This window comes from Urocampus carinirostris, chromosome 17, assembly GCF_059441175.1.
Source record: "Urocampus carinirostris isolate Australia breed hairy pipefish chromosome 17, RoL_Ucar_1.0, whole genome shotgun sequence".
Classification (NCBI taxonomy): domain Eukaryota; kingdom Metazoa; phylum Chordata; class Actinopteri; order Syngnathiformes; family Syngnathidae; genus Urocampus; species Urocampus carinirostris.
The window spans coordinates 20,474,706-20,618,884 of record NC_142365.1 but is presented as its reverse complement, the minus strand read 5'-3'; the positions used below and the strand labels follow the sequence as shown (position 1 = coordinate 20,618,884).

At 39.0% G+C, this 144,179-nt stretch overlaps 6 protein-coding genes and 2 pseudogenes across 11 annotated transcripts in view; 4 read left to right on the top strand and 4 right to left on the bottom strand.

Moving 5' to 3' along the window:
- Window positions 1-7,968, bottom strand: part of LOC148349475 (protocadherin-10-like) — an 8,127-nt gene extending 159 nt beyond the window's left edge. The window contains exons 1-4 of the mRNA XM_088321603.1: window positions 5,349-7,968; window positions 1,909-1,970; window positions 1,397-1,506; window positions 1-1,336 (exon numbers count right to left, since the gene is read on the bottom strand). The exon at window positions 1-1,336 is cut by the window's left edge and continues 159 nt beyond it. Of these exons, the coding sequence (XP_088177729.1) occupies window positions 1,080-1,336; window positions 1,397-1,506; window positions 1,909-1,970; window positions 5,349-7,835 (2,916 nt within the window). The 5' untranslated portion in view covers window positions 7,836-7,968 and the 3' untranslated portion in view covers window positions 1-1,079. The remainder of the gene's footprint in view (window positions 1,337-1,396; window positions 1,507-1,908; window positions 1,971-5,348) is intronic.
- LOC148349476 (U2 spliceosomal RNA) lies at window positions 1,674-1,846 on the bottom strand (annotated as a pseudogene).
- A 22,991-nt stretch (window positions 7,969-30,959) lies between the features above and the next one.
- Window positions 30,960-55,977, top strand: LOC148349474 (calpain-5-like). Of its 4 annotated transcripts, XM_088321353.1 has the most exons (15): window positions 30,993-31,097; window positions 35,460-35,643; window positions 37,480-37,532; window positions 38,785-38,993; window positions 40,294-40,425; window positions 41,254-41,462; window positions 44,096-44,288; window positions 44,361-44,551; window positions 46,426-46,503; window positions 46,581-46,776; window positions 47,580-47,702; window positions 50,843-51,045; window positions 51,115-51,236; window positions 51,335-51,471; window positions 54,046-55,977. In XM_088321353.1, exons 4-15 carry the CDS (start codon window positions 38,829-38,831, stop codon window positions 54,226-54,228), a joined length of 1,932 nt encoding a protein of 643 aa, XP_088177479.1. In that variant the 5' UTR covers window positions 30,993-31,097; window positions 35,460-35,643; window positions 37,480-37,532; window positions 38,785-38,828; the 3' UTR covers window positions 54,229-55,977. The 4 variants fall into 4 exon arrangements, with proteins under 4 accessions (XP_088177477.1, XP_088177480.1, XP_088177479.1 ...); XM_088321354.1 differs by lacking the exon at window positions 35,460-35,643 and having other exon boundaries at window positions 30,991-31,097; XM_088321352.1 differs by lacking the exon at window positions 37,480-37,532.
- Window positions 55,978-59,998: 4,021 nt separating this feature from the next.
- Window positions 59,999-70,174, bottom strand: stt3a (STT3 oligosaccharyltransferase complex catalytic subunit A). 2 transcript variants are annotated; one of them, XM_088321098.1, is made up of 18 exons: window positions 70,032-70,174; window positions 67,943-68,054; window positions 67,809-67,869; window positions 67,614-67,735; window positions 67,400-67,545; window positions 66,699-66,789; window positions 66,524-66,630; window positions 65,729-65,893; window positions 64,887-65,067; window positions 64,655-64,810; window positions 64,027-64,118; window positions 63,792-63,947; window positions 62,549-62,737; window positions 62,364-62,480; window positions 62,196-62,298; window positions 61,851-62,039; window positions 61,636-61,751; window positions 59,999-60,311 (listed from the first exon to the last, which is right to left on the bottom strand). In XM_088321098.1, the coding sequence occupies exons 2-18, from the start codon at window positions 68,028-68,030 to the stop codon at window positions 60,273-60,275; spliced, it is 2,118 nt and encodes a 705-aa protein (XP_088177224.1). In that variant the 5' UTR covers window positions 68,031-68,054; window positions 70,032-70,174; the 3' UTR covers window positions 59,999-60,272. The 2 variants fall into 2 exon arrangements, with proteins under 2 accessions (XP_088177224.1, XP_088177225.1); XM_088321099.1 differs by lacking the exon at window positions 70,032-70,174 and adding an exon at window positions 69,518-69,960.
- A 2,080-nt stretch (window positions 70,175-72,254) lies between these two features.
- ei24 (EI24 autophagy associated transmembrane protein) lies at window positions 72,255-82,056 on the bottom strand. Of its 2 annotated transcripts, none has more exons than XM_088320672.1 (11): window positions 81,819-82,056; window positions 78,607-78,752; window positions 78,198-78,343; window positions 77,742-77,802; window positions 77,534-77,600; window positions 77,340-77,464; window positions 76,486-76,605; window positions 74,743-74,854; window positions 74,567-74,678; window positions 73,585-73,659; window positions 72,255-73,510 (listed from the first exon to the last, which is right to left on the bottom strand). In XM_088320672.1, the coding sequence occupies exons 2-11, from the start codon at window positions 78,715-78,717 to the stop codon at window positions 73,366-73,368; spliced, it is 1,074 nt and encodes a 357-aa protein (XP_088176798.1). In that variant the 5' UTR covers window positions 78,718-78,752; window positions 81,819-82,056; the 3' UTR covers window positions 72,255-73,365. The 2 variants fall into 2 exon arrangements, with proteins under 2 accessions (XP_088176798.1, XP_088176797.1); XM_088320671.1 differs by lacking the exon at window positions 81,819-82,056 and adding an exon at window positions 79,502-79,629.
- Window positions 81,454-96,230, top strand: LOC148349471 (uncharacterized). The gene is made up of 11 exons (XM_088320673.1): window positions 81,454-81,781; window positions 82,576-82,696; window positions 83,739-83,846; window positions 83,939-83,972; window positions 84,493-86,282; window positions 86,354-86,384; window positions 88,794-90,544; window positions 90,989-91,034; window positions 91,128-92,917; window positions 93,493-93,529; window positions 94,214-96,230. The coding sequence occupies exons 1-11, from the start codon at window positions 81,702-81,704 to the stop codon at window positions 95,728-95,730; spliced, it is 7,305 nt and encodes a 2,434-aa protein (XP_088176799.1). The 5' UTR covers window positions 81,454-81,701; the 3' UTR covers window positions 95,731-96,230.
- Window positions 96,231-102,389: 6,159 nt separating this feature from the next.
- Window positions 102,390-102,524, top strand: LOC148349470 (U2 spliceosomal RNA; annotated as a pseudogene).
- Window positions 102,525-102,901: 377 nt separating this feature from the next.
- Window positions 102,902-127,398, top strand: wnt11 (wingless-type MMTV integration site family, member 11). Its single transcript, XM_088321563.1, has 6 exons — window positions 102,902-103,396; window positions 110,594-110,779; window positions 116,043-116,287; window positions 117,561-117,838; window positions 117,915-118,207; window positions 125,622-127,398. Exons 2-6 carry the CDS (start codon window positions 110,697-110,699, stop codon window positions 125,794-125,796), a joined length of 1,074 nt encoding a protein of 357 aa, XP_088177689.1. The 5' UTR covers window positions 102,902-103,396; window positions 110,594-110,696; the 3' UTR covers window positions 125,797-127,398.
- Window positions 127,399-144,179: the final 16,781 nt, after the last annotated feature.

Below are 144,179 nucleotides of genomic sequence, written 5' to 3'. Positions count from 1 at the left end.
TAGTGATAAGGATGAATAGAACGATTACTTGACTGATCATCGGTAGAAAACAAATATACAGAACAATGGCATGCGTTTTTTGTCGCGATAAAATTCGGCAAGGTCACTAGACAAGTTCTTACGGCACACTAGTGTGCCGCAGCACACCGGTTAAAAAACCCAGGTTATTCACAGAAATATTGAAAATGATCAGCAACAATACATCTCTTTATTACAATTGTTCTTTCACATTTTTAAATATCCCGGAAAATCACAATGACTCATCACTGAAATCTCTCCAATGAAGGGTACCTGTGTGGCGACCTAAGTCTAACTGGTTTGACTTCAGGACCTACCATTCTACCCAAATGACAAGCAGGACCCGAATCAAAAAAGAAATGCCACTTCTCAAATATATCCGATGAAAGGATTGAGCGATTTAAAGCAAAGATAATAGACTATATTTTTCTTTTCATAAAAATCAAAAAACAAAATGACCAGCAAAACCAAAAAGACTGCAAGTACAGTGTATACTCACGTACAAGCCTACATCACATTTAAGAGACCCCCTGAAACTGATAGACACATTCTAAAATAAATTCAAAATATTAATAGATTGTAGAACCAAACATTGATAATTATTTAATTATGAGGTTAATAAATATGAATATACTTCTAAAAAAGATTAAAATAAAAAACATGTAAACGATTTGCTGTACCTTCCAGCGGCGATTCAATGGCAGACACAGTTTTTATATTGCGCAATTGTTTCCCTCTTCTATCGCAGTTGTATACAACTTTTCCTTCCCCTTATCAGTAACTCTCTTGGGACCCATTACAAGAGGCAGAAAAAGGAAATAAAACCAACACACTCCCAATAAAATGAGATGTTCTCCCTTGAACGCACTGACTCAACATGTAGAACAGATTGAGCAGGGCATTAGCACCATCGACTGTTGAGGAGTGTAATTAACCCTTTGTTTTTTTCTTCTTAGCATTAGTTTGCCAAGGCAAAGGCCCGCGACCCACTAAAAATGGGTCAGCGATCCGCATTTGGGTCCTGACCCACCAGTTGAGAAACACTGTCATAGAATGTGAACTTATTTAAAAAGCCCATCATCTTTGTCATACGGGTGTTCATATTTGGAGATGATTTTCTTTTTCTTCCCGAAGGTTGAAAATGTGTTGTAGACGTCCAAGTCGCCCCGAGACGCCACTTTAAGAGTGTTGAAGCCTGACGCCGTACCGGGAATGAAAACGTTGTGCTGGTAGTCGGGTGCCTCGGACTGAGGCTGTGGGTATTTCGGGTTCCAAGCGAAATCAGGGTTGGATCCATCTTGGAGTGAAATCTTGCACTCTGTAAAATGGAAGTTTAGCTCTCACAGGATCAACAAGCAAATCACAACTTGCAGCTCACCATTCCTACGATTCCCCAAGGTCCAGTAATGTGGCGCCACAGGGCAGAAATACTCCTCGGCGTCGTACTCCGATCGCGATACAGCGGCGTCCATGATTCCAGAACTGTACCTGAAGTGTGGGGGGGGTAGAGGTTTATTGATCTATATTCTTTATCAATTATCCATTATCCGTTATTGGTCAAATCATACTACACTACAAAGCCAAGGGGCCGAGACACTTGCTCCCAGCCAAGAGGCTGAGTCAAGGTCCTAGCCACAGGGCTAAGCAGCGATCAGTGCGAATGCACCGTTCCCGGAGGTACTGCAATACCGGGCCGATGCGGGGAGTGGACAGAGCAAGCTCTTATTCCATCTCCCAATTGAAAAAATCAACTGAACATAAATAGTACACGATTCCAGAACCACAGTCCTTCATTAAAGCACACAGTCCAAAAATCACAGAAAGTGGTACGTAATTTGTATGGGATGTCCAACATTGGGTATTGCCATTTTTAATGGGTTACCTATTTACCTCTTGTATGCAGAGTTGCGCTGATTCTTAGTCCAGGTCCAGTCTTTGTCAGAATACTTGAGCTGCAGCCAAAGAAAATGAATCACTTAATTTGATTAAAATCAATTTCTTAAAGTGGTTTACTATAAATAGAGTGTGTCACAAGAGTGAGTATACCCCCTCACAATTCTGCAGGGATTTCATGATAATGTTTAATTGAACGACTACGAAGAAACATCGCTTTGACACGATGAAAGTAGTCCGTGTAAAGCTTATATAGCAGTGTCAATTTATTTTTCCCCTCAAAAAATTCAAAATACAGCCATTAGTGGCAAACCCCTGGTAGCAAAAGTGAGTACACCCTTAAGTAAAAGATCCTGAAGTTCAATATGTTGTTTTTCTCTGAAATTTTTCAAATTAGGTACACCATATAACAATTTTTTTGTACAGTTGTTAGAACAATCTCATCTTGCTCCGGATCGTCTCGGTCACTGGTAGCATCCTAGATTATGCATATTGTCGCAGTACACTGGCCAATGTCAGCCTCGAACAAGCATACATACATACAGAGTATGGGCAGAAAATGACAACTGATACTGCAATATAAACTAATTTGTGACAGTTTCAGACCAAAACCATTCGTAGAACAGATAAGGTCTGTGAAATCATGTACCGCTACGTAAAATAAGCACACTTAAGTGACTGCAAATGAGGAAGGAACAAAAAAAATGATGAAAGAATTGTTTGTGTTGTTTATTTGGTAAATGAAATAAACTACTTTACAAAAATTATCCTTGTTTTCATTCTACTTAGTCAATCTTGCGTTGAATAAATAGGTGTGGTGTTAGAGCGCTCGTCTTGGGATCAAGGGATCCCAGTTCGAATCCCGGCCCGTCCGTGTTATATGTGGAAGTGTCCTTGGGTAAGACACTGAACCCCTAATACCCCCAATAAGCAGGTTAGTGCCTTACATGGCTGCAAGGCCGCTATTGGGAAATGTGGAGCACATTGTAAAGCGCTTTGGGAAGTCATTGACTTGAAAAGCGCTATATAAATGCAGATCATTTCATTTCATTGTGTTGTGATCATTATTATCGGTTAATAAGAGGAAATGCAATCATTAATGTAAATGTATATAGTCTGCATTTATATAGCACCTTTCAAGTCAATGAAGACCTCCCAAAGTGCTTTACAATGTCCTTCACACTTTTTCCCTTTACACACTAACTAACTGATAGCAGCGTCAACCATGCAAGGCAACTACCTGCTATCGGGGGCATTAGGGATTCAGTGTCTTGCCCAAGGACACTTCGACATATAACGCGGAGGAGCCGGGAATCGAACCTGCGACCTCTTGATCCCAAGACGATCCTGAGTCAATGCCACCCCAATAATAAAGGAAGAAATTGGCTCAGGTTGACAGGTATGCTAATGTTGAGATTATTTATGTGCTGACAAACGGATTTCAGGTCAGGTCTCCCTTTAGGTGAGGCTCATGTTATGTAAAATAAACGATATTTCTCGACCTACAATGTTTTTTAATGTTTGCTTGTATAATAGTTCAGGTATTTTTTCTTATTGTAAGAAACTATATTGTTTTTCTTTAATAACCCTTTCTTTTCATTACTGTGACACATTATCCCTTAAAAAACCCAAAAGCAAGATACACATTGATAAGAGATACAGGAGAATTTTGAAGATATTGGAAGAAACACTATGTGGGGTATTTAAAATGACTAAAAAATCAATTGAAAATATCAGGATGTTACTTTAATGATATTGGTACCGGTATTAATACTGAGATTCATCCATACTCACTATCATTATTGGTATTAGCCACCACTTTATTTGGATTTATAGATCCCTGCTTTGGGGGCAAAGTTTAAAGTATCAAAAGTAGTGATGGTATCAGCACTACACATTGTTTAAGTGCTCATCCACATATTTTTATTTTTAATTGAATATTGTTTAATTAACTTATAGCTTTGCACTGTGGTATTTTATCTTATTGTAAATAATCTTGCACCATAAGGATGGCACTTTTTAATTTCATTGTGGATCTGTCATGATGACAATCTATTCTATTCTATTCTATTCTATTCTATTCTATTCTATTCTATTCTATTCTATTCTATTCTATTCTCTTTCGTTTTAGCAAACATCCATAAACAAGCACTAAAATGTCAAGGCAAACGATCATGAGAACTATAAGTGACCGTGAATCGATACAATTAAAAGATTTTCTTTTCAATAAAGTTGAAATTCAGATTTACTTAAAACAAACTGGAATACATGAGCTGGTGTCAGAGAATACTGTTTAATTTTTTTTTGTTAGTAAAAAATAAATCTATATATTATAAATTGTAATTAGGTGAATTGTATTTTATGATATACACTATATCTGAAGACCTAATCGACTTTTTAAAGGGACATTGTGTAATATTTCATGGAAAAAACGTCATTCTTTAAAAGAACAATATTGATTTATAAAATAAAGAAAAATACAAGAATATTCCTATAAACATGCATTTTCAAAATACCTGGAGGTCAAAAAATGTGCATTTATTTCACATATTGTAGGCCTCACCTATCGGAAGTTGACATTTTGTAAGTCATCTATCTTGCTGCAACGAAACCAGCCAAAAAAATAAGAAAAATCATGCAGTTTGGTTGCCTTTGGTAGCACGGAATATTTTTTGTTCTGTCGTTTTTGAATTTTTTGAAATCTAGTTTTGAAGATTTTTACTTTTGTTTATGTGAATGATTGGCCTACTTGACTAAAAGTCACCGGGTTCAACATCAGTTTTGTCTCTATATTTTATTATATCCACAATAATGCAAAATTCTCATTATTTGTCCCCTTTTCTAAATGTGAATATCTGATTGGCGTCCTTAACCGGCAGCTGTTGGTATCATTGTAATTATTAGCTATCATTATATCATATTTTCCGCACTATAAGATGTACTTAATACCAAAGAATTGCCAGCAATTTGCGGTTGCGCCTTATATTCCAGTGTCCGTTTAAGGCCAGAAATATGGTAAATAAAATTGTGAGGGCATAATTACAATAAAATGCTACTTAATAGGGTAACCATTTATGAATGAATCGTTTTTATTTCTATGAAATGCTTTTCCTTTATCCCCTGATTTATTTACTTTTTACCAAAACAGTAGTTTTAACGTGCCTAATAGTCGGTTGTGCCTTATTTACGCAAAAATATACCAAATATTATTTTTGATGGTGCACCTTATAATGGGTGCACCTTATAGTCCACAAAATACGGTATAGCCTACATTTTTTTTCCATTTTTAATTTTCTATAGTGTTTTTGTCAATATTTTACCATTACTGAAAGTCAATATCAGATCGTTACCACAAATTATCAGGGTCTATATCGGTATCTGTATACCTTTGTGCTTTGTTTGTCTGTTGCAGAAATTTTATGCACTACAGTCTGTACCTCTTTCTGTGTCGAACTTATATTGTTGGCCACCTCATTCCAATCCAGCGCATTCCATTCGGATGTGAGGTAGTCGATGTTTTTGACGTTATTTTGCTGAACAGATGATACTGGACTGCAGGGCTTGAGGAACATGAAGTCGCTTTTGGACGATTCCGGCGTCAGGCACATCTTGTAGCAGTAGGCTTGTGGCATCGCACTGCCGCCACTTGCCTCTGCGCAACCCACCGAATCCGCAGACATTCTGACGTTCAAGTTGGACTTTCTGAAGACATCAGCGCCGGTCGGCGATGTCGGGCGACAGCACGCTGGGAAGTTGGACGTTCTGTCCTTCATCTTCCTGACAGTGACAATGAAGACAATAGCCACGAGGAACGCAAAGGAGATGGTGCCGAGAGCCACGATTAAGTAGAGGCTGAAGTCGGTGCCGTGACGGGGGCTCGGCGACAGGTCAACCGGGTCGGGTTGGGATTCCGGCAGGCTGTCAACCACTGACAGGATGATGGAAACGGTGGCCGAGAGCGGGATCTGCCCGTTGTCCTTCACCAGGATAACCAATCTGTGCCTGTTGGGGTCTTCGTCCACCAACTGTCGTATCGTCCTGATTTCACCCGTGTACAAGGCCACGCTGAACAAAGTCTTGTCTGTTGCTTGGAGGATCTGGTACAAAAGCCGCGAGTTCTGACCGGCGTCAGCATCCGCCGCCCGTATCTTGGCAACCAGGTAGCCGGCATCCGCCTTCCTCGGAACGGCTTCCACTGGGGGGCTCCCATTCTGCAGGAGGGGCCACACCACCACGGGCGGGTTGTCGTTTTGGTCCAGAATGAAAACGGTCACTGTGACGTTGCCCAGCAGTGGTGGGAAACCCGCATCCCGGGCTTGCACAGTGATCTGGAATGTCTTCAGCTGCTCATGGTCGAACGACCGCAGAGCGTAAATATTCCCATTGTCAGAATTGATTGACACATATGTGGATGCAGGCATGTCTTGGATATCAGATTCCAGGATGGAATAGGAGATGTATGCGTTTTGGCCCTGGTCCGGGTCCTGCGCTGTCACTGAGCAGACGGAGGCCCCCGGTGCGTTATTCTCAGTCAGGTACACACTGTAGGCGGGTTGTCTGAAGACGGGCACGTTATCATTGACGTCGGACACCTGGACCATAATGGTTTTCCTTGTGAACAAAGGCGGCGAGCCCATATCCCTGGCAGTTAGTGTGATATTGTACTCCGCTACAGTTTCCCTGTCCAAAACATCGCTCGTCACCAAAGTGTAGTAGTTTTTGAAGGACGAGTGCAGCTGGAAGGGGATCAGGTTGGGGATCTCACAGTCCACGTTGCCATTTTCACCAGAATCCTTGTCAGTGATGCTGATAACAGCTATGACAGTGCCAGGGGGTGCGTCTTCGTGCACTGGCGTAGACACGGACGTCAAGATGACCTCCGGGAGGTTGTCGTTCCGATCCAGGACGTTCACCAAGACCTTGCAGTGGACCGCCACAGCAGAAGGACCTTTGTCCTTGGCCTGGATGTAGATTTCGTGCATCCGAGCTTTTTCATAATCAATCAGCCCTTTGACTTTGATCTCCCCAGTGTGCGCATCTATGGAGAAAAGCTGGCGCACTTTGACAGGCGCGTGGCCGCTGAAGGAGAAGCCAATATCAGCGTTGGTGCCCTCGTCAGAATCGGAGGCATTGAGTTTGATCACAACAAAGCCCTTGGGCGCGTTTTCTAATAGTCTCACGCGATAGAATGATTGGTCAAACACCGGCGCGTTATCATTGGCGTCTAAAACTGTGATGACAATTTGTGCGGTACCCGATCTCTCCGGAGAGCCCCCGTCCACCGCTGTCAGAACCATCTGGTGTGTGTTCTGCTGCTCCCGGTCCAGCGGGTTTTCAAGGACGAGCTCGGCAAATTTGCTGCCGTCGCTCCTCGTCTGGATGTCCAAAGTGAAGTGGTTGTTGACACTCAGCAAATATGCACGCAGTGAATTGGAACCCACGTCAAAATCTTGCGCACTCTCAAGCGGGAAACGGGAGCCCGGCACCGCGGATTCAGAAATATCCAAATTGAAATCCGTCCACGGAAAACTTGGAGAGTTGTCATTCACGTCCAGTATTTCCACCTCTACCCTGTACAGCTCCAGAGGGTTTTCAATGACCACCTGCAAGTGGAAGGAACATGCCAAACTTTGCTCGCAAAGCTCCTCACGATCCAGCCTCTCGTTAACAAACAAAACTCCGTTTTCCAAATTGACCTCCACGTACTGTCTCCTGGTACTGGAGACGATGCGGAACCGCCGCGCAGAGAGTTGATTAAGATCCAAACCCAAGTCTTCGGCTATGTTCCCCACGAATGCGCCGTGTTCCAGCTCCTCCGGGATGGAGTAGCGGATCTGCGCCCACGCCGAGTCCAGGAAGAAAATTATCAGTATCCAAACGCAAACTGTGGGGAATTTTACGCACAGGTTTCGTCGCGGGTCCATGGTTAGACCGTCGCTTAAGTCATCAAAACGTGAGTCTGCTGTCGAGCATTTAAGTGCACAACACAGATCTGCGGGGAGGCAGTTTTAAAAAAAACTTGACATTGGTGGGACAAATGCGGCTGTCTGCATGAGAGAGAAGAGACAGGGAGGGAAAGAGAGGGGGCTCGCGAGGGGGCTATCACAGATGTGTGTGCGTTCTCACTTGCATGTCTCATTGGCTGTGTTTCATTTGGAGGCAAAACCACGTCTGCTTGGATAATCTTTAGTGCTCCAGAACTTCACACTTAATGTCTTTATTTTATTTATTTCATCTTTTTTCACGTACCCCAAACACATTTGGGGCTTAGGATTTAGTGAATACATTTATAAATTTAGCTATTTTGACGGCATACTAGAATGAAGTGTCAGAAATTGATATACAGTGACGTGCAAAAGTATTGGCCCCTCAAGAACTTCGACATATTGCCGTATTTCAGGTTTCAAACTTATAAACACTCAAAATATTTATAAGAATCAAAAACATGTGAAACACATTCGTGAAAAGAAACCAAAAGTATTCGACATTTAATATTGTGCTAACAAATAAACAATTGAAAAGTAGGTATTGTAGAAAATATGTCTCTCCTTTGAGATAATACTTTGTAGTTTGTACAACATCCCTTTGCTGCAATCACAGCCACAAGTCTTTTTGGGTATGTTACTATATGTTTTGCACACCTTGAAACAGAAATATTTGCCCATTTTTTTCCTACGGACCACATCAAGTTTTTTAAGTTTTCATGCTGATCGTTTTCCCGCGGCATTTTTCAGATCTTTCCACAAATGCTCTAAAGCACAGGTGTCAAACAGGCGGCCCGCGGGCCAGATCAGGCCCGCTAAGGGATTGAATCCAGCCCGCGAGACAGCACTCAGAGAAGCGCAAGAGAAAAACAAGCTGCAGGTTGAAATATGTCCACTTGATGTTTCCAAAGCCAGGTGCCTCGAACAAAGACACTGTACTTGTATTTATTTCTCTCTCTCTTCCACCCCTTTTCTCCCACTCTCTGTCTCTTTCACTCTCTGTGTCTCTCTTTTTCTCTTCCTTTGTTGCTCTTTGTTTCTTTCTCTCTGTGTCTTTTTAACTTATTTTGCTCTAACTTCCATTTTCCTTTTCTCTCTTTTCTCTTTCTTTCTTCCTACCTTTTGCGCTTTCTTTTCTATTTTCTCTCCTTCGGTCTTTCTATTTCTCTTTGGATTTTTCGTCCTCTCCCTTTCTTTTTCCCCTCTCTCACGACTTTTTATCCCTTTTGTTTCTCCCTCTCTCTCCCTCTCTCTTTTTCTTTCTTTGTCCTGCCCTCTCTCCTTTTCCCTCCCTCTTTCTCTTATTTCTTTATCTCTCTTTTTTCCCCTTTAATCTACTAGTGCGGCCCCCGACAGAATATGTGTTATATCGTGTGGCCCCCGAGTTAAAATGAGTTTGACACCCCTGCTCTAAAGGATTGAGGTCTAGACTTTGGCTTGGTCTTTTAACACCTTGATATTGTTGCTTTTAAACCATTCCGTTGTAGATTTAACTTTGTATTTAGGGTGGTTGTCCTGCCATGAGTTGTGTTACCATTGTATGCGATTGTATGAAATGAATGGACAATTTTATTTTTTTATTTCACATATATCACATCACAGAATGAAAAAAGATTGCTTGGGTCATGTTGATATGCTCCTAACTTTATTTTATGCATGTAAAAATTGTGCTAATAAGACTGAGGTTCTTTGAATTTGGTCTGTTTGAAGTTTTGACATATTAAAAAAGTAAAAACTGTCTGGTGCAGGCTTCAAGCAAAAATAAATTGATGGTGCTCATTACTCCCACTTCTGAATCTTTTGAACCATTCCTTCACAGAGCCCGGGGAGATATTGAAGGATACCATGATCATCTTTCTCGGTTGTAAGTAAAACACATAAAAAATTGTTATCTTGGTCAAGTCATGTCATGTTTACTGTATTTGTATAGCCCTTAATCGCAAAAAGTCTCAAAGGCTTGCACAGACTATCACTGCATCATCCCCTGATCCAAAACCTACACGAGGGCAAGGAAAAACTTAAAACCCACAGCATGAGAAAAATTGGGTAACCTTGAAAAGGGCACGCACATTAGGTAAAAAAACAGGCGGTAATGGATGTTGCAAATGCATCAGCAGGCAATACACAGACATTATTAACATGAAATATAGTTTATAACAGAATGACCACTTGACAGACTCTGTCCTAAAATCTTGACTGATGCAGCAGGCTTTAGATGATGGTGTACATTGGGGTCCTAGTGCAGGTTATATTGATCGAGATGCATGATTTGTGCAACAACCAGGCTTATCCTTCGTCTTCAAGGAAAAGAAGACAGGAGTATGAGGTCAACATCACCCATAAGCCACTGAATATAAGTGAATCTTAAGCCTAAAAGGTTGAGGTTGCAGATCAAATCTCAGAGGGCAGAGCATTCAACAGCACCAGGGCCCGAATTGGGAACACTATCAATTCTGCGGCTTTCTTCTTGGCTCTGGAAATACTAATAGACCAGCATTTTTTAGCAAAGGCTCCAAGCAGGAACATAAAGGGAAATGAAATCAGAAAGATATGAGGGGGTAGATCCATGCAAAATTTGGTACATGTCACCACCGGAACTAGCAGGGGACCCAAATGCGTAACGTTTGACACAATGCTTCATTAAGGGATCGGGGAAGTTAGGGCGAGCGGAAAAAGACAGCAATCTGGTGCTGGCTGGCCAGTAGGAGCGGGAAGCCCCCGCGAACGAAGCATGGTCAGAAATCGAAACAAGTCGGGAAGCCAGGACGGGAGAACGGAGCATGGTTGGAGATCAGAACAAGTCGGGCAGCCGGGACAGGAGACGGAGGGTGATCGAGGATCGATACAGGAAACGGAATCGGGCAGGATACAGGTAGCTGGGACAGGAGAACGGAGCTTGGATCGGGGATTGATACAGGAAACAGGTAAAAACGGGCACCAGACTCAAAAGTGCTTGCCTTGCATGTGCTGAGGTTCGCAGACGGACTGACCAGGAGTGAACAAGAATGACGTGTTTAAATAGGAGGAGGACTAATTAGGGAACAACTGGAAGCTGGGGCTGAACGAGTGAGTGCAGGTGAGGGCAGTTTTATAAATCATGACAAAACAATACCAACAGAATCTTAAAATCACATATTATATTGACAGGGAGCCAGTGCAGTTCAGCTAAAATTAAGGTAATCTGATCAAATTTAATGGTCCTAGTTAAGAGCCTTGCTGCAGGATTTTGTATTAGCTGCAAACTTTTGATACAAGACATCAGACCAGGGAGTAGAATATTACAGTGATCGAGACAGAGGGTAACAAACACATTGGACAACAATAGAGGTCCAGAAAAATAAAATAACAATGACAGAAGGCTTTATGTTTGCCAGATAACAACCTAAATTATAAGAATTTGTTGGAATATTGTATATTATTTAGTGCCTCCTAGTGGTAAAAGGAAACCATTTGATAAAATATATACATATACATATATATATATATATATATATATATATATATATATATATATATATATATATATATATATATATATATATATATATATATATATATATATATATATATTACATACAATGTTCCCTCTAATTTTCCACGGCTCTGAGCGTTCACACAAGGTCGGTGCGCAACGCTTGAAACAACAGTGAGCAACAGCAATCCCAAGTGTGGCAACTAAGTCATTATCAATATTTGCTGAGTTTCCGGCAATGCAAAAAAAAAAATCACTTTTGACCAAATTGACTAATGTATCATTGCAAAGGTTGTATGGCCTACAAACGTCATTTGTTTTTACAACAATTCTTTCACAAGATTTTCCATTTCTTTTTTTTTCCTGGTATCTTTTGTCGCATAATACTAACATATTTGGGGGCTTATTTAGTCGGTTGCACGTTACACAACTGTATTTAATCACATTTTTAGTTGAAGCACAATGTTGGTAACAAGATTGACTTGGTATAATTGGAAATTATTTGAATGCAACACAAACTTTTTCATCTTTTTCCAAGTTTTTTTCAATTTTTTTTTCAATTCCTTATGAAAAAATCTCATTGTGTTATTTTTTCCTAGCTGTTCCTTTTTTTCTTTTTGTTCTCTATTCACTTTTTTCCTTGGTTTTCTTTATTTTCTTTTTTTCTGGCTTTTATTCTGAAATTTTCCTTTCTTTTTCTCTTTCTTTTGTTTCTTTTTTTTTCTCAGCTTTTCACTACTATTTCATTTTGGTATTTTTTTCTTTTTGTTCTATTCCCCCTTTCTTTAAGTCATGTTGTGCATAATTTTACATAATATTTGGTCATATAGGGATGAAAGAAGCAAAAACAACCTGAAGAGCCGTTTAGGACCTGAAAGAGCCGGTTCCTTTTGGTGAGCCGAGCCGAAGAAGCCGGTTCTCGAAAAACTCTACTGACTTTACTCAACTTCGTTCTACTTCGACCTCCACTTAAAAATACCGCATTTAGAACAGAACGTCAGGGGAACCCTTGTATTTTTACCTTCATCGCACTGTAACTTTGATTTAATTCGCTTCTTAATTAGCAATTTCGAGCCCTGATTTTTGTGAGCTGGCGAGATTTTCTTGTGCGGGGAAAAGCTCTGGGTAGTGCGCAACTGTGCACACACGCAGTTTAGAGGGAACATTGCGCTGGATCGATTTTCTTGTGCGCTGTGCGCGATTGCGCACGTGCGCAGCTTAGAGGGAACATTGTATATATATATATTTATATATATTGGTTTGAATAATAAGAAAAAAATACATGAACTATTATATAAACATGCTGTTTAGAAAAAACAGAGCATTTTTAACCAATAAAAGTAGTGTACGAAAGTGTTTTTATTTATTATTTTTACAAATTAATACTTTACTGTCAAATAACAACGAGACTGTCGAACTGTCAGAATGCGGAACACAAAGCATGATGCAAATCCGTGAAGTATCACAACTGTGGATAGTAAACTGCATTATAGCATGGGATTTCAGTACTCGTAGGTCGATAATTTCTATTTATTCTAAATAACATAAGGCTCACCTAAAGGCACAGGGCATGAAAAATGCAGTTTTCCATGACAGTTTATATATTTTTGCCCATTTTTTACATCAATTGTTTTTTTAATGGATTGTCTTTTGACCACTAAAAGGAGCTAGATAACAAAGACCTTTCCTTTAAAAAAGGAGGCTTACTTAAATTTAAAGGCATGTATTGAGATTAGCAGAAAGTTCAAAAAAATATATATATACCTTATTAACAAACTAAAAAAACCGAAATATCAGTAAATATATTTTATTTCCAAAGTATATGCATAATTCAAAACAAACGTTTACCATCAACTTTATCAGAAGACCACAACAATTGGAACGGATTTACTGGGAAGAGCAATTTACTTAAAAGTAATCTATTATTGGTGGCATTGATTGGTTTTCCATTAAAGTGTTGTTGTGTATCATTGAATGTGTCTTAGTGGTAGAAAAAAAAAACATCATTCATTAAAGATCAAATATGTATTTGAATAACAGGCAAAAACACAATGAACTATCATAATATTTTTTTCAAAACATTGTTAGGTCGAGAAATTTACATCTATTTTACATAACATGAACACTAAGACTTAAAAAGTGGTCGGCGGCGCCCTCTCTTGGCTGCGGCTGCATCGGGTCAGGTGCAATCGACATTTCGTTCTGTGTACATTGTTACACAGAATGACAATACAAGGAAATTATTATATATTATTATTATTATTATTATCAACCAGAGCCAGTGTCGGCAAAAAACGGCCCTGGAGTTGCATGTGGCCCTTTGGCGCCCGCTAGTGGTTCTCTGGCACTTTAAAAAAAAAAAGTTTGATAATGGAAAATTATATTGATTCTGTAGGAGGACAAGCATGACACAAACATTGTTCACGTTTTCCAATTAATATATACAATATGTGTTGCCTTACTTATAAGGCATATAAAAATATTTTAATTTTTGCAGCTCCAAACATATATATTTTTTGGGGTCCAATATGTCTCTTTCAACATTTTGGGTTGCCGACCCATGACCTACAGTGAGCTGGTATGATTGTCCAGCATCTTGCTGCTAAGGGTACTCCCATAAAACAAAAACCTAGAGAAAGGCTGAGACAAAAAATGATAAGAAAAATTGTGTGGTTTGGTCCCATTTCGCATCGTAGTTTGTAGTTGTCATTGTACTTTGTAGCACTCGTTATTGGTTGCACAACACAATTCAGCAACATCTAGTGTCTCTTTAAAGGAAACAGAAAACTGACGAATGACTGTGTGAAGTACAGTACTTGCCCGTAATAAAGAATTTTTCAAGGAAGTGTTTTGAAAATATTTACAATCAAGGGAAAATACAATAATACAATGCAACTATTCAATTCTGCAAGTATTCATAATATTTTGAACTATCGGTGACAAAAAAGGTGGAGAACATTCCGAAACATCTGTGAGTATTATCGCTGAAACAGAGCAGTCTACTCAATTGCCCGCTCGACCCATTTGCCCACCCTAAAACCAAGAAATAAATAAAAAAGTCTCCCTGACTGAAAGCTGAAAACACAATCTGTCCGCAGCAGTGAAACGGCAGCAGATGGCGAGGTTTTTCCACGGGCTCGTGCTCTTTTTTAATTAATGGAATAGAGATTAGAGGGCATTCTCCCCGGATCATTAGTGAACAGAGGAATTAAGACATTTTGTGAGAAATAATCCCCAGGCCAGCCGTGTAATGCACATGTGCTTTCCTCTCAGTGGTCATATTGACCTGCTTTTCACGGCCTAAGTGCATGGCATCACTTACCCACTGCATCACTAAGTAGCTAAGATGAGGGCACAAAACCACCAGGGATCAAAATAATACAAAAGAGATAATCTCCCTGTCACTCTTACTCGCTCTCCAACGCACACATGCACTGACATGCTCTCTTTCTCGCTCAAGGGCAAAAGTACAACCGATTCGTTTGTCTTTAACAGCTTTTATGGGATTTCAAAGCAGGGTGCGCTCCGTGCTTTATGATGGTCTTGGATTCATATCTTATCTATTTCAAACACATAACCTATTTATTGTCTAAAACCTGATAAGTACTGTCAATTTCAGACTACAAGGTGCTACATTTTTGCCATATTATAAACATAGTTGCTTTAAATACAGTGCGGATCTTTTTTTTGTGTGTGGTGATACCAAGGTAAACAGCAAGCTGCTCTTTTTTATTTAAATCTTTTTTTTTATGAATGACGTTCCCTAGAGAGGGGGTGAGAAGCTTGGTCATCCGGGAAGGACTAGGTGTAGAGCCGCTGATCTTCCACGTTAAGAGGAGCCAGTTGTGGTATCTGCTAAGAGTACCTTCCGGACATCTCCCCTTGGTAAGTGTTCTGGGCATGCCTTACCGGCAGAAGGCCACGGTGTCGACCCAGGACTATGTCTCTTGGCTGGCCTTGGAACGTCTGAGGATCCAGGCAGATGATTTGGCTGAAGTTGCTGGAGATAGGGACGTCTGGGCTTCCATGCTGAGGCTATTGCCCCCGCAACAAGACGCCAGATAAGCAGAAAGTGATAGATGGATGAATGGATGGATGGATGGATGGATGGATGGATGGATGGATGGATGGATGATGAATGAATGAAGGCTCCGAATAATACACAATATCTCTTTAAGTGCAGTCCAAGTGAATTATGGATGATTTTATTCCTGATTGATCGAATTATTTTCATACTTATTTGTTTTTTTCAAATCTTATTTTGTAATCAATATTTGAGACCATGTTAAATGTTTTTTGCTTTTTGTGGAAACCCCAATTAGGTCCAACTTCACCCTGATCCTGACGGATGTGATATGAGCCAATCTCCACGCAACTCTCCCTAATCATCTCTTTATATTCACTGCTCGGACAGCCATTTCCATGCCACGTACAGTTTTCTATTACCATGTAAAGTTTTTTTTTTTTTCAGGTTTACACACTTTGCTCATTGTTTTAAGACATTGTTTGTTTTGGTTTGTTCCTGGCTTTTGTTAATAAATGCCATCCTCTGTTGAGCACACCTGCCTCCATTCCGGCTTCCCTGCATTTGGGTCCACGTAGGCAACCATAACAGACTGACCGGACCACCAAAGGACCCCAAGGCAAGCTTCCTCATCCCTGTCCTCGCGGCAAGGAAGAAGTCCCTCTGCCGCTTGGGTAACTTGTCCCCTTGGAGAGGGAGGAGTCCCTCGGGCGCTCTTATATAATCTCCCGGCGGCGAGGGGAAGGTACCTTGGCCGCTTTTGGTCCCTTTCCTGGAGGCGAGAAGGTTCCTGTCATAGGGGCATGAAGATTCCTGTCGCTTCTGACCCTATTTGTGCGGGGACGGACAAGGGCCTTCAGTTGTCTCAACTTTAGTTGACTTTTCAGTGAAATGAGATGAAAAGGCTTCAATTTAAATTCCTCATTTATTAGTTCTGCCTCTTCTTGTATCGCATGTGAAATGAATACGATAACTCAGTAGATTGAGAAAGAAAACGGAAAAAGTTCAAAACCCTAACGTGCAATCTGAGCCAGTCACTTTGGCAGATTTCCTTCTTCGTTCCCTGCTCATGGAAAAAAGCACTAAACTAATGATTTATTTGTACCTCTTTTTTTTTTTTTTCTCTATCTCTTCATTTTCTCCCTCTCACGTTTTATCTCCATCTTTTTCTATTTTTGTTTCTCTATTCTCACTCTTTCTCTCTCTCCCTCGCTCGCACCCTCTCTCTGTCTCGCTTTGTTTGCTCTTGCATCAAAATTTATATCTTGTGTGTTTTTAAAGGGATGCTGTGTTTTAAGGAGTCTCAAAGGGCCGCATAGACCACAGCTTATTGTAAACCAGAGACTATTATTACACCAACCCCTGATCTAAAACTCACATGAGAGCAAGGAAAAACTCAAAACCTCAACATGAGGAAAATGAAGAAACCTTGAGAAGGGAACGCAACACATTTTATTCAGTGTTATTTCTCATTCCACTTCACAAGTTGGGGATTTTCTTTTTCAAAATTGTTGAATTCCCACATTATTCCATAAATTAAAGTAAGCCCTTAATCACAAGAAGTCTCAAAGGGCAGTACAGACTACAGACTATTACAGACTATAGATTATTATTGCACCATGCCCTGATCTAAAACCTGCATGAGGACAAGGAAGAACTCAAAACCTGAGGATAAGGAAAATGAAGAAATCTTGAGAAGAGACCCCAGACACGAGGTATTAATAAAATTAGTGTGTAACATTTTAGCGTCTGCAGATACAGAGTGAGACATGCATTTATCTTGCCTTAAGGCAGAGGGCGATAGTGAGATTAAGGATTCTGATTTGACGCACACATCTGCCCCAAACAATAGAATGAGTGATATTATTAGTATGACCAAATCAAGCAAATTTTCCTTTCTCATTGCATGCCCTTTTTTTTCATAACAGTTGATTACCAATTAATGCTTTTATACAAAAGGAACAGCCTTTAGACCTTATTTATAAGGTAAAGTAAGAGAATACATCTTTTTATAGATGTTACAGTTTATATATTGCTTTCTTGCTCTACCAATCAAATGATAAATAAGAGGTTCGTTTATTTGTTAAATGTGATCGTTTTTCAACAGACATGAACCTCACTGCATGTCACTGAACAAAGTATGAGAAAGGATAACATGGAATATGTTGGAACACTAACTAACTATAATATCTACCCACATAGTGATAAAATAACTTGAGTGCCATGACAGGCAGACAAGAAAATAACGAATTCCCCATACTAAGGGTGTGAGGGTGATGAGCTTTCCAGAGAGACGTGGTAAGCTAACATGTTAAAGGGAAAAACTATAAGCCAAAAAAACTGTGAGTCCCCTTATATGCTCTCAAATCTCTATGTGACAATAAAAGTACAAGTAGTTGGTCTTTCCTGCTTGGCACTGCTGCCTGTCGGACCCCCTCCGGTGCCCATGCCTCAGCTGCATAGTCTTCAGCTAGCAACCACAAATCATCGATGTTTCGCTCCGTTAATCACTAGAACGTCTCCTGTTGGCGAAGCAGTGACAGGGACGTCTCCCTGCCACCCCCTGCAGCTGAAAGATGTTCCCTTCCCTGCGGTTTTCGGGGTTTAGGTGTTCATGTCCTTCCTCTTTAGCCAAAGTCGAAAGCTGCTTTTCTCAGTCTCCTCTGCGAGGTCTTTTTTTGCCCTTTTTTAATTTTCCTCCTGTCACTCCTGCATCTTTCAGGAGGCGTATGTTTGACTGCCCCCCGTAGCCTCGGAAGCCGACCTCCACCAGGTAGATTGTCACTTTCAACCTCGGTTCCTGGGACCCTGAAGCGAGCTCAGAGTATTAAAGGCAGCTTCGATTTCCTGATTTGATGGCACTGTAAGTCCGATGAAGTGCACCACTCTGGCCTTGGTGGACCACACAACAATGTCAAGGCAGAGAGATGTTGTCGTGATCTTTGTTGGGAACTGGAGCTGCCTTTTGAGATCGACTCTCAAGTTCCACTCCTGAACAGGGGAGAATGGCCTTGGTGTCTCTCTCCACCTGCCTCTTCTTTGTTCCCCCTTCCTTGACAAAGCTTGTGTGGTTCCCAGCTGGTAAAGTCTTGCTACCCTTCTGCGCCCCTTCAGCATTTCCGCCAGTTTGCCCAGGACTTGATCGTGTCGCCATCTATAGCGGCCCTGGGAAAATGCGATCTTGCAGCCTGACAAGATATGCTGGAGGCTTGCATTGTTGATATTGCAGTGCGCGCAGAATTCCTCATTCCCGAACCACTGGTGAAGGTTGCGTGGACAGGGAAGTGTGTCGTGTGTTGGTCGAATAATATATTTGAGACATTAAAACGAAAAATTTCCACTGAAAGCGGAAAAACACAGAACATGACAGTACAAAAAGAGTCAGTAGATTGAAATTAATTGTCTTTATTGTCATTGATAAACACGACAACATCCTCATATGCAACAAAAATAGACATGGAACTCTAGGGTAGCTATGCCATAAAGATTTTAAAGAGAAAAAAGAGAAAAGACTATCAGAATAAAAGGCAAAAAATGTATTGTACCGCACAGTGCTTCGATACCAACACCAAGTTGAAAAAATAGTGCAATATTTTCGAATGAAAAAGAACAAGGCACCGTAACAATAGTGCAATGAAAACAAGTTAAATAACATTTCTTAGCAACAAATACCCGAAAATAAGTCACTAGGTATATATTTTCACAGTTTTGTGCATTAACATATAGCAGCAACAAAAAGAGGAAAACCTAAAAATAAGTCTCAAGATATAATACCGATTTATACTGTTAGATTATTAAAATATGTCACTAAATATGTAGTTATGATTTAACGAGTTCTCCGTATCACTTTTTTTATTAATTATCACATTAACATTTTGATCATTGCATTATTTATTTAGTTGTAATAAAAGCGCCCAATACCTTTCCATATATTTGAATGAAGTATTTACTTTTTGTTGTATTGACTTGACGTCTCCATGTAGCTATTGATTCGGTGGTTATACTTTCTTAAAATTGTTTCTAAGTGGTGTTCTGATTTACTGTTGTGGGGGAGGCCTTGAGTCTGCCCTGGTCCTATCATACCACCTGCCAAATCAATTCGGACCCAGTTTTAACAAATGTGTGTTGTGAAGATTGGACCTCCTCCTGACTTTGTCTAGAAAATCCCATTTCAGTTAAGTTCCAATTTTGTCAAACAACACCGCTTACTATAAAAACAATGGTGAGTCATTTTGTCATGTTTTGGGAAGAACTTTGTCCTGTTTACAAGCCCAGAATATTCTGTTCATTTATTGTTTGGTTTCATTGTAATAAGTAAGTCCACAACAGATCTGCACTCTTCAGCTCTTGTTTTTCTGCCAGAATTCTCGGCAGGACACAGAGCATTATCTGCCTTACAAATCCAAACTTATTTTCGGTCTTTCGATTCTATATGCACGTTGTCACAGTATTAACCGTTCCTTGTTTGTGCTAGCTGAAGTCGCGTTCTTGATCCTATTCAATTTGTATTCTATAAGTAAGAAGTCACTAAGACATACAGAGCCGATAATGCCAACACAGTTACACATGTTGGTATCATTGCTCTTTGGAGATTACGGCACAATTGAGGTCACAGATGTGCAGTGGCCGCTAAACAATTAACTCCCTGATGAACAGATGTCTCGGCGATAAGACACACCAGCAAAACCTTTCGGTGAGAAAAGCTCTTTAAGGAGATTGTCTTTGTCAAGATCCTTACTTGCTTTTCGACACTCTGCACTCAAACATTTCCTTCATTTTACCTTTTTGTACTTCTTTTGTCTTGAGTTTTTTTAACTGCAACAAATTAAACATTGTATTTATTTAAATTGCAAGGTTCAAAAGTCAGTTGAACAGCCAAATAACAAACGTATATGACGTATAATTGACAAACACAAATGTGAATTATTGGCTAACCTCTGGGATTAAGTCAAATTAATTGAAGAGTCGAATGAAAAAAACAAGCTACAAGTCGAGGGCCGAACTGATCAAATGTTGAAAAATGTTATAACTACACATGTAGTTTAGTGAAGCTAATTGAACCTACTAAAAAGCAAAAAGTATTTTCTAAATATAAGCAGATGAATAAAGCAATATTGTAACCTTTTTTAACCTTTAAATTTCAACGGGCACAAAAGACAAATTTCCTTGATATAATAATCGCCATAAATATTTAACGAAAAAAAACAGTTATCATTCAGGGACTATCAGTTGTTTTAAACTTCTATTTTAGCTTAAGTGGTCTAAAACCAGTTAAAAAAGAATTGCAATTTTCTATTTTCATTTACTAAACTACAAAAAAATAAAGTGCAATGAGAAGTAATAATAATAATAATAGTCTGTGGTTTGCAATAATCTGTGGTCTGTGCGGCCCTTTGAGACTCTTTGTTATTAAGGCCTATACAGATAAACATGACTTGACTTGACCTGACAAGTAACATATAGTGAATGAAAACTACACAATGATCCCTGGTTCATGATACAGTAATGTATCAACATCATGTCGGGTCCAAAGAAAACCTTCTCGTAGGGCTGATGAGTCTTGATTTCCCCCTTGTGTTAGTTTTATGTCCGGATTGTGGGATGGTCAAAATAAAAGCTGAGATGAGCCGTTTCTTCAAAGTTTTATTATTACAGAATATTCCGGGCACAAATGAGCAACAGGACAACAGCTTGTAGGATTCACAAACCAAAATCGCAGACAATCATTTTCATACCTGAGGGACATGACGTTCACAAACCTAAAGTTAATGGAAAATGTTAAGCTAATGGAAACTTTCGATTCCACCTTAAGAGAGTAGGTTGAAGTGGAAATTCCCCAAAACAAGGTAGTTTTTGTCCCAACCGGTTCTGATGGGTACTAACACGAGTAGGCTACTTGCTGGCTACAAATTCAATCAAGGCTGAGATCATCTCAATGAATATATGAGGGCTGAGTCCGCGGCACAGTTCTGAGGTCATGGGATCAAATCCAGCTACCAACCTTCCTGTGCCGAGTTTGCATGTTCTCCCTGTGCTTTCGTGGGTTTACTCCAGGCACTGCAATTTCTCCCATACATCAAAAATGGGAATGTCGCGGCGGGGGTCACTCCCGGGCCGCGCGACGGAGCAAGTTTGGTGCACGCGGTGTCACACGGTGCGACGCAAGACAAGGCGGCGGACGAGCGCGGGACCCCCGTAACTGTGTCGGTGTCGTGCGTATCGCGCCCGAAATTACCCGCGCCGCGGGTTAGGGGCTCGCTCGCGGGAGCAACCGAACGGCACCCGTGGTGCGGCGCGAGTAAAAACCCTGTCGTGAATTTGTCTCTGATCGTCCCGGGCAGACGTAAAATCGCCCAGCTGTACGACTCTTAGCAGTGGATCACTCGGCTAGCTGCGAGAACTATATGGGAACTGGAGCTGCCTTTTGAGATATATATATATATATATATATATATATATATATATAATATGATTTTAAAACCTTTGTTGAATTTCATAATTCCATTATTGAGTATGACAGAGAGTGGATGTATAGATAATTATTTTTCATAAAGCACTTTTCTGTACTTGCTAGCGTTTTATTATGCATTTATTTTTTCATCACGAATACATTTTCATTTAATTTATTCATCAAGATATCTATCAAATGTGGTTATCGAGTGGCGGGAATTTTGTGTTGCTCACGTCGTCGCGTCTACGAGATTGTTTCAGATTCCTACTTTAGCAGAATTCTGGATTGAGACTTTTTATCTTGAAAAGTTTCGGGTAAGTATCTCGGACGATTGGCGCAAGGTAAGTGCCGCGCACAATTGTTTTTACAGTCGGAAGCTGCTGCCGATCGTTGTTGAAGGATATCCCCTCCCACGGCTGCTAGGACGCTCTTGGCATCCGACGCTTACAAGTAAGTATGGGTTGCTGTAAAGGTTGCTCCCGTGTCCGTAGGCAGGTTGCCCTTCTAGAGGGACGTGTCCGTGAGCTAGAGCAGTTTAAACGGAAAATGTTAGGTGCCTCGGACACCACTGCTAGCGTGGGTTGTAGCGAACCTGCTAGTCCGGTTAGCATTAGCCCTAAACGGCATGCTAATCGCGGTGAGCAAATTCAGACGCATAACAAGTTCAGCCCCCTAGCTAGTCCCACTCCACCCCGGTCTACTGGCTCCCGCACCCTAGTTATAGGTGACTCCATCACCCGTAACATAAAGCTTAGCACCCCAGCCACGGTTATGTGTATTTCTGGGGCCAGAGCACCCGACATTGAGGCTAATTTGAGGGAGCTGACGAGCAAACCTAGACACCAGGACAGGGCTAGCTACACCGATATAGTCATTCACGTCGGCTCCAATGATACTAGAATGAGACAATCTGAGATTACAAAGAAAAATATTGCTAGGACCTGTAATCTCGCCAGAAAGATGAGTCGGCATCGAGTAATTGTCTCTGGCCCCTTGCCTGCGAGAGGCAATGATGAGAGGTTTAGCAGACTAGTCTCGCTAAACCGATGGCTGGCAAGTTTTTGCAATCAGAAGGGATTTAGGTTTGTGGATAACTGGCCTGCTTTCTGGGGCCGACCTGACCTGCTGAGGAGAGACGGCCTTCACCCTAACTGGGAAGGTGCTCTCACTCTTTCTAAAAATATAGATTACTGTTTAAGCCTTCCATGACAGGATACACTAGTGCAGGCCAGGTCACAGGTGATTAGTGAACCTGTTACCATGGGTGTGGAGTCTGTAACGCTAGAGCTAACTAGCGCTATGCTAGATTCATGCAATTCACATAGTTTTTGTAGTTTAGAGTGTTCTACTGACTGCACCATACACCCTGATTTATACTATTCTATAGCATCTTCTTCTGTGCCTCTTACCTCTGTTTCTCCCTTGTTAGGTGAGGAGGGAGAAGAAATAACATTATTTTCTACCAATAGTCATCCTGCTACTCCACCGGTCAACAATATTCCTGTGGTATGGAATTCGGGCCGCATCTGCCGTCATGCAAGGCACAAGACCCGGGACCGGCAGTCGAATCCTGTGGTGGTTACCACTAAGGTGCAAAACTCGCGAAAGGTTTCAGCTCAGTCCACAGTGCTGAAGCTTGGCCTTCTTAATATTAGATCACTAGCCTCCAAAGCTTTACTTGTTAATGACCTTATTAATGAACACAATCTTAACCTTATTGGCCTTTGTGAGACCTGGTTGAAACCAAATGAGTTTGTAGTGTTAAATGAGGCTTCTCCCCCTAACTTTGTGAGTGCGCACTTGGCACGACCATGCAAAAAAGGTGGAGGTGTTGCTCTTATATCGGAAAATAGGTTGAAATTTACTTCTAATACCCCTACTAGTTTTAAAACGTTTGAAGCACTTGTTATGAGGTCCTTAATGTCAACACCAATTTATGTAGTTGTTGTGTATCGCCCACCTGGACCATACTCAAATTTTTTGGAAGAATTTTCTGATTTGTTAACAGACTTAGTTACGTATGCGGATAATGTTGTAATTATTGGTGATTTTAATGTTCACATAAACTCCCCATCAAATTCACTTGCAATTGCATTTAAGTCACTGATGGATACATTTGGTTTCAATCAAATAGTTGATGTGCCAACTCATAAAGATGGGAACACTCTAGATCTTGTCCTGACCCGTGGCGTTGTAGCCTCAAATGTTACAGTGTTACCGTATCCTAATGCCATCTCTGATCACTATTTTGTTAAATGTGAGGTGTTGTTTAATGTTTACTGTGATAAGGAAAATATAGGCTTTAGCAGTCGCAATATCCGCCCTAAAACTGTGTTAGCCTTAAAAGAATTATTACCTACGGTAACTGCAGCCTTCCCTTCGTACACTGGGTCTGTTGACTCACTTACAAACAACTTCAATACTGCTTTGGTAAATGTTCTTGATTCTGTGGCGCCCCTAAAGTATAAATTCCGACCCAAGAAGAATACACCTTGGTTTACTGAAGAAACTAGGTTACTCAAACAAAGTTGCAGAAAAATTGAACGAAAATGGCGCACTACTAAGCTGGAGGTTTTTCGACTGGCCTGGTGTGACAGTTTGCTGAAATATAAAGTAGCTCTTGCCTCAGCTAAAGCTTCGTATTTCTCTAAGATTATTGTTGAACATAAGAATAATCCAAAATTTTTATTTGACACAGTGGCGAAACTTACCAGACAACAACTTAACCCAAATGGTTGCACTCATTCTGCTAATGACATTATGGAATTTTTTAATAAAAAGATTCAACTAATCAGGAATGAAATTTTAAAAGAACGCTCTGTTTCCTCCTCCTATATCAAAGATGTGGAGGTGCTAGGTATGGACTGTGTCAGCGGTTGTTTAGAAACATTCTCCAGTTTCAATGAATTGTCCCTTGATAATCTAACACAGATGGTCAGTAGGGCCAAACAAACTACGTGCCTGCTTGATCCGTTTCCAGCTTCACTGGTAAAGGATCTGTTTGAGATCTTAGGACCATCAGTTTTAAATATTATTAATATATCGCTATCCTCGGGTATTGTTCCTGTAGCCTTCAAGTCTGCCGTCATTAAACCCACGCTTAAGCGACCTAACCTTGACCCAGAAAGCCTAGGTAATTATAGGCCAGTGTCAAATCTGCCATTTCTTGCGAAATTACTTGAAAAGGTCGTTGCACAGCAGCTAAATGACTACATGTCAGAAAATAACCTTTTTGAAACTGTCCAGTCAGCATTTAGAGCAAATCATTCTACTGAGACAGCCCTTGCAAAAGTAACCAATGATCTCCTTTTAACAATAGATTCTGGTGCCTCATCAATGTTACTGCTGCTGGATCTCAGCGCTGCTTTTGATACGGTCGACCACAACATATTATTGATTCGTCTAGAACGCATTGGTATCTCAGGAACTGTACTCTCGTGGTTTAGGTCCTACCTGTCAGACAGGATGCAATGTGTTAACTATGGCAATATGACCTCTAAACAATCTAATGTCCCTTGTGGTGTTCCTCAAGGCTCTGTACTTGGCCCCCTTCTTTTTAGTATTTATATGATCCCGCTTGGTGACATTATCCGCAAGTATAATATTAGTTTCCATTGCTATGCAGATGACACTCAACTGTATGTGCCACTGGAAAAAACTGGACATTTAAGTTTTAGAAATCTGGAGGATTGCCTTACTGAGATTCAAAGATGGATGTCAAATAATTTTTTACGCCTTAACCCAGAAAAAACTGAAATGTTGATTATTGGTCCAGCTCACTGTCGTCATTTGTTTTCAAACATTACCCTGAACCTAGACAAATGTAATATCACCCATAGTGACTCGGTCAAAAATCTAGGTGTTATATTTGATCCTAATCTGTCGTTTCAGTTACATGTGAAAAATATTACTAGAATAGCTTTCTACCACCTCCGTAATATTGCGAAGATTCGTTCAATGCTGTCCCAATCAGATGCAGAGATTTTAATTCATGCGTTTATTACTTCTCGGCTTGATTACTGTAATGTATTGCTTTCTGGTCTCCCGATGTCTAGCATTAAAAGTTTGCAGCTGGTTCAGAATGCGGCAGCTAGACTTTTGACTAAGACTAAAAAGTTTGAGCATATTACACCTGTATTGGCCAACTTGCACTGGCTCCCAGTCCACTTAAGATGTGACTTTAAGGTTCTCTTATTAACATATAAATGTTTGCATGGGCTTGCACCCTCTTATCTCTCTGATTTGATTTCCCCCTATGTTCCTGCACGGAGTCTGCGCTCGGAAAATGCCGGTCTACTTGTGATTCCGAGAGCCAAGAAGTCTGCGGGCTCGAGAGCGTTCTCCATCCGGGCCCCGGTGTTGTGGAATGCCCTGCCTCTGGAGATAAGATCTGCAACCTCAACGGAAGTTTTTAAATTGAGGCTTAAGACACACTTCTATTCCAAAGCATATGATTGATGCCCACCTCGTATTCTGTTTTGTCCTGTCTTTTTCTGAGGCCTGCCTGGCTGATACGAAGGAGAAGGATGATTTGGGATGGGTCAGCGGACCGGGGTCTGACCTGCAGCATGTCAACCCCTGCATTTACCAGCTGGCGTCGTCGTTGATGTCATGCTCTTTCCGGACATTTTCAACATCTTACCTAGTGTTTACTATTCTGTGTACAGTAATGCTAATTGTAATTCACCCTGTTCAATCCTGGAAGGGGGATTACCACATGTGAGGTCCTTTCTCAAGGTTTCTCTTTTCTCCTCACACTGAGGTTTTTGAGTTTTTCCTTGCCCGCATGCTGGTTTGCTAGTTTAAGATCAGGTAATTGTGTAATTTTGTAACTGTAATCCTGTGCAGTCCTTTGAGACATTTTTGTGATTAAGGGCTATATAAATAAATTTGACTTGACTTGACTTGAAAAGAAAAAAATACTTCTGCGCTTGCCCTAATTAGTTTTGAGTTGTCCAATGCCTATGATCAAATTTAGAGCTTAAAAGGGGGGGCATAATGTATAGTTTGCTCAATTTCTGATCATGAAATTGTTTATTTTTAAACAAATGTAAAATGAAATATACCATGTCCATGTAGATGTCTGCATGTATATTTATTCTTATTTACGTATGAGGGAAAAATGATTTCCACAAGAATTGCCAAGGGACCCAATTCGAGAGTATATCAATCAATCAATCAACCAATCAATCAATGAATCAAACAATCACTCACTCAGTCAATCGAAATCAATTCGTGATAGCTTCCTTCCTTGTCAAAAATGTTAACACAATACATTAACTGCTACGGAAAATGTAATGGAGAGGCCCTACATTGGGTTTTAGGTACTGTATGGCGTCATCTAGTGGTTCATAAATGTACTATAGTGTGATTTTCACCCACTTAGATAAAATATTTTGTCATGATCATTGATTGGTTAATACTGGCGCTATCAGTGCCGATAGTGATACTTATTCTATAAATTAATAAATCTGTGGCAATAAAAAGCTAAATGATTTGATTTCAGCTTCAACTCAATTGGATCAAGTACGTCAGTCAACTGCCGCTTGCAATTGTAAGGCCCTTGGGGTGAACTTCCTGAAGGAAGTGGAGTGCTAAAAAAAGAATAAACTTTCTAGTTCATTTAAACAAAGATTAAGAATTTGTCACTTTGCCCAAAATCAATTACGAACGGAAAAAAATAGGCTCTTATCGGCCAGTGTCCTGAAATACTGGTAAATATGTAACTAAATGTAAATAAATCGCACGACCCCTAGAAAGTGACATTACTGCGATTTATTTATGCATTTTGTCATTTGTCTTTTCTTTTTGGGTGTGGGGGCGTTATTTTTGTCCTTTTTTATTGTGTATTTTGTCCTGTGTTTTGTTGATTATGTTGCCATGTATTTTGTCACAACAAAATGTTATTCAAATGAGGAAAAGGCCCAGTTTCCCCAGCTGTTCACCTATCCATTATTCAGTTTCCCTTAGCAAGAGTAAAACGCTCAGCCAGTTTGACCCAACCCCTCGTTTTAATAGACAACAAAATACACCAAAAAAATGTTTTACAAAATGCATGACAAAATATACGACAATATACATGCCAAAATAAGCGTTGAAATAAACGATGAAGTACACGACAAAATACATTTTGAGGTTTTGGGTTTTTCCTTGCCCGCTTGTTGGTTTAAGACCGGGTAAAAGTGTAATTGTAACCGTTAGTTACAATTACAGACATTTTGTGATTAAGGGCTTTACAAATAAATGTAACTTGACTCGACATGACATAACTAAACACATGACAAAACCCAAGATAAACTACATAAGAAAATACAAGACAATATACATGACAAAAAACACAAAAAATACATGATAAAATACAGACAAAATATGCAACAAAGTAAATAGATAAAAAGATACACGCTAAATACATGAAAATAATACATTACACACGACAAAATACACAAAAAATTATATACTAAAGTAGACGACAAAATACACAACAAAATGCACTACAAAATACACAACAAAATACGGAAAAAATACACGACAAAATACACAAAAAATATGTGACAAAATACATGACAAAGTACATGACATAATACATGACAAAATCGTCTTTTTTTTTTTTACGGAATACACAAACAAATAAACAACAAAATACATGACAAAATACATGACAAAATACATGACAAAATACGCGACAAAGTACATGACAAACTACATCACAAAATACACAACAAAATATTCTGCAGAATAAAAAAGGAAATAAACGACAAAATACACCGAAAATAAACAAGAAGAAACATGGCAAAATACAAGACAAAATACATAACAAAATAAACATTTTTGTTTTTTTACAGAATACACCAAAAAAAAAAAAATACATGGCAAATTACATGAAAAATACAAGACAAAATACACCAAAAATCATTAGAAAAAACATAAGAAAATGCCTGACATTAAACACGACAAAATACCCACAAAAAATTAATGAAAAGATACACAACAAAGTACAAGGCAAAAAAAATAAAAAGATACACGAAAAAATACATGAAAAAAATACACGCCATAGTACACAATGAAATACACACACAAAAAACACAGCCTGCAAGAGTTTCCCCGACCGGGATTTCTAACCCAGGCTTTCATCCACTAGTGTCGGCCACAAGTCTCCAAACACAAGCCTGCAAGAGTTTCCCCGACCGGGATTTCTAACCCAGGCCTTCATCCCTATATATAAATTTATTATATAATAAAATTCTTAACAAAATGCACTCCAAAATACACAACAATATAAATACTGAAATAAACAAATGGCAAATAAATGACAAGATGCATGTCATGCATTTAGGTATTATGTGATTTATGTACGTGTTTGTATATTTCTATGGCATATATTTGTAGGTAAATATTTACAAATGTATTTCCACATATGGCAGAATTGGTGCTCCACACTCATCTAATAAATATCTCTCCCAGCTCAATCTCAATCCTGGAGATTGACTTTGAATTTCCGCGCTTCCTCCCGAGGCCTGCGCCGATTTTCTCGTATTGCTCTTGGCTGTGTCGGAACATTCTTTCCCGCTTGCCTCTTTTTCCTTCACGCCGGAAGATTATCTGAAAGACTCAAAGCCCCCCACAACCCCTCACACCCCGTTTCTGTCTCAAAGAATCAAAGAGCTTCTTGTGCTCCGACAGTTTTGTTGCTAGGTTGTCGTTTCTACTCCGCTTCACAGAATGTTTGCCCCGCTGGTCCTCGACATTCTCATTCTTTTAAAGGTAATCCTGAATTTTTGAGCATGAAAAATGTGAGGGAAGTACAGGATTTTTACATAAAATCTCGATATATCTTATCTGTACATACTAAATAATTTTTGAAGACACCTTGTCTTGTCTTTCTCAAACTTGGATAAACACCGGCACCCTAACAAGACAGTCGACATATTGTTAATGAGTCAAAGAGGTTTCGCGTGTTATAGGCAAAGTTTTGGTAGTTTTTGTGGTGAATGCCTAGGCATTGTGTCGCAGGTGGATGCAATAGCGGCGCGACAAAGAGCGAGCAGCCAAACAGGCGTTAATTGGCAAAAATCACACACGAAGAAGCTAACAAGGGGATAACCGGGAGTGATCAACGACGAACAACGTGAGGCTGGCCGACCCAAAAATCTGAAGTGAGTATCTAAGCAAACCAGGAAACAACAAGGAAAAGCAGCAACGGCTATTGCGATTGACACGAAGCTGGCCGGAGGACACGGCAAAACTAGTGCAAATGCCGGACTCGTCGGCTTAACAACACCATGTGGGCAGCAAACGAGCCCCAACCAGGAGTAAACAAAACAGGAAAGCCGCCGACAGCCCAAACACTAACGGAGAGCTACAAAATTATACCAACCGCGACACTCGCGGCAAAAACAGAAAGAAAGAGCCACAACTGCCTACTGTAACTCCCTCCCAAAACACGATGACACAAGTTGTATTTTTCTTGAACAGGTTTAATCTTCGGTAAAACCGTCTTCAAACCTTGAAAACTAAAAACATACACATAATACACAGTCTTAAAATATCGTCAGTCATAAAACTAACATGTAACTGAAATAAAAAACAAAACAAATAAACAAATGCTTTACTTAGTTGCCTGCTTGCGCAGTGAGAAAGTTAAGCTTGATATATTCGATCTTTGCTCTTCTCAGCATTAAACTTCCTTGCTTAAACTAGAGAGTCCATCTAACATGACCAAAACCACGCCAAGCTAGTCATTTAACTGCAATTACTAATTACTACAATCTCCGTTTGTTTCGGAGCTGACCTTGCATGTAATGCTAATGGAATTCGCCATTTTAAAAGGCTGGTGTTCCTCCAATGACATCACAGCTCTACATTAATTAAGCCAGATGGGTCGAACTTGGGACTAAATTTCTCAAGTGGAATATTTTGCAACATATTCGCACAATTGTGGGACATTACACGTGATCTCAAACATTCTCAGTGTGCATATCACACACACACAAAACAAGTTTGAGCTTGATTAACAACAAAAAGCTCTAAAGAATTCCGTTTCAACCCCCCTCTCGCCTCCTCTCTGTCATAGGCTTCCGGTCAGACCAGTTTTTTACAGGCTTGATTATTGCTCCAGGGAGTTTGGGTAATCCAGGATCTGAACTCCGCCTACCCAACCACATGAAAAGTGGCTCTGAGGGTTGAACGTGGGATGAGGTTTGGGATTTTTTATGTGACTGACCACAGGAGAGTAAGGACAAGACAGCTCCTTGTCAGGTGAGTGTTATATTTGTTTACTTAGTTTAAGAGGATTTAAGGTAGGAGTGTTAATTCTTGTTTAGGGGCCACATAGGAAAAGAAGCACTCTCACTGGGCCGCACTACTCAATTGATGGCATAAAAAGTGAGACTTAGCTGAAGGTCTGGGCTTTTTTGTGAATACTCACAACTCAATTACGAATCGGGTATGTAAGATTTGATTATAAAACGATTTTTGAGGTATTTTTCTTCAATATTTTTTCCTTTACTCAAATGTAATCATTTTTAGTGTATATCTACTGTGCGTGGCTAACACATTTTAACACAATTAATTTCCATTACATAATTTTTAAAGCAGGGAAACTTCATACAGACTACAAAGCAACAACAATAACACACACTGAGGTGCTAGATGACAAGTTCAGATTTACAGTAGCTTACTTCACACGAAACTTAAACTTTAGAAGTATTATCTTTCCTCGGCTTACACTCGTCTTGAATACATCCTTAGAGTTGGTGGGATCAATAATTATAATGATAGTGACAAATATTCAATAATAATATTTTTAACAATAAAATAATGAATTATTTCAAAATGTATATTATACAAAATATATATAAATAATAATGTTACTAAAGATCTTATAATGTTATTACTACCATTAGTAGTCTACTAGCTAGCCCCAGTAGTAGCACACTGACAGTCTATAGTAGGTATTGGCTGTCAACACTTACCACACTTATCCTACTACTTACTAAAGCGTTCGGCATTCAAGTATATACAAACCAGATAACCTCGATAGCTTCCGAGATAAGAAATGGGCATCGCAAAAGCGGGGATTCCTAATGATGTCCAGTCAGTTATTTAACAGCTTACAGCATCCGGTGCTTTTGAAAATGCCTGTTTCCTCTGCAGGCTTGGGCACCAACATCGGATGGCTTTACCTAATTCCGCTACCAACAAAAAATGTAAAAAAGACACAATGAAATGACCTGTATTATTAGTTTAGGAAATAATTCATCTGCAAATTTTATTGAAAAATATTTGCATATACTGTCAAAACCCGATTAGACGGTGGACCCAAACGTTTTCACACCAAGCTTTATTTTACGGAAACGGGGCAGTCATGCGTGGGAATACAAATGCCAGCGATTCGGCGATCGCTGGGCAGAAGAAGTGAGACAGAGAAGTCAGGTGCGAGAAAACAGGAAGCCAGGGGCAGACGAGATCGAAAATGGACAGGACAGACGGGATCGATACCAGATACACGATACACAAGCAAATACTGGACAGGACGGGACAGACGGGATCGATACCTGATACAGGATGCACGAGCAATATACCGACAGACGGGATCGATACCGGATACTGAATACATGAGCAGAATACCCGACAGACTGGATCAATACCGGATACTGGATACACGAGTAGGATACCGGACAGAGTCAAAATGCATGCCTTGCAAGTGCAGAGATTTGTTGACGGACTGACAAGGAGTGAATGAGACCACTGAATTTAAATAGGAGGGGAGCCAATCAGGTAACGAGCAGCAGCTGGCGCCAAACGAGCGGGCACAGCTGAGGGCAATGAGTAATCGTGACATATACATAATGGGGCAATAGATGAATTGTAGGTATTTCATCATTTCAATCTCCGACACTAGAGGGACAGAGAGGATGGGTGCGCGTCGTGGTACCGTCTGTATCTGTTGTGCGGAATGTACATGCAGCCAACTTATCCACCTGCATGTTTGTCACTCAGTCTTGCTGTTAAAAGCAGTTTTCTCTTCGTATTTCTTTTTCAATGTAGCACTCATTTTGTTGAATTGGTGCAAGCCTGCAGTTTTGTGAGGCTGCTTATGTGTGTGTGTGTGTGTGTGTGTGTGTGTGTGTGTGTGTGTGTGTGTGTGTGTGTGTGTGTGTGTGTGTGTGTGTGTGTATTGGCAAGCGCAGTTGCACGCTTAATTTTATTGATTGCCTTCTATTTGTATTTTGCGGTTAATTGTGGTTCAAAATCCATTATATGATCACTGTACTGATATATTACGAGAATGCTTTATTTAGCTGAGTAAATTTGAATATTTCTAAGAAGTTTGGCAACCCCACTTCAGACAAGTAAAACTTGAACGTGGACACAAAACATACCAGAATAAGTTGGAAATTTAGAAAAAACATCTTGTTTTTTTAATGTCCTCTCAGTGTAAACTAAAACGGAGCATATTTTGTTTTCCATGTAAAAGAGAAAGATTTATTTTTGCTTAATAACTATACTACGTGGATACATTTTGAGCACTTTTTTTGCAGGACTACAAGTAGCTACCTGACCTTGGTTGCCTCCAATTATTTTTCAAGGATACATTGTTCATTGACCTTAAACAAAATATTTTAATTGTATTTATGATTTGTTTATTTTTGTCTTTTATTAGCATATTTGGTATTAAGGTAATCCAAATTAATTGAAGAAATACATTTACAATACTGGATTACGTTACATTTTTAACAGGTAACTATTTACTGTATCGGATTAGATTTTTTAATTAATCCTCCCAACCCTGTTCCTCTTGACATAGCAAATCAAATGTGTTCCTTAAAATTGAAATTTGTGCACCCGCTCACACAACAGCCAAGCATGTCATTTTTGTAAATCACCAATCCAAAAACCTAACTCAACATACAATTCTTCTCTCAATCCGTTCAAGCTCGTACTGCTTCTCCGGCTGTTTTGGGTCAACAAGTTGCGCACGTCCTGTGGTAATCTGGTGATGACGTAGGCTGGGAAGAGGTACATACAGTGAAGTAGTTTATTAAGCAGACATAACAGACATAAAAACAATACTTATCTCATCTCATTAGCTGCACCACTTATCCTCAGTAGGGTCGCGGGGGTGCTGGAGCCCTTCCCAGCGATCATCGGGACACCCTGAACTGGTTGCCAGACAATCGCAGGGCACGCAGGGACAGACAACTCGCTCGCTCATTCACACCTAGGGACAATTTGGACCGGCCAATCCACCTGAAATGCATGTATTTGGAATGTGGGAGGAAACCGGAGTGCCCCGGAGGAAATCCACGCACGCACGGTAGAACATACAAACTCTGCACAGGAAGTCCGGTAGCTGGATTTGAACCCACACAGGAGGTTCCCAAGACCTTAGAACTGTGCCGCACACGCGCTAACCACTGCGCCGCCGTGCTGCCCTAACAATACTTATCACCTCCCAAAATTGTTTACAGTCCCTACTAAAATGCGAGGGTTCACATTAGCCTGGGACACCAAAATTAATTCAAATATGAATATGAATTCAAAATATTTATTGTTATACGGACAGTAAAGAACCACGTTTCTCTGTACAATGAAATCCTTATTTTGCTGACCACACAGTTGCCAGCAAAAACAATATTAGGAATATTAAAAGATGAAAATACAAGATTAACTCAAAATGAGTTAAGGCAATAATATAAAAATGAAGATAAAACACAGTTAAAGTCTCTGTAGTGCAAGAACAGTCCAAGCATGGTCCGGTTTAAAGTGTCTGTAGTGTATTGTTCGATCGATCGGCAGCCGTTTAAGAGTCTGATGGCAGAGGGGTAAAATTGGTTCTTGCACATTTCACACTCCTGTACCTCCGTCCTGAGGGTAGGAGTGTAAACAGTCCATGTTGTAGGTGGGTGTGATTCTGAATAATGGAAGCAGCACTCCTGTGAACTCTGCAGTGGTATATGCTCTGCAGAGAGGGCAGTCAAGTCAAGCCATATTTATTTGTATAGCCCTTAATCAGAGAGTCTCAAAGGGCTCCACAGATCACAGACTATTGTAAACTACAGACTAGTATTACACACTCCCCTGATCTAAAACCTACATGAGGGCAAGGAAAAAGTCAAAAACCTCAAAATGAGGAAAAGAAACGATGAAAAGGGACAACACATGAGCTAATCACCCTTCCAGGATGGCTAGGCTGCAATGGATGAGCAACAACAAATAAAACTCAGATATTGTAAAAAGGAAATTAAGGTCATTCATAAACTAGAGAATAGAAGTGTGTTTTAAGCCTATATTTTAAACAGTTCCACTGAGGTTGCAGATCCAATCTCAGAGGGCACAGCATTCCACAGAACCGGGGCTTGAACCTGCGGATCTCTACTTGGCTCTTGGAATCACTGGTAGACCAGCATTTTCAGAGTGAAGTTCTCCGGCCAGGAAGATAGTGGGAAATTAAATCTGAAAGATACGAGGTAGCGAGTACATGCATGATTTTGGATAATACCAAAGCGTAATGCACACACAAGTGTATAGAGGGCTGCATCCACAACAGTTTCTTCCCAGAACTACCTCCTTGATTTTGCCAAATATCTATCTTGTAATCTGTGATTTCCCATCAAGCGGATCAAGTAAAACAATCCTAAAGGAAGTTGGGACATTGGAGGCGAGCGGTGCAAAACATGCAGTGAGGGCGCGGCTCCAACAATGCGATAACTCATCGAGGTAGCGTGAGTGGGAGGGCAGGTAAAAACACTCAGGAGCTTCCTCATTGTGGAACCGGAAGGCTTTGGTCTCTGCGTCGAAGGTACGCTCAGCTCGATTCTTACTTTTTCCTCGAAATGTTGACAGGAAATTAGTCATTCAATCCCAAAGAAGGCATCGGCTTGTTTGATTTAACAGATGTTTTATTGTTTGTAGGAAAAGATTTGACCTTTACATCTGTGTTGTGTCATGTCATTTTTTTGTCATTTATTCTGAATATGCGTAACAAGGACTGCAAGGTTTTCCGATTATCATCAAATAATTTCTCATAACAAAACTATGTAAAATAGAAAACAAATTAGGAAGCTACGTAAACCAGAAAACAAAGTAAGAGAAAACAAAATACACATTCAGAGATGAGTGAGCAGGAGCGGAGCTTATTAGCTCTCACCCCTTTACTAAACAAAACCAAATTTATTTGTATATACACATACATATACACAGACATATACATACATTAGCATGTTTTACTTAGGCTAGTACTTCCTTTTTCAGTCAGGTCATATTCTTCTACATTTTCAATGACAGGGCCCCTTTGTTTCTTCATATGTACGGCAACAAAAAGGAATTTAACTCGTGGGGGTGATACTTCACACACTACAAGCAAGGAGGTACATGTGGATATATATACCGACATTCATCCATATATAGAGGCTACATACATTCATTTACACTCATGCAAGTCAAGTCAAGTCATGTTTATTTGTGACGCCCTTAATCACAAAGAGTCTCAAAGGGCTGCACAGACCACTGATTATTGCAAACCACAGACTAATATTACACCATCCCCTGATCTAAAATCTACATGAGGGCAAGGAAAAACTCAAAAACCTCAGCATGAGGAAAATGAAGAATCTTGAGAAGGGACTGCACATGAGGTAAACCCCCTTCCAGGATGACCAGGCCAAAATGGATATTGCAATGCACAGGGACCCTTAATAATGGCAGCAGCCCTCCAGTGGACTCTGCGGTGGTATATGCTCTGCAGAGAGGGCATGTTTTTTTGTAAAGCCCTTAATCGGAACGAGTCTCAAAGGGCTCCACGGACCACAGACTATTTTGAACTACAGAGTAGTATTACACCATTCCCTGATCTAAAACCAACATGAGGGCAAGGAAAAACTCAAAAACCTCAACATGAGGAAAAGGAAGAAACCTTGAGAAGGGACCGCACATGAGGTAATTACCATTCCAGGCTGGCCAGGCTGCAATCTATGTTGCAATAACAAACAATACACCGAAATTTTCAACATGAAATATAGCCATTCATGGGCAACAAGTGTGTTTAAAGCCTATCTTTAAACATTTCCACAGAGGTTGCAGATTGAAGCTCAGGGAGAAGAGCATTCCACAGCACTGGGGCCCGAATGGAAAACGCTCTCTTCTTGGCTCTTGGGATAACTAGTAGACCAGCATTTTCAGAGCGAAGGCTCCGGCCCAGAACATAGGGGGAAAATAAATCTGAAAGATATGAGGGAGCAAGTCCATACAATCATATATTCATAGTTATACATAGACACATTTATTTTCATATTTATACACACACATACATATATACATAAACACACACACATGTACTGTATATATACACACATACAAATGTGCCTACATACAAGCATACAACTAGATCTCACAGACTCTAGTTACTGCGCCATATTAACAGGGTTGGGTAGCGTTACTTTAACTGGATAACTTTCAATTACTTTTGGATTACTCCAATACCAAATATGCTAATAAAAGACAAAAGAAACTAAATATGAATACAATTACTCAATTTTGTGCAGGCTTAGGGAGTAACGGAATACATGGAACAGCAAAAATGATGTTGGCAAGCTGTTTGGATTTACTTTCATTTTGTTTCTGTCGCATTTTATGTTAGTTTTGCCGGAGATCAAAGAGATCAAAGCCAGGAGAGAAAGCTTACTACGTGTTGTGAGTCATCATTTTATTCATATTTAGTTTCTTTTGTCTTTTATTAGCATAGTTGGTATTGGAGTAATCCAAAAGTAATTGAAAGTAATCCAGTTAAAGTAACCCTACTCAACCCTGCATATTAATACATAAATCAAATTTAACAGTAATTATTCATGGTCATTCTCTTTTGTACCCACTAAGCAACATATATTTGTCCCTTTTCTTGAACTAATGGATATTTTGACTTTACTACAGGTCTTCATTGAGATTGTTCCATAGTTTTTACCGGTTAAAGATATACAGAAACTTTGTTGTTCTTACATTTAAGATTTTGAAGTTATGTATGTTAAATAATCATTTTGTTTGATCATAGCAATACCTATAACTCACTTATTTTTGCATTTGAAAAAAAATCAGTATTTAATTGTGTTTGCAAAATGTTGTCATGGGAGTTTTTGTAAAGAGCTTCAGAGGTATAAAGTCCAGTAATTCTCCACTCGGCATGCATGAGGGTATTCCGAGAGCATTTTATTAGCACTCAAAGTACCGACTATAGATGAAACGGATGTCTGTTTTTGTTTAATAATGCCGATACGTGGATAGTGTCTTCCAAAAATGGTTCTGTTAGAAAATTTAACAGATTTAAAGGGACAATGTGTAATATTTTGCCACTAGAAATCGCTGTATTGCGTTGTGCAACTGAAAACAAGTTCTACAAAGCACAACGAAGGGTACAAACTACAGAGACTCAAAGAGACCAGACCGCACCATTTTTATTCAGATTTCTTTGGACAGCCTTACGCAAGGTTTTTGGTTTTTGGTGGTACCCAGGAAGATGGTGGACAATCCAGTCAGTTCTCTCTTTAGGTGAGGCCAATGTAATTTAAAATAGAATGTTCTCAACCTACGAGTATTCATTTTTTATTATTCAAATCAATGTATTTTTTTTAAAAATATACATTTTTACCACTAGGAGGCAATAAAGGATACACACAAATAACACACACTGTTGCTTCAAGTGCAGCAAAATTATAGATAAATGTATTTGTGAACACTTATTGATTGATTGATTGATTGATTGATTGATTGATTGACTTTTTTGTAAAAAAACCAATTTGACCCGACCTCACCCAGACCCTAGTAAAAAAAAAGTTGAAGACCCCGCTTTAAAATCATACTTGTCCAAGCAATTGGCCAGTAAACAACTAAAAAACCTTTCGGAGGTGTCGGGGATTGTGTATAAAGACCAGGGTTTTGAAATCCCCAACAGGAGTCCTGCCTCTCTCGCAGCCGTGAGCCATCAGACTACGGACCATGTTTTCCTCTGTGACGCCCTACAAGAACCAGCACTACGCTGAGCTGAAGAAGGACTGCATCAAAAGCAAGAAACTCTTTGAGGACCCAGAGTTTCCTGCTACAAACGCGTCGGTGTATTACCAGAACCCGCCTCCAGGACTTGTGCAATGGAAACGTCCTGGGGTAAGTGGGCTTATTCAATGTGGGGGAATTTGAGGGGTTGTTAAGAAGGAAGAATTGAATTGTCTTTATTGTCGTAATAACAATGTAGTGAAGACTGTTTGCAATAATATTAGACATGGCTTTCCAGGATAAACACGCAATGAAGCCTTAAAAGTCAAGTCCCATCTATCTGCATTGTCCTTAATCACTAAAGATCTCAATGGGCTGCACAGACCATCATTAAAACATGCCCTGATCTGAAACCTTCTAGAGCAAGGGTGTCAAACTCATTGTAGCTGAGGGGCCACATGGTAAAAAAAACATTCTTATGGGGGTCAGACTAGTTGATAAGAGAGAGAGAAAGGGAGAAAAGGGTAGGGTGAGAGAGACAGATGGGGGAAAGAGAGATCAAGGAGAGTAAGAAGAAAGGAGCAGAAGAGAAATAAAAAAGGGCTAAAGAGAGCAAGTAAGAAAAAAGAGAAAACAACAAAGAAAGAAACAAAGAATCACAGAAAAAAGAAAGAAACAAAGAAAGAACAAAGAAACAAAGAATTAAAGAGAGAGTCAGAGGGAGAAACAAAGAGAGAAAGTGTGAGAGAAAAGGAAAGACTGAATAAGAAAGAAAGGGAAACACAGAGAGAGAGAGTGAGAGAGAGAGAGAGAGAGAGAGGGAGGGAGAGAGCGTGAGAAAGGGAGAGGAAAAAGAAAGAGAGAAAGAAAAAAAGTTAGTGAGAGGGGGAAAGGAGAAAGAGAGAGATAGGGAGAGTAAAGCAAACAAATACAAAGAGATAGAGAGAAAGAGAGAAAAAGAAACAGAGAAAGATAAAAAAGAGAGAAGAAAGCAGGATATGAAGACAGAGAGGAAAAGAAAGAGGCAAATAAAAAGAAAGAGAAAAAGACAGTGAAAGAAAGAGAGAAAGATAAAAAAGAGAGAGGAAAGCAGGATACAAAGACAGAAGAACAGAGAGAGACAGAGAACGATAAAGAGGGTCAGAGAGAGAGAGAGAGAGAGAGAGAGAGAGAGAGAGAGAGAGAGAGAGAGAGAGAGAGAGAAAAGAATAGGTTAAAAGAGACAAAGAGAAAGAGAGATATTTATGGTAGACAAAAATAAAGAGACGGATAGAAAAAGTTAAAAAAAATGTAGAGACAGAGAAAGATACAAAAGTAACATTTTTGCTATGAAAAATGATGCATCAAAACAATAAAAGTAGTGCAATAACATTTAGCAGCAACAAAATTCCCAAATAAGTCAATAAGAAATGAATACCCACTTTTCCACACAAAAGGGTCAGAAAGGATAATTTTATGTGATGCGTTTCAGGAAATCAGCAATGACCCTCATCTGTTTGTGGAAGGAGTCAGCGCCCATGACTTGAACCAAGGCTCTGTGGGCAACTGTTGGTTTGTGGCTGCCTGCTCATGTCTGGCACTGAAGCCCAACTTGTGGAAAAAGGTGAGCTTACGCCTAAGTTATTACATTGTGTCCCTTTAAATCTTAAAGGGACCCTATGCCATATTTGACCACAAGATCTCACTGTTATCTCATTGTTATTACTATGTTGTTACTATTTTGTTATTATCATGTTATTATTAGAAGTGGGGGGTAAAATTGACTCAGTCAACCACAAAAACATAATTCCATTTGGAAAGCAAATTTCCTAGAAAATCACAATAACCCATCAGCTATTTTCAAAACCAGTCCGAGGGCGACTTAGGTGTTTCATAGAGATTCAGATTAAGATTCAGATTCAGATATACTTTATTGTCATTCTTGTACATGTGTATACAAAAGGAAATGTCGATACATCTGACCCGCACAGTTTCCTTGAATGCACAGATATAAATAAAATTTTGTATTGAGTTGGAGTATTGAAGTACTAATAATGTACTAAATAATTATAGCTATGTATAGTATTATACAGTAGTGCAAAGAGTGCAAGAGGAGCAGCTAACCAGATGTGCAAAATGGGCAGTCAGGTAAACAAGTCGCTATACAATAACAATAACATTGGAGTATGATAGTGCAGAGGAGAACAGATGTGCAAAGGAGTGGCTAGATATAAGAGAACTGCCAGTAGTGCAAAAAAAACAACAAGGTTTTAAGGTTGGAAAAAAGCCTGTGATACTGGTGCCAGGGGTTATCTTTTTGAATATTTTCAACAGATGGTGTGAAATTTGATGACGAGAAAACAATGTGCTCAAAAACTGATCCATACGACCCATGAAAAGGTAAAAGTATGAGTATGCTGTCGGGATTTAAATTTAGCCTCCCTTTTCTTAGGTCATTCCTGACTGGAAGGAGCAGGAGTGGGACCCCAAACACCCCGAGGACTACGCCGGAATTTTTCATTTCAACTTTTGGATTTTCGGAGAGTGGAAGGACGTGGTGGTGGACGATCGGCTTCCGACCATCAACGGCGAGCTCATCTACTGTCATTCCAAAAATAACAATGAATATTGGAGCGCTCTGCTGGAGAAGGCCTACGCCAAGTGAGTGGACTTTAACATTGCCAATTATGCGTCCTCTCCAAGGGCATCAAGGGACAGTTATCCCTAGTTTTTTACGGAGGGTGGGTTGACTAGATTGCACTATTGATTCCACACAAAGGGTGGGTGGTTCGATAGAAATAACCATATTATCGATACCTAGTGACTACTGTATTTGGATTGGATCGATACTATTGTCTTGGGAACTTTGAATGTCTTTCCGTTCAACTTATCACTATAATAAGGTTGTTATTGTGTCTTAAAAGTATACATACCTTGTAACTTTCCAATTCCAAGACTTCATATTGCGTTCAATACATTGCACAATTGACTCCACACAAAGGGTGGATGGTTCGTTAGAAATATCCATGTTATCGATACTTAGTGAGTACTTGGGTTGGATCTATACTGTTGTCTTAGGAACTATACTGTCTTTCCATTGGAATTATTACTACAATAAGATTGTCAGTGTGTCTTAAGAGAATACATGCATTATTTTCATGATTACTCATTACACCCACCTGTGCCCGCTCGTGTTGCTGCTGGTTACCTGATTGGTTCCCCGTCCTACTTAAGCTCAGTCCTTTCACTTGCCTGTGGTCAGTCCGTCAGCGAACCTCTGTTTTCACAAGGCAAGCATTTTTGTCTCTGACTCCCGTCAGTCCCGTTTTGTCACCCGTTTTCCACTCGTCCGTTCCTGACTTCCCCGTTTGTCTCCTGCTACAACCCGTTTTTTGACCCTGACCACGTTTTGATCTCCCGTCCCGGCTAACGACCCGCTTTTGACCGCGACCACGTTCTGATCTCCCGTCCCGGCTAACAACCTGTTTTTCTGTCTAACTACGCTACGATCTCCCGCTCCTGAAGATCCACTTCCGCATTCGGAACACGCTCCAATCCCATAAGTCGCTTGCTTCCCGCGCCCAGCGAGCACCGGATCGCTGGCGCTGACTTTCCTCTATATTTCAATAAACTTGTGAGTAAACGTTACGCGATTGGGTCTACGATTTGTACTGGTTCTGACAATTATAACTTTTGAATTCCGAGATTTTGTAGTGTGTTTACTATATTGGACTTTTGATTCCACACAGGAGGGGCGTGGTTCAATCCAAATATCTGTATTATCGATACTTAGTGAGTACTTGGATTGGATCGATACTATTATCATGGGAACGATACCCTCTTCCCATTGGAATTATTACTATAATAACGTTGTTAGTGTGTCTTAAGAGTATACATACATTATAGCTTTTAAAACCTCAGAATTCATAGTGTGTTTACTACATACATAGCACTATTGATTCCACACAAAGGGTGGGTGCTTCGATCCAAATATCCACATTATTATCCATATTATTGATACTTAGTGACTACTTGGATTGGATCGATACATTGTCTTAGGAACGATACTGTCTTTCCATTGGAATTATTACTCTAATAAGTGTGTCCTAAGAGTATACATACATTATAACTTTTAAATTCAATCCAATTGTGGTTTTGCTTTTTTTGCACTATTGATTTCATTTTCAAAATATTGTTCCACAAAAGGTACTGTATTTTTTGGACTACAAGCTTGAAAAATACCTCTTTTTGAAAGATTTTGTTTATATATAAGGCACAGCGAAGTATAAGTAGATCAAAACACAAGCTATAAAAAGTATTTCATAGAACATAAATATTAGGCAATCTGGTGTTACGACTAAAATGAATCAATGTATTCATAAATCGTTACCGTATGTCAAAGTATTTATTTGTAGTTATGCATTTCTGAATTTATTTACCGTATTTCTGGCTCTATAAAGGCCCACTAGATTATAATGCTTACTTCGAATCTGTAGCAAATTTGGGGTTTTTGAGTATGCCTTGTAGTCCAGAAAAAACGGTTTTAGTGGTCTTGTTGACATTGTTTTACAGTACTTTTGTTACTCTGCTGCTTTTTGGTTTGACTCTTTTGAATTTTGTTTTGAAACCCTTATTGTAGTTGAAGTATTTTAGTTTTTATCCTGTTAAAAACGCAATATATTTTTACACTTTTTGAACTTTGACTTAATTTTCAAAATATTTTCCTTGGAATGTATTATAGTTGTCATTTTGACTTTGTTATATTTATGTTTTCGTTACATCGCTGCTTAGTTTTAGTTTGACTCTCTTGACTCGTTCTGAAACTGCTGTATTACACATATTTATATTTTTTTTATGCTGTAGTTTGCATTGAACTTATTTAAGAACAAATTGACAATTTAAGGCTGTTTTCATTCGTAAAAATAAAGTAACTCAAGGAGAATGAGTTTGATTATTCAATGATCGTAAGATGGCCTAGTAAAAGGTATCAGTATTGGATCAGTATTTATCAATACTATCCTTTATTGACTTGGATGGGATTGATATCCCACACTATTGTGTTATCGAAAAATCAAAGTGTGACGTAAAATTGCCTCGAAATCAATAAATATTAGCGCACAAGTAATATACGTTTTTTAGCCTGTTTTACACGACATTATCGATACACGGGCAGAAATGGGCAGGAGACTGTTCATCCAATCAAAACGCAGAACACATTGCACGTTGAAAATCACAAAGCCACGAAACCTAAACTGCAATACAGCGAAGAATTACTGTGTCTACCATGTATCCAGGCTGTCTGGCTGCTATGAATCCCTCTCGGGAGGCAACACCGGCGATGCTGTGGTGGACTTCAGTGGAGCTGTGGCTGAAGCCATCAACCTGGAACAGGATGCATACTATAAGGACCAGAAGAAAATGGACGATCTCTTTGCAGACCTTCTCAAGGTCTACGACCGCGGCGGAATCATCAGCTGCTCCATTAAGGTCTGTGTCACAATCCTAGAAGACCCAAATGGATCTAGAGAGGATAGAATCAGGACTATTTGTTCTTTGCAGGCACAACCTCATGAAATTGAGCTCAAGTTGGCCAACGGACTAGTGAAGGGTCACGCCTACTCGGTGACGGCAGTAAACAGCGTACGACTAGGTCACGGCCTGCTGGCCTACTTCAAGAATGAGACTATTCCCATGATTCGTATGCGGAATCCGTGGGGCAAGACTGAGTGGAACGGATCCTGGAGTGACAGGTAGGACCCCAAACATCAGTACATTTTCTTGTAGAGCAAGAAAAACTTGATTGAATTGGGGGCTGCCAGAGCTAGGGTCTTGTTGAAGTTCAGGTTTTCCATAAAACAAACACTGGTCTGCACTTAAATCAAAGGGAATGTGTGTATTATTTGACGAGGAGATGTCGCTGCAAGCACAAGGAAGAATACAAACTACAAAGACGCAAAGTGACCAAAACGAAACATTTTTCTTCTCATAAAAACACAGGGAGAAATAAAAGTTAAAAAAGGAACGAAAAACAGCAAAATGAATCAAAAAAGAAAAAAATGAAGAGAAAACATAATGGGAAAAGGAACAAAAAGATCAAAGAAAAACTAAGAAAATAAAAAGAGAAAAAAATAAAATACGAAAAACAAACAGAAATAAATAAGCAAGAGAAGACTGCAAAAATGAAGGAAAAGATGAAAAAAGTACAAACGTGGCAAAGAATGAGTGCCAAAATGTGGCATTTTGTTCTGATAAAAACAGGGCAAAAAAAGAAACTGTGAGAAATAAAAGAAATAAAAGTAAAGAAAAATGGAAAAATGAAACAAAGAAGTAAAGAAAATAGAAAAGAAAAAGAAAGAAATGGGAAATATGAAAAGAAAACTGAAATAAATTAGCAAGAAAAACGTAAAAATGAGAGAAAAGATGAAAAAAGTACAAAAGAAACCTAGAATGAGCGCCAGCCAAAATCTGGCATTTTGTTCTCCTACACCCTTTGTTATCCTATACTCTTAAGACACACAAACAATCTTATATTTGAACCATAACACAAATTTAAGAATCCTCAACCCTCGAACGATTTGTTTAACTTGTTTTTCTCAGATTTTAAACACCTAAAAAATCTAAAAAACAAAAATTGGACACATATGTCCTAGGGCTAAGAGCGAAAACAGACTTTACTTATTCAGTCATTCATTACTTCATTTCTTTTCATTGAAGTACTGTAAATTCCACCCCACAAACTGTTACTATTTATGCTACATTTTAAACACTTCTTTTTTAAAAACGTTTTGACTTTTTCTTTTTTGTGCGTCGGCAACAATGAAAACGGCGAGCTGCTCTTTTCCACAACACATGCGCTCGAAATACAAAACACTATGCGGATGTCTGGAAACATTTATGACCCCCTTTACGGGGATAAATTAGATCTAGTAAATTGTTTGTGCCAACATTGATATAATACCTAACAGGAGAGAAACTAATGGTTTAACAATACTTTGTGGAACATTTACAACATACTCATGTCATTTCAATTTTAACCCACAAATCAAGTCCTCAATTTATACATTCGAATTGGAAGTTATCTGTCAAAAACCCTACTGTTTTACTTCCGTAGCAGTGGTTTGAATGTAAGGTCGCTGAAGTTTCCTTTAATCCTCGAGGAACGCTAACAGCAAATGCAATTTGGTCGGGTACCGCTGCAACCAAAAATGACAACACAAAAAGACTGTGTTACATGTCTGTGTTACAATCTGGCTCTATTCCCCACAGTATGGTTGCCCCGGCGTCGTCGTCTATGAAGATAGGGATCACGTTTTACGCAAGCACTCATTCGTGTTTTCTTTCGGCGCAGTAGTAAATATGTGCTTGCCTCGGAATAACCATTTTGAATGTTAACATAATCCAAAAGACACGTGACGTAGACAACTCGAAGAAGAGTTGAAAACTACGCAACTGAAAGTGTGTGTTGTGTATGTAAAAAATGGACGTGAATTGGTTACTTTCTATCGCTGTTTAAGTCTCGTACGAATACAAAATTGAGTTTAAATTTAAGCTTGCGGCATTTAAACAAATGCGCCCTGTAGTCTGCAATTTATGGTAATCATCTCTCTTTTCATCCTTCGACCAGCTCTGAGGAATGGTCAAAGGTTGGGGACACCGAAAGAGGCAACCTAGGCCTCACAGTGGAAGACGATGGAGAGTTCTGGTATGCAAATCAGTTCACTCACTTTTGACAACATCCCCCTCGAATCAGTTGGAGTCAACCTCACTTTATACAACTAGGATGTCATTTCCCGACTGGTGCAAGAACTTCACAGATGCCGACGTGTGTCGTCTCATCAATACTTCGGTGATCAGCATCCATAAGACCTGGCACGAGGTGGTCCACTTCGGGAGCTGGACCAAGAACGCTGAGCCTCTCTTTAACCGTTGTGGCGGTTGCGCTAACCATAAGCCAACATTTCTGCAGAATCCGCAGGTAATACAGCAGCTGTAGGCAACTATTTGGATTTGGGGCCAAATTACGTTACAAAGTTTGTCCAAGGGGCCAATCCTTGAGTTGTATCCAAATGTCAATTTATGAATAAATATACGTGCACACATCCATAGTTTATATTTCTTAATATTTGTTTTCAAGTAGATTAGTTTATTGTGATTGGTCTTGCAACAATCATAGTAAAGCCAAATAATATATTAGTTCCCTGTTTGATGTACTACATTTGATATTTATTTTTGTGTTTTTGGTATTGTTGTAGTATTTCTGCGGTCAGGTTTTTTTTTCAGTATTTCTGTAGTATGGTGTTCTATTACTGTAGTTTTATTTTTGTAGTATTTCTGCAGTAGTATTTTTGTAGTATTTCCATATGAGTATTTTTGTAGCATTTTTATAGTTTTTTGTAGTTTTTCCAAAGTATGATTTTTGCAGTATTTCTGTAGTATTTTTGTAATATTTGTTTGGTATTTTTGTAATGTTTCTGTGGTTATATTTTTTAACTATTTCTGTTTTCATTTTTTCCTGTTTATTTTTTCTTTTCAAAAAGAAAAAAGGGAAGACAGGTTAAAGTCAAAGGCTTACAAGAGACCTGTCCCCAGTCATACATATGCAGTATATATTGTAATCACATTTTGATTATTTTTGTTTGAGGGGACAGATGAAAAAGCCCACGAGCCATCCTGTACTACTAGGATAAAACTGATTTTTTTCCTCGCAGGCTCCACTAGTTGCACAAAATGGCGATTTTCATTTTGTCTTCCTGTTTTTTTTCCATTGCCTTTCCACAGTACGTGTTTGACATCACGAAGGAGGTCGACGAGGTTCTTGTCTCCTTACAACAAAGGGATATGAAGATCCACAGGAAATATGGTCAAGGGGAAAACCAGACAATTGGCTTTAGCATCTTAAAGGTAACATAGATTCTTGTTTACTTCAGTATTTCATAAGAGAACACTCACAAATCTGAGCACAAGATGTGATAAGGGTTGCTTACTTGCGGTTTTCATAGGTATTGACGTTGACATGGTTTGTTGAGTTGGCATGGGCCATTTAGCTCTTTATCGCTCTACTGTGGTTGGATTAATTCAAGTCAGTATAATGGCCTCTCTGCATACGAGTTTACCTTGTTCCCGTAATTAAATTTTAGTGTGTTACCTACAGTAACCTTGGAAACGGTGGTCCCAGCGCTTTTTAGGTCATTGACCAACTCCAGTCGGGTAGTTCCGGGCTGATTCCTTACCTTTCTTAGAATCATTGAGACCCCATGAGGTGAAATCTTGCATGGGGCTCCAGTCCAATTGAGATTGACAGTCATGTTCGGCTTCTTCTATTTTGTAATGATTGCTCCAACAGTGGACCTTTTTTCACCAAGCTGCTCGGCAATTGTTCCCTAGCCCTTTCCAGCCTTGCGGAGGTGTACAATTCTCTGATGTCTTTGGACAGCTCTTTGGTCTTTGCCATGTTACAAGTTAAAGTCTTACCGATTGTATGGGGTGGACCGGTGTCTTTATGCAGCTAACAACCTCAAACAGGTGAATCTGATTCAGTATGATACATGGAGTGCAGGTAGACTTCTAATGGGCGGACTAACAGGTATTTAAAGGTCAGAATTCTAGATGATAAACAGGTGTTCAAATACTTATTTGCAGCTGTATCGCACAAATAAATTGTTAAAAAAAATCATGCATTGTGATTTCTGGATTTTTCTTTTTAGTTTATCTCTCTCACAGTGGACAAGCACCTACGATGAAAATTTCAGACCCCTCCATGATTTCTAAGTGAGAGAAATAGCAAAATAGCATGGTGTTCAAATAATTATTTTCTTCACTGTATAACTTTAGTTTTTAGATTAATTTCATTATTTAACTACAAGTACTTGTTTTACTTACTTGCTTTGCGTGTTTTGTCATTAAACCAGAGAAACAGCAAAGGCAGTGAATATGTTCAAACACACATAAATCTCTTGGAGGTCTATAGTCTGGGATATTTGGTCGAAGGCCTGAAAAGCAACAACTTGTTATGAAAAAAATGATTTAATGACACCTTGATGTTTATCTAGCAATCATATCAGGCTTTTTTCAACCTAGGACATTAAATCATACCAAGGATTGCAATAACATAACATGATTGCTGAAGAAACGTAGGCAGAAACTGACACTGCTTACATCCAGATTGAGTCTGTTTTGCGATGTAACTAAAAACATTCTCGAAATGTTTGATCATTATTGTTACTTTGTATGAAATGGCGCTTGATACACAAACGTTTTTTTTTTCTTCAAAGCGATTGACTTGACATCTGGCAATGGTCAAACACACATCACAGCCTCTTATCGCGCTGATTGCTGCCTCTTGTCAAGGTTGCGGACAGCCTTTGAGGTCAGCGCCTCAATCAGCCTACTTTTAACAGTAACTGTCTGCACATGGATAACTGAAAACATCAATTGCCGATATCCGTCTCAGTTCTGGTGGGAATAAAGATACGTGATTCTGTGAGATTAATTGAATGTCAACAGTGTTGCGCTTTATGACCGAATACTGAAAAAAAAAGAAAATTCTCTGCGATTTTAACATTCAGATAGGGCAATTGTTGCTTTTCCAGGACTGTCTATCTGGCTCTTCTTAATGGACATTGTTGGAATTATTCAAACAGTGTTTAATGACCTTGATGTAGTCTCAAAGATCAATTAGTCCAGAGTTATTCATCAAGTGTTCCAGTGCGCCCTAGTGTGCTGTCATACCTTGTCTAGTGTGCCTTCAAAAATTGCCAAATTTTATCTTTACAAAAAAGCTTGCCATTTTTCACTATATAAGCTTTCTTCTTGTAGTCAGCTGAGTAACTGTAACATAAATCCATATCAGTAGGTAGCAGCAGACTTTTTGTCCCTGGAAATCGTATTAAACCAAGCAGAACGGTGTTGCAGGCCATGGTTTGTTGTAACGTGTGCATGAGAAACAATTGCATCAATCAAGGTATTGTTTCTGATAGAAGATTGGATTTGGCTGCTTGGACTGGTCGTGAGATGCAGTACTCATTTAAATTGCCAGAGGGTGTTAGAAACCCCACAATATCAGATGTTTATCAATTTTGTCGTTATTTTCTAGGAGTGCCTTGACAGGAAACTTAACAAAAGACACTTGCGGAACACCAGTGCACAACTGTGTAATTTTTCACCCAATTTGGTTCAGGTGTTTCAGAGCCTATAGGTCACAAACAAACTCACACAAACACGCACACCCAAATTGGGATTCATGAAGTAGTGTCTATTGATGGATTTTGATAGATTTAAATTCGATTAGATAGATTAGATTTAGATACATAATTTGTGGCGGCACAGCGACTGAGTGGTCAGGACGTTTGCCCCAGATATGGGAGGTCCAGGGTTTAATTTCAGCTACCCGGGTCCTCTTGCGGAGTTTGCATGTTCTCCCCATGCCCCAGGCACTCCGGTTGCTCCCACATTGCGAAAACATGCATGTGAGGTTGGTTGGCTGGTCCAAATTCTCCCTTGGTGTGAATGAGCGCCTGAGTTGTCTGTCTCTGTGTGCCCTGCGACTGACTGGCAACCAGCTCACGGTGTCCCCTGGCCAATGCTCGAATGGATGGATATATTTTTCGTTTTTGGTGGGACTGTTTTAAGATTGGACTGCATTCGGGTCCCCTGCTTGTACCGGTCTTGACAATTGTGTGTCTGTGTATTTGGCGTTCTGGGTTTTTGGGAGAGGAAAAAGCAGATTTATGTTCTTATTGTACACGTTTTGCAATGTTTTTAAAGTGCACTTTGAGTTGCAATTCGTTGTGTATGAAGTGCTAAACAAATAAATTTTGATTGACATATTGAACACGAGTCAGGTTATAAGTAACTTTCTATTGCCTTAAATTTGATGATTGTAAAAGCTATGCAGAGTATACGTATTACTTTCAATCTGGTTTGTTTTTCATTTGTACTTTTTAGTAAGCATGTTAGTCTTTATTCTCTTGACATAGTTATACCATCCGATTGTTTCCTCAAAGAAAATGAATGGAATTCATAATTGAGGACATTTTCTGCAGGTGGAACTCAACCGAAAATACCGGCTACACGACATCATCACTCAGCAGGTTGTGAAAACGTCAACATACATCAATGCCCGCACAGTTTTCATGCGGTGCGACCTGAAGCAGGGCCGTTACGTCATCATACCCACCACCTTCAAGCCTTACGTTCTGGGAGACTACATGTTACGACTCTTCACAGACGTGGACTCGGGTTGCAGGTACTGTCTCTGCAACGTTAGGATTCGGGTTACCAAATTGGGCGTGTTGACGTTGAGTGTGTTTGTCAGAGAGTTGATCGACGATAAGCCGAAGGTGAGATGTTGTAGTTCCTTCCTGGGTTACCCACAAGTCGTGACCCACATCTACATCCATGCTGCGGAGGGATTGCAGAACCAGGACAGTTCAGGGGGTCAGTCACTTGGTCTTCTTTCACCTGACACAACATGTAGATTGCAAACTACAGAGTTTTGCTGAGGTATCTAATCACCCCCGATTTTCTCAGCACAGGTGCAGACCCGTATGTGATCATTAGCTCCGAGGGCCACTCAGTAAGGTCTCCAGTCCTAAAGGACACTTTGACCCCGCAGTTCGAAACGAGCGGTGTTTTCTACAGGAAGAAGCCCAGAAAACCCTTAACAGTGCAGGTAAGACTTTTGTAAAAAAAATTGGTCTGCGTTGGGGGCCACACAGCAGGGTTTTTGACACGTCAGCCCCACAATGCAGAGGTCCAGGGTTTAATTATAGCTACTAGCCTCCTTGGGCAGTGTTTTTCACCTGTGCCTGCGAGGGCCACCCCGGTTTCCTCCCACATTCCGAAAACAGTCAGGGTAATTAGCAGTTCTAAATTGTCCCTAGGTGTAAATGAGTGGGTAGATTGTCCGTCTCTGTGTGCCCTGCAAATCAGAGTGTCCAGAAAATAGATAGATGTGTCACGACTGGTGTACAGGCAGGGGACCCAAATGCGTAACATTTCACACGATGCTTTATTAAGGGATCGGGGAAGTCAGGGCGAGAGAAAAAAAGACAGGCAGGAAACAGGTAGCAGGTAGCCAGACAACGGAGCTTGTATCGGGGATGGATACAGGAAACAGAATCAGGATTCGGGTAGCCAGGACAGGAGAACAGAGCATGGATCAGGGATCAATACAGGAAACAGGTCAGGATCAAAACGGGAGCCAGAGTCAAAAGTGCTTGCCTTGCATTCGCTGAGGTCCACAGACGGACTGACCTGGAGTGATCAAAAAGGAGGACCAATTAGGGAACGAGTGGCAGCTGGCGCTGAACGAGTGAGCGCAGGTGAGGGGAATTGGCAAATCATGACAAGATGCATAGTCAGAGTTGTTTGTTTTCATTTCTTTAAAAAAACTGTTGGATGTTGGGGGTGTTATTGGACGAAAGTAGGATTAATAAATCCAGGCCAACTGAATGAGGCGCCTTGATGAAGCATGGCTGGCGCACGCTGGCTTAATCTCGTACACGTTTGCCAAGCCAAGATGAAAAGGAGTAGCTTTGTCAATCGATCTGTATATAGTTGGGATAAAATGTTGCCCACCGTCTCTTAAGGCTGGCAAATTACAAGAAAAAAAGGTTATGCAAGCACTGGTTTAACTAAAGGGAAGGAGCCTGATAAATATGTATGCTCCAGCTCAATGAAAGTGCATGGTATTTAGAAAATATTGATAAGGCAACCGAGTATGAGCTTGCAAAGAAGACGGGGAGCGAAGCCTTCAGATAAGAAAATCCTACCTTAACCCTTTCTATTTATTTCATGTCCTTTGATACAAAAGTAAATCAGCGTATAAGGGTGTGATAATCAAAGAACAGCAACACCCCTGGCCGATAGTGACACTGGTGTAATAGTCAAAACAACTAGCAACAGTGTGCAAAAATAGTCAAAATACCAAACCGGCATCCCATGAAGTATCATTTGCAGTCCAAAATTGAAAAGGGAATAAACTTAACAGTTATGATAAGCATTTAGTTATTCACTGGTTTAGTGGTATAGTCTTTGATAATTTCGCCGAAGGTTTGGTTCCCAGCCAGTGCAACAAAGACAAACGTTTGCCTATTCATCCTAATATACTTTTTTATTCTTCTATTTTATTTTAGGTCATTTATTGCATGCTTATCCTTTCATGCCTCATTCAATCCTGTAAACTGTGTTCACTACACTGTTATCAATGACAATTATAACATTATAATCAGTTTAAATATCATTATTCTTGGTTTTAGTTTATTGATCCTTCATAAAGAACAAACCCCTCTCTCTTTAACGAAGGAAGAGATGAATGGTAGTTGGAGTATATATACATTATCCTTGTTTAAGACTTCATTGATACCATCAGTTCTTGTTTCACTTTTTAGAATCTCCAAAACAGCAATGATATACATCTTAATCAATGATCTGGCAATTTGACAAGCATTCTTAATTGGCATAGCGATAAAATACACCACATAAATGGCTGTTGTAGCATCCATCCATCCATTATCTGCACCGCATATCCTCAGTAGGGTTGCGGGGGTGCTGGAGCCCATCTCAGCCTTCCTCGGGCAGTGAGCAGGGGACACCCTGAACTGGTTACCAGCCAGTTGCAGGCCACACAGAGACAGACAATTCACCCGCTCATTCACACCTAGGGACAATTTGGACCGGCCAATTAACCTGACACGCATGTTTTTGGTTTTGGGAGGAAACCAGAGTGCCCAGAGGAAACCCACGCAACCTCAGGGAGAACACGCTAACTCCACACAGGAAGGTTCGATCTCATGACCTCAGAATTTTGCCGCGGCGTGCTAACCACTCACCCACTGTGCTGCTGATGGCTGGAATGGTCTCAAGCGTCCCCGCAACCCTAGTGATGATAAGCGGCGCAGAAAATTGATGGATGGATATAACATGGATGCAGTGGTGCTACTGTAATGCTTGAATAATGAATGGAATCAGAGATATTTTACAAGAAGGAGAAGTTAAATTAATTTCACATACCAGTTACATTTAGTTACATAGCCCTCTGAGGACAGCCACCATGCTGATGTTGCCTTTGGTGACAATGAGTTTGACACCCCTGCTGTAGAGAATAAATCACTATAGTAACGGAGCTTAGCTAAATGTAATGTAAATGTAAAGCATTCATGCAACTGACTTGAAGCTAAGTTCAGACAAAATGACAAACATATCCCAGCAAAATCCCTTACAGTTCCACAACTGTACCCCCCAGATCTGGAACAGCAATGCAGTTCAGGACCAGTTCATGGGCCAAGTGATGCTCTCGGGTTCCGCGAAGGACACGACAGACCCGCAGAGGCTCCGGCTGAGGAAGCAAGGCCGCAACATGGCCGACGAGATGCCCGGAAGCATCACCCTGAGGATTGTCACTGCCACTCAGCTGACAGACATTTGAGGTTTAGACTGAGACTGTGAAACTGTGACTTTGAGAAGTTTGACGGTCTTTTTACCTTACTTTATATGTTGGTCTGCATAATTTATGTCTTGTTCAACACTTTTGATAACCTGACGCTAATCATGATGCATTTATTTTACAGTGCCTTGCAAAAGTATAGGCCCCTTAGAACTTTTTGGCGTATTGCCACAAAGTATTTCAGTATTCTCAAAATATTTTCTAAGAATCAACATGTGAGATGCAATCATGAAAATGACCCAAATTTATAAGACATTTTACCTTGTTCTAACAAATGAAAAATTGAAACGTAGGCATTGCAAAAATATTGGCCCACTTTGTGCAGTGGTCTGCACATTTGCTTAACACACTAAAAGTCCCTGGTTCGAGGCCGGGTGGAAACATTTGTTGGCCTGGAGAGGGATGGGTTCCACCAGGCTGTACTTGCCCAAGACACACCACAGGTAATGGTGCCCCTACGACCCTAGTCTAGTGGTTAAGTGATCCACCCACCCACAACCTCCTTTTGCTGTGATCACAGCCAGTCTTTTTGGGTATGTTACTATAAGTTTTGCATATCTTGAAACAAAAATATTTGCCCATTATTTCTTACAAAACTAATTAAGTTCCTTAATGTTTGATAGCAGTTGTTCGTTCACAGCATTTTTTACAAAGGGGCCTTTTTATGGTATTCTTTCTGAAAAGGCTTATTTCTTCCCAGATGTATGCAGAGTACGACCAACAGTTGTTTTATGCACGAATTGTCCCACCTCAGCCGTGTATGCCTACAGGTCATCCCAGGAGATCATGGGTCTCTTGGTTGCTTCTCTGATTAATTTTCTCCTTGTTTGGGCTGAAAGTTAAAGGGACGGCCAGGTCTTGGTAGGCTTTGCAGTGGTTTTATGCATTTCGATATTATTGCTCCCACAGTGCTCTATGAGATGTGTAAATTTTGCAAAGTATACTTGTATCCCATTCCTGCTTGAACTTTCCACAACACAACTTTATCCAGGACCTGCCTGTTAAATGGTAAATGGTAAATGGTCTGCACTTATATGGCGCTTTTCAAGTCAATGAAGACCTCCCAAAGCGCTCTACAATGTGCTTCACACTTACCCATTCACACACACACTCACACACCAATAGGGAGTAAGCCATAATGCTGTATTTTCTCCAGTCTCTCCTTTCACAGACCTCTGAGCCCATCACAAGACGTTTGCATTTAAACTGATACACTGGTATACTCTGTTATTGTTAGTCTTTTAGGTTGACATTGGATCATTCATAAGTCATTTGGGAACTTCTGGAGTAAGTTAGCTGAGGTGAAAGAACAGGGGGCCTATATTTTTGCAGCCCTTACGTTTTAGTGTTTTCGTTGTAAATATACAATCTTGTAATCATGTGGTTCCACTTCACGATTGTGTCTAACATGTTGTTGAGTATTGTAAAACATATTCAGTTTTTAAGCCTTAAGTTTGAAGCCTGAAATGTGCGATATGACCAAAATGTCTCGCGGGGGGCAATATTTTCACTAGGCGCTGTACATGTTATTGTTTTCTCATGTTGATTTAACCCATATTGAAAATGTTACTGATTAGCATCGTATTGAGAGGGGTTTGAAATATTTACGTTGCCTTATGAGAGGCAAACTATTCGAACATTCCCAAACTTGGCGCACTAATACCCAATCGATATGTGACGTGTCAATTTCAACTGAGTATTATTTTTCTTGATGCAGCTTTTATATTACATTGTATACTGGACTGTCTCAGAAAATTAGAATATTGTGATAAAGTTCTTTATTTTCTGTAATGCAATTAAAAAAACAAAAATGTCATACATTCTGGATTCATTACACATCAACTGAACTATTTCAAGCCTTTTATTATTTGAATATTGCTGATTTTGGCTTACAGCTGAAAAAAACTCAAAAATCCTATCTCAAAATATTAGAATACTTCCTCAGACCAAGTAAAAAAAATAATTTTATAACAGCAAAACTAAATCAAACATTTGAAAATGTCCATTGATGCACTCAGTACTTGGTTGGGAATCCTTTTGCACGGATTACTGCATCAATCCGGCGTGGCATGGAGGCAATCAGCCTGTGGCATTGCTGAGGTGTTATTGATGCCCAGGATGCTTCGATAGCGGCCTTCAGCTCATTTGCATTTGTAGGTCTGGTGTTTTTCATCTTCTTCTTAACTATACCCCACAAATTCTCGATGGGGTTCAGGTCAGGGGAATTAGCAGGCCAATCAAGGACAGTGATGCCATGGTCAGTGCACCAGTTACTGGTGGTTTTGGCACTGTGGGCAGGTGCCAGATTATGCTGGAAAATGAAATACTCATCTCCATAGAGCTTTTCAGCAGATGGAAGCATGTAGTGCTCTAAAATCTCTTGGTGCACAGTTGCATTTACTCTGGACTTGATGAAACACAGTGGACCAACACTAGCAGCTGACATGGCTCCCCAAACCATTGCTGACTGTGGGAACTTCACACTGGATTCCAAGCAACTTGGATTTTGCTCCTCTCCAGCCTTTCTCCAGACTCTGGCGCCTTGACTTCCAAATGAAATGCAAAACTTGCTTTCGTCTGAAAAGAGGACTTTGGACCACTCTGCAACTGTCCAGTGCTTCTTCTCCATAGCCCAAGTCAGATGCTTCTTCCGTTGTCTTGAGTTCAGAAGTGGCTTGACCATGAGAATACGGCTATTGTAGCCCATTTCCCGGACACGTCTGTGAACTGTGGCTTTTGATACCTGGACTCCAGCTTCAGCCCACTGTCTTTGAAGCTCCCTCAAATTCTGGAAGCGGCTCTTCTTCACAATTTTGTTAAGGCTGCGGTCATCTCTCTTGGTTGTGCAGCGTTTCCGGCCACATTTTTCCCTTCCAACAGACTTTTTGTGGATATGCTTTGAAACTGCACTCTGTGAACAGCCTGCTCTTTGAGAAATTTCTTTTTGTGTCTTACCCTCCTGATGGAGGGTATCAATGATGGTCCTCTGGACAGCAGTCAGATCAGCAGTGATTTAGTTTACTGAACCAAGCTGAGTGTTTTTAAGGCTCAGGAAACCCTCGCAAGGTGTTTCGAGTTAATTAGATGATTCAGGTGATTAGTTGAATAGCCTACTTGTATACTTTTTCATGATATTCTAATTTTTGAGTTTTCTTAAGCTGTAAGCCAAATTCAGCAATATTAAAATAATAAAAGGCTTGAAATAGTTCAGTTGATGTGTAATGAATCCAGAATGTATGACATTTTTGTTTTTTTAATTGCATTACAGAAAATAAAGAACTTTATCACAATATTCTAATTTTCTGAGACAGTCCAGTATATATATATATATATATATATATATATATATATATATATATATATATATATATTGGGCAAGTACAGCCTGGTGGCTCTCGCGGCCAACAAATACGGTTTGACTTTTTAAAATAGAATTCTACAGACTGGACTTTGTACCTGTACTTCAAATCCAGAATTGAGACTTCAATGTAAAACATTTTACAGACAGTTTTTTCCGCAAATTTGACTTAAAAAAATGAGATGTACATGCATTGAAAACACTAGCACTTGACTCAAATGAGCACAAGAGAGAGCCAAAGCTGCACGAATCACAAAAATAAATACAGAATAGTCGTTCGCTTTGAGCGATACCAGTATGCAGTGACAACGTGTACCCACAAGAGGGCGACAATGTACGCTAGTCCATTCGTATTACAGTATTGTTATTTTGTTTTTTGTAATACGTTGCTTTACTTTCAGAAATTGGCAAAATATGAATCAAACGTGTACCTCAACAAGCATAAATACCCCCCCACACACACACAATTGTTTTTAACAATGCATATAATACTAAAAAATAAAAAAATATACACAAAGATAAAAACTGTATTTTAACTTTGCACATAAGTGAGATGAGACATGCAGGTATGAGTGGACTAGTTGTAGCTTTAACGAGAACTCAAAAGCAAAAAGACTGAAATCAAAAATGAACTTTAAAAAAGCCAGAAATTAAGTGAACGATGCAGAAGACAATGTAGCTTTTAAAAATTAAAGCACACCAAATTTTGGTTTTATATAATAGGTCTCTTCGGAAAAGGACACTGCTTTAAGATGTTGGTTGAGGAAGTCTGAATTAATTTGGGTTTAATTATCCCGTTTTATTTAAATTGATGTTCAATAACAGATCATTTAATTGACTTGTATGCACACCAATTGGATTGGAGAATGAACCCAAGTCTATTTTAAAATAACCTAGAGCGGAACTTAAAATTGCACAATGAATTCACTTTGACTTCCAATGACAAATTCAAAATAAATGACAAGAGGGTTCAAATAAGTGAAATGAATGTGCATTATCCTAGGAAATACCATTATCCATGGGCATGTTTCCAGCATCCACAGCAAAGAAATAAAAATCTAGGGAAAAAATAAGAAAAATAAAAGGAAACAAAATAAGAAAAAGGTAGGAAAAATTAAGTAAAAAACTAGAGGAGAGGAAATAAAAGAAGAGAAAAAGAAAATGTGAAGGAAAAAAAAACTGCAAAAAAGGTTTTGGGGGGGTACCTTTGTTTAGTATATTACTAATAATAATGTAATATTTTGCACAAATGAACACATTTAAAAATGATTTGTTTTTCGCATTTTTTTAATCTGTCGGCATTATCGGGTTTTGGAGTAAATATAATAATAATAATAATAATAATTTCCTTTGTATTGTCATTCTTTGTAACAATGTACACAGAACGAAATGTCGATACACCTGACCCGTTGTAGCGAGCCGATGCAGCCGCAGCCAACAGAGGGCGCCGCCATTTTTACCAATGTTATAAGTCTTAGGTATGACTCGGCCGAGGCGCGAACCAGCGACCTCCCAGTCTTCACGCGGTTCAATTCACTGGACGGTCCTGAATGGAAGACATTTTTGAGGACATTTAATTAATTTGATGACGACCAGGGGACATTATTGGTGAGTTATTCCGACTTTAGTTTTCGGGTATCTTGTTTCATACTGATCATAATGTTTCTGTGATGAGTACAATTTGAAATGGTACTCTCTGGAGTCCATATTTTAAATGTGGCATGACGAATTTCAGTGGCTGGTGACATCGTAGAGACTTTTTTTTTAATCAACAGTCTGGCGGCCCTATCTAAAAATGCATAGGGACAGGGTTTTTAGGAAAACGTTTTAAGGTTGTACATTTGGTCTTGGCATTGGTGGCACGTTTTTTAAAGTAGACATAATTTTGGTGGGGACAACACAGTCACTTCTGTTCATGCCAAAACGACGCCCTTACTCTGCATCCATCAAAGACAAACAGATTGTCAAATAAAAAAGGATTCCGATCATCGTGAAATTAAAAAAACACACTGAAAACGAGTGGCGCGCTGTGCATTGCATACATAGACCTTCAGTAGTGCCCAATCAAACCTCAATAACTATTTTATGGCTTTAAACTTGTACTGCAGCTACAGCTACCATACATATATAAAAAAAGAATAAATGATGACCTCTTAATTTTATTTAGGAATATAGCCACATTTTCTTACCTAAACTCATTATTTGTGCACAAAAATCCATCCTTTCTTGGATCAAAGAACTCAATCTGTGTGTTTCAGTTTCATCTAGAAGTTATTTTCTTCCACATGTTTCTTTAACGTGGTTTTCAGTGTTCTCTTACGGCACACCTGATTTATTGAACAGGATAGTTATACATGAAAACTGTCAATGCAGAGATAAAGGCCCATAGAAACATTTTGGTTTATTTCCGCTTTATTTGACCACATTGTACAAAATGAAAAAGATGTTCCAAAGAACACTTGTTTTTAGGCCACTGTCAAATGAGTCTTCCCCACAGATGCAAGCGCATCGCTCCGATTCCTTCCAAACATAAAACAACATTTTCACATCCACAAAAATGCCACGCTCCCACCCACTAAAATCTCTTTGCAATTTTCTTGTGTATCAAAAGTTTTGTTGAGCGGCTCGTCCGCTGGTGTTCAGTGCTACTCGCAATGGCGATCCTTTTTTATGTTCTTGAAAGACCTCGGTTGTCCAGATCTTTAACCTGTAAATACAACAAACGGTTACAGAGTATTTGGAAAGAATACGGTACAAAATTCGATCATCATATTTCTCAACATTAAGAAGCTGTGAAAGATTCCTTGACAAAAACGAAAGTCGGTGTCCAAATTTGGTTCAGATTTGTTTCATGTTGCAAAATCCACCGACATATTTCAAAGCATCCATGGCTTAGTTGCCATAACCCCTTTTACAAGTAGAGGGTGCTAACGGAACAGGTTTCTCACCAAAAAAAGAAAAAAAGTCTCATCGTAGATTGCAAATATTGTCGCGGTATTCCACATCGTCTGTCTTGCTGTGAGTAAATAGGTGCCACATTACATTCGTTTTTTTGTCAGTTAATAAGGAAGATTTGCAATCATTAATAAGAGGAGAAATTGGCGCCGTTGGCAAGTATGCAATCGAGACTTTTGATGTAAGCACTTACAGTAGACTTAAAAATAAAAGTTACTGTAACTAAATGAACATATACACAATACATTTTTATAGCCTGTAGTAGTTTGCATGCACAAACTGGAACCAGCTGATGCTGGCATGGAATACAGTAAGTGTTTCTGCTTTGTGTAGTGTAGCAATGCTGGGACTGGTCATCAAGTAAAATTTCCTTAGTGAAGCAAACAAGATTTTTGTTGCAAATAGAAAATATTTACTGAAGTTCTTGTCCTTAAAAGGTGCTCGTACAAAGAGGTTCCAATCTAATAATTAAAGCAATAATAGTTGTAATAGTAAGAGTGGTAATAATAGTAATATATATATATATATATATATATATATATATATATATATATATATATATACCACTGAGCCATATCCCCCTACCTAGTGGGAGGTGGCTAGAGTCAACAATAATAATAGTAGCAGTAGTAATATTGGTAGTAATAACGGTAGTAGTAATAGTAGTAGGTAATAATAATAGAAAAAAACATTAATAGTAATAATAACAGTAATGTAATTGTAGTAGTAGTAATACTAATAGTAGTAATATTAGTAATTAGTAATAATAATAATAGTAGCACTAATGGTAGAAATAGTAGTAGCAGTTGCGGTAATAAGAAGAAAATAGTAATAATATTGATACTATTATTAGCAGTAATATCAAAAGTAATAGTAGTATTAGTAGTGGTATTAATAGTAGTAATACATTGAATATAATAATAACAAAAATAATAATAATGGGCAGCACAGGTATTAACAAATTTGAATCCTCCTTGTTTCGATGCCAAACTAATTTTGTGTCTTTCCATGTTGATATGTATATACACGATAGTTTTTTTTCCCCTGTTTGCAGTAATGAGTGTGTTGTGAGCGACCTTGTATATCCTGACGAGCCAATGTTCCGTAGTGTAGGCCTCTTCCAGCACATCCAGTTCAAAATCTTTGTTGCCGATTTCTGCGTTGCGCACTCGGTCGTAACCTGGAGGACGTTCTGTCAACACATAATTGGGTTACTATATTTCTAAAACAGTTTCAAAGCGTTTAGCACTCGCTCGTAATCTAAAGTTCCATTTCTTTATCTTTTACTCACTGGCCTCGGTGTACACCTGTCCGAATCGGTAGTAGCACATCTTGTACATGAGACAGTTCAGAAGTATTGGCGATCCTTCTCGGTCTACGCGGAACTCGCCGCTTGGCGTGTAGTAAGCGTGTTCTTTGATATGTTTGCCCGTGTCCGTGCTGCCGCCGATGCGAACCATCCACAGGAACTTGTTGATATCTGCACACGCAGGTGCCAGAGTTAACAACACATGAGTGAAACGTGTGCCCCGCGGGACAAATGTGGCCTGACACATCATTTTAGAGGGCCTGCCAGACAATGCTGATAAAATACACAACAAAGATAACATCAAGATGACTTTTAGTTGTAACATACCATCAGAGGAATATCCGGTGAGTCCCCCAAAGATAACCAGGACATAACTGACATCAAGCTCCCTCATAATCTCATAAGCTTTCTCCTCAGTGGACGCCATGGCCTAAAAAAAAAATAAAAGGAGAATCATCTTTTAGCTTTTCATCGATTTTCTAATAATAATCTTACCTGTCCAACTCGAGAAATGTGCGTGTTGTTCCAAGTGTTATTGTCTACGAGAATGGTTCGATTAGCCATGGCGGTTATCTGGTAGCCGTAATCCCACCATGACATTACTTTGGCATCCTGAAAAGAACGGCCAAACCACGCATTGTCGTCCAGTTACAAAGTTGTTTTCACATTTTGCGACGTACCTCTGGGGTGTTGTGCCTGAGCCAATAGTAAGCCTCTCTGAAGTCGTCGAAGATGATTCGGCTTCCGTCACCGCCGCGAGCCGACAAAACGATGGACGGAGACGAGTACGCTTCGCTGGTTACCCACGTCGAATGAAAAGTGTACGTCATCAAAAAGAATGACATCACAAAAATCATACCCGACGCAACCTGTGAAAGACAAAAACAAAAAAATAGTGACACATAGAATACGAGTAGCCGATCCAACCAGCAAAAACTAAATATATAACACAGAGAATAGGAGTACCCTTCACCGGTTACCCTAATGTTGAGTGAAAAGTGTAAGTAATTGAAAAGAATGACGATCTTACCCGGCAAAACCTGAAGAAAAACCAACACATATTTCATTGTGTCCTTAAAGGGACATCATCAGGGTTCATACACCTTTTTCATAGCCAAATTCTATCACTTTTTAAGGACTTTCAAATCAAAATTTTCAAATTTCTCCAGTAGCATTAAAATAATAAATCAAGTGTGAATCATGTATTTTGCAAAGCCACAAAAATATCTGCAATTTAATGTCATTTTAACTTTTGGATGTGCTTTTTTTCAAAACGTATGATTTTCAGATCTTAAGTAAATTGCAAATATATTGGTGGATTTAAATAAAATGTATGTAAATATTTTTCGGACAAATCTCTCCCCATATTGGTGTTGGGTAAAATTATGGTAAAATGTAGCTTACATTTTCAGATATAAGAAATTCTTCCAATTACAATTTACTACTAGAAAAAGATACCTTAATTTTTTTTGCATGGCGCAACATTGATACTTAATCCTTGCAGTAATACACATTTTATGGCGCACTTTTTATATGCAGCCTATAGGGGGAAATGATAGTTAATAGGACTATGCCATACAAGCTAATGCCGGCTGCCATAGATCACAAGGGGAGAAGAAAGGTGGCAAAGCCAAGCCACCAGGGAGCAACGTTGGCCTCATTTTTAAGCATACGTGTTGAGAAACATGGCAACGATTTCAAGTTTTTACCAGCACTTTACCTAAGGATTTCAAGCACCCATACAAACAATGTAGTAAGTTTGTGATTTAAAAGAACGACAACACCAGAATCATACATGATGCGATCTGCAGACAATAAAAACAACATAGTTCATCGGGTGCTCAAAAGGACAGTGTGTCAAAGTAATTTTAACCAAAGAGCCACATGGTAGAAAAGAGAGAGAAAGCACGTAGTGTCACATACTTCGTTTTTGATGGGGTAGGTTGAATCTTGCGTCTTTTTGTTTTTTTTGTCGGGCCTGCTAACATCCAAATTCTTCATGTACGTGGTTAGCACTTGAGAAACGCCGATGCCCGAAAGAATGCACATCACCGGAGCCAACACCAACATAAGACGCACCTGTAAGGAAAACGAACAAACCCCAAATGAATTTGGGGGTACACCAAAGCCAGCCATAATCTTTCAGATGAGCTACTACCATAACAGCTGAAAAATACATGCTGGTCACTCCGTACATGATGATGAAGATCCTGGCGTCTGATAGGTTGTTGAAACAGTAGTAGAGACCCACTAAGTTGTAAAAAGGAAAACAAACAAATGTGAAAGAGTTAGAGCTGCTAAATGACCTAAATATAAATGTCCATCTAACAAGAGGTACTCTGCTTCCAATATGATTCATTATCATGAAAGTCAGCACATTTCATGGGCTACAAGTTGATAGGCCAGAAATTGATTACTGGGAAGGGGAAAAGTCTTTTTTTTCTGCCAATGAAAGGATGCTGCTAAATGATACATAATTTAGACAGAGAAGAATATTCCTCATATAACAGAAAATTACACTAATTTTCCGCATAAGGCAGCAAGCTAACTATGCAGAAGAAGACAGTGCTTGTTTTCAGCGTGGGAAAACATAATTTTCTGCCTAAGAAAGGACCATGTCACTGTTCAGCATGCTTCAGCCCCAATAGCACACCACACATAGCCCGTGTCTGCCAAATGATATTTATAGGTATAATCTGCATACGGTCAGTACGGTCTTAAGGCAATTTGATTCATGTATGACTTGTGCAAATAAAAGGTAAGTCATTGTGAAATCCTGCATTCACCTGGGAACATGAAAACCAGCAGCTGTAGGTCGAAATAATATGAGGACCACGTCGTGGGCTGGTGCTCAGAGACTGAAGCAATAATAGGGATGTTGTTTTTGGCATAAGACGGGTCCAACAGCGAGTAGAAACGACCAGTCCACGGAGATATCTTTCCTGGGGAGGGGGGGGCAACAGGACATTTCATTTTGTGATTGGGTTAGAACATGTGAGCTACTGCTTTGGGCTCTACCTGTTAGCATGAGAAGAGCCCCCACGGAGAGCAAGAGGATCCCCAACAGGGAGATGACGCTCTTAAACAAGAGCTCAAACTGTGCAGCATTGAGTTTGCTGCGCAAATAGTCCACAAAAGCGTGAATTTGGCACAAGCCAAACACACCAAAGGCTGCCATGTGTTCCGAAGACTGCACAGGCTACAAACAAAAAAGGAGAAAAACTGAAATTATACAAGATTATCAACAAATGATCACAAAAGCGTAAATTTGGCACAAGCCAAAAACGTCAAAGGCTACCACGTGTTTCGACGACTACACAAAAGAAAGGACACAAATTCAGCCTTTGCAGTTTCTCACAACTACTTTTAGCAACATGATATAAAAGTAAGATTGAATCAATATTCATTTTTGCTGCCACTTTTTTCAGATAAAAATATTCTCTGAGTACACAACGACATCTACAATACTAGACATTTCATTAACACATATTGTTGGGTTGCACGAAAAAACAAAAACTGTGTCAAGCTTGGCCAATAGACCGTAACAGCAACACTGAAATAGATTACAGAAGATGAAACATCTTTGAAAGTGTACAAAAACGGAGGAGATAAGGAGTGGTTTGAATCCAAGATGGATATGAAGTGTCTTGGCTACATGTTTGGTTGCAAGCTCTAAAGATTGCAAAAGCCAAGAAATGTGAAAATGGTTCAGCGCTTCCACGGATAGGTGTAGACATCTTCCATTTATTTTAGTACATGGCTATGGCTATTTTAAAGCAGTTTTAGGGGCTCGGTTTCTATGCCATGTAGAATTACATTCAAAATAGTTTTGAGCATAATGTTGAAGTATTCCAGCCTACCTGGAAGCCAACAAAGGAGATCTGCATGGACAAGATGGTTCCCAGGCAGTAGACGGTGCAATACGCAACATAAACCCGGTGTGAAAAACGTCCGGTTAGCATCAGAACCAGAACGTGAAGCGGGATTAAGTTGATCAGGAAAACATAACCGCCCCATGAGGAAACCTACAAACAAAAGTAAATACAATTATTCACCCTTATTACCACTTTATCAGAAAAAAAAATATCCGATAGTTTGTTCTTCAATCAGTCAAGCATTTTGTTGATTAATCATAACTCAATGATTGTTTTTTTCAATCCATTTAGTACGAAAGTATGAACTTTTTTAAAGACACTATTATATAACAAGTGCATACTTGAATAACTTTTTTGCCACGTACTGTGACGGATAACAGGAACAAACTTAAAGCATTTTTACCAAATGAAAACAAAAAGACTGGAGTCTGACCAGAAGCATATTTCTCCACAATAATATTTTGTAGGAGACTTCAAAAATGGCCAACAATTTGTAAAAACCACACCCACGTCTAGCGGAACTTATATTATGGAATTTAGAAAATGACTGTAACAGCACCAGCAAAATGATTGGTTTAAAATTAACACAAAGAAAACTAGTGTTCTATTACAAGATAACTGAAAAATTGTCAAAAATTTCATTTGGCCAAGCTAAAATTCTGTGGACTTAATTTTTTTTTCAACTGTTGTGAAACTCTAACTAATCAACATATACAAATATGCTACACCACGTAGTGAGGACCAATAAACGGTCATTCATTTTCAAAAGAAAATACTTACCATATAGAAGTAGGCCAGAGCACATATAGAGGACCAATACACAGATCCTGTTTTGACAGCTTTGATCCACATGTAGTATGTCAATAACATGCAGAAAATAGCAATACCTAAACAGAAAAAACAAATGTGGGCTCAAAGAAAATGTCAAAATAAAATCATACAAGAAATAGTATACCTTCATTGTCATAGGAACCAGCAACAGAGCGGGAGATGTACCCAGGTACCACAGCAATCATGGCTGCAGCCAAGAGACCGGCACCGGCATCCTGTATACAAAACTGACTATGAGCCACAATCATTTACAGCAGGAACTTCCAAATTCCGGCCCGGGGGGCTGTTAGGGAACGTGACCCAATTTTTACTGGCCCATTGCCTCTGTCAAAAAATGAATAATATGTGGCCTACCAGTAATGTTGACCATAGTCTAAAACACATTTTTTTACAAATAAAAAACATCACCATTTCACCAGATGATGGCAGTAGCCCTTTGGCCACCTAGACCCTGGCTTTCTATGATAATTCTAGCCCACCCCATTTCCGACATTGCGACAGTAAACTAAAAAAAAAAAAAAATTACTGTGAGGGACGCCGCTTCCAGGATAAGTGGAAATCGGAGTACATTTTAACCAAAATCCAAAACAACTGTGTCTGCCTAATTACGAGGTTGCGACCATGATCGCCAAGCACTTAAAAACTTTCACGGAGGGTGAATTTATTAAAAACTGTTCAAAGAATGCCAGGCTGAATAGTCGGCCCTCACACATTTTCAGCTTACCAAATCAGGCTCGCTTTCTGAAAAGTTTGGACACCCCGATTTACAGCGATAAACTAATCTAAGATGATAAAAATGCATTTATAATGTATGCAAAAAAGTACCTTCAACTCTTTAGTGAAGTGATAGGTGACAATGGCTGTGAAAGAGGAGAACAAAGGAGCCAGAAAAACGCAAACGTTGCGGATATCGATGGTGACGTGGAAAAAATGTAAGACATGGTACAAAGCGGCCGACGTGATCATCAATCCTGGGAGGGGAGAAAATACAATTATTTGATCATAAAAACCTTTGAAATAGAGTTTACTTTGCTCCTACCTGGATAAATGGTTCCACCGATGATCCTCCCAAGTGGATACCAAGCTCGGTCATCGAACCAGTTGTGAAAGTTATAAAATCCTTCTTCAGTAAGAAAGCGAGTGGTACGGTAATTGAAATATCTAACAGGGTCAGAAGACAAAATGTCAATTTGCTCACATTAATTTAAAAAAAAAAAAAAACTGGCCAACTTACGGATCAAACTCGTGGATGACGCTTTCAAACCTCAAGACGGAAAACAGTCGAGTCGAAAACGCTGAAGAGAAGAAAATTAACGGTTATGAATAAAGACGTTGTTTACGTTTGGATTAATTATTAATTGAACTCACAGAGAATTGCTGCCATGGAAAGGATGAGAAGTTTGAGCAAGGTGTCCTGCTTCTCGTAGGACAAACGCAGCAAGCCCATTTTGGTCATCCTGGACACGGATCACCTCACTAACTGCAAAGAATAGAAGGTCAGAAACACTTGAATTCACTTCTGAAGTAGAAATTAAGTTTCGTTCTTGCAAAAGTTAGAAGCAATGTTCCCTAACTCTTTCAGACACATACACTCACTAAGGAAAAATAAGAAGGAAATGTGCTTCATTTAAGATGCAGTGGCTGTGGCAGTATGGCCAAATAGAAAACCAAGCAGTAAAAATAGTTTGATGTAAAAGGTGTAAATGTATAATTTCTTCCAGAACTGGAACCTCCGCCAGACCCCAACTGGAGCCCTCCTAGGCCAAAGCAGGACTCTTACATCTCGTTTTCTCAGTTTTGCTCCCGCTGTATTTTAAAATACACACACTTTTAAGCTTGCATGTGTTGTTTTAAGGAAGCCGCATCAGAGGGGCCCCATGCCCAAAAATCAGGTGCACCGTATGTATGTGTTCAATACAGAAATAAAGCGAGCTACGGGGAATGCACCCTTTAACATGGTGCGCCACATGGTTGTGAAAATAATCCAGGAGGGAAACACATTTTAATTGGTATATTGGTTAATATGGGATACAGGCTTGGGCTTTATTATTAATTTCTATATTTCATGAAATTATCAAACATTACACAGTGAAATAAAATGCGCTGAAGACTTTGGATTTTTCTCTAAAGAGCGGGTTTTGGCAGTTGGGTTAAATATCGGGAGTGGCTCTCAAAGATGTCCCCGATCTAAAGTTTTGAAGTGTGCTATTGATAAAAGTTGATGTTGCTCCCAATGGAGCTTGTAGATTTGAAAATGTACATTGCTTAACGCCCCTGTGTGTAATATTTGACCAATAGATGGCACTGTAATGTAACACAAAAAGACAGCGTAACGGGAAAGGACGCCAGACTAACACGGCGGCGACTACAAGGTATGAATTCCACTATGTAAAAGAAATCAAATTTTCAACCTTGTTTTTGTTTTTAGAAAAATAAAGATTGGTATGGGCAGCACGGCGGCGCAGTGGTTCCCATGTCTTGGGAACCTCCTGCGTGGGTTCAAATCCAGCTCCAGACTTACTATGCGGAGTTTGTATGTTCTCCCCATGCTTGCATGGGTTTCCTCCGGGCACTCCAGTTTCCTCCCACATTCCAAAAACATGCATTTCAGGTGAATTGGCCGGTCCAAATTGTCCCTAAGTGTGAATGAGCGAGTGAGTTGTCGGTCCCTGTGTGCCCTGCGATTGGCTGGCAACCAATTCAGGGTGTCCCCTGCCCACTGCCTGATGATTGCTGGGATGGGCTCCAGCACCCCCGCGACCCTACTGAGGATAAGCGGTGTAGCTAATGAGATGAGATGAGAAGATTGGTATGATAGTTAATGTATTCATGCCTAGTATTCAGATCAATGTTTGTTTGTACTGAATTAAAGTTTTTGTACCACTAGGAGGCACCAAATGTTACACTGAACCTTTAAAAGTCCAAGCAGGTATAGCCACGCACCATTTCTTTGGCATCGAAAGGCGAGATCACACGTTTCTCGTGATGGAATTTCTGCAGTGTTTCTATTCATGTAACGTTAACAATTCACATTAACGTAAAATTGAACAATAAATACACAAGTCTGAAGAATACCAATGTATGGCTATAAAGGCGGCACTACTCTTAAGAGATGTTAGGAGGTAATTAGTCACATAACACTCAAATAAGTAGGCTAATAATAGTTTACACATAGAATATAATGCCACAAGTTTCTCCAGAATTGTAGTTCCTCCACATGAGTTCATTTGACAGTTAGTTTGAGTCTATGCTAGTTGCTAGCAAGGCTAAGCTAAGCGTCCATTGAGCATCAGAAGCAGGACGTAAAAAGGCGTCATTTTTATTTCTGTGGTCCGCTGTTAAAACTCTGCCTGGTAATGTTACAACCGGGAATAAAAACAAAACACTGACAACACTCTCATTTTATATTTCTTTAAAAATAAAAACTGCATTTTCAATGTCCATTTATTGCACTCACCAGCTCCGCCTCAGTGGCAACATACGAGTTAAACACAACTGAATCACTAATCCCGCCTCATCGAGGAATTAATGTATTTTCATTGGTTAGGCGACAGTCTACCGCGGTCATATATGACTTTTGATTGGTTTGCTTGGTTGTCGTTCAAAGTTGGTTTCCCCGCCTGTCAGTTTAAGGGGAATGACGTGTCCTTAGTAGAACGCATTAATCCCGCCTCATTTTAGATTTAAATTTATGCTCATTGGCTGAGCCTCAGTCAACCATGATTATGTGAGACTGTGATTAGTTTGCTTGACTATCGCTCAAAGTTGGTTCCCAGCCTTCATATTTAAATGGAGCGACGTGTCCTTACCAATTCGAGAAGAAAAAAAATCTCATTTATTCATTCTAGGGAACTATTTGTATTCATGCCAACCTTTTGACATGAGTAAGCAGTATATTTCAACGTGCAAAACACAATTGATCTCCAGAATATATACCGGGTATTTAAAAAGACAACAACAAAAACATGTTGCGTAAAACTGTGTGGGAAACTTTTCCCATAATGAAAATCTATGCTATATATAAGAAATATATATTTTTGCTTTGGGAGTGGAGCTTATCTTTGGCAACATCAAGTGGGCAAATTTTAAACTGCGGCTCGATGTTTGACTTTTAATTCTCTTGTGCTTCTCCAGGTGTTGTCTGCCGGGCCGGATTAGAACCCTATGACCCAAAGTGCCATGTCTAATCTCATCGTCAATGGTGCTCACTAATCGAGATAAGAGATGAAATAAACACCAGAGGCACTTTTCTACAAGCAGAGATTGCGGGAGAAAATAGACGTGAACGTTAATGTTCTAACTGGCGGAGTGTTGTTCCTACGGACCCCTTCTCCCAGTGATCCCAAGAGCCAAGAAGAGATCCGCAGGTTAGAGAGTGTTCTCCATTCGGGCCCCAGTGCTGTGGAATGCTCTTTCCCCTGAGATTCGATCTGCAACCTCAGTGGAAATGTTTAAATCTAAGCTTAAAACACACTTCTATTCTATACCATATAAATAACCTAGATTTTATGTTGATAATTTTTGTATCATTTGCCCTCATGTAGGTTTTAGATGAGGGGATGGTGCACTTCGGTATCACGGTAACACTGTATGTAACATCCCACATGCCGACATTTCTTGTGTAAATACCATGTAAATTATAACTATAGCCTTATCCCCCTTGTTTTGTAACCTTATCTTCTCTGTTCCTTTATCTTCTTGGCTCATACCTCACTGTGAATGTGTAAAACTGGAGTGTCATGCCCAATTTCGTTGTCACAAAATGTTAACCCATTTTGTAACAATGACAATAAAGGTATATTCTATTCTATTCTATAATAGTCCGTAGTTTGGAATAGTCTTTGATCTGTGCAGCCCTTTGAGACTCTTTGTGATTAAGGGCTATACAAATAAACATGACTTGACTTCTGCATCCTTAGCTGGTATTTCAAGGTCACAGGTGTAGCAGCCCTCAAACTGCATACTTCTGAGTGGGGCAGAAAGGGCTGAGTTGACCTTAACCTGCATAAGGGGCCCAGCTACAACTTCTTGACATCCACAGCCACCTGGAACTGCCTTCAGCTTCTGTGGCTGTCTCCCTGATAGCCTTCTGCACTTGTTTGGAATTAAGTCCGTCTTCTGCAGGAAACCGCGCATAGATATGGTGTGGAAACCCCAAGCGCCAACCTCAATTGGGTGGAGGGTAGAATGCCATCCGGCGATGGTCGCCTCATCCACAATGTCCTGGTATTTAGCCCTCTTTGCCTGATAAGATGTGGCTAGCCTGTCTTCCCAGGGAACAGTGAGTTCGGCGAAAATGATGGAGTTGGAGCTCCTGGAAAGAAGGATTGTATCTGGTGGGAGAGTAGTTGCCACTACCTCCTGAAAATAGACCAGGCTTCTTCCACACGCAGCTCCCGATTGCTTTTCAAGTGAATGACTTCCCAAAGCGCTTTACAGTGTGCTTCACATTTCCCAATAGCGGCCTTGTATTGCAGCCATGTAAGACGCTAACCTGCTTATTGGGGGTATTAGGGGTTCAGTGTCTTACCCAAGGACACTTGGACATGTAACACGGACAAGCCGGGATTCGAACTGGGATCCCTTGATACCAAGACGAGCGCTCTACCTCCTGAGCTACTGCCGCCCCAATATATTAGATGTAGTCAATACTTATATGTGATAAGAGAAAACAACGTCGTCATTTAAAATGGCTTTAATATGTGTCCAAATTTGACTTTTGGGAAAAAAAACTGTCATAATCAACAAACCTTAAACAGCAGTCTTGAAACAATATAGAGTTTGCTCCATAAAAGCAACATAAAAATATTTTTTTGTCTTAGGAGCAGACAACATCCTTTGAAGTCGACATGATTTACCGTGTTATTTCAATGATAAGAAAGTAAAATAATTCTGTCAACCATATAATTCTTGTGTGAGGAACACTGGCAATTACAACATATGAATAAAATGGCCAACAATACCTGGATTTACCGGAGTATAAACAAAGTGTCCTAATTGGCCAGAAAGTTGAAAGTGCGCATAATAATCGGGTGCGCCTTACATGGAAAATACGGTAGATACAATTCGAAATCGATAGTTACAATAAAGATACTGCATATTTTATCTGTTTCGCCTTTGAGAAAAAAGTGGCCTTTAAGTGATGTCCATAAGTATGAGACATTATGAGGAAGTGAAGATGTTTATGGAAATGTTTTGGACAAAAAGACGTATGCTTGTTTGAATTGTTATAAGCATAGGTTAGCTTAGTTTGAAATATTTCTGTGCAGGAGGGGTCTCCATCCTTTGTGAAGCATCAAGCTACTTTTTGTTACTGATTAGCCCAAACGACTAACAGTCTGATATAAATTTCTATAACACGTTATTACTATTTTATTACCAGATTGCCATTATTGGTGATTAAACTAGGTTCAGTCAAACATACTACGGGCGTAAATTCACATTACCCCTAAAAAATCACAATGACTCATGATATATTTTATAACCAGTCCAGAAGTTACTCAAGTGGTCATAGGTGGCTACCAGGCAAAACATTGGAGACCCCTGTGTTAATTTATGTTTGAAAAAAAAAAAAAAAAACATTTGAATTTAAATGTATGTATGTATTTTTCTGCAACCGTAGCTCTTACTGTAGTTTGAATTCCATTTGGCTTATAGTCCAGGGAGGCCTCGATATAAGAAGGACTATATTTTGGACGTCCACATTATGATCCGGTGTGCATTATAGTGTGGAAAATATATGAAACAAATGTAAACTTTGTGTTTAAAAAAGACATTTGTTAAAAATTGCTTCATGTAGCATGATGTTTGTGGGGCAGGTGAGGCGTGAGAGGCGCCAGCCTCTCAGAAGACGCCGAAGTCTGCAAGTGGACCGTCTTGTGGAAAAGTTTGTTGCTAATCAAAACCACCAGCGAAAAAAGGCGAAGCTGAAAATGGCTAAACAAACAAAACAAAAAAACACAAACTAAGACTCTGAATGATTCAAAAGTGCTTTTTGGTTTAACACTTACTAGAGTTTTGTTGGCGCCTTTGCTTCGTTAGCGCTGACGATGAAAAGAGGGAAAAGGATGGAGAACAAGCAGCCGCTGTGGAAAAGAAAATTTGAAAAACACACAAGAACCATGTATCAAAATAGTGGCCCTTGGGCAAAATGTGGCCACCCCACATGATTTAATGTTGCAGGCCAGACAATAGTGAAAGCCAAATAATGAGCCAAACAACAACCTCCTTTTTTAAATATTGCTACTGGATGTTGGCAGAGCGAGGCGCCACTCACCAAACAACTGGTGCTAATGATATTTTTTTCATTTACTTTTTAACTTTATTTCTCTTGTTATCTCTCTTGTTGTCTTTCTCTTTCCCCAGTACCTCTCTTTATCTCTTTTTCTATTTTTTTCTATTTTTTTCTTTCTCTTGCTATCTTTATTTCTCTTTTTACTCTTTCTCCTTTTTTTCTTTTTCTTCCACCTCCTCTCTCCGTAGCTCTCTTTCTTGCTTGCTTTCTCTCGTCATATTCATTTCTCTCTTTTTTACTATTTCTCACTTTCTGTCTTTTTCTCCCTTTCCATCTCTTGCTTCTCTTTCCCCTTTTCTTTCTCTTCATCCTTCTCCATGTATATACCTTTCTTCCTTTCACTTTAACCTACTAGTCTGGGCCTCATGAGAGTGTTTTTCTAGCATGTGTCCCCTGTTGTCAAATGAGAGTGTCTTCCCTGTGTTACGGTCTTGGTGCATGAAACATGGTGCATGAAAGTATTATCAAACTTTTGTCTGGTTTTGTGTTGTCTGTTACGAGCGAGCGCCAGTGATACACGGCAAAGCATGGGTGCAGGATGTCGGACAAACGTGGCGCTGACTTATGTTGGGATTCCACAGTGTAAAAGAAATAAACATTTCTCGACCTATGTTTTTTAAAAAAAATAAGAATTAACATTAATAGTTCATGTATTTTTGCCCAATATTCAAATCAATGTTTGAATGTAGAACCCTTACCTGACAATATAGGACGAAGGCAAGGCCGTCAACAAAGCCATTGGCAAACCAAAACCAAAATAATAAGGCCAGTTTCGCTCGATATTGGACAGCCGTTGGTGCATCTCCACACCTAAAACGTTACTCTTATTAAAATGGGTACACCATACATTATTATTTATATTGCACTAACTCACCGTGATTGAACCACCGATACTCAAAACAATACAAAGAGTAAAGCAGCGACATGTGAAGCAGGCTGACAAGCTGGCCAATGGCGTCGATTGGAAAAAGGCTCACCAACACTCCCTGCAGGATACAAATACGATTAGAAAAAAGGCTCACTAGCAACCAATGTTCCCTCTAATTTTCCACGGCTCTGAGCATTCACACAAAGTCGGTGAGCAACGCTTGAAACAACAGTGAGCAACAGCAATCCCAAGTGTGGCAACTAATACATTATCAAACATGTCCAAAACTTGACATCAAGTTTCATTTTGGAGTTTCCGGCAATGCAATAATTTTTTACACTTTTGAATGAATTGACTAATGTATTATTACAAAGGCTGTACGGCCTACAAACGTCATTTGTTTTCACAACAATTCTTTCACAAGATTTCCATTTTTCCCCCTGGTATCTTTTGTCGCATAATACTAACATTGTTGGGGACTTATTTAGTCGGTTGCACGATACAGAACTGTATTTAATCACATTTTTTAGTGGAAGTACAATGTTGGCAACAAGATTGACTTGGTATAATTGGAAATTATTTGAATGCAACAAACTTTTTCTTCTTTTTCCCTGTTTTTTTTAATATTTTTTTTATTCCTTTAAAAAAATCTCATTGTGTTTATTTTTTCCTAGCTGTTACTTTTTTCTTTTCGTTCTCTATTTACTTTTTTTTTGTTTGTTTCTTTTCTTTTTTTCTGGCTTTTTTCTGAATGTTTCCTTCCTTTTTCTCAGCTTTTCAGTACTATTTCATTTTTTTTTTTTTTTTTTTTTTTTTTGCTTTTTTGTTCTATTTCCCCCCCTTCCTTTAAGTCATTTTGTGCACAAGTTTACATAATATTTGGTCATGTAGGGATTAAGAAAGCAAAAACAACCTGAAGAGTCGTTTGGGACCCGAAAGAGCCGGTTCTTTTTAGTGAGCCGAGCCGAAGAAGCTGGTTATCGAAAAACTCTACTGATTTACTCAACTTCGTTCTACTTCGACATTGACATCAAAATACCGCATTTAGAACACAGCGTCAGGGAAACCCGTGTATTTGTACCTTCATGCACTGTAACTTTGACTTAATTCACTACTTAATTAGCAATTTCGAGCCCTGATTTTTGTGAGCTGGCTAGATTTTCTTGTGCGCAGAAAAGCTCTGGGTAGTGCGCAAATGCGCACACACACAGCTTAGAGGGAACATTGCTAGCAACCCCTTCAGAACACAAATACAATTAGAAAAAAGGCTCACTTGCACACTGCGGAACACCAAGAAAATTGGTAAGGCCAGATTAGTCATTTGAGCAAAGGGGCCTCATGCATGGGGAAAAGGACCTTCGAGGAATAGTAAATTAGAAAGAAAAATAGAAAGGGAGAAAGAGATACAGAGTGTGTGTGTGTGAGAGAGAGAGAGAGAGAGATAGAGACAAAGAAACCAAGAAAGAAAGCAAGCAAGAAAGACAACAGGAAAGAGTGAGGGAAAATGGAAAGGAGATATGGAGAGACAGAGCGATAACAAAAGAGACAAAGAAAAAAAGTGAAAAGGGATAAAAAACAGAGAAATTAGATATCTCTCTCTATCCCTCTTTCTCATATCTATCTATCTCTCTCTTTCATATCTACTAGTTTGGCCCACATGAGAGTTTTTTTAATTACTCCTGTGTGGCCCATGAGCTCCAATGACTTTGCTGGCTTTGCCTTCTCAGCACTTATTTTGAAAGTTCAAACCTGAATGAGGAAGAGCGCCTGCAGAAGAAGATTGAAGAGCATGTCGGCAATGATTTTACTGACACTGGGAAACTTCTGCGCTTTACAGCCGCTAACTTCGAAAGCTAAGTCAGCAATATCCTGCAAAAAATACACAAAAGTCAAACTCTAGGGAATACTACATTTTTGGACCCCAGAGGAAACCAAAAGGGCACAAATTTGATAAAATAATCTTTTAGGTCTGGTCTGTCAAAATGATGAATTATGTCAATTCAGAATTCTCATGATTGGATCAATCAAATGTAACAAATAGCTGAATCTTGTATCTATTTTGGTATCTGATTGAGTATTCTGATATGATAACTTCTCCCGTTAGTCTCAAAGTTGTTTTAATTGAAATTATGATGATCAATAATACCAGCCCAACCCCCAATACCCCCCCAACCATTCTGCATTTTTGGATTATGTTTAATGTTCCCAGTCTGCATACTGCTTACGCTGTTCTCTTGGCTCGTATTTGAGGGTAAATTGCTAATGTATGCTGCCAGAAAGCGCCTTGTGAAATAAGGACAATAAAATTGACTGCCACTATTTTTGTAAACAGGACACAGAAACGCACAGCTAATCCGTGCCAGCAAGTCCATGGGACTCCGTTATTGCTACCTGCAGTATTAAACCCAGAAAAGGGATAAACCTTCTGGCTTGGGACTTCTCTGTTTTTGGTTGGCCTTTCTTACATTTTTCTAACCCATCTCTGCAGACTGGTTCTACCTTCTGATCAAGAAATAACCTCTGGCATATTGATTGGTTGGTATATTTGTTCTTTAATTACCCTGATGTGGTAATAAAAAAAAAGAATGTTAGTAATGACCAACCTGAAACCAAATAGCGTTGACAATTTTGCTAAGGACAAAAAGAGGAAGGACCCATAGAGCGCTGAAGACAGACGTCAGGATAAACTCCAACCACGACCAGACACTGCCGTGAAGTGATGGGTCGCCTGCAGACCAAAATAAAGTTATTGAACGCATCAAACTCAATCTATGACAATTTTCAACACATCACATACCGATTATTTTGGCAGAGAGCATCTGGAGTAGTGGGATAAACACCCGGTAAAAGAGGAAAAGACTCAGCTAGAAAAGCAAGCAAAAACAAAACAAAAAGCATGACTATTTACAAACTTTTGAGTGTATTTTTGATGTTGTTATGGTAACACACGATCAGCACAAACATTTTTCGTTTCTGGGAATAGAAAATGTGTTTCCATGTCTTACCCAGAAGACTCCCCCATTCCAGGCACAGCATTGAAAGATCCTGCTGGCTACTTTTGGATCACTACAAAAAACAGACAACTGTATTGTTTATTTAACAAAATACAAATGTAACAAACCATTCCATATAATCAGTTTTAGTGCAACATAATTTGTTGATGGATTTATTAGAGCTGTGAGAGAAACTAAGCCTTTCCCAGCAATTACCACTGTCAATTAGGAGCCACAAACAGTGGACAGAAATCAGCTATACAAAGCAGTCATTACTGTCAAACTCAAAACTCCAAAAATAGTTCGAGGCGAGAACTTCAGATCAACAAATCACAGAGCCCAACAAATCAAGTCAAGTTTATTTGTATAGCCCTTAATCACAAAGAGACTCAAAGGGCCGCAACATTGATCACTAATTGTATTGGTTTGGGCGGGCCGCTTTGGAATTAATGAAAATTTTGCACCTACTTGTCAGGTTTGCGCTCTTCACTTTGAGCTCGTCTTTGCGCCAAAACGCCACTGCTTTTTCTTTTTCGCTGCTCCTCGCGTTTCTGGCGAATTCGAGCATCCAGCTTGGTGATATTTCCGATCCCCAAAATTGAATCCTTGATTCCCTGAAAGGATTGTCACTTTTTTAATCTAGTCAATTAAAGTAAGTGTACAGGTAATACAAAGAAATCACATCAACTGATCACGATTGTGGTAGATCAATATCAGAAACACAAATCTATTGTTAAAACACTTTTGCTTCATTATTATCACAGGTTTAGCTTATTTTAACCATGATACCAGGTTGGTATGCCTATGATTTGTAGCTTAGTAGATTACACCATTGCGTTTTAACAGGCGCTGTGTGTTAAAACGTGCTAATGCTGACCGTGGCAACATTGCGGAGGAATGTTCTGACGCTGTCCGTCATCTCGGTATCAAGTTGTGACCCATCAAGAGCGGAAGGAAAAAGGACAAAGGAGGATGAAGACGTCCTCATCAGTTCTCATTGCACAAATGCAATCGGTCGACAACCTGACACAACACACATACACAAGATCAAACTTCATCTTCGGCACATTAGGACAAAGACTGCACCACAAAAATAAATGTTCGGAGAAAAAGGGGAGAAACTAAAGAAGGCTCAAAAAGATTGATATAATGGGGGGGATAGTAATAAATTAGGAAAGTAAGATAAAAGAAAGAAAATCAGAAAAAAGAAACATAGATGAAAGCCTCAAAGGAAGACAGGGAGGAAGAAAGGATTCTGAAGGAAGGAGGGCTCGTGAAGAATATAAAAGCAGAAAGAAATAAGTTTTAATAAAGAAAGACCGAAAGAAGGAAGAAATTGTGGCTCGTAAACAATTATAAATTACATAAAGAAAGAAAAACACACAAAGAGAACGAGAGAAAAAAGAGAGGGGGGGGGGAGATCGATAGATCGATCGGTAGTAGGTAGGTAGATAAGATTTTACAAGTGTTCATTAAATACCCAAAGTATTTATAGTAGATGTTTAAATTATATCGGACGTGTGATCATTGGTGGTCATTAACATGCTCATCCACGCTTGAAGTGAAAATATTATTAGTTTTGACAATGTTGTACGTCAAAATGTGAAGAGTAAATGTTGATGTCTCGTCTCACTACTTGACAGGCACCCAGCTAGCATGATTGTTTACGCGGATAGCTAAGAACTAATGTTCGAAATGTGATTAAATACATAAAATATACATTATTTTAACACGACGGGAAAGGGCTGAATAATTAGAAGCATGGAACTTACGTCAGGTGCCAGTTTAAAAAAAGAACAAAGAGAAATAGTCCTGGCTATTTGGTCTTCACCCCGAACATGGCATCAACAACAAAAACACTGGTAGGGCCGAAGGGAAACACATTGCGCATGCTCACGCCCGCAAAAGCATCGTGGGAAGTGTAGTTCTTATCTGAAGCGTACGGACTAGACTAGGGAGAACATTTTGCGCAAGCGCCCAACCTACAAGCATCATGGGAAGTGTTGTTCTCATCTAAGAGTACGGCCGAGAGGGAACATATTGCGCAAGCGCCAACCCGCAGGCGTCATGGGAATGCGAACAAAAATGGTAAATGTCAACACAGTACTTTGTGTATATTATATATCTCATCTCATTAGCCGTACCGCTTATCCTCATTAGGGTCACGGGGGGAGCTGGAGCCCATCCCAGCCATCTCCGGGCAGTGGGCAGGGGACATTTATATGTATATATATATATATATATATATATATATATATATATATATATATATATATATATATATATATATATATATATATATATATATATATATATGTAACGGGTGTGATAATAACTATTATTTTATTGAAATTCCTGCTAAAATATGTGTATAGTTTTTGGTAAATGTCCTGCAATGCTGAGTCCAACAGTGCCATCTGCTGGTATGGGGTGGGGTTTGGTTTTGGCTTCTAACATGTGACCAGGAGGTGGGGTTTGTTGTCAGTTTTACCAGAGTACTACAAAGAGATCAAAGAGATCTGACCCAGCAGAAAAAGCTAATGTTGTGACTCATCCATTTGCAGAACTGTAATAATAAAAAACCTCATCATCCAGTCCAGCGTGAATGTGGATCTTTGGTGGGACACGTACACCGCGGTTACATTGGTGCCGTGACCCGTGACTTCATTCAAACTCTCCGAACCGAGGACTGTCCTACCTGCCACATCGTTTCATGAAGCCATCAGCTCACAGTATTTAAAATTGCTATACAGTATATATATATACATATATACATATAAAGATGTCATTTTTGTGCCAAAACTTCCCCAGTACACAGCCCACAAAAAGAATACTTCGGCAAGATACAGAAATAGAACAAAAATGCTAAAGTAATACTACAAAAATTCTACTACAGTAATACTGTAGAAATGTGAATTTCCCTACGGGGATGAATAAAGTATCTTGTCCGTCCGTCTATCTATACAGAAATACTACAGAAATAAGACAAAATTACTACTACAATAATGCTACAATACAGAAATACTACTATAGCAATACTTCAATAGTACAACTACAGTAGTACTATAATACAGAATTACTACGATGGAAATATGAGAGAAATAGATTTCCTGTAGTAATACTACAAATATATTACTAAAGCAACACTGTGATAAAAAATACAGTACTAGCATGAGAATACTACAACAGTAATACTTTACTGTAATTGTGAAATACTAATAAAGAAATACTAAAGGAATACTAAAGAAATACTACAAAATACTGCTAGCGAAATAATACAAAATACTACATAAAATATAGTAAAAAATACTTAGTGAAATACTACTGTAATACTACAGAAAAGCTACTACATTAATACTATAACACTTGAATATCACCTCATAAATTGTACTACATGAAAATCAACAGAAATACTACAAAGATATTACTAAAGCAACACTGTGATGAATAATACAGTACTAGCATGAGAATACTACTACAGTAATACTATACTGTAATTGTGAAATACTACTACAGAAATACTAAAGGAATACTAAAGAAATACTACGAAATGCTGCTAGCGAAATAATACAAAATACTACATAAACTGTACAAAGATACAATTTGTTTATTAACTGTAGTAGAACCAAAGTTTAAAAGAAAAAATGTATTTGGGGATCATATCTGTTTGTTTCCTCCTATTGCGCCCTCTGCTGGCCAAGCCCTTTCAAAGCAGTGTCTAGTTCCTGCTTCATTGCACGCTCTCTCTCGGCGATTACCGGAACAACTTTTCAACAATGGAACTCAACTCTTAAGACTTTTAAAAACGTTTAACTGCAATCAAGTTCATATATCATTTTGTGCTCGTTATTTTGCCGCGGCGGGAGTCTGGAGACTCTTGCCGCTTTCGCTCTCAGCGGACTCCCCGGCTAAGCTAAGCTAAGAAGCGAGTTAGCATTGCTAACTTCGCAAGCTACATTGCTAACTATCAAAATGAGCAACTGCTGCGCTGCGGCTAACTGCGACTACGATGCTAATATTCCACTTTTCAGTTTTCCCCTGGATCCACAACGGCAAGTTTTTCCTTTTCAAATAGGGAATTTGTTTTACCTTTCTCCCGTTAGCATTGTCTTTAGCTTGACATCATGTTGGCTATCCGTGTTAAAAATGGCGCAGACTCTCCACACTATTGAACAAGTCCGTTGAAAATTAAACAAACGCAATCGTTTTGAATGAGAAACGTTCTATAGCTATGCTTTTAGTGTTATGACATAGTGTACTTTGCGATATTAAAAAAATAAACCGATAGCGTAGTTGAGAACTTTGTGCAAATTTCACAGCTATGTTACCAAATACGACACCTGCTGGTCTATTATGGTAATGTATTTGAACTGACGATTTGACAATTCAGGATACTGTACATATACCGGTAGGCTTTTTTTGCCAGCAAAAAGAAAAAAAAAATCAAGTTTTTTTTTCTTTTTTTTATATAATTAAGTTGTTTTGTTCAAAAGTATATTCCAAGCGATTGTTTTTCACTGGACAACTTCAAAATGTTTGGCGTTTATATATTTGACTTATCTGATTGTTCTCAATCGGTTTCGCAAATGACATTTTCAATACCCAAAATGTTCACTTCAAGCACAGTTTTCATTTTAAAATCATTTATATTTTTAAAGCTCAAACGTGCAGTTCAAAACTGAGATAACTCACCGTATTTGACTGCATTTCTGTGACTTTAATACATACTTGAGGAAAAAGGGAAGAATAATCAGGAAGATTAAGTTCAGAGGGAATTCCGATGTACACTGATACTACACTAAGGGAAAACTCAGTCATTTATCATAGATTTTTCTTGTGTTTTTAGCTGCAAAACCTGGTTGACTAACTGTTGTCGTCAAGATTTGGCCTCTCAACCACCAGAAGAGCTGCATAAGCACCACAAACTTTGCGCAAAACACTTCGAGCCCTCTCTGATATCTAATCAGGTAACAACCAAAACATTTTTTACTCTATCATATTGTGTTTTCAGTGCACATTTTATGTTTGTCCAAAAATGTTTTTTTTACTGTTGTTAGGTATCATATTTGACGATATTTGATTGTGGCCAGGATGCATGATTTTGTGGCATTAGTGTGGGCTTTGATACATTAATGAGAAGTCACGTTTGACTCAACTTTAAACTTGTGTTCTTACATCTTGTTTGCTTGTGATAATAAGAAGTCCACCCTCAATGAACATCTACAGAGTAATGGTCAAGTCAAATGTATTTGTACAGTGATACCTTTACATACGAGATTAATTTGTCCCTTTTATATCTGGCTCAGATTTAGAGGCATCACTGTATAGCCCTTGATCACTTAAAGTCTCAAAGAGCTGCACACGCCACTAAGACAACATACTCTGCTCAGAAACCTACAATTACATCCACTCATCCATTATCCGCAGCGCTTATCCTCAGTAGGGTCGCGGGGGTGCTGGAGCCCATCCCAGTCATCTTCGGGCAGTGGGCAGGTGACAGCCTGAACTGGTTGCCAGCTAGTTGCAGGGCACACAGGAACAGACAACCTACCCGCTCATTTACACCTAGGGACAATTTGGATCGGCCAATTAACCTGACTTGCATGTTTTTGGAATTTGGGACGCCCGGAGGAAGTCCACGCAAGCACGGGGAGAACACGCAAAAACTCCGCACATGAGAATTCGATCCCATGACCTCAGAACTGTGCCGCGGACGCGCTAACCACTCAACTGCCGTGCCGCCCCAAGTAAACCTTTTGAGATAACATTTTAGAATTACATTTAAAAAAAACACACACATCAAGACAAGAAATGGACAAAACCATAAACTGGGCAAAAGACAAAATACAGAACAAGAGACAAGGCAAAAACAGGGACAAAAGACCAAGGACAAGACAAGGACGAGACAATGACTAGTCAATCTTGTTTTTCTTTTTAAATTATATGAATATTGTTGTTTGGGGTTTTATTACGCTCCTAGTAATCCATTTTTGGTTTGGTTATTTTCAGAAAAGTCTCTTGAACGACGATGCTGTTCCAACAATATTTGACTTTTCTGCACCTGCTAGTAATGAATTTAACGAATCGACACGTACCAGGAAACGTTCAGGAGGCGCCGTAAGTGTGGCACTGTCTGACAAATGTCTATTGCAATTTTGTTCCACAATTTTCCTAATACATGATCATATTGGTTATTATCCTTACTACAGGTGGAAGAGGAACCCACTGTGAAAAAAATAAAAGGTAAGCTGCAATGCACGTTACATTTTCAAAGACTAGTAATATTTAGATTTATGGAATAATTTGGTGAATGCCAAAAACTAAAACGCTGTCAAGTAAATTGTTGACAGTCACCCATCTAATAATCAAACGTTACCATCTACTCGCTTTATCACAGACTATTGCTGAATTCGACATATTCTTGATATCTTTTTTTTAATATATTTCATCTGTTCTAACCGATTTCGTTTAATATTGTTTGTTTAAAATAATGTTAAAGTTCTTTGAAAAGATTTAAGTTAAACCCACATTTTGTTATTTCAATTTATGTTTAAATCAAAGTTAAATATGCTCATTTAAATGTAAACTGACATTTAGTACTTTTGAAGAAAAATGTTTATGAAAGACTTAATCTGACATTTTAAACATGAATGGTATTTAAATGTAATGTAGGTTTTATCCCAAAAAATCTTTGCTATTTTGGGCCTTGTTTCTCTTTAACCGTATTTACTCAGATGTGTATCAATGTGTTTTTTTCCATTAGAAAACACCGAAACACCAAAAGTTACAGAGGAGACAGAAAGTGTTTGTGATGATAAAACTGCTACTCCTGAACAGAAAAATGACCAAGCTGAAGACAATGCAAGCGATTTTAAAGCCAAAGAAATTCTCAAAGCCTATTTTAAGGAAATTTTGGCACTGACAGGATTCAGCATCAACGGTGGCAGCATCAACACAGATGAAGCCACCGGAGAAAGGGAACACCTCAAGCAAATTTGTGTGGAAAAAATTGACAAGAAGGAAATCCTGCAGATTAGCGAGAGCCTCATGCGACAGGAGATCAAGAACACTTTGAAACACGCCCGATTCTTTTCCATTCTTCTGCAAAAAGCAACCAACATTGAGGACAAAGAGCAGATTCCCATTTTTATTCGCTCTGTCACAGAGGCGGGTTTCCCACAAAAACACCTGATTGGCTTCTTGCCTTGCAATTTAGATGCTGAAGGTCTTTTCAATCACCTTTTATCAGAGCTGAGAAATAAATGGGGCTTGCGGATGGAGCATTGCAGAGGGCTCTCGTACCTCGTCAAAGGACCAATGTGTCAGCCGATGCGAGACCTCACTTGCAAAATTTTACAGGAATTTCCGCAAGTTGTGTTATCATCAAGTGACCCGTATTCATTTAACATTTGGATCATTCGCTGCATGCCAGTCACATCAATTCAAGCTATTGTAGACACTGTGGAAGAAGTAGCGTCATTACTCAGAAACACACCAGAGCTCTACAAAAGATTGGAAGGAAAAATCCAGATGACGTATGGCCCTATCAAGGGAGAAGTGGACAGAATCAAGGGCATCCTCAGTCAAAATTGGGAGTATGGCACGGATGCCTTTCACACCATGTTGGATATCTTGGAGCCATTCCTGAACTGCATCAATGAAGTGATTTCAAAGGTGGATGAAGAAGCAGCTGAACAAATGGCCAAGCTTAAGCCCGTTCTGAGAAATTTCAATTTCATCATGACGCTAGTGGTTCTCAAGAACACCCTGTGCTGTGTCAGCATTCTCAACTCCAGTCTCAGAGGAATCATCAGTGTGAGCAGTACCATGCAGTACACAATTTCAAATGCCTTAAAGCTTCTCAACAAATACCAGCAGGACATCGCCATATTAAACAGAAAATGGTTTTCCGATGCGCTCAGTCGAGCCAAGAAGCTCAGTGTTGAAGTCATTAACCCTGAGATGGATCGCGGCGAATTAATGGACACGCCCCTTGAAGACTTTTACAGAGAAACGTTAGCTCGACCCATTCTGCAATATCTTGTTGCTGAGGTCAAGCGGATTTTCAGCATCGAGATGGTGAGGATTCTCAGGTGGCTCTCTTTGGTGCCCAACTACATGGCCGATCACAACTTCAGCATTCGTCGTGAAAAAGTAGCAGATGCTAATCTGAACAACCTAGCGAGACCCGACACCTTCTACGAAGAGCTTGGTTGTTGGGAAGTCAAATGGAGACACGCCAGCAAGCGCCGAATTCTTCCCACTACCGTATTTGCTACGCTGAAGATACCGGACATCGGCTTTTACCCCAATGTGCAGAGCCTGTTGAGGGTGTTGGGTACTGTTCCTTTTGTGAATGCCGAGGCTGATGTTTATGGGCAATATCACATGGTACTGGAACGATGCCACGCCTACCTGAGAGACACTCCAAAGGAGCAAAGGCAGTGTAGTTCGGCGTATATCTATGTCAACCAAGATGTGCATTTCAATATTGAGCAAATGGTGGAGTCTTATCTCCAGAAGCATCCAGACGCCCTGCAGATGTTACAGACTGTAAGTTATATTATAATTTTATAATTGCAAAAGTTGGAAAAATTCTCACTGTTGTCAAATTTGTTTTATAGGATGAAGAAATCACAGATAAACCTTCTAAAGGTAAGATGTTTTATGCAAACGCCTTGGTTGTTGTTTTATAATGGTGTCACTAAAACAACTTAGAAGTCAAAATTACCAAATTTTATTGAGCCAAAATGCCTGCCTCTGAGCTCTTCCAGTGCATTTTGTTTTTGTCACAGGCATTTCCTTGATACATACTACTAGCATTAGCTCTCTGTTGTTGGAAAAATGTAACAAATTTGGACTGTAGAACCGCACCCAGTAAATTTTTAAAGGAAAAAACATTTTGAACATACATAAGCCGCATGTGCCCACATTGACCAATGAGATATTTACAAAGAAAGACTGTACCCAGAAAGAGTTTTAATAATATTCGGTACCTTAATCCCTTAACGTTCCTTCAGTCCGCCGGTGGGACGTTGAACTTTAGATAAACAAATATGCGTCTGTACACTTTCACCAGTCACTGAAATATGTTATGCCACATCATTTGGAAGCTTCTCAACTCTTGGGATTCCAGATATGATGACCATTTCAAAACATACTCATCAGAGAAACATCATGATCAGTCTGAAACAAGATACCCAAATCTATAAAGCCAGCGTAAATCACCATTATGTCCCCTGCCCGTCTTCAATTTTTTTGATTATCCACGAAAATTGCTTCGTTACATTAAGGACAATCCAATGGATCCAACCATTTAGAATATGTCTTCCAAAACGCAGATAAATAGAAATCCTCCTGAAACATTTTTGCTTCATTGGGCTTCTTGTAATCCGTTCATTACGCCACATTATTTCCGTTTGGAATTAAACAGACTTGCAAAATGATTCCCAATATGGTCGTTGGCGCTCCCCTAGGGCGGCAGTGGCTCAGGAGGTAGAGCGCTCGTCTTGGGATCAAGAGATTGCGGTTCGAATCCTGGCTCCTCCGTGTTACATGTCGAAGTGTCCTTGGGCAAGACACTGAACCCCTAATGCCCCCAATAAGCAGGTTAGCGCCTTACGCTATTGGGAAAAGTGAAGCACACTGTAAAGCGCTTTGGGAAGTCTTGACTTGAAAAGCGCTATATATAAAATCAGATCATTTCATTTCATTGACGCCTTTTCCATGATGATGGTCTGCCCATGCCAGTTTTATCCATGCACAAAGATACAAAAAACTTGTGTCTTCTTTGACACACATATTCCACTTGTCTCATTCTTATCTTTATTGCTCGGCGGCCGTTAGAAAAAAATGCATAAATTAGTCGCATTATTGCATTATTATTGATGCATTATTGAAAGCTTGGGAATAATGTCGCGGCTTAAATTCCTAATTTTACGGTAAATGCTAAGTCCACTTGGGCTTGAATACCCAAAATGATTAAGATTCCTGGGAGTATTCTGGGTGTTTTTAGGCATGTTATTCTATTGTTACTTTACTATTCATCTCACCTCTTCTTGCATGTTAGTAAGCCATCTGGCCCTGGACAAGGGAGATCTGTTTTTTGACTCATGAGAGCCACTACTGCCATCTATTGCTCATTAATCATAACAGACTTAATACTAGGACTGTGAGACGCTATGGGGAAGCTGGGCAATGTTTTTTTGTAAATAATTAAATAACATATTTTCATATCTTTGAAGGACAGATAACATGCAAGGAGGTTTTCACACTTGCTGCCCCGAATAAGTTCATATTATTTGTCCGCTCTCGCCCGTGTTCTCAATGTTTAAGATATAGAGGTAATTTAGCAGTCCGATTGTCTTTAACAAAAAGTTGACATATCGAAGTGGTAGTACCCTTTCTTCCTATACACACAGAATTTAAAGTAACATCAAATTTAAAAAGTATCATAGAATTTAAAAGTCGCATTAACCAATATAAAACTACAGAACACTATAAAAACCCAGTAGGCGGCAATTGAGATAGCAGCCATCAATTATAAATATTGGTTAATTACAGTGCAAATACGGATTACCTGATATGACAGAGGTTCAGTTCAGTGCAGACTTGAATTGAGTATTGTGACAGGTTGAGGGAAGAAGCTGTCTATTTGTTCTGGCTCGAATGGATCTGTATCTCCTACCAGAGGGTAGCAGGCTGAACTTATGGAAGCCGGCGTGAGTAAGGGCCTTTATGATGCCTTTTGCTCTGTTCAGACATTCACAAATATTTTTGTATACTGTAATATTGAGGGAAAAAATACATTTTAGGGCTGTAGTTTTAATACCCTGATACTTTGATATTTTTGCTTTTTGTTCTCATACCTTTATCATACATTTCAATGCCTACATGACACCCTGGCCCTTAAAGACCACGCTTGGGCAAGCTTGCACAAAGTACTTGATCCATACCATTCACATTATCTTTTTTTCATACAAATATATCTGTAGAAAATTAAACCGATTACAACTATTCATTGTTTGTGTCTAATTACCCTTTCCATGTAATCAATTCTTACAGTGACGAGCCGAGGAAACCACACTGACAAAGACACTGAATATGAATTACAACGAATAAACATGGAAATGGACGCTGAGACGCTAGCAGAGATGAAGTGTGCTGAGACGGATCGAGAAGCTTTAAAATCGGCACTACAGGCCGCATTAACTGCGGCTTACAACAGCCAAAACTTGCAAAACAAAGATGGTGAAGCCGAGTACGTCACCAAGTCTGAAATGAAAGAGGTTCTGGCCGTGTGTGAAAATGCAGTCAGAGAAGGAATTTTGACGGAAGCCGCAAGTTCCTTCTTTTCATTGTTCATCGATCGTGTGGTTAAGATTGGGTCAAAGGATTATCTCCCGCTCTTCCTTCGGTTTGTGGACAGTTTTGATGTAATGAGACTGGAATTGATGGGATTCCTGGAAGCCGACCTGGACTGTGACACTATGCAGAATCGCATCATGGAAATAGTCACCAAAGAATGGCGTCTGGATTTAAGTAACTGCAGAGGTCAGGCATACCTGGGATCTGGCGACGTGTCTTACAAACTGAAAGCTTTTGCTTGCTATGTGCAGAAGAGTTATCCTCTGGCCATTAGCACCCACTGCGCTTGCTACTCATTCAACACGTGGTGGTCCAAATCCATCCCGGTTCCTGCTGTGAAAAGAGCCCTGGATACCTTTGAAGAGGTTGTGATGTTTTTTGGTAGCATGAGCGCTCTTGAAAAACAGCTTGATCACGTTATCGCTCATGGTCTTCGGGAGAGCTACGAGAAGGTCCAGGAATTGCAGGGGACATACTGTTCCCTTTGGCAAGAAATGCACGATTCATATGAGGTGTTTGTGCAGATGCTGGAGCCTCTGGTTGAGTGTCTGGAAAAAGTCAACAGCAATCCGCAGAGGTGGAAAGCTGATGTTTCTGAACAAGCTGGCGTTCTCTTAAGCAAACTAAAGCAGTTTGATTTCATTATTGCTATGGTCATTTTAAAGAATACCTCGTCATTTACAAGAGAACTGAGTGCTGGTCTTCAAAGAGATCATTTCAATGCAGCTTTCCAGCTATGTCAGATTGCTGGCATTGTTTCTACTTTAAATAGAATCAAAACCAATTTGAAAGTGTTTCACCAGAACTGGTTTGATGAAGCCTGCGCAATTGCACAAAGTCTAGACGTGCCAATAGAAATGCCTGAAAACACCTTGCTGAGGGACAGTTTAACAAAGCCAGTCGGATTTTACAAAGACACTTTAAGTGCTCCTCTTGTAGATAACCTCATTGATGCAATCAAGGATCATTTTTCTGAAGACCACAAAGAAGCTCTCAACTTTCTCTCCCTGGTTCCTTGTTTGGTGACAGTGAGTTATATGTTTGAGAGTTTAAAATCCAAGCCACCTCTCTACAGCAGCGATCTTCCTGATGCCGACAACTTTTTCACTGAACTTTGCTGTTGGAGAGTAACATGGAAGACCAAAGTTGCTTCAGTGACGATCCCCAATTCGATATTTGCAACGCTGCGTCTGCCATTGATGCAATTCTTTGGCAACATCAACGCCCTCCTTCGGATTATGTCGGTTCTACCTAGCACGGCACTGGAAGACTGCGGAGGTGTCATGCGCCACAAGAAGTTCCAGGAGTATCTGAAAAATACAAATGCCAAAGATCGGTCCCTGTGTTTGGCTGTGCTACAAGTGGGAACAGATTTCAACCGAGATCTTGAGCGCATGGTGAGCCAGTGCTTGAAGGTTACTCCTCAAGCCTTGGAGGGTATCTGTTTGGTAAGTCCTCTTAGCTTCATATCATGTGCTAATGTTTCACTGCTTTCCTTTTTTGTTTTTCTTACGGCACCATGTGGTTATACAATGTTTTATTGTTTTGGGGTGGGTTCAAATTTAACTTGATGGTAAGAGAGAACTTAACATTTTAAGCCCGGCACGGGTTCAGGCCCAGGCCCAAGAGCTTACCTCTACTATGGATTGACCATGCAGTAACTAAAACAGAATGTAATAAGAGAAAACTCACAATTTTCACTGCTGTCCACTGCAGTAATTTCATATGACCCCATTTGGAATTGTAAATAATGTCATTGAGGTTATTTTATATTTAAAAGCACAAATGTAAATTAATTGAAACATCATAATTGGTGTGATCTTTAGTCAGTGGTGTCACACATTTGAATAGATTTTTTTCTAATTATATTTGTTGACTATCTGTTTCCACAGGATAAGGAAGCCAAAAGTTTAATCAAAAACTCTGACAGCATGGAAGGTATAATCATATACATCCATAATCAATTGGAAATTTCGAATCACTTGACATTAATTGATCAAACCTCTGAATATATTTATTTTTATTTTGCAGTGGCTTTGTCAGTGAAAGTGGACAGTGATGAGACTGATCTTCAGCTGTGCCCTGACTCAACGGAGGAACAACACACAAAGCCAGTAGATGAAAACGGACAACTTGGAGACAACCGCCAAAGTCTGGTGACCGTTTTCAGACAAGCTGCAATCCTTGGTAAAAGAAACGTCAGTTTTCCGGAGCTCCCTGAAGAGGAAAAGGAACGTTTTAGCCAGGAGCTCAACATGTGCCACTGGTTCACAAAGGAGAAGAAAATTTCGCAAGCTGAGATTGTGACATCACTCATAGAAGGAATCAGAGATGCGGTTTTAAACGAGATACAAGAATCACCGTTCTTCTCACTCATCACGGACAAACCTGTTATGATTGCTGATGAAATTCACTTACCTGTTTTTGTCAGGTATGTCAGAGAATCTGCACCAAAAGTAGAGCTGCTGGGTTACTTGCCATATGACAATAACTGTCACATGGACACACAAGCGAGTAAGCTTTTAAAAATCCTAACAGAATCCTGGGGCTTACCCATGGCGCAGTGTCGAGGGCAAGCGTTGATGCGGTTGGGCTCAGGTTATCAAAGCTTAAAGAAAATGTCTCTGGAGATCCTGGAGAGTTATCCACTCTGTGTGGTCACACCCAGTGAGTCGTGTGGTTTGGCATATTGGCTAGTGCGCAGCGTGCCATGCCCTTCTGTAGCTAAAATGTTGGACATCACAGAAGATTTACTACAGTTCTTTGATGAATCTCCTGGTCTGGAAAAAGAGTTAGCGCAGGCCGTTGATGGATTGTTAAACATGCCGAGGGAGGCCCTGGAAGAAATTCCCGAGACGTGCTGTTCCAGATGGAAGAAGAGAGAGGACTTTTTTGACATCCTCGCTGACACTTTGGAGGGCATTCTGAGTTGCCTTGATACCGTCTGTACCGATACTAGAGGTGCTACGTCCATGCACGCTCATGTTCTGTCTGCAGCGCTGAAGAGCGTGGATTTCATTGTCACCCTTGTGATCCTGAAGAACGCCTGTGCTCCTCTTCGTAATTGTAGCACCGTTTTCCGCTGTGGAAACCCAGCTGACATTTTGTGCGAAGTGGAAAAGATCCCGCTGATCATTGAAAACCTCAAAAAAATGTTAGAAAATGTGAGCACAGTACATTCAACTTGGTTTGAGCAGGCTTTTCGGTTAGCCACCAAGATAGCCCCTCATCAAATCTGCTTCTCGGAGGAGGCCAACAGCTATGATTCTCCTGAAATCTACTACCGAGAGACTCTGAGTATTCCCCTTCTCCAAAGTCTGATTGACGAAATGGAGTTGAGCTTCTCAGACAAGCATTTGAAAGCTCTCTCCATTTTGTCTTTGTTGCCGTCTTGCAATCCACAGCCAATTATCCCTGAATCAAAAGAAAAGCCTTTCATCTTGTACCTGTCAGATCTTCTAGAACCCGATACTTTGGAGCAGGATATCAATTCGTGGGCTGCGTTCTGGAGAGAAAAAGAGCAGGATTTTGCACCTCCGACATCCATTGCCGAAACATTACTCCATCCTGAATGTGAAAAACACCCGGCAGTAAGTCGTCTTCTTGGGCTTGTGGCGGTCCTGCCCAGTGTCGGCATCGAGTGTGACCTCATGAAGTCCACTTTGAATTCAATGAGAGACGTTTTAAGGAATACCGTTTGCAAAGGAAACAGAACAGCTCACGTGATGCTAATGTCTCACAAGACGACCCTACACAAGCTGCCTCAAGTTATCGACAAGTGCATCCAACTTGATCCACACAGCGCTTCCTTTCTTTCGCAGGTACGTTAGTTAGTCTGTGTGGATTCATCTGTTAACATCATTGATAGCTTTTCATAAAGGAATAAGGATTTTCCATTTTATTAACCATTTATGACGATGATCCAAATAAATTGCTGTGAGCTATTGCAGTATTACAACTACTATATCTTTCCAAAAAGTACTTTCCACTGTAAAAAATATACTTTTAAAAGCACTGTAGAGTATTTGGTGGATAAAAAAGCTGCACACAAAAAATTTGTTCTGGTATTTTTGGACATCCATGTCTAAAATTATATTTCCTGTTTTTTTTTTTTTTAAAGGTTTAGATCATTGGATAATGTGTGTTTTTGTTACATAAACAACTTAAACCCCTATTTTTTGTAGAACACAAAATCTGCTCTAGAAAGGCACAAACTCAAGCTCCGGCAGCTTACACATTATGAATTGTCATTTGGGAAACTTGATATATGGCAAATCTAGCATAAATATGTGGTGTTGGTTAGCACTGATTTTTTTTACTATCACAAAGTACTTGGCTGTCAGTGGTAAATGATCATTTTATGTTTTCTTTTATTTTGTTTGTTTTTTTTCTGCAGGTAAATGAAACATTACAAAGCCTCACTCTATTCAAAGGTAAGTACATTTGATGTCATGCATCTCAATGGTTTCTACTTTGTGTTGAGTCTAGAAATGTATACAGCTTAAAATGATATCCCTGGCAAAAATTAAGTGATCATTACACACATTAGTAAGATAATTCCGTGTACTTGCCATTACATAGTGTTGCACTTTTTAAATCAATATGAAATAAAGCTTCAAAAGGCTTCCCAAGTGTTTAGATGACGTGAAAGGCCATTTAAATTGCAAACAATGTACAAAAACCAACATGTACCTTACTTGCATCTCTGAAGCAAAAAACTTGATTTATGTGGTCGAGATGGCTTAAAATAAAAAGATATTTGACTACGGAATGCGCTGTCATGTGAGAACAAACGAAAACGCCGATTTAAAATAACCAAAAGGGGTGTCATGCATTTCTACCCCTGTGTTTGATGGCCTAGTGAGCATCCTCTAGTTATTTTAACAATAAACCTCCTTAAAACTATACAAATATTATTGAATTAATGGCTGCTATGTTAACTATTCTTGAAGCCACTGTCATTGTGTACCATAGCCTATAGTATTCCGGAAAACAATAGATTGTGTTTCAGAGAGTTCAGTGAATAAAACGGCTTACTCAACAACTAACAATCTGTATTGGCGCTGTAAAAGCCAGTAACATTTTCAATACCAACTCTTTTTTATATTTTTCTACAGAAGGTGAAATAGCAGAGGTATCTAAAACCAATGCTGAAGTATTGGAAAATCTTGGAAGTGGAGAGGAGCAACCTGCTGAATGTGATAAAAAACCTGAAGAGGTCCTAAAAACAGGACCAAGACAGCCAGTGTCTTTTTATGAGCCTCTGTTGCGTGAAGAAATTATCAAGGAACTTTGGGACTCGCAGTTCTTCACCATAATCACTGAGCAAACTGTTGATGTAGATGGCGAGCTTTACGTCCCGCTGTGCATCCGATACTTAAACAAGGAAGATATCCAATGTGAAGAAACCCTGGCTTTCATCCCGTTTGTTGACGACTCCGCTGTACTTTTAGAAGCCATCGAGATGACGCTCTCTGAAAAATGGGGCCTAAACATGGCCTATTGTAGAGGTCAGGCTTTGATGAGTGTGGGTAAGGTCGGGACGCAGATGAGAGCTGTTAGCTCAGCAATAGCCGAGAAATACCCTCAGGCAGTAAGAACACTAAGCTATAGTTTGTCCCTTAACGTGTGGCTTGCTAAATGTTCTCCGTCAGAAAAGAGAGCAGAAGTTGGGGAAATCCTGCATTGGCTTACTCTGGATACAGAACGGCAGAATAAACTGGAAGAACTGATCCTCCATGTGTTTGAGAGCAACGAAAGTAAAGGCAACGAGCTGAGAGACAAGCTGACGAAGAATTGGGACAAGAGTCACGACATGCACCAAGTCATGCTCGATATCCTCGAGGCCGTCTTGCTTTGCTTGAGCGAACTCAAACATCATGGAACCCAATCGGACCGGCAGCAAGCGGCCATCTTTTTCCATTCCATCCGAAACTTTGACTTTGTCCTTTCGTTGGTGATATGGAGGCACGTCTTGCACAAAACCCAAAAGCTGAGTCAGTTTCTTCAAGGTAAACCCTTAGACATGTTACTCGCCATCAACACTCTGCCAGATGTCTGTGCTTCTCTCAGGAATTTATTGAGCGATATTGACACGCATCACCAGGCCTGGTTCAGCGAAGCTGTGGAGATAGCGTCCAAACTCCACATCCCCTTGTTACATCCGGTCCTCCTCGAACCTCTCTGCGACTTGTACAAAAATGCACTAAGTACAAAATTCATCGAGCACTCCATATCGGAAATCGACAACCTTTTCACCGAAAAGGTGACAGATACTTTGCGTTGTCTGGAGATTGTGCCTTACGCGATGTGCAAAGTGGACAGCGGAACCCTCGGCGGACTCGTTCTACGCCTCTACAAGGAAGACCTGCCGGATCAGTCCTCGCTTCAGGACGAGATCCAGTCATGGAAGGAGAAGTGGACTGACCCCCTGGCTGGCTACCTTCCCACCACAGTACTCGACACCCTTAAGACTTCGCAGATCCGAAGTTTTAAAAATATCGAGACTCTTCTACGACTGCAGGTGACATTACCCTTTTCCAGAAGGGAGAGTCACTTCAAGCAGGGAAAGCAGAGCTTGCACCACTTCAGTGAGCAAAATAGCAGATCCCTCAACGACCTCCATCTTTTGTAACACAATCCGCAACAACCTTTCGTGTGTATTCATGATTTCAAGGATCTTCCCTTTGTTGATAGTCTCTTAACCAACTTTTTGATATATATAATCTCCCTCCTTCCTTCGTTTGTACAGTTGTACTGTCCAATGGGACCAACAGAAGGAGGTAGGTGCCAGAAAAGCAATGACTCATTGACTATAATCAATGCGCGTGTGCCTTGATGCAAATACATAATTTTACTATCATTCAACATGAAAATTGTTTCTTTTGCATCTCAAACAACGATAAGCCAGGTATAAACTGGCGTTTTGACCTGTATTTTTATGATTTATTTTATGAACAAGTGTCACGGTTTGTCTTTAACGAACACGTTTCCAAATGTGTGTCAATTTTTCCCCCTACATTTTGTCAAATTGCAAAACTGTATTTGCTGTAAACCTAGCTTTTAAAGAATGTCTCCTTCATAGGAAAACCATATATATTTGGCAAAAAAGTAATAAAAGCGTTCTAAAGATTGCTTCGTGTTTTGCGTGCTACAAACAGAGGGTGGCGCCACTACGCTGCAGTTGCATTTATTCCCACTTGAGTCCGTTTAAAAGAAAGTTGGTAAAATATTCTCATGACGTTTTTGAGTTGAAACAGAACATTGTTTCTTTATTTACGTTGCTTTAAGCCCCCTTCATTGTTGGACTGTTACACTAATGAGATGTAAGCAGTTATGCAAATGAATTCTCTTTGCTTTCATTGTTGCCATTGTACTTCGGTTAATGTGTTATTTCTCTGCCCAAGTGTTTTCAAAGTTCTTATTTAAGAGAGGGTCAATTATTTGCCCGTTATTCAAGCTCTGGATGGCAGAATTCTACTTAAGGGTCATAAACTAGTGAGCCACCCCCACTTCAGAGTTTGCTCTTGTTCGACACATCAATACATACTTTTTTCATAATGTAAACCTGATTAGAAGGCTGGAACCAGAATTCTGAAAGTTTAAGATATTTTTGCTTACACCTCTTTCAATTGGGTATATACAAAAGTATCCAAATCTTAATCAGATGTGCTGGAAGACAGAATCGTATAAAATCTGCATAAATCTGACCCCACAAAGACAAGATCAAGGAGTTGCAATCAAACTGTTCAATTGTAGAGATGACTTGTAATATTTATTGCTCCTTTGCAGTAAAAAAGAATCCCAATCTCGTAATTAACAGCCTTTGTTTTTCCCTGGCAAAAAAATAAAATGGGTGGGGGGGGGAAAAATGTTCAAAGGCCGAACACAGTCATACAGATTCATGTATTCCTCAATTTAAAAACACATTTTCTTTGACCTACTTCAAAGCACAATTGCAAATTGATAAGTAGGTTTTGTTCCATTCGTAGGTCCCAAAATTCTGCAAAACCAAACGTGAACATGTGTTTTACAGTACATATGTCTGTAAATATCATATTCCAACTGCTTTGCTGCCTCTAAAAATACATAGACCCCTAACATGCAAATAAAAGCTTGATTTGGTACCGTACCACAAACACGTTGAAATATCCAATCATGCAAACCAAGTATTATTTATTTCATCTTCAAATATGTGTCTTCCTTTTGAAAATTAACTTTGAAGGAACCAATTTGGGATTTTGTTCACAAACAAAACAAGAGATTTAGGTATGTTTGATTTTTGAATTGTGAGGCTTCTCTTAATATTGATCCAGCCGTGTCCAGTTCCAGATGCAGAGCGGTAATAGCGGATTTGAGGCAAACAAAGGCACAATTGTTAGTGTTCAGCTCGCTGTGAAAGGAACATCTTTCTTTTCCGTTTAGCTGATGAGCAAACTCTGGGGTACCCTGCCTGCCCCCACTTTTCACGGACCTCATCTTTCTGTTCCCGTTCAGCTGCTGAGCAAACGGATCTACCTCCGCTATGAGGTCCTTCCCCTCGCCCTACTTGTCCTGGACACCAATGCAGACCCCTCAACTTATCCAATGAGGGTCACTTATCCTAAAAGAAAATGGATACACGTAAAAAATGCTATGTTGTCGTTTCTTTTTGTCATGTTTTTGTGCTCATCAACTCGGTTTGTGAATCAGTAAACAGGGCCTTCCCAAAAATGTACACACATTTTATCAGGTGATAACTCAATTGTGTATTCTTTCTTTGTAGGCTGAACCCATTGAACCAAGCGATGGCAGCCAAACTTGATTTAAAAAAAAGACAGTTTATTTTAAAGTGCTACCGGAAGTAAGAAAACTCAATAGAGGTGTGGAAATGTTTCAGGAGAAAGTTTACCATAGCACAAGTCACATCATTCGAATTAAAAAGAAGGTTGAAGCTGATGGAACCACATAAGACCACTAACTTTTTAGGACATCCACAAGAAGCGTCCAAAAGACCACATACAACGACAAACCCCACAAAAGAAAAAAAAATTTACTGGAAACGTTTGAAAGAAGTCCAATGGAGCCTTCGCGGCAAACGTTAAGCGCATGGACTCGTCTTGGAACGGAACTTCTCCATTGACAAGGTTTTATGATGCTACAGACGGATGATTTTCAAATGTCAAACTCACCACGAGCTTGGCGCAAAGACTTTCTTGTACTTTGTTGAAGTGTCTCCAGTAATCATTCTTTTGTGGGGCTTGTCGGTGTACTGCATGTGGTCTTCTTATGGACATCCTGTTCAGTTCCAGTAGTGATGGTAACTCGTGTTGGTGGTTCTTTGTTAAACTCCCTTTCTAGTGCGTTTTCATACTTCCAGTAGCATTTTAGGCTGCCATCACTTTCTTCAATGGGTTCAGCAAACGAAAGAAAAGATGATTATGTGCAACATAAAGCACTAATTAGTCAACACTTAATGGTTTTGACTATTAAAAATGAGGAACGGGGTAAAAATATTACATCAGTAATATGGGCACACATAATATAAAATAATTTACATAAATAAACATAAATTATAGCAATAAATAACCTTTCAACCAGTGTGCTGTAGGAAATGGCCCAATTTTAACTATGCCATTGTTCGGTATCTTTGCTTTCTTTACCTGATCAGCCGAATAACTAAAATTCATCCCTATCAGTAAGTGGCAGCAGATTATTTCTTTTTTTTCTTTTAATATAAAGGTACTTATTATCTGCTCACGTGGAAGGAGATGGACATATATTTCATAAGTTCTTTTTTATGAAGTTATTTGACCCCTCGCAAAAAAAAAAAAAAGTAAAAATCTTGCACACAATTTTGATGATTGTATTTTTTTACTCAAATTCAGAAGTTAGAACATAGTAACAGTTTTCCACTGGTTGGTAATGTGTGCTGATTTTAAGTATTTTTTTGTTGTCTCTCTAGAAAAATAAGATATGTCTCACATTCTTGGTAATCAAAACTGTTATATGTATCGTTATAATGTTTGTAACAGGGAAAACAAAGCTCTGTGTCTGCATAAGTGTGGCATGCAAGAGGGGATGTGGTATACATTTGAATAGTATGATAAAGCACTCTAACTTATTCTGAAGGATTTTGTGGCATTACCTTCACTTATACAAACTGACCTATAACAGGGACTCTTAGCGCTCGTCTTGGGAATTCCCGGCTCCTTTGGGTTATATGTCGAAGAGTCCTTGGGCAAGACACTGAATCCCTAATGACCCCAATGAGCATGTAGTTGCCTTGGATGGCTGACGATGCTATCGGTTAGAATAGAATAGAATATACCTTTATTGTCATTGTTACAAAATGGGTTAACATATTGTGACAACGAAATTGGGCATGACACTCCAGTTTCATACATTCACAGTGAGATAAAAAAGCCAAGAAGATAAATGAACAGAGAAGATAAGGTTATAAAACAAGGAGGATAAGGTTATAGTTATAATTTACGCAAGAAATGTAGGATGTCACATACAGTTTGGTATCGTAATACAGTTTGGTATTTTAAGGGTTTGTGCAATTATACATTTGGTGCAAAAATAGTCATCATAGTGCAAAAAATAGTCAACATATGCATTTGGTGAAAAAGATAGTTATCATAGTGCAAAAAAATAGTCAACACTGTGCAAGGTGAGCAGTAAAGATAGTGCAGGAAACATAGAAAGGAGTACCATTTTACGTTCGTATGAGGTAGTGTGTGTAAAAAGGGAAAGTGTCAAGCACATTGTAAAGCGCTTTGGGAGGTCTTCATTGACTTGAAAAGCGCTATATGAATGCAGAACATTCATTCAATCATAATTCAGTTGTCAGCTGCCCTAATGTGTAAACATTTTGTGCAAACGCTTTATACTGCACAAAAAAGTAGAGGAACACTTAAAAAAACCACCTCAAATCCAAACTGGGGGGAAATGAGACAAGGGATAGTCAGCAGGAAACTGCAACTGCCCCAAAATGATTCGTGCTTTTGTCATCAGTCTTCCTAAAGGTGTCGTCCCTTGTATTATTCAGAAGTTGAGAGGTGTTAGGGGAGGGAAAAAAATCAAAGGCGCTGAGGGTTGACCCAAGTTCAGGAATGAAGAGGTTGAGTGTAAAACGTCCCGCTTGAAGCTCCACAACACCCACACATGTAACCATCTCTGCCCATTCTCACTTGACTGTAACATCAAACCGTTCACTGGCTGGCCACAACATTAGACAAGCAAACACATCTACAACGAAACTTTTAAAACGTTTCAAACACCAACAAGGCTTAACAATCTGTACATTCACACATGACTGCAATGTAAAAGCAAAATCTGGATCGTGCACTCTCACTGGCCACAAAGCTAGACATGCAAACCCAATAAAAACTCCCAAAAAGTTTTAAACAGCCACACATGCAACAAGCTGTGCCCATTCACACTTTCCTTCAACAGCAAACCAAAACTTGGAGCATGCACCCACTCGCTGGCCACAACATAAGGCATGCAAACGTATCTCCCTCCCAAAATTGATTTAAAATGATGTAAAGCCCTTCTTTGTGGTATTTTTGAAGAAAAGAGGTGTGATCCTGGAACTTTTCTCAGTCTGCGCGTCGCCTGCAAAGTAAAAAGGCAGGCAACACCTGATACGGCCGAGCGTGTTAGCTCAAACAGCTTGGAGGTCAAAATGTGGACAACAGCTCACGTCTGCCAAAACACTTGAGGTGCACAATCTTCTCAGGAAACTCCAATGTTGGTTTCCCACAGCTGCCTCCCAAACATATTATTAGCTTGAACCTGATTCCTGCTGAAAAACGATGAAAAAATAGATATGATTTTGCAGTCCTTCAAAGCATGCATGCGACATGTGACGTTTGCACAATGAAATTAGTTATTCATTCTTCAATGTATTGTTTCCAAATGTATATTAAATTAGATTTACAACTTCAACTTTATCGTGAAAAATATACCAGTCACAAAGATTTTTACATTGTGTTTCTGCATCTACATATTGGCCTCGATATAAATTATTACCCCTCAAAATTATGAGACTAATAGCAGTAATCACCTTGCTATAATGCAGTTTACTTTGCGCACATTTGCATTGTGCTCTGAATTCTGATTGGCTAAACAGTCTCTAAAAAACATTTTTCTAGTACCTTTATTTGTTAAAGGTGGTGTCTGTAACTTCTAAACATTCTACTTGCTGACGCCTTCTGGCTAAAATCATCATTGCAGCCTCTGTCAAGCTGCTTGTGTGGCACGTGCAATTACGTGCCTCTCTTAAACGCGCTCGGATAAACTTCTTTTTCATCTTTTTGAGGGTATGGGTGGCATTTGGACTGTATTAGATGTTGGGAGAAGTTAAGAACAGCCCATGTCTTACTTTCACCATTTTCATACTAGAGTAAAATGAAACCGCGACCAGGTGCGCGAAATGACTTTCCTGATGTGGCCCGTGGGTTAGACCATCGCTTTTCTCCATCCATTATCTGCACCACTTATTCTCAGTAGAGTCGCGGATATGCTGGAGCCCTTCCCAGCTTTCTTCAGGCAGTGGGGGGGGGACACCCTGAACTGGTTGCCAGCCAGTTGCAGGGAACACGGAGAGAGACATCTCACCCGTTCATTCACACCTTGGGACAATTTGGACCGGCCAATTAACCTGATATGCATGTCTTTGTAATGTGTGAGGAAACTAGAGTAAACCCACGCAAGCATGGTGAGAACATGCAAACCCCGCAGAGGAAGGCTTGATCCCATGACCTCAGAACAGGGTCAGCATGGCGGTGCAGTGGTTAGCACATGTGCGGCACAGTTCTGAGGTCATGAGATCAAACCACCAGTGTGGAGTTTGCGTGTTCTTCCCGTGCTTGAGTGGGTTTCCTCGAGGCACTCTGGTTTCCTTTCACATTCCAATAACATGCATGTTAGGTTAATTGGCCGGTCCAAATTGTCCCTAGGTGTGAATTAGCAAGCGAATTGTCTGTCCCTGTGTGCCCTGCAACTGGCTGGCAACCAGTTCAGGGTGTCCCCTGCCCACTGCCCGAAGATAGCTGGGATGAGCTCCAGCAACCCCGCGACCCTACTGAGGATAAGCGGTGCAGATAATGGATGGATGGACCTCAGAACAATGCCGCGGACACGCTAACCACTCACTTTCAATTCCCTTAGCTGTTAAAAAAAAGCTGTACCGCAAGCTGGCTGTGGTTGATAAGCTGAGTATTCGCAATGATCGCAGCAGGGCTATGAATCAAGTACTGTAGCCACAGTGTGAGTGATATAAAGGTGTACCGCAATAAAGAAGACTGTGCTGTCTATGAAGATCAAGTGTAGTAGCCATGATCTTTGATTTTTGCAATCCGGAGATGGAATGAGAGCTTGCTCTGTCCACTCCACGCATCGGCCCGGTATTGCAGAACCTCCGGGAACGGTGCATTCGCAATGATCGCAGCAAGGCTTTAGGGCTAGGACCTTAGCTTGGCCTTTTGGCTGAGAGTAAGTGTCCCGGCTCCTAGGTTTTGTAGCGTATTATGAACTGACCGATAACGGATAATGGATAATGAATAACGAAGATAGAACAATAACCCTTAAAAACCCCTAATAACACGTACTGGCCCTTTTCAAAGCAAAAATACAGATTTTTAATTTTTTTGTCTCGAAATTAGTATTAAAGTCTACGACTGCTTTATTTTGAAGTGAGGCAAATCTTTGTGCGTGAATAGACCGCTCCAACGATGGCATTTAATTTCCGGTTTTATAATAAAATAAAAGTGACTTCCGGTTCAAACAAACACGTTGTCGTTTTTTTTAATATTCAGGTGATAGTGTTTGTTCGTAAAAATAGGGTTCTTGAGCAAATGTACTGCTTTGTAATGTCAAAAGTTTGGCTTGTATGCTATCTTGAAGTCATTGTTGTACTATCGGTTGTGATAAATCAAGGAGACTAGTACATTCCAAATTCGGAATACACCGTTGCCCTGAATGTGGATGTTAATGCCAATTGTCAATGTTTATTGGCGCTTCTTTCTTATGCTAATTTGCTGCTGACATCACTTGCAAAAGTGGGCTGGCAAAAACTTCACAACTCGACCGAGTTAGCTTTCTTCTCACTCACTTTTGACTCAACGAGATCCACCACGGGATGATGCCAACCTGACCGGATTTATTTTGATTTTTGGATTTTTCCCTCCACACTTTTGTCTCCAAATAAAGAGACGTACGCTATTTCGTTTCTGTCATAGGATATTTGGACTTGGTGCGTATGATTTCCCCCCTCCAATATTTTTTCATTTCACGCGGAAGACTGCCAAAAGGTAAGTTGCGCCTTCTAAAACAACATTTTAGAGCTTTTTTAGGGGGGTGAAATGAGATGTGATGGCCATTGCGACTCTTTTGGAGAAGCGGTTCTTTCTGCTCGGCTCACTAAAAAGGAGCCGGCTATGTCAGCTGCAAACCGGCTCTTTAGATCATTTTTCTTTATTTAATCCTTATATTAACAATTACTATTCAACAGAATGCACGTAATGGCTTAAAAAGGTGGGAACTATAGCAAAAAGTAAAAATGGCAATAAAAAGGATGAAGCAGGAGAGTTAAAGAAAAAAGCAAGAAAAAATGATATTTTATCCCAAAAAGAAAAATGTAATCGGTATATTGCCAATAATGTAGCATTTTGCACACAATTTATACTTTTTTTAAAGCACTATACTACTAAATTAGTAGAATCTATTTTCACTCCACAATAAACTTTAAACTCGTTTAAACTTTGAACTTTTTTAACCAAGCAACTCCAAAGTCAATCAACAAAGAATCCCTAAAAAACAACAACATGTCAATTTAAAAATGGTAGTGCAACAACTAAACTATGATGTACATCAATGTTGAATTTTTGTGTAAAAAAAAAAAAGCTAATGGTGAAACGCATGATCCTCCAAAACACGAGAAACACAAGATTTTTAGAAAAGCTACCAAAAATATATAATTTTAACCTTTTTTTATACTCAACTAGTTTAAATATAACAACACTGAAATCCCAGAAAAAGATCATGCCTATTGACTAATCGCAAAACGGGGAAAAACATCTAGAAGGGAGCCAACTCCTGACTAGCGGGGAGCCTGTTCCCTTAGTTCACCTCCAAGAGCTGGTTCATAGAGCCGTTTCATTCACCAACGACACCTTACCATAATTCACTTTAAAAATGGCGTCAAATTGCTTATAAGAAGCCCCCTTTTTAAAACAATACTTATCACGTTATTTGACTGTGTCGATGTTTATAAACTTAATTAAATCAATAAGATTAAAATGATTTAACAAACATACGGCCGATTTAATCCAGCCTGCCATAAATTTTTGATAGGTCAAAAAAAGGAGTGGGTCTCTGGGCCATTTATATTAAAAGTGATGCTTTTTTTAATAAATATTTGCATTGCTCTCTCTGGTTGCTTGAGGGCAGTGTTGAGTTTGTATAGTTGGGTCAGTTGGTTCAGGTGTAAAACTGCCTTCACTCAACTGATAAAAGAAAACAAATGTAACACATTCAATGCCAAACATGAAAATATTTTTTTTCCATTTGTGATTAAACGTGTTTTTAAAAGATCCATTGTCATCCGTTATTATAATATGTAGGGTAGGTTACTAATGTAGGCTGAATGATAAAGAATACTGAAAAACACAGCTAAAAACTTAGTTGAGATTTTCTTTAGTGATCCAGTTCACCTGAGAACAGAAAGTCAGGCCCCACCGACAAACTCAATTTCACATTTCTGCTCTTAATCATGTCAAATATGTCATTTGAATTTAATAACCTGCATTTAGAAATGTGTAACATAACCGTTGAAAATATCGTGTTGGTCAAACTGGGAATACTGGGAATCTACTTTATCCATACTTTAGAACAGTATTTTTTTAACCAAAGTCCCATTAGACCTTGTTTAGTGTTCTGCAGAAATTTACAAGTTTACCTTTGTAAAAAAATACCAATAAAGTACCATTGTTGAGTATCTTTTTTCCAATGATCAGCCGATTACCTGTATCATTAATACATATCAGTAGGTGGCAGCAGATTCATACATTCAAACCTTTTGACATTAAAAAGCGATAGATTTGATTGTGCACCCTATTTAACGCGTGAAACAAAAGCGTTCTCCCGAATATTACAAAATAAAACTCAAGTGAAGTGGCAATTTTTTACCAAGATGGACATGTAATGGATCATTGGAGGGCTTTATTCACACCCAAAGACTTGGTCTCGCTTTAAAATAAAGCAGCCATAGACTAAATTACAAGCTTCCAGTCTAGATTTTAGAGCAGTAGTCTAACGTAAAACTTTAGTTTTGGTGAGTATGCAGGTGACTATTTTCTTATTATTGTTTCTGCTTATGTAGTAGTATATGAAATAACTCATTTTCTTTAATTAAGCTGTTTTGGGTTGCACTGTAAAAAAATAATACATGATAAAAAGTAAAAATCTTACTTTTCTTATATTTTGCTTATTGATTAACTACTTTCTTATGTTACTATCAAAAATAAGAAAAATGTTAGAGCGTAGTAGTCTTATTTTTTTCTTTCTTGAAAGTCTTTATTACATGTTTTACCCTGGAGTGCCACGTCTAATCTCATTGCATACAATGTTTCACAACGTTAATATCTCTGACGATCAAGGCAATTTAAGTCAAACTCTTTTTGTTCCACTCGCAGATCATTTTTGCTTATTTCAAGCATTTGTTGTATGATTTCTTTCTAAAAACAGGAAAAGATTGACGAAAAACTGGGGAAAAAATACAGCAGAATGCAAAACGACATGAACAATCTCGAGCAAAATGAAAACCTGTATTACCACAAATGATAAGAAAAACTGTATACTGTAAATTTAGGTAACTTGAATAGTTAAGTTTTAAAAAACAAACATTTAATTGGTGTCAGACATTAATTTTAAAACATTTTCAACAGACATGTTCCTCAAATCTATTTTATTAAAAAAAGTTAAGAAAAAATTCTCATGAAATCCTTTTCCTCAATTTAAAAAAGTATTGTACCTACCTTATTTCCCACAAATACTATCACGGAGTTGTATTCGTGCTTATGGATATTCAAGTAATTAGTTTTAAAAGAAAAAACAATTAGGAAGAATGGGTTTTAATAAATTTAACTACACGATACAAAGGGGGAAAGATCCAACACTTTAAACAGTTTGAGCTAATTTTATGTGTGAACGCTCAGACCCATCATGCAAAAATGATGTGGGTTTTAAACAAAATGACCTGATTTATTTTGTTATTTTATACATTGTTATGCCATTTTTAGGGGTTGTTTGCAAGAAAGATTTCAATCTGATTTTTGAAAGACACAATTAAAAAAAAACAACTTGTACTTGGTCCACTCCTGATTATTAAAATATTCATCTGTTTTTAAAATGTAGAATTAAACATTTCTTTTTTGTTAAGTTTACGAAAAAATGATGTAATTTAATAGTTGAATCAATATGGATGTTTCTTTTTAAATTTACTGTGAAATCTTACAAATCCCCATTTGAGAAGAAATGCTTTTAAATTATGCACCCATGTGTATTCTTTAGGCTACAAAACTGAAAGCGAATAGTTTATTATGTTCTTGTATATGTTAATAAGTGTATGAAGCAATTAGCAGCATCAGTTTCCAAATGGGAGTCACATTGTATCCCTCAATTTTCACTTCTTTTCTAAATTTTGCCGTGCTATCGGATGCACAAAATCTATTTTTGCTAAAATGAATGTATCGAGCATGGAAGCAGGGTGTCATTGTCTGCCGGCTTTGCCTTTAAAGTTAAAAATTAATTATTATATTTCCTACCTGCATCTGGCCGTGCTACCAGGTGCCTAAAATTGTATTATTGTGCTGAGTTAGGATCAATGCACATACTCAGCACACAAGTAATTCTATCCAGCGCAATGTTCCCTCTAAGATGCGTGTGTGTGCAATTGTGCACTAGCCAGAGCTTTTTTCGCTCACAAGAAAATCTAGCCAGCTCACAAAAATCAGGGCTCAAAATTGCTAATTAAGTCAAAGTTACAGTGCATGAAGGTAAAAATACACGGTTTTCCCTGACGTTGTGTTCTAAATGCGGTATTTTGAAGTCAAGGTTGAAGTAGAACGAAGTTGAGTAAAATCAGTAGTTTTTCGAGAAGCGGCTTCTTCGGGTCAGCTCACTAAAAGGAACCGACTCTTTCGGGTCCTAAACGGCTCTTCAGGTGTTTTTTACTTCTTTTATCCCTATATGACCAAATATTATGTAAAACTATGCAAAAAATGACTTAAATGAGGGGGGATAGAGCAAAGAAGAAAAAAAATACCAAAATGAAAAAGTAGTGAAAAGCTGAGAAAAAAAGAAACAAAAGGAAAAAAATCTGAAAAAAAGCCAGAAAAAAAGAAAAGAAAAAAACAAAGGAAAAAAAGTAAATGGAGAACAAAAAGAAAAAAGTAACAGCTAGGAAAAAATAAACACAATGAGATTTTTTTTAAAGGAATTTTAAAAAATAGAAAAAAAAACAGGGAAAAAGAAGAAAAAGTTTGTGTTGCATTCAAATAATTTCCAATTATACCACGTCAATCTTGTTGCCAACATTGTACTTCCACTAAAAAATGTGATTAAATACAGTTCTGTATCGTGCAACTGACTAAATAAGCACCCAACAATGTTAGTATTATGCGACAAAAGATACCAGGAAAAAAAAGAAACGGAAATCTTGTGAAAGAATTGTTGTAAAAACAAATGACGTTTGTAGGCCGTACAACCTTTGCAATGATACATTAGTCAATTAATTCAAAAGTGAAATTTTTTTTTGTATTGCTGGAAACTCAGCAAAATGTAACGTGATGTCAAGTTTTGGACATGTTTCATAATGACTTAGTTGCCAGACCTGGGGTTGCTGTTGCTCACTGTTGTTTCAAGCGTTGCTCACCGACTTTGTGTGAACGCTCAGATCCGTGGAAAATTAGACATTGGTTGGGATGCTACATCTAGCAGATCATTTTTTTTTGTTTTTTTTTCTTTAAGTTGAGTGAATTTTCAGTAACGCAGAGATGAAAAGCAGACTGAGCATATAAAAGATGTCTCTGGCAAACAATTTCACTTTTACTCATCAATTTGTCAAAAGTCTAAGAAAAAAAAAGCTCACCAACTCATCAAATTCCATCCAATCAACAATGAATTTGATTTAATTTCAAAATAGATTAAGATAATGAAGGTAACTTTAACTACCTTAATAAACACCAAAAAATATGAGTATATATCCAAGAAATAACTTTAGTAGCACATATAAAGCTCCAGTACTTTTTTTAACAGGCTCTGCAGGCTGAACAACAAGCTAGCCCAGGGGTCAGCTACACAAAATGTTGAAAGAGCCATATTGGACCCAATAAAAGCAAAAAAAAAACAAACAAACAAATTTGTTCGGCACCTTAAGAAATTAAAACCCTTATATAAGCCTCATAATGTATTCAAAACATGTTGAATGTATTTATCTATGCCCACTATCAAAATGACCAAGTTGGTTGCAGCACATCCTCTGGAGAATGACGTAACTACTCTGTTGTATGAGACCTCCGAAGTTTAACTCCTTTACTATACAAATTAATTACAGAATATTTATTTGTTTTGATAAAATTAAAGAATTGCAATTATGAAATTGAATTTTTAATGTTATTTATATTTTGAACATTGAAAAAGACAAAGGTTATAAGGTGCCGTTATCTGGGCAACTAAAAGAGTGCAATAAAACACAGCAAGCACTTATAGAAAATAAAATGGAAACCTTTTGAGTCAGTAAATAAAATCACATTAATACAGTTCAAGTTTGATTTCTGTGCAGTTATTTGTCTCTTTTTACATTTGGGGTCCATGGCGGATCACACACACGCGCCGGTTTGCTACCTGCCTGGCTGGTGACCCGGCTCATTAAAAGGGGTGGGACAAGGGCCGCACAGCTCGAATCTCAGTGAGAGCCTCTCGCACATAGGACACGGGGGAAAAAATGAGCATAAGAGAACTGCGCATACTTGCGTGGAAGGGATTTAAGTAACGGGTTCAATGTGGCTCAATGTACCAGAGTAAGAGTACAGTTGAACAGTAAATACCTAGTGATTCAAAAATACAACCTGAAGTAAGAAATGTCCCAAAACCTACTCAAGTAAATGTAATGGAGTAAATGTAACTTGTTGCGACCCACCTCAGAAGACAAAACTTTGAACCTTTTCTGCAGTGAGGCTAGACACGGCACTCCTGATTAAACACATCATAAAGACCTAAAATGTTAAGAAAGACGTAAGAATAAATAGGCAATCAATTTACAAGATCAGACCTAAGTTGTCAATAACAGTGCAATCGAAAATAGTCAAATAACGAATAAGTCAATAAACAAATGCATATCTGTCAATTTATATTCCTCGCATTTTGTACATTTTTAGATCATTTCGAATCGTGTAACAATTTTTTAAAAGGATTTAAAAAAAGAAAAAAAAGACAGTTCTCGTCAGACCCGTTTTGGCTATAATCAAGATGGTCTCGGTCACTGGTATCAAACCACAACTTCATCGTCAATTGCTAAAGAACATGCGATATCTGCAAAATTCTGCACTCAAACGTATGAATAGCATCAATTAATTTACTGCAAGTGGAGTAAAAGATCCTGAAAAGAAGTGCTTTTTATTTGGTAAATAAAATTCTTCTCACAAAGAATCTATCTAGGATAGTAGGATTTTGGGCATATTTCTGTAGTAATCTTGTAGTATGTCTGCAGTAGTGTTTTGTGGTATTCTAGCAGTATTTCTGCTGTAGGATTTTTGTAGTATTACTGTAATAATAATACATATTTTTTGAAAAGCGCCTTTCTAGACACCCAAGGTTGCTGTTCACAGAATAAAAACTAAGTATTATGTAGTAGGCTTTTTTTCCTCTACCGTTCCCATATTAGGACTTTTAATTGTATATCTGTAGTATACTTGTATAGTTTCTGTTGTGGTATTTTTTTTTTGTGTATTTCCGTAGTAAGATTTTGGTCGTGTTTTTATCGGATTCTTGTAGTAATTCTGTAGTAAAGATCTAAAGAAGATGGTGAAATAATTGTTTGTGCTGTTTATTTGCTAAATAAAATAATTTACACAAAAGATCTTTGTTTTTGTTTTTACATAGTCTTTATTGCTCTGAGTAAGTAGGTACCATGTTGCGCTTTTAAGTTTTATTATCGCTTAATAATAAGAGCTGTATTCTTTGATGATATAAATGTTGGTGTATAATGGTAATATTTCTGCTGTACTTTTTTTAAGTAGGATTTTTGTTGTATTTCTGAGTAAATAGGTGCCGCACTGTGTTTTTAAAGTTTATTATAGCCTAAAAAGGGAAATTACCTTCATTAATAAGGGAGCAAATGGTTGAGGATGACATAAAATTCCTTCTTGTAAATGTTACGCGAGCATTTAAATGAAAATGTAGCTAAGCATGCAAATAATTTTATTTTTTTTCTCTATTTTTGACTTAAGGCTTTTCTGGCTTTGCCATGACAGTGGAGGAGTGAAGAATCTGCAAGCAAGCTTATTTTATGTTTTTGCGCATTTTTTTAAAAGCGCAGTTCCTGTTGCAACCATGAGGAGGCGCTCTCACATGCTGCCTCACGCTGTGCTAGCTGCTTTGCTACTTTCTCAAGTTTGCTACGCTATCAAATGGTTGTAAGTATTCAAATATCCTCATTTCTTCTATTGAAATGCGAAAGTCCGTATTTTACACACTGTAAGGCGCACTCCTCAAAAATTGTCCTCTGTGTTATATTTTTCATACATAAGGCACAATTAAAAGAACTATTTATTAGTGTATAACAGTTGTACCCTACATTTACGTAAACTTATATATTAGTGCAATGATTGATAATGATCAGTTGAATAAGACATTTCTGTCTTAGATTTTTTTTGTGATGTTTCTGTAGACTTATTACTGTTGTAGTGTTTTCGTGAAGTTTTGTACTAATACTGTAGATGTATATAATTTTTAGCATTTCTGAGGCAGCATGTTTGGTATTTTTGTAGTAGTCTGTTTGTAATATTTTTTGGTAGTATTTTTGTAGTATTTCAGTAGTATTTTGTACTATGACTGCAGATGTATTTTTGTAGGATTTCTGTGGTAGCAAGTACAAAAATACTACAAACAATTTCAGTAGTAGTAGTAGTTTTTCTTCTAAAAATTCAAGTAAAATTATATATTGCGTACAATTTTATATTAAGCTTTGTAGTAATTTTGCAGTATTTATGTAGTAGACACACAGCGGGACACCCAAAAGAAAATAGTAGTACTGATAACAGTCCAGTGACCCCTATACAGTATGTGAAAAATATATCAGAAAATACTATTTTTGGGGGATGTGCCTCATAATTATATGTACCTTATGGTGCAGAAACTATTGTACAGATTTTCTTGATTATATTGCAAAGTCATACAACTATAAAATAAAAATCGAACACCAATTTGGCGCGGTGCTTGATCAGGAATCATAAATCCATAATGAAACTCCTATATTAATATCAAGACAACATTTGTCATCTGTGCAAACCAAGAATATGCTTATTAGCAGCAGTAGAACTGTAAAAAAACAAATACTATGTGTACATCCTCTTAAACGTTGCCATCAACATCAACAGTTGATGCTTCTACAAATGTCCCAATTCCAGACTTTATGTTTGGCACTCCGTTACTTTTTTAGTAGTTCACTGCAGCAGCCTATTAAATGGAATAAATGATGATATTTGAAGTCAACCCTGAACATGTTCTTATAATATTATGTTGTATGGGCCCCTACCAGTGTATTCAATAGGGCTGCAACGATTAGTCCATGTCGCCGAAAATGTATAATGTATATGTGTCTGGATACATCCAATAAAAAGATTACTTGAAATGTTTGCAAAACAGACCCTTTGTATCATAGCGGTATCTCAGGGACATATGAATATTCAAAGAGATCAGTCCGACAGTTGAACCAAATGGAGTCTGACTCACCCCTAATAGTATAATAACAGGGCTGCAACAATTAGTCGACAAAAATGTATATGTGTTAGTGGTCAACCGCAAAGTTACTACACTACTTAACGATTCCCAACAGTTTGAAATCAAACACTTTTAATGGACGTTTGGCGTTTTTACGTTTAAACAACCGACCTTTCTTCTGGGGACTGAATGCATTTGATTACAAATAGGTTTGTCACGCACAGTTTGGCGTAACGCTCAAACTCTTTGAAATGTACAATGCATGTTCATCAAAAGCGTGTTGGCTTGCATGTTACTTGACTCTTTCCAAGGCGAGTCAGATTCATTTTGGTTCAACTGTCGGTCGGCCTGTTCTGTGAATGCTCATGAGTCACTGAGCTACCGCTATGATACAAAGAGTCTATTTTGCAAACTTTTTAAGTAATCTATTAATTGGCTGTATCCAAGCTAAAACGCTTCAAAATTTAACAAGTTTTCTGGAGGTAAGCACTCAGAACAGAAATGCTATTGCGCTTGAGCGACTCTCAGCAGAGATTATATTCATGTAGAGATGCCTCACTCTGTTGGAAAAACGTTTTTTGATTAATGGCTGCAGCCCTGGTGATAAGTCAAGCATTTTCGGGATTCGTAGGCCTCGAAGTGGCCCTTGAAGGGGGCCCTCTGTGATGTTTTGGTGGACGCCAGGAAAGAGACACGAGCTTAACGCAAAGTCCCTCAGGCTAGCAGCAGAAAGCTTTTTAATAACTTTTATGCTGCTTGGTTAAACCAGACAGTGGGATCACTTCAAAGACACACAATGACATTTATTACCGTGTAGAATAACAAAATTAATAACTTTAGAAAAGCAAAAACGAGAAAGGAGAAGAGTATCTGAAGATTTGTGATTTGTTTTTAATGTGTAAAATGAGAACAGAGCACTGAATGCAAATCTTTATGACGGTATACGATAAAAGTAACAATTTTATAAAAGCAAACACGGCTGAAGACGAGGGAGAAGAGTATTTGAAGAAGTGTGCTTTTACAATGCGTACAATGTGAAAAGGGAACTTAATGCAAATCTGACGCACGGTACGTAATAATAACAGTAATAACTTTAGAAAAACAAAGACAAAGGAGAAGAGTGAGACGATTTGTGCTTTTTTCATGCGGGGGAATGAAAAGAGACCGCTGAATGCAAAAATCTTTATCCTTGGTTGCTTTTATTGTTAAGAATTAGAGTTTAAATGATTTGCTTTTCCATACTCACAAACACTACCGCTTTATGTCTCTTAAAACCGTCTACCGCTTATAAAAAAGATCTACTGTTTTATTTTTTCTAATTGAAACAACAATAAAAATCTTGACTAAAGACTCGTATTTTAGCCTCCGACTGCTTTGTTTTGAAGGGAGACACAGTCTTTGTGCGTAAATAAACCACTCCAAGAATCTCATTGAATTTCCTTTTAAGTAAAGGTTTGCCACTTCTGGTTTAAAACAAGGATATTTTTTTAATTTTACTATTCTGGAGACAGATTGTGTTCCGTGCTTAAAAATAGGGCGTGCAATGAAATCTAGAGTTTCTTAATTTCAAGAGGTTGCCACGCATGCAGACGGAATAAGGATCTTTTAACAGTTTGACAGTGTGTACAATAGCAATGTGTCTTTTTTTTAATTTTTAATTTTGGAATTGATCAAATCACTTTCCTGAATTGTATTCCAGCTTTGTCAGACCACACTTAATTTTGATGTGAGACACACTGAATGAAGGAATTTTGGTCAATTTATTTAAGGTGAAAAGGGACCGAGGTTGGCTTCATTATGGTTGCATTGTTTTTATTTGAATTATCCCACAACATTACCTCCGTCTCATTCAGTATTTAATGCATGCACCACATTTTCTTGTATCATAGCTGTAGCTTAGTGACATATGAACGTTCAAAGAGATCAGTCTGACAGCTGAACCAAATGAAGTCCGACTCACCCCTCCCAGTATATTAATAGGGCTGCAACACGGCTAAGCTAACAACCGGGGATTGGCCTTGACCGGTGTTGTGCCGAGAATTGTCTCGCTGCCGAGAATTGTCCCCCCTAGCGGGAGCGCGCATGGGCTTTGTTTATTCAACTAAATTACAATTTATTCATGTGTTTGAAGATGACAAGATAAATCAGAAATGTTCATTTCCTTTTTTATCTGGTGATGATTTGACAGTTTGTTTCAGCGTAATAAACTTCATGGTAGAGCACATAACATTTTCAATACCAGTAATATTGGGAAGAAAAGGCAAAATAAACATGCTACTTGCTGAAATGTGTATTACCGTTCTATTACATTCCCAACAAATGAGAGACGTTGTGACATTTTCGCTAAGTGATTTCTATACAATGTGCATTACTGTTCTATTACATTCCCAACCAACGCGAGAGCTTTTTTATTGTATAGCCAAAAATAATTAAAAATAGGAAAATGGATGAGTGGAATTCTGAGAAAAAAATCCTAAAAAATATAATTGAGTAAAATTCTAAATTAACCCAATAGAGTGCTATTTGTGTTTCTGTTTAAAAAAACAAAAACAAAAAAACAAAGCTTGCTGCTTGGTGAATTACATAAAAATAAATGTCAGAGTAGGGCGTCACGGCAGCTGAGTGGTTATTGCGTCGGTGGCACAGTTCTGAGATCCTGGGATCAAATCTTCCTATGTGGAGTTTGCATTTTCTCCTCGTGCTTGTGTGGGTTTCCTCCGAGAACTCCGGTTTTCTCCCACATTCCAAAAACAAGCATGTCAGGTTAATTGGCCGGTCCAAATTGTCTCTAGGTGTGAACGAGCGAGTGAGTTGTCGGTCTCTGTGTCCCCTGCCCACTGCCCGAAGGTAGCTGAGATGGGCTCAAGCACCCTAACGACCCTTCTGAGGAAAAGCGGTGGAGATAATGGATGGATGGATAAATGTCAGACTAAAGACACAAATAGCGTTTACGACAGAATCAAAAATAGGATTGGAGCTCGTGCAGCATGCTAAATCAAGGTGTGCCCAGTGACTGCACTCAATTCTTTTTCTTTGATGCTGCCAAAGCAGATACTAATAATAAGTGATAATAAACACCCGTAGAGTGACCATGAGTTTCGTGGAGTCAAATTTCATGACACTCCCGTTGGCTCTTTCTCGCTGGCGCTGATCAGAAATTTCTTCGAAATATCCATCCATCCATTATCTGCACCGCTTATTCTCAGTAGGGTTGCAGGGGTGCTGGAGCCCATCCCAGCTGTCTCCGGGCAGTGGGCAGGGGACACCTTGAACTGGTTGCCAGCCAGTCGCAGGGCACACAGAGACAATTCACACCTAGGGACATTTTGGACCGGCCAATTAACATGTCATACATTTTTTGGAATGTGAGAGGAAAGCGGAGTGCCGGGAGGAAACCCACGCAAGCATGGGGAGAACATGCAAACTCCACACAGGAAGGTTTGATCCCATGACCACTGTGCTGCCGTGCTACCCCTCCTCGAAATATATTACACATAAAAGACATTGTCCAATATGTTTTTCTAATAGATTTTCAATTGACCATTGACAGTGGATTTTAGCCAAAGATCACAAAACCTGTGGAGGAAGGAAATGATGAAGGGTGTATGATGGATATCATCTAGTTGGATTGAAGATCATTTGTGTTTGGAAATCTTTTGGGGAACATCTCAATGCCGCTTCTGCTCATTAACAGAAAACATCAGAGACAAGAGAGTGTCTTTTGTGGATCCTAAATTAACCTGGTAGGATAGGAATAGGATTTAGAAAATGCACCAGATCGAGGCGTTTGTGTACATTTTCTTCCAAAGGAACATGCCCCCCGTAGACTGTCCATCCACCGGGGTCTCACTAAATGTTATTCGAAACACTCAGCAGATTTAATTTTCCATCAACGTTTTTCATTTGTTTCGAAGAGTCGTTTGTGTCTAATAACCTTTAACCTGTGTCATTCCGCAGAGCCATCTCACACAGCCCCAAGACTTTGTACATCAACCAGACGCAACACTGTAAGCTGTTGCCCGGTCTGGTCTCCTCTCAAGCTCAGCTCTGCCGTAGCAACATGGAGCTAATGCTAACCGTCATCCAAGCGGCACGTGAAGTCAAAAAAACCTGTCAAAAAACTTTCGCCGACATGCGCTGGAACTGCTCTTCCATCGACATCCCCGGACATTCCTCCAAGTATCCGCCGGACCTGGACCGAGGTACCACGCATATCTTCAATAATACGTTTCATGTTGATCAAGGAACCTTCAGCAGGTCCTCGTTTAACCGATAATCCATCGTTGTGTTGAGACATGACTTCAATTCACTTTGATGCTCTAGAATAGACTATTAAGGACTGTCCATAGACTAGCGATTATCAAAGAGCTTGAAGTGGAACTGATATTTCTGAAGTTGTATAAGAACGGCATTGGACTCAAAAATTATTCAAACCTTGTCCTATACCTTTTTGATTTAATATCAATATTTTTCTCTTGTTATTCTATGAAACCCCTCAATGGGATCACTGGTGGGAGGAGCATGTTTGTATACAGAAGAGGGAAAGCCACAGACATGCTAATTAAAAAAAACAAGATTTACTTATGGAAATATAAAGCAGGCGCGTTTATTGTTAGAAAAAAAGTCAAAAGTGTGTTTCTGCACCAACGGTATACAACATGGTTTTTGAGGACCAGCCATTCCCACTCTCTTAATAATAAGCTCAACTCATGGACTTACTTTCATGCAGTTGGTGCAGTCTTTTGTCCTGCCTGAAACCTACAGATCACTTCTCGGATGCTTGGGTCTGCTCACTGTTTTTTCTTCAGGTCTGTTACTGTAAGAGTGACAATTACAGGTAGTCCATCAAACTCTTGCTCATCTTAATAAGTCTGTGGAACAGCTTGTGGACTATGAGCGAGGGATAGGACCAGATAAGTGTTGGTTGTAGACCCATTTTCATCGGGTTAATCAAATAAGCAATGAAAATTTGATGTTTTCTAGTTTAGGGAATCCTAAATCCATGGGTGTGCTTTTAACACACACACTAGTTCTCAAAGTTCAACAGTCCACAGTCAAGAGCAATCTATCTTTTAATGGGTGCTAAGTCATTGTTGCGATTTTATTTTCAGCCTGTTGAGATGTTGCTTTTTTTGTGGTGTTATTGTCCAAGTACCACGGAGTCTACAACCTTGTTTTTCTCTTTTTCTTTTCTTTCTTTCTTTCCATCTGTCTTTTTTTTATTTTTTCTCACTTTTTCCATCTTTCTTCCTATCTTTTCTTTTCTCTTTTTCTTTCTCCATTTTTCCGTCTTTATCTTTTTCTTCCCTTTCTCCCCTTCTTTTCTTTCTTTTTTTCTCTCTTCTTCTTTTTTTCTTTTTTTCTTTTTCTTACTGTTTTTCTATTATTCTTTTTTTTTTGTTCTCTCTATTGTTCTATCGTGTTTTTCTCTCTACCGTTCTTTCTTTCATGTTTTTTTTCTTTGTGGTGTACCAGGTACCCGGGAGTCTGCCTTTGTGTACGCCCTTTCGGCCGCCACCATTAGCCACACCATCGCCAGGGCGTGCACCTCCGGAGACTTGCGGCTGTGCTCGTGCGGCCCGATACCGGCAGAGATCCCGGAGCCCGGTTATCGCTGGGGGGGATGTGCCGACAACCTGCACTATGGATTACTCATGGGTTCAAAGTTCGCGGATGCTCCCATGAAGATGAAACGTGCCGGCTCGCATGCTAACAAGCTCATGCACCTGCACAACAGTGAAGTCGGGAGACAGGTGAGCAAAATTACCTGCCAATAGTGGGTGTAGCATGGAATGAGTATTGACACGCTTATTGTTGTTCTATATTCAGGTATTAAGGGAGTCTGTGGTAATGAAGTGTAAATGTCACGGTGTGTCGGGCTCGTGCTCCATAAGGACCTGCTGGAGAGGCCTGCAAGACCTGAGAGAGATCGCCATGGACCTAAAAACCAAGTACTTGTCGGCGACCAAAGTGGTCCACAGACCTATGGGGACCCGAAAGCAGCTGGTCCCCAAAGACATCGACATCAGGCCCGTCAGGGACAACGAACTGGTCTACCTGCAAAGTTCACCTGACTTCTGTACCAAGAACGACAAACTTGGCTCTGTTGGCACACAGGACAGGTAAGAAATCCTTTCACAATGCTCTATGTGCATAAGTCTTATATGAGGATGGTTCCATTTGGAAAACGGATAGCTCTTAATTCTACTTAGATTTATCTTTTTTTGTGTTCATCCAAACAGTCTCTCAAAAGGGTGAGCGGATCTGTGTGAAAACATGTCTGAACATTGTTTCTTAAAACTCCAGACAAAGAATGGCAATGCCACTCAGCGGCAAATAGGAAATGAGCAATCTGGACTGTCAAGTGATGCAGGATGTTGACTTTAGAAAAGCGACTGGTGGCAAAGTTGAGTTGACGGGACAAGTGATAACAAGCCAAGTACCGAGTACCAAAAAAAGAGTACTGAGTACTCTGTCTGTCTATGGCTTGTCTTAGCATGTGTCGCTGAGGAAGACCACAGTGACTGCCAAGCTTGTGTTTTTATCTGCAACGGTGACTGATGCACTTATTTGTGGGCCCACCCGAGAGGACTCAAAGACTTATCAAATGAAGGGGCGCTCGCAGATTTGGAAACATTTCAAGCTTTCCCCTTGATAAAGGTTACCCGACAACCTTGTGCTCAGTCCAAGTCTGGACTGTGAATGCTAATTGTTTCGGTGCCTGGGAAATTAACCAAAAATCAGTCTTTTTGGGGGTGTTAGGATAGCCTCTTACCAGTTGAGCTACCAATGAAAACACTTTACACCCCCAGTTTATGATTGAAACTCCATCCCCCTAACCCTAGCTCCCAAAAAAAAACCTTAACCCTTGGTTTGTACTGTCTCAACCCTCAACATTTTGGATGTAAGGCAAGCATCTTACTAGTTTAGCTACCGGGGAAACCCTCAGTTTATAACTGAAACCCTTAGTCTAGCTCCAACAAAAACCCTAATCCTAGAATAGGCACTGCCTTGACTGGGGATCAAACCTACAGCGTTTATGTGTGTAAACCAAGCATATTCTTACTGATGCACTCATTAGAAGGCCCGGGAGAGCTCAAAGACTTATCAAGTGTAGGAGCGTTTGCAGAATTGGAAGCATTTCAAGCTCTTCCCTTGATAAAGGTTACTTGACACCCATTTGCTCACTCTGACTGTGTGTGCTACTTGCTTCTGGTGCATTCAAAATTCACCAAAATACCTAGTCTTTTTTGGGGGTGTTACTCATACTGCCATTTGGCTCCACATTATCATAGTCCAAATACACATTGTCTACAAATTTCTCAGTTTTCTAAGATATCTTTTGTAGAAAGACATGCCTTAACACGAGTTTGATTTATTCTGTTTTGATTAGCATTACAGCAGAGTGACAATTTCAAAACATCTAAGTGCAGTTCAAAGTCGGATCTTCCAGAAAGACACTGGATAACCCTAAAACCCTGAGCAAATGCTGAGAGACATTGTGAGCCAAAATATGTCATTCAAGTCATGTTTATTTGTATAGCACTCAATCAAAAAGAGTCTTAAAGGGCTGTACAGACTAAAAACTATTATGACACCATCCCCTGATCTAAAACCTACATGAAGGCTAGGAAAAACTCAAAAATCTCAACATGAGGAAAATGAGGAAACCTTGAAAAGGGACCGTACATGAGCTAATCCCCTTTCCAGGATGACCAGGATGCAACGGATGTTGCAATAACAACTAAAACACAGATATTAACACTGTGAAACCTTTGCTATAACTTCATTACCAACATTGGATTTATTGTTTAAAAGGCTGTTTTCTTTTCAATCGTTGATTCTCAGAAACAGTGTTGGGAATAACGGCGTTATTTTTTCAGTAACGGGGTAATCTAATTAGTTACTCTTTCCGCCGTTACAATCCGTTCTCATTACTGGCGGTCAACAGTGGTGCGTTGCTTTGCTTGCAGAACGCACAACTGACACTGTTTTCATCCACGTGTTTTTTTCGCTCTCCTCCGAGTTGTTTACGTTGCGTCTTTTGGGATCATGTAACCATTTAAAATAGTGACTACAACTTATTTCGATAGCGATTACAAAAACAGTATTTACTACTAGAGAAAAACCAGGCTGCAATGGATGTTGCATTAACAAAGAATAAAATTAAAATAAAATAGAAATATAAAATAAAATATAAGTATAAAATTAAATATAAATAAAAAGGATGACCAGATTTATAAAGAAAAAAAATATCTGTATTTTTAATTGTTAATGTTTAAGTGATAATTTTGCTTCATTTTACCCCCTTTTTTAAGTCATTCATAATAATACATTATAAATGGAAATATATGGATTAAACAACAAAACCAACTTAAAAATCAATTTGGGAGCTGATAGAGCAGTCTCTTTTTAGTGAGGCAAGCTGAAAACGCCGGTTCTCTAAAACAAGTCGGAATTCCCATCTCTGCAACGGACCATTCGGGTTAGATTTATTAAAACTCATTTATTAAACTCATTTTATATTGTTTACTGCTGATATTTATTTTACTTTATTGGTTACTGTTTCTTTTTGTTGCACTTCAAGGGTGGGATAAATCGGTTGTTGTTAAAATGTAATAAATATTACAAGGTTCAACAACACAACTACCTGTCCTTCTCCATTCAACTGACTTGAATATTGCTTTTTTGCTTTTTCCTCCTTTTTTCTCACTTTTTCTCTCTATCTTTCTCTCCCTCTTTCATTCTTAAGCTCAATTCTTTCTCTGTCTCTTTCTTGTTCTCTTTTTCTCCCTCTAACTCTTTTTCTTTTTTATCTTCATTTCTTACCCTGTCTCTTTCTCTCGTTTTTTTTATACAACGAAGTGCCAGCTAGTGGTCAAATATTTCCCATTGGATCTTTGAAGAAAAATTAAGATCTGTTAGTGTTTCTATTTAAACATGATTCGCTTCTTTTATAATGGTAAGTCTTAAAGGGATGGTGTGTTTTAGTGTTAAACAAAACGTGTCACATGTTTTGTTGTTGTGTTGCTGCTGTGTTTTTGTGTTACTTGTGATGCATCTTTGTTTTTGTTTTGTGCTATTTTTTGTTGTTTTACTTGTGTTGCTAAAGTGTTTTTTGTTGTATAATATTGCTTATGTGTACTTTGCCGTGTTAGTTGTATTGCCTCCGTGTTTTTGATGTGTTGCTGCTGTATTTTTTGTTGTTGCTGTTTTTGTTGTGTTGCTTTTACTGTTTTTTTTTGTTGCGTTATACTTTAGCTGCTGTGTCCGCTGCTTTTTCTCTGGGTGTGTTTTATGAAAACTTTGAAAACTCTTTCTGTGTACCATCTTTCTATGTGAATATCTCATGTTTCAATGTGGGCACGTGCGGCTTATGTATGCACAAAAGGTTTTTCCCTCCAAATGTATTGGGTGTGTTTCATAATTGGTGTGGCTTATGTGTTCACAAATGGTTTTTCCTTTAAAATGTATTGGGTGCAATCTGTATTCAGATGTGGTTTATGTACAACATATTTTTCTTTTAAAACATATTTTAGGTGCGGCTTATAGTCAGGTGCGGCTTATGTATGTACAATTTTTTTTTTCCTTTAATCATGTTTTAGGTGTTTCTTATAGTCTGGTGCATCTTATAGTTAGCTGCGGCTTATGTATGCACAAAAGATTTCCTTTAAAATGTATTGGGTGCGGTTTATCGTTATGTGCGGCTTATAGTCAGGCGCGGTTTATATATTGACAAAGTTTTTTCCTTTAAACATGGATTGGGTGCAGTTTGTAGTCAGGCGTGGGTTATCTAGGTAAAAAATATTTTTCCTTAAAAAATGTTTTGGGTGCTGCTTATAGTCTGATGGGGCTTATAGTTTGTAAATTACGGTAATTTAATGAAGGACAATTGCTGACCTCGTTTTTGAAAATGTACTAAACCGGTTTGAGTGTTTCTATTTCCCAGCAGCTGCCGACGTCATAAACCAAGCTTTTTTCAAACCAATCCTTTTTTTCAACTAATGTTTATTTTAAACCAACCTTTTTCAAAGCAATCTTTTCCTCTCCTGCTGCCAGCATTTGCTCAAGCGGCGTGCTCGTTCCGCTGCTCATTAACACTTTGCGGTCATAAAACGCAAGCTGTAACGTGGAGAGGGCAAACTTAAGGGAAAGGGCCGGCCCGTGTATTCAGTGTGATTTATGACGGGGCTGTCGGGGCCCTTTAGAAAAGTCCCTCGCCTCCCTAAAGCATCCCAAGCATGCAACGCCGCAAAAGAAAAATGAGGAAATATTTGAAAGGTCCATTGTGGACTTTTAGCAGGCTGTGACTTTGTCCAGGTCACCACATCGAATGTTTTGAATGAAGCCGTTTGCCTGATTCAAAACAAAGCGGAAAGTAGGGTTGCAACTGTTGAAACCAGTTGTCGAATAATCTGATCTGTATTTTTTATTTTGAAATTGAGCATGAAGTTTATTTCATGGTGTGGCAAATGCTATAAAAATGAGTACAATGAAAAACAAATACTTTACCAATGTCAGAGGGACCAGAACAGAACAGGAAACCCCAGAGCGTTTGTTACAATTCTTTATTTAGGGAAGCGTACAGGGCTAGCGGGAGACGCGATGGCCGTCGGACGTCAGCAGCGGCACCGGGAAAGTAGCTTCGGAACAGGTAGCCAATCGGAGATCGGAAGTCTAGCAGGTCGAGTTTACCGGGACTGGAGAGAAGATCGTATCGTAGGACGGAAGCAGGTCGGATCGGTGGCAGGCAGAATCAGGTAAACAGATCAAGACGGAACATGTAATCAGGAGAGTCATACAGGAAACAAACGTAATCCTCAGACGAAGAGGTCTCGGCGTAGCGTGCTTAAAAAGGGAACATAAACCAATCAGAGGACGTCCACGTGATAGCTCCAGGTGACTCTAGTTAGCAATCACGACAACCGGAGCCTACGCTCTGAACATGCTGGTCTACTAGTGATCCCAAGAACCAAGAAGAGTTCCGCAGGTTTGGTAGCGTCCTCCATTCGGGCCCCAGTGCTGTGGAACGGTCTGTCCCCAGAGATTCGATCTGCAACCTCAGTGTTTAAATCTAGGCTTAAAACACAATTATATTCTACATCTTATGAATGACCTATATTTCATGTTTTTTAATGCTACATCCATTGCAGCCTGGTCATCCTGGAAGGGGGATTACCTTCATGTGCGGTCCCTTTTCAAGGTTTCCTCATTTTCCACATGTTGAGCTTTTTGAGTTTTTCCTTGCCCTTATGTAGGTTTTAGATCAGGGGATGGTGTCATACTAGTCTGTGGTTTGCAATAATCTGTGGTGTGTACAGCCCTTTGAGACTCCTTGTGATTAAGGGCTATACAAAAAAACATGACTATTGCACATACTGCGGATTCGTACATCTAACTAGGCACAGTGCTGGGTCAAGAGAGACACAAATCTATTAATAAACCTCTGTCCATTTTAGAGACAGGCAATAAATAAATAAATAAATGAATGAAAATTAAACTTATTTTTTATCCATATAAACCAAGAACAGCATCATAAGCAACACTTAAAAAGTAAATAAAACAAATATGAGTATGTGAAATACATTTAGTAGTCAACTGCAAAGTCAGTCACTAAAGAAACAGTTTGACGTCAAATGTTTTTAATAACTGACATTTTTCATTTTTAACAGTTTACAAACTGACGTTTTTTGTTCGGACAGCATGCATTTCATTTCCAAAAACGTTTTTCGGGCACAGTCTGGCAAAGGGGTCGGGAGCCTATGGCTCACGAACCATATATGGCTCTTTTCATACAGTACATACAGCTTGGAGATGAAATAGTTACCGTTTAATTCTTTACTATTTTGCTTGATTTTTTTTTTTTGGTGTGAACAAATTTATTGACACTAAAAACAGAAAACAATCATGACAATCTCAACAGCAATTAAGCACATTCACAATATTATATTCCAATATTATGTTTTTAACAGCAAACACAAAGTGAGGTTTGAACAAACCTTCTCGAAAATCTTATTAGCAATCAAACATATTCACAATGTCATTATATAACATCTTTGTTAGTGTCAATAGATCCGTCCAGGCCAAAGTCGATTATCCTCGGTCTGAACAAATCCACTGACACCAACAGCAGCAAAACACAGTCATCAAGCATATTCACAATTTTTTTATATCTGACAATATGACGTGACGATATGACATTTTAACATTTTTTCCTGACATTTTCAACATCAATTAAACAATTTCAGAGTTATTTTCTTTTAACAGTAGTTAACCAGCATGTAAAAGGCAATACTATTGTGCAAGGGCATAGCTCTGCCATCCCACCCTCCCAAGCAGCATTCTGCATAGCAGATTGAAGCACATGCGAACCTTTGAGAAGACAGATGTGTACAGGTCTAGTATATACTGTATAGGACACAATTTTAACAACAGTTTAAAGTCAAATTGTCACACCAACAGACCCAGTTTTGGCTGTAAATAGCTAAATGATAGATTGTTTAATGAGCTTCCACATAAACGATTTTCCTTGTTGAGACACATTTTATTATAATAAGTCACAAAACAAAGTAACCCAAACCAATTTACCCAGAAGCTCTAGCGAAGCAGCTAAAACAATTTGATTGGGTGAGCGGTAGAAATGGAGCTATCCACAGGGCGCGCGCACACATTCTTTGACCAGGGCCGTCTACACTGAAGGTAAATACGTTGGTATCCTTGTTTGCAGTATTTTGCGACATTTTCACAAAAGATCTTTGCTTGCATCTTGCTTTTGAAACCAGCCTCAAAACTCTGAAGTAACTGCGAGGGATAGAGAATTACTAAGTGGTATATTGATATAAAACATACTCTCTGGCATAATTTTTTCATAGATCTTATGAAATCATCTAACGTCACACAGTGAAATAGAATATCCTGGAGTATTAGCTTTTGTCTGGAGAGCGGTTTTGATGGTTTTATTGAATTTTGTCTTAAAATATATGCTGTGGCTCTGTTACATCAACATTTTTTGCCTTTATGGCTCTTTTGGGTCAAAAAGGTTCCCGACCCCTGGTCTGGAATAACACTCGTGACTCTTGAAATGAAATATATGCGTACAAAATTTTCAATGCATGTCATCAAAAGCGTATTGGCTTGAATGTTACTTGACTCTTACAGAGGCGGGTCACTCTGTTTTATTCAACTGTTCAACTTGTTTTTTAAATGTTCATGCGTCACGGATCTACTGCCATGATATGCAAGGTCTGTTTTCCAAATTTTGCAAGTAGTCTTTTTATTGTTTGTATCCAGCCTAAAATGCTTGATGTTAATGCCGTCGTTTCCATCTCCTAGCGCTTTAGACATGATGCTATTGCTATCAGCAGAGATTGTAATCATGTGAGATGCCTCACTCTGTTGCAAAATCATGTCTGGCGACAATAGTCCAAAATGGAATCGATTGTCAACTATTTATCTTATTGATGACTGATGACTGATGGTTGCAGCCCTAACTGATTATCTCAATCCTCTGATTTGATTTCTTTTTTTTGTTTGCAGGCATTGCAACAAGACGTCCGGCGGCAGCGACAGTTGCGACTTAATGTGTTGCGGCCGAGGTTACAATCCGTACTCGGAGAAAGTCGTGGAACGTTGCCATTGCAAGTATCATTGGTGCTGCTACGTGACTTGCAAAAAGTGCCAGAGAATTGAAGAGCGATACGTATGCAAATGAGACCAACACAGAAAAAGCACTACAATACCCACAAGGCAACATTTCCATTGGTGCTGCTACGTCAACTGCAAAAAGTCCTAACGCATCAAGGAAAGATACGTATGCAATTGACACCAAACACAAAATATAAAGTACTACAATACCCACAAGGCAACGTTTCCATCGGTGCTGCTACGTCACCTGCAAAAAATGCCAACGAATCGAGGAATGATATGTTTGCAAATTGCACCACACTCAATCAAAAGCACTACAATACCCACAAGGCATTATTTTTCGCTTGGTTTCAACACCATTGGTATCGCTTTTAGTATCGGTTTTGCAAACTGCCGGTTGGGTTTCTACTGGACGCGAAATAACGGCCGTCCTCCTGGCTAGTTCCCTTTTATTGTTACTAACCATGAATTCCCCGTATGTGGATGGGGCACCCTGATTTTCTTTTTTTTTTATATTTCCAATAAAAATGTACTGTATTTATTTGTTTATAACAGGCTTTTTACCCAAAAAAGGACTCAAGTTTGGGTGCATGTTATACACAATGTTTTACATTAACATATTTGTGCAATGATTGATCGGTAAATATATCGCTGACCACAATCGCAAAATGTTGGATGCAATGGGAATTAAACCCGGGTCTCGGCGGTGAGAATGCCGAATCTATACCACCATTGAAATGGATGACACACAATAAGGCATTCGATTTTTACCCCCATTATCGCACTATATTCATTCATGGTACCAGAGACGAATGTTAGAGAATGAAGAACACAGAAAACCGTCCTGAATGATATAAACAAGCCCAAAAAGTACGACGAAGGAAATTACTCTTTGGTGTATCTGATAATAAATACATTGTAAATGTTGTTGGTATTGTAGTAGTTGTTTAAGTTGTCAATAAATGATTTTAATCATGGCCGCACATATTAATCAATGTTTGTCACTAATTAGATTAAATAATAGAACAGATTTTTTATTTTTAATCATCGGAACGTGAAATACATAACAAAATCACCATTTGTCTCTGGTACTGTACCTTGTAATAGTGTGATTAGATAAAATCCAATGCCTTTTCATTTGTCATATGTATATCTGGTGATCTAGTGGTTAGGATTCGGGGCTCTCACTGCCATGACAAGCGTTTGATTCTCATTGCATCCAATCACAAAGTTTGAGTTGAGAAAAGTACGGAATTTGATACCAATTTTTCATCGAAATATATGGGTGAGTGTCATATACAAGTGTGTTATACATGAATAGATGCAGTAATAGTACGTGATGTTAAAGCTTTGGGGAGGCTATGTTGTCTCTCCCTACGGACTGAGATTTGTGTTTTTTTTTCTGGTCCAGTTTTTCCTTCTGCATAAGCTCGAATAAAAAAGCAAAGAAAGGGAAAGTCCTTTTTCAAACACAAAATCTCTCCGACTTTGAACTCGCACACGTTCTTTATCCTTGCGGACTTGAAAATAAAAAGGATCTTTTACATTTTGACATGCAGCCAGTTCAAAATATATTGTATTTTTATGAACTCATGGATATTGTGAACCACTTTTGTGTGGCTGTACATACTCTTATTTTGTATACTGAAATAAAGTATTTATAAAATTATAGGAATAAGTTGGAGTTTTGGTTTCATTTTTCATTGATTGCAAAAAAAGTTTTTGCCATTTATTGGTTCCTACATTTTCCTGATATTTTGCCTTTTTTTCGTCTTTCTTTTTTCAACTATATTCTTATACACTCATACCCATGCGCAAACACTACTATTGTCATGATTACTCATTGCACTCACCTGGTTCCGCTTTTTTCGCGCCAGCTGCTGCTAGCTGCCTGATTGATTCCCCTCGTATTTAAACTCTGTACTCCAGTCACTCCTGGTCACTCCGTCAGCGAACCTCTGCATATGAAAGGCAAGCACTTTGACTCTTGTTCCCGTCGGTCCCGTCTTCATCCGTATCCTACTCGTCTGTTCCTGATTTCCTGTTTGTCTCCGGCTATTGACCCGTTTTGCCCATTTGACCAGCTCTGATCTCCTGCTCGGCTATCGACCAGTTTTGCCCATTTGACCACGCTCCGATCCCGTGAGCTGCTTGCTCCCCCTGTCCAGCGAGCACCGGATCGCTGGCGTTTGTTTCCTCGATATCCCAATAAACTTTTGTGTGAAACGATACACGTTTGGGTCTACCATTTGTTTTGGTTCTGACAACTACAGTATAGTCTCTCATACACACTACTATACCCTGAAGCACACTATTATGATTACTTATACATACAACTATACTCCTATACATACTACTACTGTATACTCTCAGCCATATATCCTCATACACACACTACTATATAGTCTCTCCTATACACTAGAATATAATCTCTTTTTATAAAACAAACAAACAAAGTTTTAATGACCTAGTATATACAGGATGTGTTACCAGCAACGTTGAGTTTCCTGAAAGGCACTTCTAAATAAAATGTATTATTATTATTACATCAGGCTGGGCCTACTAAAACTGAGATTATATCCTTTACTGCCTTCTAGCAGCGAGGGGGATCATTTGTTTTGCATTTATTAAAAACAAAAAAGCAAAAAAACAACTTTTGATAAAAATGACCTCGAGTCTTGTTTTTTTTTGGACATATTCAAAAATGTATAGCTGGTCAGATGAAATCACGCAACCGGCCAAGTCTGGTTTCTAGGCCATATGTTTGACATGCTTGCCCTCTAGTCAAATAGATTTTGAAGGTGTGTAACGAATAATAGTACAGCGGAACCTCGGTTCTCGACCATAATCCGTTCCAGAACCCTGTTCGAAAACCGATTTGTTCAATCACCTATATCGTTCTTTCCCATTAAAAGTAATGTAAATCATTTTTAATCCGTTTCAACACCCTGAATGTTTACCATGAACGTAAACATGAAGCTAACCCAGGCTAATCGTACGTTCGCGTTAGCGTAATCTTCCGTACGAAAGATTACGCTCACATGAACGTGTAAAAATAAAAAAAATCAGGTCGTTTACACATCATTTAGCACCCGGGTCTCCACAACAAGTGGCTAGCGCTTCATTGGAAATGGGGCTCCGTTACAACACCCTGAGTGTTTAACGTAAACAAAGCTAATGCAGGCTAATTGTACGTTCGCGTTATCGTAGTCTTCCGTACGAAAGATTACGCTAACATGAACGTGTAAAAATAAACAAAGGGTAAAAAAAGAATTATGAATAGGATTTCAAAGATTGTGGCTTGGCCCCTTATGCAACAGATGGTAGCAAGCTTTTCATGATTTTATTTTGACAGAAATAATTGTGAAAGATGGCGCCACCACGCTGTGAGGCCACATGATGCATACTTATCATTGCACGAAATACAGTAATACAGTTTTTGTGAGCAACACATGTTTGCAAATACTGAGTATCGCCGTACTTGAAATTCTTTTCATGAGTGGATTTTGACTGAAATAACCGTCAGAGATGGCACTAGCACGCTGTGAGAACACATGATGCATATTTAACATTGCACCACATGAAGCAGTGAAGTTTAACACTTTTTGACCGCGCCATATCCACAAATCCAAACCTCAAAAACAACTTTAAATACAAAAACATCTGCCACGACCGCAGACATTTTGTTTCACAATTGACTTAGCAGTCTATATGACTTAACAATTAGAGTGTTTTCCGCAAAATAAGTCACACCCCCCAAAACAGTGCTATAAAACAATATGTTTCATAAATAAGGTGTACAGGACTAGAGGCGCATGGATTTAAAACAACAGTAAAAGCTAAAGTTGTATAAAAACTAAATATATAAATTTGGATGAAAACAATTTATTTCATAAAACATACATTAACACTTGGAAATCATGGAGGGGTCTGAAATTGCCATCGTAGGTGTACACCGTGAGAGAGATAAACTAAAAATAAAAATCCAGAAATCACAATGCATAATTTTTTAACAATTTATTTGTGTGATATAGCTGCAAATAAGTATTTAAAAGCCTGAGAAAATGAATGTTAATATTTGGTACAGTCGCTTTTGTTTGCTATTACAGAGGTCAAACGTTGGCTGTCATGTTTAGCTTCTTCCATTTTCTAATGATTGCTCCAACAGTGGACCTTTATTCACCAAGCTGCTTGGCAATTGCTCCGTAGCCCTTTCCAGCCTTGTAGGGGTGTACAATTTTTTCCCTGGTGTCTTTGGACAGCTCTTTGGTCTTCGCCATGTTACAAGTTAAAGTCTTATTGATTGTATGGGGGGGACAGGTGTATTTATGCAGCTAACAACCTCAACCCAGTGCATCTGATTGAGGATGATACATGGAGTTCAGGTGGACTTCAAATGGGTGGACTAATCTTGCTGCTATAGGCTTAAAACACACTTCTATCTATAGCTTATGAATGACTTATATATTCTGTTGGTGATATCTGTGTATTAGTTGTTATTGCAACATCTGTTGCAGCCTGGTCATCCTGGTTGGGAATACCTCATGTGTGGTCCTTTTTCAAGGTATCTTCATTTTCCTCATATCGAGGTTTTTGAATTTTTCCTCACCCTCATGGAGGTTTTAGATCAGGGGATGGTGTAATAACAGTCTGTAGTTTGCAACAGTCTGTGGTCTGTGCAGCCCTTTGAGACTTCTTGTGATCAAGGGCATCACAAATAAACGCGACTTGACGTTGAGCTGCGGTTGTGTCTGAATATCTGAATTACTGTATTCTGTGGACAATATTTTAAAAATTACTTCTTCATCATTCTCTATTCATCAGCACCTTAGAGGTGTTAAGAAATACACACTGTCCCTTGAAATATTTCTTGGCGGTGACCTCTCGTGTGGGAAATGCTTGCTAACAGACTAGCTAGCAGTGCAACTAACGTGGACAATGTAATAGCAATTGTCTTTTTGAGGGCTTTGTATGCTTCACATAACTAGGCATCAATGAGGCGGACAAAGAATTTGTCTGCAGTAGTAAAAGTCATTGACATCTACTGAGGCGGACTGAAAATGGACTTTTGGACGACCCGCCCCCGTTGCAACCTTTCACACTTCCACCTTCTTGGCTTGTATGGTACCCTATACTATATTATTTTTTTTTTACAAACAAGAGAAAACAATATCTGTAAAACTTAAGACACATGTAATTGGAAATTTCATTAGTCTTATTGGTTTAGATGTGCGTGTTTTTTTTGTAATGCTGTACCTTTAAGGGACTCATTAATGTATGATGGGAGATAGAGTCCAGAAAAAGAAAGTAGAAAGGAAAAAATGCAGATGCAACTTGTCCAGGTGCCCAAAACCAAACTGAAAGTGATTTTTGGGAGTCATTTCAAAGGAGCAGCGCTTGGTCAAGATGGCGCTGTTGTGTGTGGCTAGCCCTCTGCTACACTTTCGGTGTATTGTCCTATTTTTAATCACCTTTTCATGTAAAATGTAATCTCTGCTTGTGTATAACCGCTTGTTCCTCTTAAATCTGTGATTCTGTGGACCAATTACTGATTCTGAACTTTAACGATCAGACAAAGCCCCCGCTATTTCCGTTGTTCTGGGGTCCGGACTCTGTCACTTATGACATCTTCCTGGCCTGCAGAAGACGAAGAAAGAAAGATGGAGTGATATCTCGGCCCTGGCTTCATCCTCTACCTACTGTACATTGCTCATCATGCGCTGTTTGGTCACTTCAGTTATGTCGCCTGATACGACATCCGAGATGGCGCGAATTACAACCCCCGATGGCTCCTGCCAGCCATACAGAAGGACCAGTGCCCACCTCTCTGCCACCGACCCATGAGGATCCGCAGTCGGAGCCACGTATAGCATATTTTTGTTTAATACTTTAATAATAATTATGATGTTATCACAAATGAGTGATGGGCTGTGTATCAGAAAGAAATGTTTAACTGCTTTAGGTCAGAGAAACAGTAAATAAAGACATTGGACAAGTACATTGTGCAAGAAATATATTGGAAAATAAAATAAAAATATACAAAGATAGAAACCCACAAAAACACAAATATTTACAAAACTCCTGTTGTCCAAACCAAATTAATGTGCCCAAATATCGGACAACACTCAAAAAATGGGGAGCTCTCCCAGTTATGGTTCATGAACAACGAAGCGCAGTGTTCTTTGCTTTATAGGTTTAAGTGGTTACAGTCTGTAGCGCAATTGTTCTGAGATAAAGGTTGATGGTGGGATAATCAGTGATAGGCTTTGCCGCCTGACTTTGGCAAAAAGATGTTGAAAAAGATATGCTCTTAGGTTGGGCACATGGGCACCTGGCCTACATGGACAGGACAATCCTTTTACAAAAGCTTTCCAAATAATTTAGGGCTAATAAAATGCTAACGTTAATATAGCAAGCTTTAGATTGGAAAAGATCAAGGTTATTCCATTTAAATGCATGTTAGCATGCTAACTATTAGCTCATTGGCATAATTATTTTGTCTACAGTAGTGCAAACACGATTAAAAACACATGTTAGCATTAGCATGGGTTAGCTTCATGGAAATGAAATGATCTGCATTTAAATAGCGCTTTTCAAGTCAATGACTTCCCAAAGCGCTTTACAGTGTGCTTCACATTTCCCAATAGCGGCATTGTATAACAGCCATGTAAGACGCTAACCTGCTTATTGGGGGTATTAGGGGTTCAGTGTCTTACTCAAGGACACTTCGACATGTAACACGGACAAGCCGGGATTCGAACTGGGATCCCTTGATCCCAAGACGAGCACTCTACCTCCTGAGCTACTGCCGCTCCTGGCTAATTCGTATACAAACAATTCAAACTCATCAGCATAATGTGTCATCTGGTATTCAAAACAGGTTCCCAAGTAACGCGATTGTTTGTAATCTTAAAAATGTGGACAACTATTCAAGTGTCAATTTTTATGGCTAGAATTTACACAAGACTGACCTGCAGCTTTGACTCCTTGCTCTCCCAGACAACTAAGAAGGCTATCGCAACTCAAATATTGGGGAATCGTGATTGACTGATTACAATCATGTGTTGTTATGGGGCACATTCTGCTTAGTTGTATGGGAAAAACCTCTATTGGGCTTGGGAAATCCACTGTTGGGTATTTTTACCCTGGTTACACTCCCCCTTTTAATCCTTGCAACACCCCCTTGCCGGCTGGCATTAAACAATATGGATGACGGACCAATTAGTGCTAGACAAAACACCCAAGACATGCGAAACGCTATGTAACAAGGACTGTACGACAGAAATCAACGGGTTTCACAATGACAGATATGCAAGTCCTCATGTAGGTGGTCTCCGTATCACGTACATCAGACATACGCCCAAGTTTATGTGGTTGGGCTCCGTTTGTTTTGAGGATCCATCTAGATGGACATCTTGAAGTGGCCGACTAATCAGAGCCTGCAAGATATCGAGTGAGTTCTCAGGCAGATGTTCCTTCACAGGATCAGGTACAGTAAGTGTACTGGAATAGCGTTACTGTTGGACAGTAGTGCTGGAGTCTTAATCTTCTCTACTGTGAACGTGACTGGAGAGTCTCAGTCTGGTCAACTGGGCCTCCTGACCGACAGACTGATTTGGATGGCTCTCATCAGCTCCAGATCCGTGATAAACAAGACTTTTATTGTAAACAATGTTTAACTTCGATTCTTTAGATTTCCTCTTGTTGACTGAAAGTTGGCTGTAACCAGGTGAGAACTGTGTGTTTTTAGTTTTTTGTTCTTCAGCTCCCAACAAGTGTCAAGGCAAGTGTTTTAAATGTTGGCTTCTTTCCACTGGTACACATTCTTTGTTTAAACTCTTTGCCGCGGACTTCGCTGGTCCTGTTCTGTGAGCAATTTTCTATCCCTCGCTGAAATATTAAAAATAGCTTTATTTATGAGTTCACTGAACCTCTGGCTGACATTTTCTCAAAATATGATAAGATCCTGATGTGTGGGGATTGCAATGTTCAAGTTTGGTAACTTTTAATCAGATTAAATTAGTTGGTAAACCAAGACGGCATCTTGGGCACAGATTGGACCTGGTTCTTTTGGGGTCAGTGTCTATTAAATAGATTTCCGAAACAGCAATCTCCGGTAATCTCCCCATTGTGTTTAAAGTGTTAGTCCCCCAACCAGTCAGTTAACTTCATGCTTCATCCTGTCAGCAGCAAATCATCAATCCCAGCACTGCTGTTGAATTCACTGCTGCTTTCAATGACTCACAATTTTTTCCTTTAAACGGCTTGGCTTCCCTGCTCTGTCGTAACCATTTTTTTCCCCACTCCTTCCACTCTACCTGTTCCAGGATTCTGGACTCTATTGCCCCTCTTCGGTAAAAATCTTCCAAGCCATAATCGGACCCCTGGTTGTACGACACTGTTAGACAACGTTGGAGGCTGGGGGAATACAGATTCAAGAAAGACAAACTGCATGTGCCTTTGGAAATTTTAAACAGGTGTCTCTCTGATTATCAAAAAGCTGTACTTGAAGCAATAAGTTAGTATCTCTCTCACATTATTTCTAGTAGTAGTCATTGTACCAAGGTTTTATTTTCTAAAATGAACGCTGTCGTTAACCCATGCACTTCTGTTTTGACTGGTGTATCAGTAGCCACTTGTGAGAACGTTCCTTAAACTGCCCCCTTCTCTTGTGTCTCTATGTTACAGGCTTGAGGCGTCGTTGCTGTCATGCACTTTCTGGACAAATTTCAACATTCTCTTTTACTGATGTTCACTATGTTTGTGAGGTTTTGAATTTTTTCCTTGCCCACATGTTGGTGTGAGATCAGGCGATGGTGTAATTGTAATCTTGTGTAGTCCTTTGAGACATCTTATGATTAAGGGCTATACAAATAAATGTGACTTGACTTGTGGTGTTCCACAATCTATTCTAGGCCCTATACTTTTTTCGTTTTATATGTTACCACTTTTTTTTCATTGTTACCCAGACGACATACAATTCTATCAGCCAGTAAAGCCAAACAATAATAATCAATATGCTTTGTTCGTATTGTTGATACATAGATAGATGAATAGATACTTTATTAATCCCCGTAAGGAAATTCACACTTCCAGCAGTATCCTTCTGATGCCTGATGGCATGAGCAAGAAATTATCTCCTTAGTCTGTCCGTGGAACAAGACTGTGATAGAAGTCTGTCGCTGAAGCTGCTCTTCTGTTTGGAGATGATGCTGTGTAGTGGATATCAAGCAGTGGTTGGCATGAAATTCTCTGTATTAAATAAAGGCAAAACTGAATAAATTCTGTTTACCATAACGGACGGCTTCGGCACCCTGTCGTCTAAATTGAATTTAACAGGCTGGCATCTCCAATGTCTTCCTTCAGTCGATTTCAACTTGTGCAGAACATTAGCTCCCTGTCCTTTTTTAGAATTTATTTTAAACTTTTATTGTCTGTTTTTAATCCTGGTCGAGCTCTGAGGTCTGAGGATTGACTTTTGATGAAAGTGCCCAGGTCAAATTATTAACGCTAGGGTAACCAAGACTTTTCTGTTGCTGACCCCAGGCTCTGGAAACAGCTCCCCGTCAATATGCGTCTCATTTCTGACCTTGGCCTCCTTAAATCTGGGATAAAACCCCACTTCTTCAGAATAGGTTTTAATACCATAGTTACTATGTCATAGTAGTATGACAACAATGTTGTTGTATTTTATCTTATTCAATCCTGTTGTATTTTATTGTATTTATTGTAAGATTTTTTTATTTTTTATTTTTTTGTTTGGTTTTGCTTACTGCTTCATTTTTATCATTAACTGTAAAGCACTTTGGTACACTGAAATGTTGAAAAGGGCTGTATAAAAGAAGTAAATTTACAAGTACATTCTAAACAGGACTTTGACCACTACGTGCTCTTTTTTCGTTTTTGTTTTAGTCTGTCTGTTTTAAGAATGTTGCTGGGAGATCGCAAATGATGCTCTCCAAAAAAGCAAGCTCAAACAAAGAAAGTGTTAGCCTAAGAAGAAAATGTGTCACTGGCAAGTGTTGTGTTTACACTGCACCTAGAAACCAATTGAGAAACTCATAACTGAGGGAATGTAAAGTCATAAAACAATTACTGGTACATTTTCTATGCACAAACTTCTCAGGAATTGAGTTTCTCATTAGCTTCCATTTATGAATACGTTTCTGTTTACACTCTAATCCATCTTGTTACTAGCGACGGGTGAGTATCAAACACCAGACTTTTTAGTATCGGTAGTTGCTATGGAAACTCATCCCAATATCGGCTGCCGTCCAATGGCCATTGAGCAATCAGGAGTTGTGCATTACATAGATCTAAGGAAATGTAATATATTGAAATAATTCTTTTTTTTTTTTTTTTACACAGACGCTTCTCCCAAATTGAGTTTGAAATTGGCTTCCATTTGTAGTACATTTCTGTTCACAATTTCAATCATTCTTGCTACCACGGATAGGTGAGCATCAATACCAGAATTTTTATTATCGGTACTTGTGATGGAAACCGATACCATTATAGACAGCATGTATTTTGCTTTAGATTTCATGCTTCATTAAAAAACAGGGAAACCAAGCTCAACGTGGTACATTTTGACCAAAAAGAAGTCAACTTCAGACAAAACTCCCCTGTACTTAACACAATAGGATAGAATAGAATAGAATAGAATAGAATAGAATAGAATAGAATAGAATAGAATCGTTAACGCGTTGATATAAATGACAATAAGAATCCAATTCAACATCATTGGACAAGGCCGTCTAGGGAAAATATGTAAAGACTTTAAACAGGAAAAATAAAAATAAAATACTACCGGGGTAAAATGCAGAAAAATGTATTTACAAGTTTCAACGTAGTGTTAGATAGAGACTGGCCCGAGTTCCAATTATGCACTGAAAAATATATTGGACTACTATGTTTATCTTAAAAAGGGAATAGACAACAATTAACATAAATTATCGTAAAAGAACACTTTTATTTGGTTTAAGATGTTAGATGAGACATTTTAAAATTGGTTAATCTTGTTATAATAACACTGTTGTATTTCTATTTCAGTTTGATTATCTGTCATCTATTCTAATTTCGGTTGATGAACCTAGTCTATACCTATTGAACCTATTATAAATTATTCACCCATTAGTCGCAAAATTGGATGTGTTATCATCAACCTTTTCGTGTCATAATTTAAGGTAGCGCAATACTAGGCTTCCCCAGGATTTATTAGCACAACCGCAATGAAGACAGATTAAAAATAAGGCTAAAAGAGAATATGCACAGTAGTATGAATTTGAATGAAAGAAACTCAGAGTTTAAGTGCGCTGGGAAAAGTAAACGTTGGTAAACTGAGTAATCGCTGTAAATCTCTTCTTAAGAAAGGGGTCAAAGCAGGGGGGGATAATGGATCTGCTAGCTTAGTGGGGGAGCTAACAAAAGCCGTCCAGAAGAACGACTAACGCGCTGCGGGAGGAAAAAGTCCCACCATGTCTGGCACACTTACACTATGTCAGGAATTGAAATTGAGGAAATAGCCATGACAGACTCAAAGAACAACAAAAATATAGGCCTTATATAAGACTTTATTGCGTCAAAATAAACCGAATCATACTTTACCGTTACTCATTAAATAATTATTTTAAACATTTTTACAGTCTTGATGAATGTTAAATTATTTGCTCTGTGTTTGTCCTCCTACAGATTTAAAAATCTATATTTGCCTAATATATATTTCCCCTTTTTCTTTTTTATTTGACAAGCATTTTTTAAAAGATCCAGTAGGGCATTGCTAAAGAGTCACATGTGGCTATGTGAAATGAAATGATCTGTATTTATATAGCGCTTTTCAAGTCAATGACTTCCCAAAGCGCTTTACAATATGCTCCACATTTCCCAATAGCGGCCTTGCAGCCATGTAAGGCGCTAACCTGCTTATTGGGGGTATTAGGGGTTCAGTGTCTTACCCAAGGACACTGAAACATGTAACACGGACGAGCCGGGATTCGAACTGGGATCCCTTGATCCCAAGACGAGCGCTCTACCTCCTGAGCTGCGTATAGACCCGCAGGTTGATGATCCCTGCATTAAGTCATCATCAGCGAATCCAAACCCTATCAGTGCGCATAAATGTACATTTTGAGTTGAACTATAGGTTAGCATCCGAACAGAGTAGATGATGGTCATCAAACTGAAATAGAAAAGACAAAACCGTTCAGTAAACCAAGATTAACCAAATTTATGATTTCTCATCCAACGTTTGAAACCAAATGAGAGTGTTCTTTTACTATACAGTGGAACCTCGGTTCTCGACCATAATCAGTTCCAGAACCCTGTTCGAAAACCGATTTGGTCGATCACAGAAAATCGTTTTTCCCCATTAAAAGTAATGTAAAATCATTTTAATCCGTTCCAACACCCTGATTGTTTAGCAAGAACGTAAACATGAAGCTAACCCAGGGTAATCGTACGTGTAAAAATAAAAAAGGATTATGAATAGGATTTCTTACCTTTGTGGTGGACGGTGGGGAGAGAAAAATCATCAAAAGTTTTTCAACCTCTTCCAAAACTTCCGGCAGTTGCTTGCTTATAGCACTAACTTCCCTAGCCGCATCACTCGATTTCACAGCCTCTTTATTCTTTACTATCGTACTGATAGTAGATTTAGCCATGCTGTATTCACTAGCAAGATCGGAAATTCGCACACCTCTTTCATATTTAGCTATTATGTCTTTCTTAAAGCCAATAGTTGGAAGAACAACTTGTTGTTTCACCTGTCCTGCGTGCACCGACTTTCTTCGGAGGCATAATTAAGGGCTTAAACACCCGTACGCCGCTCAGCATCGCACCCTAGCGTACCGGCGTTCGAACTCCGATTTTTTGACCGAACAGCGAAGCAATAATTTCTCGAAATTTTGGGTCGAACGCCGATTTGTCCGAACTGAGAGGCGTTCGAAAACTGAGGTTCCACTGTAATTTATGTTAAATGTCCTCCTTTTTATTTTATTATGAATTTCATATTATACTTTCATTATTTTCTATTTCATTTTTCATTTTATTGTTTGTTAATGCAACATCCATTGCAGCCTGGTTATCTCATGCGCGCCCCCTTCTCAAGGTTTCTTTATTTTCCTCATGTTGAGGTTTTTGAGTTTTTCCTTGCCCTCATGAAGGTTTTAGATCAGGGGATCGTGTCATGATAGTCTGTAGTTTGCAATTGTCTGTGGTCTGTGGAGCCCTTTGAGACTTACAGTGATTAAGGGCCAAACAAATAAACATGACATGACTTGACTTAACTATATATAATATGTTAACACATCACATGTTCTAAATAACACATATCGTAAAAAATGAGTAAAGACATGTCATGAAAGATTTAAGAGTTCCCATCCCATTCAAAAACGCTTCACAACATTTTTCAAGATTTATATTCACATTGTGATTTGCAAATGTTGTTGCTCCAGTTACATTTATTGAAGATTTTATTTGTTGTGCCTTTTATGATCTTCACGGGATCAACATTGGGAAACATCAGCTTTGTTCTCACACGCTGTCTTCATCATATTCTCTGCTTGATTTAGACAACCAAGCGTTTTACAGTACATTCCACACAATTTAACGTTTAATTTTAATGTTAGGAAAGTTGCTTTTCCTTCTCATGTGCACCAATCCAGCAGAAACAGATGTCGGATTATTTTTGAATAAACATTTGTCCTTAGGGTTGAAGCAATGTGAGAAAAAGTTTAATTTCCTCTCGATTATTTTCAGTGCGAATGAGATGACTATTTGATCCCGTTTGAGTATTTTGCTAACCTCGCAACTCGGAACGAGCTGAAATCTCAGGCTCGAGCGCTAAAATAATTTCTTCGCTTTCTTCCACAGTTGACGCTGCAGACATATTCAAGGTCACTTTAGCAACCTGCAAATTTTATTGAAGAATCTCTAAAGCAACTCTATTGCTCTGACTTGAGGACCCAACATTTCACTCCAATTAGAAACATTTCCACTTCTCAATTGTACAATATTTAAGTATTGTGCAGTTTAAAGCAGAGATAGTAGAATACATTCACCATTTTTTTCATTTTTTTAAAAACAAAAAACAAAATGAGCAGCAAAACCTCATGTGTGAGTGTGGATTCATTTTCTGGTTTTCTTTTACTCGTCGGGGAAAAAAATTACACGAGTGAGAAAAAACAACGGACAAAAATAAAAAAGCCACGACATCTCATTCTAGACAAATACATAAAGATTGATGTTATATGTCGAAGTGTCCTTGGGCAAGACACTGAATCCCTAATGCCCCCAATAAGCAGGTAGGTGCCTTGCATGGCTGACTCCCTATTGGTGTGTGAGTGTGTGTGAGAATGGGTAAGTGTGAAGCACATTGTAAAGCACTTTGGGAGGTCTTCATTGACTTGGAAAAGCGCTGTATAAATGCAGACCATTTACCATTCACCGTGACAAATGAAACCATTTGGAAGACAAGATTGAAAAGTTGAAGGACAAACTGAAAGACTTTGAAGAGAAGAAAAAAGAGGTTCTTTTACTATGCAAAAATGTAGCTGAAAAAGATGGACTCCCTAAAACCCTGTAAACATACCTGGGACATAATCTTGATCAGAGAAAAAAGAAAGGCTTAAGTACCGTGTATACTCTCATGTAAGCCTGCATCCCCCTAAAACCTTGAAATAGACACATACTAAAAAAAAAAAAGAAATCGTACTCAGAATATGAATAAAAAGTGTACTCATACAACAATAATTATTTCATTATTTAAGATTACAAAAATATATATGTTGAAAAAAGGTAATGTTACATTTTTAAACAGCTTACTGTACTGTACCGTCAAGCACCACTTCAATGGCAGAAACTTGTACACCCTTTTCGTAATTCTTAACTTAATTGTTGTTGTTAGAGGGAGGAATGGGGAAAACACTATCAATAACTTTTTTGGAACCCATTATTGTGAGCAGAACAAGGAAATAAAACCAAAAAAATGACATTATAATGATTATGTGGTCCCTTTTAAACAGAATTGTAACGGCACTGATTGACCGAACAGGAAGAAGAGATCGATCAGAGCATTATCGCTCTCTACTGATAAGGAGTCTCCCCTTAGCATTATTTTGCCAAGGCAAAAGACCTGCGACCCACTGAAGACACCGTCCCACTTTTGCGTTGCGACCCAGTGGTTGAGAAACACTGCTCTGAAGTATCAGAATGGCGTTCTGAATTGCTTCAACTGCCTAAACGCCCCTTGCGCGGGTTTTGCCAAAAAGGTCGTGCAAAAAATATAGTGCATTTTGATATAGTGTTGGATTCTGTATTAGAAAAGTCATTTTGAATGCTAGCCAGAAGCACCAATAACCCCCCACCAAAGCAAGCCCCCATTTAATAGTTTCCATCTTGTAAACGTGAGGTAATACACATTTTTTTGGCAGACAGCAAAGTCATTACGCGTGATTAGCGCTGTTTGCGGCCTAAAACGATTTGGGAATAATCGCAGTGTGGCTCCTGGCATGATGCCTCCCAATACTAGATATCATTAACCTTTACTCTCTTTTTCACAACTAACAAACACAATCTTCAGTATGTGGCGCAGTTTGTTACCGAAAATTATTTTGAAATGTTTCCTACAGTAGATAAGTTAAAGGAAACGCATAGTAGTTTCCACACTATGAGTCCAGTGAGCCTTATTCTCATATGAATAAAAAATAAACACATTTAAATTGAACAAAAAAACATTTCATCGATAATCAATTAACATTGTAACATCGTTTTTTGAGAATAACGTTTGAACATTGCCAAAGCTAACGAAAGCAAACTATTAAATATTTCTTGTTTCAACATTTTTTCTGACTTTTCTCATTGAGCCAACCCAAAATATGAATGCGACTTTATTCCAAACCTGACCTCCAAAATATTTCTTCTGGTTTTTATCTTGCTTATCCGTTCTGTCACAGATAAAAGTAAAAGATTATTCCGTCCTGTGTTTGAAACACGATAGACTAATCAAGGAACATATTTTCGACAATTGATGCCTCAAAGCACATGTTTTCAGGGAACTCCTTTTCTGTATGCTTAAACGCCATTAAATCTTCTGGCAGTACACAAAAGAAATGTCATTTTTATATGAGAAAAAGACCGAAAGAGGAAATTTAACAAATAAGGGATGCCAAAGATTGAGAACTGAACCCGAACCGGCAAATGTTATCTTCACTTCCACCTCACAAACTTCCACATGTCCAATTCGCAAGTCAATGTAAAGTTACCATATTTATTTGTGTAAGACGCGCATTTCGGTACTCAAATTTTGCGTGTGTGTTATACCTGTACGAGTTGTTCATGAAGTTTTACAGTAGTTTATTACCGTATTTTTGTAATGATTAATAGGTTAAAAAAAATATTAAAATTGCATAACATGACATGTGATGGGAATTGAACCTGGGTTGTGGTGATGAATATGCAAAATCCTTACCACTAGACCACCAGTGACATAGATGTTATATGAAGAGGCGTTCGATTTTCATTTTGACACTATTTTTAGTCTTGTATTTTTGTTTTTCAATGTCATCAATAGATTCATTTTTAGTTTTATATCCATTTATACTTATGTCTACTTTATTTTGAAATTCTCTTTTTTTCCAATTGCTTTTTTTTGGGGGGGGTTATATTAATAGGGACAGTGTGTAATATTTGACGACTAGTTGTTGATGCATCATGTAGTGCAACTGAAAACTGAGTGCTGAGCGCTAAAAAGCAAATGGAAAAATACAAACTATGGAAACTCAAAGTGACCAAACTGCATTGTTTTTCTTTTGGGGCCTTTTTAATGTACCCCCTTGCAGCAAGATGGCCAATGATTTTATCAGACCCTCTATGCGAGGCTCATGTTATCTGAAATAAATGCAAATTTCTCAACCTATGTAAAACTACTGTATTTTCTGCCACACCCTCAAAATATTTCTTTATGAATTTGTTTAACATATAAGGCGCATTGGACTATAAGGTGCATGAAATTTAACTGCATTTCATAGAACACATCCATCCATCGGGGAGAACATGCAAACTCCACACGGGGAGGCAGTGGGAGCCGGAATAGAACTTTGGACCCACGCACTGTGGGGCTACACACTAACCACCCGGCTGCCGTGCCTCCTTACAGACCACATCCATTCCATTATCTGGACCACTCTTTCTCAGTAGGATCGTCGGGGTGGTGAAGCCCAACCCAGCTATCTTCGGGCAGGGGGCAGGGGATACCCTGAACTGGTTGCTAGCCAGTCACAGGGCACACAGAGACAGACAACTCACTTGCTTATTCACACCTAGAGACAATTTGGCCCTAGCAATTTGGGAGGAAACCCATGCAAATACAGGGAGAACATGCAACCATGGGAGGCTGCTAGCTGGATTTGAACCCATGACCTCAGAACTGTGTGCAGACGTGCTAACCACTCATCTCCCGTGCTGCTCGTAGAACACAAATATTGGTAAATCTGGTTCCACAACTAAATGAACATTTGAAAATGGATAATGTATGGCGAAGCATTTCATTGGAATTATGCATTTCCAATCGTATTGACTAATTTTGATTGTAAAGTGTACTTTCACATTTCTGGCCAATTTTTGTTTTTCAGGTGTGCCTTATAATTTGGGAAATATGATATCTGTATTTCTGCTTTTCATTTATATAAGTGGTTTTTAATTAAGTTGTTTTTTTTATTACTAAGAGGCACCAAATACTAATCAATGTCCCTTCAATTTCTTTTTTTGGTCAGGTCTTCTACTGTATATTGAGGGAGTTTGCGGCTATTGAAGCAATGATCACACATCTGGCCGTTGTTCTTTCACTTGTAGTTTCCCGAAGCGGCCCTTTGAGAGTATGTGCATTTGCATCTTTTTCGAAATAGAAAAGTGCTAATATTGACTTTTTGCTCTCAAGCCTGGGTGGTGTGAAAGGTGCGGCTAACATTCTGTTGCCTGGGCAAGAGGTGGGCCCCATTCATTTTGCAGACACAAGGCCAAGAGGCGGCCCCCATGAATTCATTAATTCCAGACACAAACAAAAATGTGTCCTTTCGTTCCCTTGTGAACAGGTTGGGCAGTCTTGCTAGGCGCCTTTGCATTTTTAAGCATTTTGTTCTTTGCATTTATAGGCCCGTGTTCGTGTTTGAACCCTAAAAAGAAACCCATTGACAGGGCTAAATCTGGATTTATCCACCAGGGTGGGCACTAAGAAATCTAGAAGGGGGGCAGTGTTTTTTTTTTTTACATTAAAAAATATTTAAACAGTGTACACAATTTGAAATGATCACAAAAAATGTATTAATATGGGTAAAACATATAAGTTCCCATGTGTGTATATATATATATATATATATATATATATATATATATATATATATATATATATATATATATATATATATATATATATATATATATATATATATATATATA

What these genes read in the sequence shown, in the direction of transcription:
- LOC148349474 (XM_088321351.1), top strand. Translation starts at nt 38,829, where the DNA reads ATGTTTTCCTCTGTGACGCCCTACAAGAACCAGCACTACGCTGAGCTG. An exon ending in CATTTCTGCAGAATCCGCAG is followed by an intron (nt 46,777 to 47,579) that starts GTAATACAGCAG and finishes GCCTTTCCACAG; the next exon opens with TACGTGTTTGACATCACGAA. An exon ending in TTGGCTTTAGCATCTTAAAG is followed by an intron (nt 47,703 to 50,842) that starts GTAACATAGATT and finishes CATTTTCTGCAG; the next exon opens with GTGGAACTCAACCGAAAATA.
- stt3a (XM_088321098.1), bottom strand. Translation starts at nt 68,030, where the DNA reads ATGACCAAAATGGGCTTGCTGCGTTTGTCCTACGAGAAGCAGGACACC. An exon ending in ACTTCACTAAAGAGTTGAAG is followed by an intron (nt 66,790 to 67,399) that starts GTACTTTTTTGC and finishes TTTTGTATACAG; the next exon opens with GATGCCGGTGCCGGTCTCTT. An exon ending in TCTCCTTTGTTGGCTTCCAG is followed by an intron (nt 65,068 to 65,728) that starts GTAGGCTGGAAT and finishes TTTTGTTTGTAG; the next exon opens with CCTGTGCAGTCTTCGGAACA.
- ei24 (XM_088320672.1), bottom strand. Translation starts at nt 78,717, where the DNA reads ATGAGGACGTCTTCATCCTCCTTTGTCCTTTTTCCTTCCGCTCTTGAT. An exon ending in AGGCGCTCTTCCTCATTCAG is followed by an intron (nt 74,855 to 76,485) that starts GTTTGAACTTTC and finishes TGTATCCTGCAG; the next exon opens with GGAGTGTTGGTGAGCCTTTT. An exon ending in CCTTCGTCCTATATTGTCAG is followed by an intron (nt 73,660 to 74,566) that starts GTAAGGGTTCTA and finishes TCTTTTCCACAG; the next exon opens with CGGCTGCTTGTTCTCCATCC.
- LOC148349471 (XM_088320673.1), top strand. Translation starts at nt 81,702, where the DNA reads ATGAGCAACTGCTGCGCTGCGGCTAACTGCGACTACGATGCTAATATT. An exon ending in CCTTGGAGGGTATCTGTTTG is followed by an intron (nt 90,545 to 90,988) that starts GTAAGTCCTCTT and finishes CTGTTTCCACAG; the next exon opens with GATAAGGAAGCCAAAAGTTT. An exon ending in GCGCTTCCTTTCTTTCGCAG is followed by an intron (nt 92,918 to 93,492) that starts GTACGTTAGTTA and finishes TTTTTTCTGCAG; the next exon opens with GTAAATGAAACATTACAAAG.
- wnt11 (XM_088321563.1), top strand. Translation starts at nt 110,697, where the DNA reads ATGAGGAGGCGCTCTCACATGCTGCCTCACGCTGTGCTAGCTGCTTTG. An exon ending in ACAGTGAAGTCGGGAGACAG is followed by an intron (nt 117,839 to 117,914) that starts GTGAGCAAAATT and finishes TTCTATATTCAG; the next exon opens with GTATTAAGGGAGTCTGTGGT. An exon ending in TCTGTTGGCACACAGGACAG is followed by an intron (nt 118,208 to 125,621) that starts GTAAGAAATCCT and finishes TTTTGTTTGCAG; the next exon opens with GCATTGCAACAAGACGTCCG.